Here is a 113,742-nt window from a genome sequence, read left to right on the forward strand (position 1 = left end):
ACCGCGTGAGCTCATCTCGTCTTTAGCCGCTACGCACAGCAGCGAACACACACATTTGGCCGATGAATGCGAAAATCCATGTGGAGGGAAAACCGGAGGACCCGGAGAAAAATCCATGCGGAGAATTCGCAAACTCTAATAATGCAGCAGGCGTCAAGGTCTGGATCGAACCCACGACGTCCTCCATAAGAGGTAGTTAACATCTCGCTACCGCTGCGCCCGATACAAGCAATGTAAAACAAAATAGTCGTTTAGATTTTTTATGTAATATTTTGTTACGCAGAGGGCCGGGGTTCATTTCGCCAGTATCCTGCAGGAGAATGTCCGCTGAATGAATGAGTCGATTGCCTCTTAACGAGCGAGACACTTAGCGCGCTTTGACGCTTTGACCACGAGAGGGCGCAATTGAATCAGATGTTTGGGGGGAGAAGAAGGAGCAGGAGGACAAAGTCACCGACTGGCACCAACTTGGAAGAGCCGCGCCACCTCGAGGAGTTTGAAGAGAGAGAGGAGAGGGGGGGGGCTGCCCCGGGGGGGGGGGGGGGTGCTGCCCCAAGGATTGCGTCACCGTAGCGCAGTGCGGTGATCGCCACTGATTTGTGTTGTGGCTGTGTGTTGTGGCTGTGTTGTTGTTGAGTGTTGCTGTGGCTGTGTTGTTGTGGCTGAGTGTTGTTGTTGAGTGTTGTTGTGGCTGAGTGTTGTTGTGGCTGAGTGTTGTTGTGGCTGAGTGTTGTTGTGGCTGAGTGTTGTTGTTGAGTGTTGTTGTTGTTGAGTGTTGTTGTGGTTGTGTTGTTGTGCGCTATGGACTTGGCGGTTCGATTCCCGCTCGCGGCCACCAACACCAGGTGACGAGTATCTGAAACCGGTCCTGGGCCTCTCCTAAGTCGACTCAGCCTCAAATGAGAACCTGGTGCGGTGTGTAAAATTATCGCCGCTGGGGAGACAAAGGCGGCCGAGCGTGGTGCTCGCTCCCAGCACTTGCCCCAACAGTCTGTTGAGGCTATAAAGTGGGAATCTTTGTCTTTGTAACCACAATGTTGTAGCCCCACACTGCCTGCTTGTGTTTGGTGACACCCTGAAGCCTTCAAATCTGCTAACGTGATGAGCTGCAGGGCCAAACAACGTCCGCGACTGACATTGTCAGAGGCGAGATAGGGCCTTCGTCCCACGGCATTGGCAAGGGGCTGTTCTTTTAATGATCAATCATCCTCAACTTAGAGGCGGTTCAATCTCGATCATCCTCAACTTGTAAATAAAGTGAAGAGTCGGCTAGAGTGTGGCACGGCTTGATTCGTGCGGAATTGCAGTGGGAAGAAGTTGTTTTAGTGGCACGTTCAGTCTGGAAACATTCTCACTGATATCATTATTATCGGGTCCCCATGGTGAAGCGTGCAGTTTACAACTATTGTATTATTCACCATCGATCTGTGTGCTTACGGACAAACCTCGCCTAGTATATATAGTACGTACTATGTATGCATATATTCAAGAGCCGAATGGCTCACAGGGCTATACCAAATAAATGAAACTGAATATACAGTGTGCGCTATACATGTATAGTATATATAGTACGCGTTTTATATAGTGCATACTATATATGTAGAGTAGATATAGTACATACCATATATGTAGAGTATGTACTATATATATTTTTTTTTCTCACCAGGCAGTCTTAGTGACATTCATGTGTTGGCCTTTTGTTGACTGTAAGTTTTGTTTTAAAAGTGTCTTAATCTGGCTCTCTAATGTCCGTGCACGATGAATGAATGATAATAAGCTGTTGACAACACGACGAAAGAAATTCCGTGACAACAATATCCCGGCAGTTTTCGTTTGGGTTTTTTTTATTGCCGGGCATCTGAGGCGGAAAACAACAACAACCACAACAAAAAGAGCTTCATAGCTCATCGGATTCCTCCTCCAAGTCTACAGCAAGATTCTGATGATGTATGTCCGTGGCTCTCTCGCTCGTGAGCTGCGAGAGGCAGAGAGAGAGAGAGGCTCGCTGGAGAATGATGGCCAGGGACGCACAGAATGCGCGCCCCTTTGTGGCGCTGCCGGCTTACGTAATGCCCCAGGAACGCAGGAGGCTCAAGTGGCAACAATGGGCTTTGTCAATGAACCGCTCCCCCCCACCACCACCACAACCCCCAACCCCCCCCCACCACACCACCCCCCACCACACCACACAACCCCCCACCACACCACACCACACCACCCCCCACCACACCACACCACCCCCCACCACACCACACAACCCCCACCACACCACACAACCCCCCACCACACCACACCACCCCCCACCACACCACACCACCCCCCACCACACCACACAACCCCCACCACACCACCCCCCACCACACAACCCCTCACCACACCACCCCCCACCACACTACCCCCCCCACACACCCCCCCACCACACAACCTCCCACCACACAACCCCTCACCACAACACACCACACCACCCCCCACCACACCACACAACCCCCACCACACCACACAACCCCCACCACACCACACAACCCCCCACCACACCACACAACCCCCCACCACACCCCACAACCCCCCACCACACCCCCCCTCCACACCACCCCCCACCACACCACACAACCCCCCCCTCCACACCACCCTGACAAGTGAAACGGCGTCACCCGTTACGGCCGGCGTCGGGGACCCTGATTCACATAACGCGTTCACCGACCTAATTAACATAACGCTTGGCGGTGCTCATTAGCATAAGTGAGGCGTGGCGATGGGGCGGGGGCGTGGGCAGCATCGGCGACACGATTGGCCAAAACGATCGCGCGCGCTCATTAGCATAATTTACGCGCGTAATTTATGCTAATGATCACCTTCCCCGTTAGCGAGGCCACGCCCCCGTCGCCGCCCCACCCCCCTCTCCACGCTTTATGTTAATGAGGTCGCCGTCCGGGCAAGATGGAGGGAGGCATTGCGGCGCTGGCGGCAGCGGCGGCGATGCTGCGCTGATGCCCAGACCGGCGGTGACGACCATGCCGACTCCTCTTCTTCTCCTGCTGCTGCTGGTGATGATGGTGTCATCATGGAGGAGCTCGACCCTGCTGCCGCTGCTGCCGCCGCTGCCGCTGCTCTAGGCGGACAAACATGCCTAAGAGAGGCAACGGAGGGCTGCCTCTCCCCAGCGGGTGGGAGGAAGCGAGGGACTTTGACGGCAAAGTGTTCTACATTGACCACAACACCAAGCAGACGAGCTGGATCGACCCCCGCGACAGGTGAGTGAGGGTTGTTGTTGTTGTGGTGGTTGTGGTGGTTGTTGCGTGGTTCGCCCGACTCCTCTGCCCGTGCGAAGTCGCTCTGCCACAACGCCGTGGTGGATGAAGTAGTTGTGGTTGGAAGTTGTTGGAAGTTGTGCCGGCGAGTTCCACTCCGGGATGAGTCGGATTTGTTGAACCTGGAGGAATCCGAAGAGCTGTAAAGCGCTTGCTGCTTCACAGCTGTCCAGGGCGCGCTCTGTGGGCGTTGTGCTGCCGTTGACAGCGGCCTGAAGCGCGGCTTCGTGTCCGTGCTGCTTACACGTGCAGCCCACTACCAGATAGCTATAGTACTGATACTATAGTACTGCTGCTATAGTACTTCTACTGTAGAACTTCTACTATAGTACTGCTACTGTAGAACTTCTACTATAGTACTGCTCCTATAGAACTTCTACTGTAGTACTTCTACTCTAGTACTTCTACTGTAGTACTGCTGCTATATAGTACTGCTACTATTGTACTGCTCCTATAGAACTTCTACTATTGTACTGCTGCTATAGTACTGCTGCTATAGTACTTCTCCTATAGTACTGCTGCTATCGTACTGCTACTATAGTACTGCTCCTATATTACTTAAACGATAGTACTGCTCCTATGGTACTGTACTTCTACTATTGTACTGCTCCTATAGTACTGCTCCTATAGTACTGCTGCTATGGTAACGATGAACTCTGGGCACAAGTTGACAAGCGGTGTTCGTAGCCTCCTGAGCGTCACGTGTCGTGGTATCGTGGGCTACGGAGTTGGCGGCGATCCTCTCGTCATTGATGCACGACGACGATGATGATGATATGTCAAGATGGTTGTGATAGTTTGACAAGTTGTCATCAATGAGTTTATGGTGATCGTGATGTTTTGTTTTAAATACCGGCGATGCTTGTGCGGGTTATGAGTTGTCCAATCGATATTCTTCAACCCCACGAGTTATTTACATCGCTGGCTTGCCAGGCAGTCGAGACGGGATTACTGATTTAGCAGTTATTGACTTCGTAGTTATTGATTTCGTAGTTATTGACTTGGTAGTAATGATCCTATCGGCTCGGTGTCGATGTGCCGCCGTGATTACCCGGGGTAGCGATGATCATCACCACGGTGATCCCCCAAACCACAACTTGTTGCTGTCAACTGGGAGTTTTGGTGGTCGTCGTGTCTGCTGTGTTGATGAGTAGCGGGTTAACACATTCGTGACAATGAAACGTTGTTCTGATTGTCATTGTGCACTATTAGTAAGAGAGTTGATAAAGTCTCTAGCGTGCGGTTGTACTCATTGCCCGTGGGTTTACCTGGTGGGTGGTGATGATGGTGATGATGATGCTGCACGTGTACAGCTATCAACACAATCACACGCGTTCGTTAAAAAAAAAACTAAATGTAACTTGTGGCGACGTTTCGGGCAATGACCCTGATATTATTTATGAACATAATCGACTTGACGTGTTTTACTCATCGGGATTTCACGCAGCATTGTCATTTAGATGTGGCATTGTTAATTTAACAGTTAAGATAACGTTGTTATTCATGTTTTTTTTATAACTACACAATAAGTGACGATTAACGATAGTGATCGTGCGTTAATGTTGACGTGACATGACGTGGTGGACTTTAGTCGCAGCTGATGAACATTTCATTAATGGCAATGCTACTTTTAGTTTAATGTTTCGAGCGGTCTCCATGTGTTGTAATAAATTAAATCCTGATATTTCACAATACAGATCTATATTGTATCGTATTGTAACACCCGTATCTCTGACTTGGTATTGGCGTGAGAGAAGCTGGCACAACCATAACGTATGCTATCAATGAGTTGTGATGAATGAAAGCATGATTATAAAATAGAGATCGTTTCTGTAGTAGAATTACTCCAAAAGTTCACGAAACACCATTGACTTTCCTATTTACTATTCATTGACATCGTTTGCGTAGTTCTGGCACGATCAACCTGATAGAAACGCACTTAATAGCGATGTACAGGACTGTATCGTTGATTTGCTAACTTAAAGTTAGTTTAGTGTTGGTGTGACGTGAGTAATGCATGACAGTACGTGAGAGAAGGGGGGGGGGGTGATTATTGTGGTGCTTGTAAAATGTTCGTAAATACTGTTATACGGAAATTAAAACGATGTATCATCATTTGACACAATTGCCTTGATTTTTCTTCTCGACGAGAGGAACCTTAATATGGTATTGCTACTTTTAGCTTCACGTTTTCTGTTTTACGTTCATGTAGGGTAATTAATAAGTGTTTGTTAAAAGCGATTAATATCGATTAATATGGAAGTCTTTCTGAAAGTGCCAATTAACTGGCCGTAACATGTCTGTCGTGACAATGCCATTGTTTTATAAAGGAGTTTAAAACAGCGTCACCATTAAATATTTAGTAATGAAGTTTATCGTCGAATTTGTTTAGTGATCATGTGGTACATGATCATGTGGTACATGATCACTTAATGCAATGTAATAAAATAGCAACAGCGCTTCCGTTGTGTTAATATTAAACGCATTGTTTGGCGAGTCTGCGATGGTGAGTGGTGGAGGAACGTTTCGGGCAATGTCCCTTCTTCAGAGTACTAATAGAGAAGCCACTCTTTCCCTTTGCCCTCCCTAGCAATGTGTGCGCTATGAAGAAGGGCTTCTTGCCCGAAACGTCGCCTTTTTTATACTTTCAAGGCAACTGTTGCTGATGTACGTCTGTGTTAATATTGCGCGGTTAACTTTGTACCTGCAAATGATTTATTTACACCATTGACATGAACTTGACTTCACTTGGTGCAGCATTGTTGAAGTTAAACCCATACACCATTGTTACTTTTAACTTCAAGTTTGCTTTGCGTGCCGTGTAAATGTGTTTGTGATAAACTACTACAAGATTATTGAAGTTAGCGATGGTAATGATCGTGTTAATTAAAGCGTTCCTACATAATGTAACTGCATGACAGTTTCAGTAGCATTGATTGTCTGGTTGATTGGCATCGTTGGGTTGGCGTTGACATTATTAACACATTGTGAAAATGTGGCGTTGAAAAGTACCTGCTGTATTAAAAAACGGTGTTGTAATGTCTATTGACTGGTATATTATTTTGAGCTGTGGTTTATTGAAGTAATAGAAGTTAATACCGTATTATTAAAATAAATACTAATTACAGTATATTTATATAATCAGTTGTAATTCAATGTAATGACTAAATACATGACTAAGATAGGCTTATGAATATTTGAGAGTTGTATATTAAACACTGAGCTTGGTGCTGTGTTAATTTACTCAAGTTAGAAATAAATACTGCACAGTTGTACAATTCACCTGGTAATTCACTGACTTTTCTTGGACGTAGGTGGTCTGATACAAGTGAATAAAGTATTATAAATAAATAAAATATTGTTACATTTAGCTGCAAATGTTGTTTGTATGAATGTTTATGTGATTAAAACATGCTAACGACAGTCCACTACCTAGTACGAGTATTAATACTTACGTCCGATGTATTGCCCCCTGCCGATGTGTTAATGACATCATTGGAATGCTATTGGCATGCTCGTGTATTTTAAAGCAAATGCGTTGTTACACTTCCAATGAAATTGGATAGTCGCAAAATAAATGCACCTTTGTTATTTTTATCATCTAGTGTTTGTGTGTGATACAATTTGATCATTAACAACATGGGTACATTATTATTATTGCAAGATAGTGAATGATATGATAATTTCTGGAAGTCCAATTGGACTTGAATAATATTGACCATTCTGTAACTTATTGACATCTTGCTATACATGATGTGCTGGATTAGATTGTATGGGAAAGGTGTAATCTTGCCAACATACCAACGTTTTTTTAAGTTAATTGTTCACAGTCTAGAGAGCAATGTTCATGCCTTTGTCAATCCAGTGCTGGATGAAGGCATCCCCTATGATGTGTCAGTCACGGGGGTCGTTTGACCATACTTCACCACATTGGTCAGTGCGGGTTGGTGAAGGGGTGCGAGGGGTGGTCGCCATATTCACATAATTGGGAAAATAAAGGGTCGATATTTTTTTCTTTAAATACCCTGGCCACTTGAATGTTATATCTGGGGGGGGGGAGGTTAGTGTTTTGGCCTTTAAAACACAACTTGAAAACACGGCTGGCTGATTAGTTTCCACGTGTTTATCTTTAAAGCATATTGTATTATAATATGGGCTGTTTTGAAAGAATTTTGCAAATCCTTGCGATAGGTTTGCCGGTGTTTTTTTTTTGACTCCCACGCCACCTTAACAGATTCAATGTTGTGAGTTTGGTACCTGCTAGGCATGACACCGACTACCGTCAGTGGCGAGTGATTTATGAACTGGGTCTGGCTCTTCGTCGTCACCAACGCGCACACTGGTGGCATGGTGAAGTAGGGTCAAAACTACCCCCATGACCCACACGACTTGCTGAGGTCTGCATCCAACAGTCGATCGACAACCGGTGTGAATTATATTCGTAGGTTTTTTCGGTAAAGTCACGTAGGTAAAAAATTAAAATTAAAATTAGTAAAAGTTAAATAAAAATTTAAATCACGACGTTTCGGAGGCAACACAAGCTTCCGTCTTCAGGTTCAGGTGGAACCGTCACAGCTCGACAGCTGTATCAAGTGTGAATTATTCTAGCGATTATTTTTTTCGGTGCGTATTTCATTCTGTGATTGCTTGTGTGCTTATATTCTGATTGCGCATATCCCATTTGGATTGAACATGCAAGTACTTGTATATGATTAGTATATTCTATTGTGAGTATTGCATGTGACTGGCAGTGTAGTGATTTTTAAACGTGCATATGTTTTATTTTGTGTGATTACTTGTGGTGATATTCTAATCATGCATGTCCATTTGTATTAAACATGCAAGTACTTGTATATAGTTAGTATATTCTATTGTGAGTATTATATGTGACTGCCAGTGTATATATAATGAGTTGTGGTTGATGGTGGTTATATCTCCGTCGCGAATCGTACCTTGGCCTTGAGTCTTAGGCATATCTGCCTTTGATTCAAAGTGGACTTTTAACAGGAGCCAGTGTGAGTTGATGTTAACACAGCGCGGAGGTAAGAAGTGTTGGATTGGCAGTGGGCTTACATTTTCTTTCTGTTATTGTTTTCGTTAATGTCTGGTTGCTCCCTATGCACGCTTTTGCGCGTGTGTGCCACAATGAGAAGCATTATGCAGAAAATAATCTTGGCGCAGTGGTAGTTTTGCCATCTGTTAGGAACCGAAGGACTGTACAGACCTTTTACAAATCCTGCGCAACACATACGTGTGTGAAACATCTTCTTCGCTCTGCGGTGGGCGTTCTACGTAAGTGCCGAGATGTTAACGACCTCGCCTGGTATGCAGGAGGTTGTGAGTTTGATCCCGACCCCGACGCCTGCTGTATATTTGTAGTTTGCATGTTCTCCCCGTAGTCACGTGGTTTTTCTGTGGTTCCTCTGTGTTTTTGCCTCACATTTAGAAATATGCGTTTGTAGTATTTGGCTGCTTCCACGTGATGATGAGACACTTCGTTGAGCTATCATTTGTGATGGCCAGGTCGCTTCCGAAAAATAACTATTTTACAGCTCCGTGGGCCTTACCTGGTAAAATAGAAAGTTTAGTTTAGCATATATGTTGTGCATGTAAGTTAACACTCCAGTCTATATACGGACATCAACAACATGCATATGCTGCGTGTGCCAGTGCTGTGCTTCGCAGGCCCCTCCGCAGTGTAGTTCTTGGATGAGGAACGCACGGTGAAGGCAGCAGGCTAAACGCCCCGCAGCGGCATTCATTGAGAGCATCGTTGCCGCAGAACTAAGAGGCGATAAAGCTCCGACAAAAGTTCAATATCGTCCATCCTTGAAAATTCAACAGTCTGAATTGGCCAAGCTTGCTCATGGACCATCCAACCCGATAATACATTTACTAGTTAAATGTTTATTTTTTACTGCCTCTCGTGTTTGATGGATCACACGCCGAACGCTTTATAACCCTCCGTGTTGTTGGAGTGTGCGTATAGGACCCCCTGTAAAGTTTGTGCCACCCGCATTGGCACTGCCAATTGCCGAAAGTGCTTAACGGACACATTTTTGTAAAATGCCCGTCCACGTGGCCCCTTTCGGTTGGGTCTGGTGCAAGTGCGGATCCCCTGGCAGGCCATGTAGCATTCTTGCGTTTTTCTATTTTTAGGGAGAAATGCGTTTGTCGTTCCGTGCAGCGTTTGCGTTTCGGTGGGCTCTCACAGATATGATCGGCATTGTGGAATTGCCTTTCAGGTGCCGGCGTGGGAGGCGGTGGGGGAGACTCGAATTTAGCGCGGTCGGTTTATCTTGAACCGAGACCTATCGCTTTACACCCTCGCATTGGGTTCACATGCAGTGTAATGCGTCCGCCCGCAATGGGCTTGGCGGCGTCTAGGATGCGCACGTATGTTGAACGTGGAACTTGAGTTTGGCAGCAATGTAAACTGCAGTAGGGTGGTGCGGTTTTTTACGTACGATTGTGTGTCTGTTGGCTGTAAGATACGTGGAAGATGATTTATGATTGCGTAAAGTGTGGTTACCACCCTTCACCCACCTTCAACCTTGCTTCAGGTCAGCTTTGCAAAGTATAGCCTAAACGACCCTAAAAATAACTGCGTGTTTTTCTTGAATTGGTATGTCTATTTTCTATTATAGCTTTTGGTATCTGAACCTGGCCTGTGTGTCTCTTAATTTAACTTAGCCTTAAAATGTGTACCTTTTACGCCATAGTCAATACCAGCACTTGGGGGAGACAATGATAGCTCCTCAAGTTGTACGTGGTGTAATGCTGCCACTGGCCTCCCTGTGCTCTGAAAACCTTGGTGGAATAGGTGCTCGCTAACAACGTCAGCTCCCGGCAGTCCGGCGTGCCTAAGGCATCTTGATGACACTCTCGTGAAGATTTAACATTGAGTGTTCGGTCCTGGTTTTGTACCTCCCTCTTTGGCCAGTTTTGAATCAGGTGAGGCCCGCCCGCCCGCCCGCCCGCCCGCCCGCCCGCCACACACCAGCTGGGTTCATTGTAATCTCATTACTGCGCGTTAAATGGCGTTCATTGGGAGTCGTGTTTCGAATGAAGAGGCATCATTGCGAAAGGAATGTTAATGGCATGATTGGCGTCTCGCTGCAGTCTTCGGCATGGGTGTGGGGAGATTTGTATTGAATTCGTCAAGGCAACAGCAACTTTTCTTCCAGTTCTTTATTTATTTCACACTTTTTTCATTCCATGTGCTGCTGCTGATTCACGTCTGTGTGGTGTGTCTGCCGGTTCATCGTTTAGCCCGGGTAGTTTTTTTTCTCTCTCCCTACGGATATGTTTTCAACCGTGCACGTTCTCTAGCCGATGGAAGTTCCAAGAGACCACAAATTATACTGCCACTGTCCAAGGTATGGGGTTTACTATTCGTGGGAGATATACAAATGCCATAGTTTACAAATCTCCTGAACACTAAAGTCGGTGCTCTGTGTACCCTAATAAATGTTTGTGCTTTTGAGCAAAAAAAATGCCCCCCCCTCCCCTAAAAGTTTACTGCACTTATATAATACTTGGGGGAGTTGCGTTGTGTGCTGACATTCCTCCGTGCTGTAAATTCCATTCTCTTTTACAGTGTGCTGCTGTGTACATTTACTTTTGCAGTCGTCTGTGTAGACAGTCTCTGCTTACCGGGGCCTGCTCTTGTCCGTAGCCCTGTGCTTCCGTGTTGATGCCATCACATCACTGGTGCTACCTTGCATGAAGTGGACACCACTATTATCTGGCCTCGCCCGGGGGGGGTGGGGGGCTTGCTATGGGTGGGCATAGCAAGATGCCAAGTGCATCAGCCTCCACTGTTTCACGGTGTGAAGTGAAGCCAGCCACCCATCCATCACTAAGAATTTTTTTTTTAAAATCCAATGCTCTCTCATCTGATAAAGTGAAGAAAAATATAATTCATGGTGGAGCGAGATAGCGTTAATAGGCTCCTGGGGCATAGGAAAATGCCACTTGCATATAAACGTTGCGTTTTCGGATTTTGAAGGAGACCGCATATAAAGCTAAATTGTATTTTACCAAAATTTCCCTGCACGTTCGTTTTGGAGCAACCCTCTGATTAATGACTCCTGTTGCGTCTTCATTTGGTTTCGTGACAAGACGAACAGAACAACGGATGGACGGAGCTTCTGAATGAACACTTTCAACGTCAGTTGTAAACCTCCACAAGTGCTGTCTGTGCTCAGACCGTGCCGCTCTCGCGTTGTAGCCGTGGCCGGTTTGTCCGGTCCGCGTCTCCGAGCGCGCCACGCGGCAGCTGACGGTGGTGACGACGGCTCCTCTCCGGGAGTCGTCAAGAATGCTGCGGGGCCACATTTGAACCACTTCGGGGGCATTCTGCGCATTGTTTCACCTGCACGCCCGAGTGCCAAGATATTTCACGTTTGTTTGAGAAGCGCCTTCCTCTTCATTGCGGTAATGACTTCGTGGCAGCGTTTAAAATCGCTTGCTTTGTGTGGGATTGTGTACAGTCTTTGCGGTGTGTATATGGACAAATCACGCGGAATGCACCTGGTCACGTCAGATCTTGACAGCTTCGCAAATCTTATCCTGGACCGTGATTGGGTGGGCGACCGCCATATGTAAGACAGGTGTTGTAGGCTCCTATAGGCTAATCTTGTTGACAACAGAGGTCAGTCGAGTTAAACTAATTGTACTCTACTTTATTTTTTTACCATATATAACCTGCACTGGCCAGCGTGATGAAGTGTGATTGTGTAACCCCCAAAATCTGCACAGCTTGAGGAGGCCCCATCCAGCAGCAGCCTGACAACTGCCTGTGGATATATGGTGGCACTTTTGTCTTTGTCCATGTGTGTCTTAGTACTTAAGACTGCTGCTATATAAGAAACGTACCACGTAGTTGCAAGTGGCAGATCGAATTGTATCGACTCAGCTTCGTGGCTTGCATGGTCAATTGTTCTAACAATTCCATCCCAGTAGAAGCGCTGTACTTACAGTAGAATCGGATAAATTATGTCTTCCTGTAAATAATCCCTCTGGCCATGGAAGAGAGGTGTGTGTTATTAATTGGAGGAACAAAATGCCAATAATAGATGTTCTTTTGCACACATTGGTGCTGCTACTGCTGGCTTTGTAAAAGTGAAATCCTGTGTGCAGTGTCTCTGGCTTGATGTCGTTTCGTGGGTCAAGCCAAACCCCGCTGCCCTACCACAGCATTTGAATTACCCACTGCTCGTGGCTTAAGGCTGAGTGCATATGCGGTTCAGTCTGACATGGTAATAGCTCAACTTGTGCATTATAAAACATTGTCGTTCAATCACCGGCAAAAGTCTAATGTTACGAGCCTGCGGAACAATGACCCGAGCCGTTATTCAACCTCGTCACGGTGCCACCGTATTTTATGAAGATCCCAGGCATTTCGGGTGATGTAAACTTTAATGTAAAAATGATAGTATGAAGGATTATTTTTTTATTTAAAGCATCATTAAAATGTACTGGACAGATGACATTTATTTACAATGAGGCAAGAGCCATTGAGACCAGAATCCTCATTTTAAAGAGAGCCCTACTAAGAATAATCTAAGTAAACAAAAAATCGTTATATACACACCGCTGTGGAAACAATGACGCAATCTACCTACGTATTTGTTAATAACACGCTTTAACCCCCCTCCACTATAATTATCAATACATTGTGCAGCGCAATTTCTTTCAATCATCACAAGAATGGAGGCAATGTTTGATCTGTTGAACCGTTTGGAATTCCACGCCGCCCCTGTGTTTGGCATGAGGGTGGAGTCACTGAGATGCACTGCGGCCGGCCGGCGCGCGGCGGCGTGAGATGTTGACAGCCGCATTCTCCGGGCACGGGGCGACCGCGCTGCTGCTCGCACGCAGCGTGCCGCTGACAAGTGGGGAGCGCGCGCCTTTGTTGCACTTGAAGGTGTGGGGCCCCTTCTCGAGCAGCGTGCACAAACATTCTCTACGCTGTTCGGAGCTGCGCTTTGCCAACGACGCTTCGTTCTTGTCGGTTCATAATCGATTCCGAAATGCTCGCGACACATGCGTCAGCGTCCGAGCTTTTTAGAATTGGTCATTTGCAATTTATGAACACCGTATCCAGGTTGTATGATAACGTTACGCGTTTGCCAATTGAGCAGGTAGCGCAGACCGTACAAAAGAGACGGACAGGACATGTCAGAGGAAGGGTACAATCCGGACGGGCAATACAAATGAGACGTTCGTCACGAGACGCACAATAACAACTGAGACTGCAATCAAGACAAACAAATGCTCGATTCTGGATTCGAATCGTGACTGTTCCTCAAATTGCTGGAATGGTTGGGGATTGACTCGTTACGTGCCTGATGATTGCTGCAGTTTGTCCCCGCGGGAAGAGATGGATGGAGGGGACCACGCACTCCTCTGAGCTCGTCCATTGCACTGCACCACACCACCGTCGCGCCGTGTCCCGACTGCGCAGCGTGGTTTAACAGAACGAGCGCTGGCTGCTGATGAGTTCTGTCACCGTGTGACGCGTTCTGATGAGTTTTGCACGTTCCCTGCGCTACCGTACCAACTCCACTCCCCACCCGCCACCAATAATCCAGTGATTTTCATCGTGTACAATAATTTCCAGGGTGCTTGCTCTTCTTACCTGTGTTTTAATAGCAGGGAACGGCCATAAAAAAATAAACAACTTGTATGTTGTTTTTCTTGTCCCTTATACTGTCTAGGCTTAAATAAAGAAACATTCCTCCACCACATTTGTCATCGATGCTTTTGTGGGTCAGGCCAATAAAATAAGCCTCCGGGTTATTCAAGTTTCAAACAACACGCTTCCAACTTGTGTCTTTCCGGACCGCACTTTTTCCTTTCTGATGGGTTTTTTTTCTCTTATCCTTTTGGAGATTTTCTTTTTAGAGTGCATTATTGCTTCTTGAGACTGTTAATTTTTTATCAGTTTTTTTCCCCAAAGCTTCAAGCTCGTGTCGTCAGACAGCCAATTCTAGGAAACTCCTTTGATACGCTTGTGCAAGGTAGCAAGAGTTGTCTTTCGTTGATACGTTTAATCGCACCGAGACGCCCCATCGTTTTCTTGACGTAAGTCGCTAGAACAGCGACGACTTTACCCTCGCATTGCGTGCACACAGCATTCTGGTAAATGTGGGATAGAAAGAAAGGCTATGTGCCAGGTTTCCTTGGTTTAATTATTCTCTGGATGGCTGCCTCGAAATGTTTGTGATGTAATACCCATACATATTTACACATATTGCACGTACACTATACATCTGTACAATATTTGTGTGTTTATCTGTGTGTGTGTGTATATATCGGAAAAATGTAAAATCAATAACATCTTACGCGAGTTAATCCCAAATGATGATGTATGGTTCCCCAGGGTGAGTTTGAATTAGAAAAATGCATTGTATAGCATCCGGACACTTATTTAACCGATTTATGATGCTTAAGTCGCAAGCTCATGCCTGAGATGTTCTATCGAGAAAAGTGTTTCACCAATCTGATAAAATGCGAAGTTACACTTTGTGTGTGCTCCATTACCGCATGGCATTTGAGGTATCGTACGCTGCATCTTGAGAATTTGACCCCCCCCCCCGCGCACATAATTCTTTTCATCATGCCATAAATGCAAGATGTAGTGTGTCAAAATAGATCCCTCGCAGATTTCCATTTATTGCTGTACCCGTAACAATGCACATGCTGCCATTGTTGCATAATCGGCAGCTGCTTCAAACCAGCCTCGGCCCCTACGCACACCTCACTTGTCACGTCCATTGGGGAAAATGAAGGAACTGAGCGACCTTCGAAGGAACAAAAGCTCGTCTGTCCTGCGAGGAGCGGGCCAGGTAAGGTTTGGATTTTTTTTTCCTACCTGCACTTTATTTGGCGTCGTGTTTCCAGGGTGCCGGGGGGGGGCCGGTGTCCGGTTGCGGGGCATTAACCCCGGTTTGGCCAGTTTTTGAATAGCGCCACGAGATAAGCCTACTGAACTATTCGCTTCTGCACCCAAACAAGCGTCCACGGTGCGATGCGGACAACGGATTCAATGCGGATCGCTTGCAAGACGATCGCTCCCTTGCTCAGGAGTTTTGGCTTGAGGCCACCGGAGTTGGTATGTGGGGTGCCATTGTCTTTGCCAGGCTCGTGAGATGGCACAAATCGGCAGCCAAGGCCCTCGCGGCAAAGAAGCAGAAAACAAATTGAAAAAACTTAACGTTGGCCTATTTTGTTCCCACGCACCGCACCTTTGGCGGTATGAGCTTCGTCACAGATGACCGCGCAAGAAATGAACGATGGTAGCTCTCTCCTGAGTCGACGTACGGCGTACGCTTTCATTTCGTGTTTCTTAATTCATTTTCATTTCTCCACCACCGGGTGACACCCTTTTGAAATGATGGAGTGTCACAGCAAGAAAAAAATTTGAGTTCAGACGAGGTTCATGATCGTCATTATGAGCCATGATCTAGCCACTGCTGGATGAAAGCCTACCCAAACCATCACCATCCATCAGTCTTACGATGCTAAAATCCATCCCTTTCCTTCACGTGAATTGATCTCGTTGCTGCATTTGCACTGCGGTCTTCCGCTGGGATTTATTCCCTCCTTTGATTGCCACTCGGCTATCATTCTTCAACACCGGCCATGTCCTGCCCCCAAGCCCTCTTTACTTTTCTTAATATACAAGAGTAAAGGCTGTACATGTGTTGTTCATTTGACTTTTCAGTGGTTAATTATAAAATGTCGGATTTGAGTTGTTACACTGGCCACAGTCAAAGTCCGCTCTTGTGAGACGGTCTTCACTGTTCACTTTAGGTGAGAGCACCCTGCCCACTGGGCAATTCGTCCTTCTGGGTTTGGTCATTCTCAGCTTTAATAGTGAATGGGCATTGGGCAGGTTATCGTAGCCAAAAAAGAAAGCCCCTTTTAGGCAGGTTACAGAAGGGTTTCGTCTCGGCATTGGTGCGATGGGATTGAGCAACATTACCCGGGCATTAGCTGAACGGCCGTCTGTGAGTGGAGCGAGCGTCGCTCTGCACCTGTCGCTGAATGATCTGCCGCAAGGCAGCAAATGAAGGAGGCCACAACGGCAACGCCACAAAACCGCGGGGAAAACAAAAACCCGGCGGCCGTGGTCCAGTTCACGGTGAGTGCTGCCGCAACAAAGGGACCTAGATGGGGTTTCTTTCTTTTAAAATTCATAGGATTTAGTGAAATGCCTTCGAATGAATTTTTAAACCGAGCCACTCAAAGTGAGATCGGGTGTCAAACATAGGGGTCTTTGTGGGGTTTTTTTGGGGGGGAGGTGGGGGGGGTTTGGTAATATGGTGGGAAAAAAGTTCCCTTTTTGAATGGAACATTAATATTTAAGTAAAGAAAGCTTCCCAAATTTACGTTTTATTTAAATGAATTTGCAGCAGTTTTGTTTGTAAAGCTGACATTGGTCTTGAATCTAAATGGGAATTGTTACAGGTATCGTCATGTCATGAGTTGCAGTAAACCTGAGCTTTAAGGTTGCAATAGTGCATATGTTGCGTGTAAGAAGAGATGGATTAAAGGGAGATTGCTTCGTACACGATGATGGGTCCCGGGTCACTTCTACAGCCACTGCAGGTGCCAACGAAGAACCACGCAAAAAATACAATGATTGATTTGTGAAAACATTCGTGACCCCGAATTCTTAGCGTTCTTGGTATTTCAAGAGGTCAAATTGTGGGAGGGCATGTATTTTTCTTCCCCTGTGTAAAAATACAGATCACAACTCGTGCAGTGCGCGCACTCGGTTGTGTACTTAGCATTGACGATTCAAACCTGAAGGTGAGCTCTTTCTTCATTCAGAGTTTGCTTGAGAGATATATATATCTTATCATATTTTAATGTATATAGCACCTTGGTTTAGGCGCTGAACAAATAATTAACTATTTGTACAGCAGTATAGTGTGATGAGATGAGTTAATGAGAAGGATGATAGTATGTAAATATATTGATGTGTGAAATAAACGATGATGAAAGTGACAATGAGTGGTGAATGATTCATACACACACGGAACATGACGACGCATTCGTCCTCCTGTCTGCCATTTCCATATTTTCTATCAAGTTTATTTACTATGCGGCACCCTGGAATCGTTTCATTCACGTGAGAACAGCACGGTTGTCCAATCAAACTGCAGCCGAGGGCCATAAATGATTCGCGTTCCGTTCACCAGCGTCGAGTTGCAGTAGTTTGTGGTTGCCCGCTCATTGCGTCCCCAGTCGTGTGAGTTTCTGCCTGGGAGACCAAAACCACTTTGGGTGACATTGCCGCTCCGGGCTTTCAGCCCTCCTCCCTTTGCGCTCTGCCGTCAGGCCTCTTCTGAGAGGCACTCGCTCAGCATCGGCTCAGCATCGCACCCGCGGCCGGGAAGGAAACGGCGACTCTTCTTGCCGTGACAGAGCGTCGCCGCACATTTTTCTCAGCCCCAAGCGCGGTTTCTGTCCCTGCGATGGCTCCCAAGCCCCTGGGCTGTCGAGCGTCAGGAGCTCTAGAATGGGCTGTTGTGACTGGTGTGTACACAGAGTCACGAGCTGAAAGAAAACAATTTGGAAATGTTTTTTTTCCTACAGCGTAACATGACCCCCTTACGTGTGGGGCCTCATTGTACACATGGGTCACGTATGTCTCAGGCAGAAAAACGGCTTGAAACAATGCGGAATGATCCTGTGTCTGTGCAGAGCCAGGGACTCTTCTGCCTGCGTGTGACCGCCAAATGCAGCAGGACAATTTGTTAATTTGGTGGGTTTTGAAGAAAATGCGGCTTAAGCTATTTTTGGTTATTTACTTTGTATAAATTGGTAGGAACAAGAATAGATCTCTGTAATCAGGAATCTCACAGAGGTTTCTGTTTTAGGAAGTTTGGCCAGTTTCTTTACGAGTGAAGGAACAGCACCCAGAGAAGCCCCACGCATGCAAAAGGATAAGACGAACTAAAACAAATCTGTTGATTTGACAAAAAAGTAAATTGCCAATGACATCTGTCTATAGTTTCTCTCTGTAAATTATAACCAACTCTGGGCTCCACATTTTTATCCTCACTTATCAAAGAACGAATCTCCCTGCTAGCCTTCACATTCTCGCAGCATTCCTGAATATCCATGTCGCAGGCCACGTGGCGGCCTGAGGTTTACATTGGCTCGCGAATTTAAGTTCGCGGAGCTCTCTCTCGTGTTCTATAAATATGTGCGTGGCGATTATTAGATTATTCGTTTCGCAGGGGTCAGCAGGAGACACTGCATTGTAAATGACCTGGGGATTAACATCCATGCATTGGGCACCTTGGGTTCAGCCAGAAATGGACATTTCCTCTTAAAAAAGTGTTTCATGTCTCTTTTAACAAAAAAGCATTAAGACTTGACTGAGGTACAGTACATATTTTCTACGGGAGAGCGAGTGGAATGTCTTGCCCCAGTCCGTTATGGACTTCGTCAGTCGATGTTTTTAGGGCTCGTCGGAAGACGCACACTTGTTTTCTTCTGCGTATCTGTTTGTTGGGGTGTTTTCCTCTTGGTTTTAATGGTTTGGTTGGATTGTGTTGTAAAGCACTGTGAGGCCTTGTGTGAATGGCGCTACATACATATAATCAACTGACTTTTGGTTACTGTCGTAAGATTGAGATAATGATTATTTATAATCGAGTTCTGTTTAAATGACACACCGATGCCTGGTGGGGGAATTCGTCGCGTTTACTTTTCACGAGGCTGCTCTGGTAATGCCTCGTAGTGTCACCAGGTGGGTCTGAAGGCATCGGCATCAGATGCAGAGTGCAAATTGACCCACAAGCCTCTAGGCTACAGTTACCCTCTCTCCGTACAATATTGTGAACAAGGAAAACGTTGCAGCAGAAGTGAAATATTTATTGTAACCTTGGACATACTTGACTTAATTAAATCGTTGTCCACGTGAACAGGTCTCTCAAGTTTTCCCCTTTTTCCTCACTCATGAATTTGTTTCGATGAAGCTTATCTGAAGGGAGCTCTGAATGTCTGTTCTGCACCGACGTTCTCCAATGCAGCCATCTGCTTAGCCGGATGACCACCAGCAGGTGAATTTGACTTGGCAGCTCAAAGTCAATCCTACCAATTTAATGTAACTCTTTGAGAAGATAATCACCTCCACTCTCTTGCAGAAGCAAGCTGTCATGCGGTCGCAGGCAGTGACAGCGTTTTGGCACAGGAGATCTAAAACTAGAAATACTTCTTTGCAGATTAAAGCATATTTCATGCTCTAGCGACCTATGGGAAATGCCATGAGAAATGCCATTCTTGTGTTTGTGTGTGTATCTCTCTCCCTTGTCGCATTCCGCATAAGACTGGTATTTAAACCACTGTTATTTATTGCACGCAGTAGATAATCGCGTTTGTCATGCACGTGTATAGTTTCAGAATTTGTTTGCGAGTTGGTGAAATAAATTATTTTGGTTTAACCTTCAGCTATGCGGACTTGGACGGCTGCATGGCCATCATTTTTATGTCGGCTGTTGTAGGAAACCCGTTAAAAGTTGGGATGATGAATGACGTCCACCCAGACAGGTCCAATTTCCACCTCTGCTCCAAAAACGTGGGAGGGGGGGGGCCCGAATCGTGCAGTAGAATTTCTGTGAAATTCCGGCATTGTGACGAAATTCCTTCCTGACGATTTCGCCAAATTTCCCTCGCAGCTTTTGGGAATGATTTATTGCGGGGGGGTGGGGGCGGGGGGAGGGGGCAATGGGTGGAGGCCCATTTTGTAAAAAAAAAAGCGCATCCACTCAGAAAAGCTGGAGAAGCGCCAAGGTGAATGCGAAACGGCGCCGTGATGAGGTCGGCACGCTCGTGCCGCCTTGCGCTCCATGCCGACCGGTTGGGCTCCATCCGTCTCGCACGCGCAGACGCGTGCACGTGCGAACGTGTGCGTGACAGTCGAGCGACCCCCCCCTCCACCGAGGTGTGGAATGTGGTTGCTAAGCCAAAGACGACTTCAACAGCACCATTGGTAATGAGTGGACACCTCCCCATGCCGCCACCGTCCCTCATGTGCCTGGGACGCAACAATTCACCTGGAACCTCCACAAGGGCTGATCGTATCACTCCATCTCAACGGTGGATGTCCTCTCCAGCGTCTGCCCTTCTTTGGCTGCCACTGGTGTTAGTCTTGACCATTGGTGTCATTCCTTCTCGTGAAGTGTCCTTCACAAGCACACTTACTTTTCCTAAGAATCAATGTCAATTTAGCAAAAACCGTGTCACAGCAAGTAATGTACACGAATAAAAACATATATCTTCCTTAGGCGTAATGGTATGATACTTTTCATTCTCATTCCATGTAAAAAAAAAAATTGCAACCTCCTCTCATCGCCCTCATTTCATTACTTGGATTCTGGCCGATCCGCAACAGCTGTTCCAGATGTTTATGTATTCTCCTTTGCCATTTGTGTCCCACAATTGCAAACTGGAATATTTTAGATACTTTTTTTTCAGAATCGGTCGTCTTTATTCCAGTGAGTGGTGGAATAATGCCCAAAGTAAGCCACACGAATTGGGCCCACGGTGCGGATGCAGGCTCTGATGGATGAATCTCTTTCCCCATTGTTGGAGCTGTGCTGCACTGTACGCAAATGCTGTCCAGGGATCTCGCTGATGCTGAACATTTTTGTAGGTTTTTATTGCTTACTTGACGATATTTCTTTCTGTTTCCCTTAAACCCTATGAAGCAGATGCAGATTTGTTCTGATAAAGTACGTGTGGATTATCTACCCGGCAATACCTCGCTAGGCCCCATGACCCTGTCACCTTCGCAATGGAATTCCACCTCCGTGTGAGTGTACAATGAAGAGGACCATTTATTTTTCATTATTTACGTGTGAATGGGGTTTTTAAGGCCTCGGATTTATGTTGCAACTTGGACACAAAGTGGCCTCCCCCGACAAATGTAGTCGCGTCAAAGGGGCATTAATGTTCACTCAACGGAAGATTGCATCTTCGGTTGACGCCTCAACATCGTCAGGCTGCCGTGGGAATTGAACCGTTCACGACAGCGGCCAGCTGGCTTGGTCATCGGTCACAAGTGCACTGGCCACGCGGTTATCCAAACTTTAGCAAAATAACAAAACCGCACGTAAGTGCCACAACATGACATGGCTGTAACCCTTGAATCAATTTTTCAATTATTTCTTGCAAAACGGTTTATGCTGTCGAGGCATTTCCAATTTTATTTGAATAACCGTGCTTTCAATGTTTTAACTGACCAACTTGTGTTGGTTTAACACGTAGGCTTTTGCGACCAATATTATTCATAATAAAGGTTTTTGGGTTAGATCGCGTAAGTATCAATGGGTCGTAACCCTCCCCCACCTGACACGGCCAATTAGTAAGGGATTTGTCACGTAAACTTAACGCCAATTAGTTACTGCTTCAGCCCACCGGTGTGTTGTAGAGTAAGTCCACAACATTTACAACTTGAGTAGTACGACGTTTCGCTGGTAATTACATCCAGCATCATCGGGCAATTTGCCAGAATAGTCTTCTGGTGGAGGATTACGACACATTTATACTTACGCGATCTAACCCAACAACCTTTATTATGAAGCTTGTGTTGGTTGCCACGTATTACTGTGCTGTTGTTTATGATTCTGGTATGGCTGGCTGAATTCTGCACGTTTTGTGCTCATTGGAACTTGTTGTCTGAATCGATGCAGCACTTCATTTGACCGTCCTGCCGTGACGGCGGTGAGGAGAGGCGCTATGAGCACATGCCGGTCGTGTTTCTTTGAGGGCAGTGGCTCTTCCACGGCCCACTTCGGCGTGGCGCGCTCGACTCCTCTGCGAGCCGCAGGCGACATTCTTGTCGGCGCCCACGCTTCACAATTCAGTTGCCAGAAGTTGCGACAAGGTCTTCTTCCCGCTGCAATTTCTTTCCTCCTCTTCCCGCCCCCCTGGCCCCCCTTTTTCTCTCTCAAAAGTGCAGCTTGCGGAAATTACATTTGTACAGTGTGGGGCTTTCTTTGCAGCAATCTCTCACTCGTTGTTATTACCACGCCGCGTTTTTTTTTGGGATCGAAAATGTTTGTGCACTGGAAACGACCCGGCGTGTTTACAAGAATTTCCGCGCGGTGTTGGATTTCGTTGTACCAAGCGGGTCACGTTGGACGACGCATGAAAGGCCGATTTACGATGAATAAAGCGCACATTTATAAGAGTTGAATATCCTCGCGCGCTGCGTGACTTCATCGGGCAAAATGCAAACCCTGATCGCGAGAACAGCCGGTTTTGTTTTTTGTTGTTGACTACTTTGACACGGGCTAGCCCCCAATCGGGCAGCAATACCGCTCGCTCACAGCTTAGGGGCCTCGTGATAATCAAACAAGGCGGGTACACCGCACAATTCGATCACACCCGAGCGCGCTGCCTACTGACAAGGAGCTTGACTTGTTTATTGAATGTTAAAGCAACTCCATTTCGAGGCCTTTACCTTAATGCTGCCCAACTTGAGAGGGGTTGTTTTTTTGTACCGCTATCGCTCTGGTTTTAGCGATTTGCGCTGTACAGTACAGCTCTCTGGCGAGTTTTCAGGTCGTGCCGCGTGTTTGTTCCACGCGACGTTTCGCTCCACGCGCTGAGAACTTCTCCTGGAAATCGGTTCTGTTCCTGGAAGAAGCTCGCCCCCCCCCCTCACCGGAGAGCCCTTGCGTCACGTTGTCACGTCCGGGAGGTGTTTTTTGGCCGTGACCCCAGACTTGCACGTGACGGTCCACCGCGCTTGGTTGAGGGTTTTGTCAAGTTCTTAATGTCCACAAGCTGGAGGGTGCTGGACTTTGGGCTGATGTGGGGTTGGAAAAATGCTCTAACCTTGGACTTGAAGACACACCACACGCAGCCTCTCGTTTGGTGCTTTTCTGATTAAATCAAGGTTTCTGTGCCTGCAGGTCACGCGCTTTACATGGAGGCGTTGGTTGGGTTGTGAATTTGGCAGTGATATACCGTGTAATCAGTTTTGCACTTTTACAGTCTGTTAATTTGGAAACTTGGACCTTGGGCAGGTCACGAGAGCTGAACTTGAAATTCTGTGCCGCTGTGACCCAGCGAGTTTAAGCAACGCTATTTACACAGCAAGCATCTCTGGTCCTTATTAGACGATGAACATTGGTGTATTTGTTGAACGAAAATAGTTGATTTGTGGTTGCAAAAAAAAAACATTGTTAATATTAGTTTAGTGCTTTTGTGTTTTATTGAAGTTTTTGATCTCGTCTTAAATGGGTTTTACCAGTCGCAATGTGCCTATTGTAGATGTTCAGCCGTGGCTGTTAAAGGAAATAGTTGACATTTTTTTCGACTACATACCACAGCGCCTAACTGCTGTACGCTGGAAAGTAACGCGTGGGTTCTGAGAGCAGATTTTGTGTTTTCTCCCCTCTTGCAAACACCGTGCGCACGCAGCGCTCTCGGTTCGGCTGGCCTTCACGGCGTGCGCATACTTGGAGATCTTTTTTTCTTCTTCTACTATGTTGCGAACAAAGATTTGCTGCCGAGAAAATGTTGGCTATTCATGTGGGCTTGGATTTTTTGTTGTTGTTCCATCAAACACACAGTGTCCCCTCCTCCTGCTGCCTCCTCGCTCTCTGCCTGCCTTGTGAGCCTCAGGACAAGTTTGGGCCGGTTCCTGCCCCCCCCCCTCCAACTAGCCCCCCCCACCCCTCCGGCCCTCGCCCCCCTGCGGGCCCTTCCCCCCAGGCAGTGGAATGCAGTCAGGAGAAGTGAAGGCACGCGCGTGTGTGTCTGTGTGTGTGTCTGTGTATGTATGTGTCTGTGTGTGTGTGAAGTGAAGGCACGCGTGTGTGTGTCTGTGTGTGTCTGTGTGTGTGAAGTGAAGGCACGCGTGTGTGTGTGAGAAGTGAAGGCACGTGTGTGTCTGTGTGTGTGTCTGTGTGTGTGAAGTGAAGGCACGTGTGTGTCTGTGTGTGTGTCTGTGTGTGTGTGTATGAAGTGAAGGCACGTGTGTGTCTGTGTCTGTGTGTGTGAAGTGAAGGCACGTGTGTGTCTGTGTGTGTGTCTCTGTGTGTGTGTGAAGTGAAGGGAGCGGTAGTGTAGCGGTTAGCGCGCTGCACTATGAACCCAGCGACACGGGTTCGATTCCCGCTCACGGCCAACACCAGTGACGATTATCTGAACCGGTCCCGGGCCTCCCCTAGGTCGACTCAGCCTCAAATGAGTACCTGGTGCGGTGTGTAAACATTGCCACTAGGGAGACAAAGGCGGTCGGGCGTGGTGCTGGCCACCCACCCCCTCGTGTACCGTTCTGGCCTTCATAGGTGCTCGCTAACACCACTTGCCCCTACAGTCTGTTAAGGCTATACAGCTTTGTCTGTGTGTGTGTGTGAAGTGAAGGCACGTGTGTGTCTGTGTGTGTGTCTGTGTGTGTGTGTGAAGTGAAGGCACGTGTGTGTCTGTGTGTGTGTCTGTGTGTGTGTGTGAAGTGAAGGCACGTGTGTGTCTGTGTGTGTGTCTGTGTGTGTGTGAAGTGAAGGCACGTGTGTGTCTGTGTGTGTGTCTGTGTGTGTGTGTGTGAAGTGAAGGCACGTGTGTGTCTGTGTGTGTGTCTGTGTGTGTGTGTGAAGTGAAGGCACGTGTGTGTCTGTGTGTGTGTGTGTGTCTGTGTGTGTGAAGTGAAGGCACGTGTGTGTCTGTGTGTGTGTGTGTGTCTGTGTGTGTGAAGTGAAGGCACGTGTGTGTCTGTGTGTCTGTGTGTGTGTGTGTGAAGTGAAGGCACGTCTGTGTGTGTGTGTGTGAAGTGAAGGCACGTGTGTGTGTGTGTGTGTCTGTGTGTGTGTGAAGTGAAGGCACGTGTGTGTCTGTGTGTGTGTCTGTGTGTGTGTGAAGTGAAGGCACGTGTGTGTGAAGTGAAGGCACGTGTGTGTGTCTGTGTGTGTGAAATGAAGGCACGTGTGTGTGTGTGAAATGAAGGCACGTGTGTGTGTCTGTGTGTGTGTGTGAAGTGAAGGCACGTGTGTGTGTGTGAAATGAAGGCACGTGTGTGTCTGTGTGTGTGAAATGAAGGCACGTGTGTGTGTCTGTGTGTGTGTGTGAAGTGAAGGCACGTGTGTGTGTGTGATTCTAGCACGCCGTTCTGGCCTTTTGACTGCCGAACGGACTGTGCAGAAGCCCATCGCGCCCGGCGAGAGTGCCCGGCTCAAAAGTCCTTGCTGCACTTAAGGGGCGCCTCGGCCAGAAGAAATGTATAATATATATTAATATGTTGTGGAGGTAGCTGGGAGACCTTTGAGTGTGAGGGTGGGTCACATGTTGCAATGGAGCACTGAGCCAGCGAGCGTCGTTGAGATGCCGGGTTTTGCATGTGGGCAGCAAAACGTGGATAGAAACCTGGTTCTCAAGTGCGGTGATGAGTTGATGCTCTCGGCTCGGTCACAAATAACTTCGCAAACGTGGCAACCACAATTCCCGCCGATGTATTGTTAGTTCAAAGTTCAAGTCAATCGTCAAACAGCAACGAGCACACGTACATGTGCTCCCCTTTTTTGTCAATCCACTTTTGGAGGAGGGGGGGCTCCCCAAACGATGGGGGTTGTGGGGGTTATTTGATCATACTTCACCATACTGGCCATTGCAGGTTGGCGAAGGCGTAAGCGATGGAATCGTCGTGTTTTGCAGCCCTGCTTATTTTCGCACGGCTGAAATTCCAAAGTGGAGACGCCGCATTTCACCGTTGCCCTTATTGGCTGGAATAATTTCTGTGCAGACACTAAAACTGCGATCCGGTCCCTGGGAAATCGGCATCGCCGGAGAGGGGGGCGCGGTCCGTCAATGGTGGGATCGGCTCCGGCAAGTCCACGCCGCGACCCGACGGGAAGTCGTGCGAGCAACTCCCCCCCCCCCCCCAGCTGCACGCAGGCCCGGCCCCAAGCGTTAGAGCCAGCGGTGGAGGAAAAAGTGCACTTAATTGTGTGAATGCATCCCTTGCGTGACCTTTTGATTGTTTGTAAAACAGCGGGCCCATTAGACGCGTCATCGGCGGCGGTAGTTTATAAATACGAGCACGCTTTGCTGAATGGAATGCAATTATAGTTGCTTACTTGCTGCCTGGGTACACAAAACGTTAATTACTTAGGGTTTGTTTATTTATTAAAGTGTTATTTATTAGTTATCAACTCTTGTGGGTGTCAATTTCACTGTCAATTTTGCAGGTTCAAGTGAATGATTTGTTCCGCTGAAAGACAACGGAGGGGCTGACGGTTAAGAGAACTGCACGACCGTTCAGTGACCGTTTAAAAATAAAAAGCAGTCGGGCTCGTGCAGGACTCGTCACCGCAAGAAGGGATGACGTTCAGTGGACGACACTCTGTGATGGAAGTGGCAGCCAATAGGAGAGACGCACCCGCACGGGGATAGCCAACACGAACACGAAGTGGTAAAATATATTCGCTTGAAGGTGCGAGTTGAATTCTAGCGACTGCAGAGGTGGGGGAGACCTTTATTCTGCATCATTGGCCGGATGCCTTTAACTTTAAGTCTGCACTGAATGAAGAAGGCTCGGTCAGCGGGTGGAGTCCTTCAAGGACATTTTCCGTGGTCAGCAAACTCTCAGAACAAGCACGTGCTCATTACCCATGGCAAATGAGCGAACACATGCTCGGGTAACCACAGTGGGTGATGTGACGGCGGTGATGAATTTGGTATTTTGGACTATGCGGAGCTCAAACCCTGTGCAATGTTGTTGATTGGTGCTGTAGTCTCAGGCGACTGGCATGCATGATCTAAGCAGTACTGAATTGTTGTATGACACATTGACTTCAGCATGGGCACAAAAATGGCCTCATTTTGTAGAGTGACATTGGATGCGCATTAATTAGCCTTGGTGCGTTGGGAAAATTATGATTATGCTTTTTACCCCTGGAAAGCTTTCCTGAGTCTCAGAACTTATTTTCAGGAGGGTCCGGACTAGTTTTCACAGTATTGGGGCGATTTTGCTATTTGTAATCCCAATTGAGTAATTTGCAGAATGTTTTAGCAGTTGCAGTTGTTGTTGTTAGCTGTGGGAGGAAACCGGACAACTCGCAGGAAACCCACTCAGAACGGGGGAAAGGAGCACACAGACTTCATGCAGCAAGCAGCCCCAGTCGGGAATCGAGCCCAGGATTATTTTGCTCCGCGGCACAGATGTTGCTGCTTCGTCACCCTGCACCCAAAGAGAGACTTGGATGTTGCACCTGCAGTCTGGTGAGGCTGGGGATGTGGTTCAGACTGCTGAAAACTGTTTAATCATTCGCAGTAGTTAATGAGCACGTGCTTGCTCTGAGACTTCTTTGACCACAGAACGACTCCTTGATGTTACTCGCCACTGACCGGAGACATCTTCCGTGCAGAAGTAAAGTAAAATACATCCAGCCCCTACTTGCTTCGTGATAACTGATGCTGCAATCATTTGTTTAGGACCGTTTTGAACTTCCGTAATTATATTATTAATCACAAACATGAGTTATGCATTGTCCATAACTTTTGCCAGAAGGGCACGTGCCCAAAACTAATTTTAAAAAATCTGGTCCCAAAATAAATTTGGTGTGGAGGTCGATTGGTTTAATTCCTAGGTCACGCAGAGCCTCAAGTTCTACATTGCGTCAAGTCTCATGAAACACTTAAACGAAACAATTGTTTATTTTACCAGGTAAGGCCCACTAAGCTATATAGCTCCTTATCAGAAGCAACCTGGGCACAAGTAATAGCTCAACGATTAGGCTAACCATGTGGAAATGCATAGTCGCCAAATACTCTAAACGTATGCTTCTAAATGTGGAGGGAAAAAAACCAGTGGATAAAAATCCACACGACCACTGGGAGAAGATGCAATCTCCAAATAAACAGCAGCAGGCGTCCGAGTCGGGATTGAACCCACGACCTCCTGTATACCAGGCGAAGTAGTTAAAATCTCACATCTCCATCCGTAAAGCAAGTAAATTGCCTCCTGTGGAGTGTTACACGACACTCACTAGAGAGCGCATGAAGCTCGCTACCAGTTAAATGGTGTTTCATTTGTGCCTACATGCAGCAAATAGCGGTGTGTCTCGTGCCGCATGGAACTCTCTCCTCAATCTAGTAGAGCTCACAATATGCGCCCTTCCACATTCGATGTCTCATCAACAGTCAGGCTTGCTTCAACAATGAATGGCTAGACTGGTCAAGAGTTTGCTTGCGTTGAACGAATGCTGCTGAAATTATGCGCTCCCAGAAGGCTGTGTGGCTGATGGAATGTTTAAAGGAATTATGAGCTTACTTTGTCCATCAGTCACATGTTGGCAGCGAGTATTTTTTAAATATCTAAATCGTTTGTGTCCATGTGTTTGCCTCCACACAGGAGTGCTGATTTATTTTCAAGTGTCGGGTCGAGGCGGCCCAGAGCACTCATTACACGCAAAGTGCTTGCCACAAATGAACGACAATACCTTGATGATCTCGTCAAGCAGCATAGACCATCATGCAAACTCTGGTCATTCTCGCAGCAGCGACTTTTGGTTAACCATCGAACAAAGACAGTCACCGCTTCGCTCGCACTTTCACATGCGCTTCTGCGGCCGTCTGGAACGCCCTTCCGATATTAGGAAGCCACTGGAGCTATGCACTTTTAAATCTAGATTGAAAACTATTTTCTTTACAACTGCTTTCTGTGTTTAGTTTGTTGTCCGTCCCCCGCGCCTCCGATTAGCACGATTGGTTACGTAGGGTGTGAAAGAAGCTCGGCATGCGTGCAGAGAAGGGCTAGGTATTTTGATGCCTGCGTTTGAATCGGGGAAGGAGTAGGGCTCCCTCGAGAACGCACACTACAGGAGGAGGTTCAAAGCCCCCCTCTACGGACGTGCGGCCACTGTACAAAGCATCCCCCTCCCAGAGGGGTTGGGCCCCGGGCGGCTCTGCGAGCAGTCGCCCTTCTCCGACGACGACGGACGGACGTTGGCCCCGGCGAAGGAATCTCGTCGGGGCCTTAAGAGCAAACATTCCCATGTCCAAAGTGCAGCTCCCTTGGCTGGAGCCGAGGAATTTACGGCCTCCGCCTAGGCAACCGGCGGCCGCTGAGAAATGCTCGGGGCACAACAGGCACAGGAAAGCGCCCGTGGAACCACCGCGCCGCCTCGCATTCAAGTACGGCAGTTGAAACAACACAAGGAAGTGCAATTAATGTCGGCAGGGAGGGAGAAAAAAAGGAAAAGAAAGGGGGGAAAAACATACAGTGTGTAAAGTAAAAGAAAACAACAAAGAATCGTGTAGACGTTACGATATTGTGTTGCTGCCAACGCTGCCCCCCCCCCCCGGTCGCACACAATGCATTTTTTAATATTTCATAAGCGTTTTGGCCAACTTTTGCTCTTGGCTATTATTAACACGATGCGTTTTTTTGTGAAACAAGATCGTGTTTAGGCGATTTTTACCTGCCTGCTTGCAATAATCAAGATGGGTCGTTTTGATAAAGATTGCACCACATCGGTGGCGTGCGGCTCCACGGTGGCTGTGTGGCGTCTTTGCGCGTGCCAAAGGAATCTTGTTTTGACGTCTTTCACCTGTCGCACATTCTCGACGGCATTCTATTGACCTGAGCCCTCTGTCGATCTGATAACTACGTGTCCGGGGTACCCAGAATTCGACCGCTTGAGGGTTTTCACAATTTTTTACACCAAAGCCACAATTTTTTGTGACCCTCGCAACGTTCCTGGCACGCCAGCTTGATTGAGAAGGGGGAGGGGGCGCCCGCCTCCTTGCTTTTAACTCTGCCCCCGGGCGGCGTTGCGTTCACAGACGTGCCGTGCCGTAATCTCCGCCGCCGCGTGCTACGAGGCCCCTGTGGTTTTGCAAAATCCTTGGAATGTTATCCATCTTGAGCATTTATGATCCCTTTTGTATCTTTTTTTAACAACTCCACATGTCCTCGGGCGACCTTAGCCGAAAAAAGTCTTGTTTCTTATTGCTATTGAGAAAGGAAATTGACGGTGCCATCTTGAATGCGCCTCTTCTCATTTTGTAGGTTTTCGGCGATTTGCGTTCAGCCGAAGCTGCAAACTGTAAGGGAGAGTGGGGGGTGGGGAGGGTGACCCTCGCTGCAAAACTCATAACTCCTCGCCCCATCATGAGTTTCTAGTTTGCTTGTGTATTGCCAAGGCTGGAGCGATGGCGTATCGGTTAGTGAACTCCGCCACGAACGCGGCGGGCCAAGTTCAATTCCTGTCCACGGCTAACATCGGCGGCAAGCGATGTCTGAGCGGGTCTTGCTGTATATCCCCCGCACCAACCCTCACTGGCCAACGCGGTGGAGTATAGTCGAACAACCCGCGTGAGTAGAGTACTGAGTATCGTTGGAAGGTTGGGAGTTCAAACCGTGGTTAGCGGTTGACTCGGCCCATCATCCTGCCAGGGTCGATAAAATAATACCACTTTGTGGTAGGAGTATGAATTAACAAAGGTTGTCCAATGGATAGGCTTGCCACTGGAATAGAAATGTGGAATGTCCACCGCTGGCTCAGGGCTGTAACAGGAAGCAAGCACCGCCTTTAATGCCAATTTGAGCAGGAAAGGATTTTGATTTTGAATCGAGTGTAAAAACACTACACATGAGACAGGGAAAAATAAAAAAACTCTACCAACTAGACAATAAATGAGATTTAATCAAAATCGATTCTTCAATGGAATCGCAACCCCAGATCTTGACAATTCCTGGAATCACTCGGAGGGTAAATCAGTGCCTGGCGAGTCAAGAAACACCTGAGGCGGGAAGCCACTGGGATATGGGCAAAGCCCTCGCACGGCCTTGACCGGACGGGGCCTGCACCCCCGGTGCTTGAGCCTGGATTGTGGAAATGCCGCACGGGTCACAAGGATAAGTACCTCTACAAGAGGGTCCACGCTTGGGGCTCAAGCGAGGTTTAAATGTGCAACCCTGCTTGAACAAGGAGTTGTCTTTGAATTGCTCCGCTGCCCCCCCCCACCCCCCGTTAGTTTACGCTCGTTAACCCCTTGCTTGGCACAGAAATTCGGCCGTCTTTCCCCGTGGCGTGAAATCACGGTAATGAGCCAAATGCAAATGTTCTCAAATATTAAGTGTGGCGTGGATAAGGTGTCGATTGGCGTTTTTGTATTATTGTTCTCGTTAAGTTGCCGCCGCGCTCTTTTAAAACTTTGAACGGCACCTATTGAAGCAGTCGGTCGTTTTAGAAATTGAGGGCACGCCAGGCCGCCGTGCCCAGTGTCAGCCGGCGCGAAGAGCGCACCTCCACCGCTCCACCTGTTAGATGGCGCTCGGCGTGCGGGCTGTGCCGGGCTGTGCCGGGCTGCGCCGCGTTCTGGTGAATCGGTGACGTGACATCTATTATGGATGAGGCCGGCAGGATTTCGTAAAGGTCAGCGTTTGCATTTCCCATTGTGCCGGAACGATGCTTTCGTTGGCATATTTTTAACTGGCCCGCGGGTCTTTTTTCCGCTTTGCACAGCAATATAGGCTCCATTCTTCCTCCTCACCCTCACCTGGTCAAGAGCGGAGGAATTTATTGAGAGCTGCGTTAAAAATGACAACATTTTTATCTGCCCCGCGAGTCATTTTTTTCCACTTTGCGAAGCGAAATAAGTTCCGTTCTACCTCGATTCACCTGCTTTGTTGTGTCTCGTTAGAGCCTCACCTGGTGAAATGCAGAGGAATTTATTGAGCACTGCGATAAAAATAGCAACAGGTTCCCCGAGGCCTTTGCCAGACGCGGTCCCATTCTCGCATTGTTACGTTATGCGTGGAGTAACAAAGTAGAACTTTAGACGTAGCGCGCTCAAAGCTAATGGATTAAAGTCTTAGAATGATCTACTCCCTGCAGCTGTCAGACCTGCGAGGCGTCACCTCTGGTTGGTGCCGTTGACTGCTTGAATCGCATCAAGACAAGGGCGTCTTTGTACATCGATCGCGACGCAACCATTCTCAACAGACACAGCGTCGTCGTCGTACGGCTGAAAAAAAAAGTGTCTGTTCACGATCCGAGATGTGTGCACTAAATGTCTGCTGGTCGTGAAAGAACCCCTTATGCATTTAGGAGTGAGGCTCCAGGCCTTTAAAAAAAAAAACCTCCATTGGTCTGGTTTGACTCCTGCCAAGACATTGTTTACCAGGGGTCACTCGGAGGTCACCAAGCATGGTGCCTTTTTTTTTACGAACCCCAAAAGTGTCCCCGGCCCCGTTCGGGGGTCGTGTGTTTCCATACACACGTGCGTCGGGTCCGCTATGCAAAGGGAGAAACCTCTCATCCGTCTACGATACAGCGGTGGAGACGGGGCATGTTTATTGGTGTATGCTAATAACCGTGCCGGTCTGCAAAAATCCCACCTGATATCTGCAGAATTCCCACTGGGTAAGCGCACAAAATCCGGACGAGTTTGTGACCACCCGGGTTACGGCTGTTAGCCGCACACAACCTGCATACAATAAAAACCATCCACCAATGGCTCGTGCCATTTTTCCTTGGATCGATTGGGGTCTGTGGATATTAGAAGTTGTGCGTATTTGGGCTGCATATTACAGGCATCCTTCTGCCTGCTGTGTACACGTATTGTGTGTCTCCCCTGTGGCTGAGCGAGATGATTGATACCTGAAAACTCCTCGTGCCAGGTAGTGCGATAGGTAACTTGAGCACCACGTGTTGCGTCTCATGGGTTTATTTTCTTCTTTCCAACCCGTGCTCCAGTTTCCCGTAACATTTAACCCCCGCCACTCATTTGCCCTTGCGAATTGACGAGCAACGCTAATGGGCAATGCACAGGATGCGGCAGAAACTAAGGGACCCCGTGCGTCTACAGTAATTCACAGCGTACGCTGAAACTGTGCAGCAATTTGCTTGGACACGTCCCAGTCCGTTTCGCACAGGATGCTTGAACATTCCTTAACACGTCCACATCGATCGTCGTGCACTCCCCGCCTATTTTCCCCCCCTCGTTGCTGTGATGTCTCCTGGACGGTCGGTGTAGACCTCCGACTTCAAATGCCCACACACGGCAAAGTCAAGAGGTCGTGAACTCCGATGCAGTTGACCTCTGGGGTCAATTTGGAGGCCACGTCTCCCTTGCGTACACGCCAAACCTTACCATATTAATAATAAAGATGCGGCCCATGCCCCACCACCTTCTCCAACCATTATATAAACGCAGTGGTAACTCCTGAAATCTCTCATTTACTTGATACAGCTGTCGTGGCTGTGACGGTACCACCTGAAGACGGAAGCTTGTGTTGCCTCCGAAACGTCGTGATTTTTTATTTTTTATTTTATTTTACTTTTTAATGTTTTTACCTACGTGACTTTACCGAAACAACCTAAGGATAACAGTACGATGTATACGGCGCAGTCCTGAAGGCGCTACGGCGCCCGATTTTTGCGGCAAGTGTGTTTTCAATTGTGGCAGCTCAATGGGTGCTCTGCTGACTTTTAGCTTGTCAGGTATTTTAGATGAGTGATAATGTGTTGCGATATTGAAGCGTACCCGGTACCCTTGCCATCATTCAAGTTAGGTATTGTCAGTGTCACGAGTGTACAAGATTGTATGCCAGTGGGGAAGAGGTTGAATGAAGCCGATTGTAACACATTGTTTTTTTTTATACCTTGAAAGTGTTGATAAATGTCTTTCAGAGAGTCACCATTTTAATATGTCCTGAGGAGGGTATATCAGGGATGGGTATAAAAAGGTTGACCTTGTGTGGTTCAGAAGCCATGAATGATTCACTAACTAATTATGTTTTGCTATGTTTACAAGAGACAATGTATTCTGCAGTCTGTACCCTGATCGCTCACAAAACTCCTGACTGCACAAACCCAAGCTTTACATACAAACTGCCTTATTTAATCTGTTTATATGTTTTCTAATTATCGTTTATTTTGGCAAATAGATTAAAGGCAATGTCGCTTGGGGCTATCGTGTAATTGGGTTGATGAATTATTTGCTAGCTGTCCGTTATTTTACACGCAGTGAAGATGCCTGTCGTCGTCGTCGTAAGAGAAGTACTATTTGAGGTGGCCAGATGGCTAGTGGGAATAATGCCCATTCTGGATCTAGGCCAGCCCCTTCAGTCTGGGAGGATGTTGCACAGTGAAGTTTACGAGGTGCCCGTTGCTCAGTGCTCTTGACACACGTTTAAAGCAAGCATGAGTTTAAAATCTACCAAGTTCTGCTTGTGAACGAGAATGCACGGGTCCTCCGAGTCAGTTGTGTTCAACCTTGACCGTTTAGAGACGTCTGCAAGTTACGGGGTGGGTCCCGTTGACCGCTGAATCTCGAAATGTGAAATCGATTCAGTGTTAATTTGATTTAGAGGGGCATAGCGCCGTTGTTTTTGAAGACATTGTACTCGCCGCAAAGAACTGTAGCGACACGACCGCACTGATACCTGGCGCTAAACTGCCACGCCCTCACGCGTGGCTTTGTGGGAGACTCGGTACCGATACAATTATTTTATTTTAGGTTTCCTCCAGTTACGTTCCAATGACATAATCGTAATGGAATCGGAATAAAAACCGATGAGGTACACGCACGTCACATCGGAAGGGGAGAAGGGTTAAGAAGCAGGTCAGTTCCCCAGCCATGGAGGAGGAGGAGAAGAAGAACTGGGTTCAAGCGTTCTAAAAAAAAACTGGCCAAATTACCGACATTTTGTGGATGTTCGTTCAACATTGGCTCAGTCAATTTCATTACTTTAATTGCATACATTTTTGAGGAGGGGGGGTAAATCGGTGTTTATTTTTGTTCACGCTCGTAAAAAAACCTTAGAAATGTGTTAATAGATTATTAAATAACAGTGGCTATAACAATAAGCTGTGTTAAACATTATTTACGCTTTGGATTTAGAAATGTGACCTTGTGACCCCCTGGCATGCCGATCGTGTTTTCGTGAGTGTCCAGCGTGGTGGTGGTGGTGGTGCGGTTTACGCTCTGAACAATTTTTGGTTTGAATCAGTGCTGCTGTGTTACTCTGTGTGCTCCAGCGAGACAGGCCAATTCTATTTAGTATCTATATAAATTATATATCCATATAAAATGTTTTACTATCCAAATGTTCAAATTACCATTTAACAGTCAACTCTTAACCAGCCCTGAGCAAGTTAATGAATACCAAATAAATCTATTCTTTATTACTGTGAAACAAAGTCATATATTACACAAATGTTTTCTAGCGGCCATCGTTTAAGCATATGACCTCAGAAGCTGTTTGTGCTTTGAGTGTCATCAACAGGGTGTGGGCTTAATTTACCAACACCAAAAAAGCGCGAACAAATTCAGATCGGAATTTTTTTGGCACTTTGGAACCACGGACTTTGGCAAATCAGAACAACTCTGAGTTGTGTAGGTTGGTGCAAGTCCAATACAAGTCATACTTTTTTAATGCTCCTAAAGCGTGCGTGAAATTGCCTTGCCGACGAAAGTTCGGCGGCGGCGGCGGCCGCCCGGCTGCCCGGTCTCGTGGCTCCGTGGGGAATGGGCTGGCCAAGCGCTGAGGCTGAGGCTCGCTCGCTGCCTGGGCCAAGTTCACTCGAGTATGAAGAGCGATTCGCCCAGGAATGTGCGCCCGATAAGAGGAATGCGAGCTCCCGGGGAGATGCGTTGAAAGAGGGCACCGCTGATCAGACCGCCGTCGCTCGTGCCAGATGGGGCCCTAACAACAAAGAGACGCCAAGACAAGGGAGAGCAGTGGACACGGCGAGGAGAGGGGGTGTCGGAGACGAGGCGCACAGAGGGAGAGAGAGAGAAACGCCGCTCAAGAGAATGTAACAGCAGCACGAGCAGTGAGGCTTTAAGTATGTCCGTGTGCATAATCTTCATCTTTCCTTCTGAACATTGTGGTGAAATGTGGTCTTATAACCCCCAAGACCCGCACGGCATAGCGAGGCCCCTCACCCAGCGGTGGATTTACTAAAAGGCTGTATATGTACACGATGGTGCGCCTAAGATAACAAAATAAGAATTATAATATAATGCAGCCCTTTACAAAAATCGATTACAGAAGGAATGAGTCCCCCCCCCCCCCACACCTTGTTAGTCATGGGAGTTGATTGATGCTACTTAGCCATGCGGGTTGTGGATCGGGTACCCAGGACCCCTTCAGATGTCACTCGCCACTGATGCTTCGCCGCGGCTGGGAATCAAACTGGGGTCGCTGGGTTCGTAGTGCTTTGTGTGCGCAAAGCGGCACTGCTGCCGCAGATCCACCCCCATGCGCCGCCGTAGAGTCTCTCCAAAAACAAAGCAGAGTGTTTGTGTTTTTTTTTCTCAGCAAGGGGCCCACGTGGATCGAGGCAGGGGCCTTGTTTACTCTGCTCGGTCCCTGTGCACCACAAGTGGCCCTTTGTGGTGCGGTGATGAGAGGGAATTTGTGATCTGCTTTTGCCAGTCCCAACGTGGCATGCGACGGCGCACGCGAGCCACCAGTCGGTGCTTGTGTGTTGACTCCACTAACGTTTTCAAATGTGTGTACAGATTGTGAATTTATTTACACCGTGGCTTGTGTTGTACTGATGGACTGTGGTTTGTGTGCGTTTTGCGGTACTCTACCGTGTTTTTCCTGCTTGTTTAAACCGTCGGCCCGAGTTCGAATTCTGCCGATGGCTATCACTGGTGACAAATATCTAAAACAGACGTGGGCCTCCCCTAGGTCGACTCAGCCTTACATGAGTAGATAGGCGGCGGTGCTGGCCATCCACCCCTTTTTTTGCCTTTGTAGGTTCTTGCTAGTAGCACTTGCCCCAATGGTATGTTCAGGCTGTAGGGAGGAACCTTTGCCTTTGTTTATTGCCACACGCATATTTTTATTTGTCTGTTGAACTTATTTCGCACTGTACGTAGCCAACTGGGCTAATTGGAGGTGCGGAAAAATATAAAATGGGTAGCTATTTGCATCAGCAGCGCGTGTTTATTTTGAAGTTGTTCATACACTTGTAGGTGTATTTGTGCATCTCTCGATAATGGCATTGTTGAAATAATAATACTGTTAAATCCACTCCACGAAACAATTAACCTTCCTGATACGCGCCCATCGTGAGAGATGGCGGTGGCTTGGGGGAGGCCTTCATCCAGCAGTGGATTGCCACCATGGGCGGAGTTTGCAGGGGGCCGGCGGCATATGGTGGGGGGGGGGGGCAATGCCCCTCCGAAACTGGACGCCTTTATTAATTTATTTTATTTAAATGTTGCCCCAAATCAATGAATTACCGTAGGCGCCACCGTGAATCCTAATGTGAGGGACAAAGCGAATCTCTGCCCCCCCCCCCCCCAAATATAGAAATCAAACTCCGCCTATGATTGCAGAGAGACAGTTGTACGTGGGTGCTACGTAAATCCAAACTGTGTTCATTTCCTTGGTTCTTTCGGTAAAGTCACGTAGAAGGGAAATAATAAAATAATAAAAATAAAACATAATAAAATAATTCTCACGACGTTTCGGCCACAACGCAAGCAGCCGTCCTCAAGTGAAGAACAGGTCTGTCGGAAAGACAGCTGTTCAGACGCTGTTATTATTTATTATTTTATTATATCCCTTCTACGTGACTTTACCGAAAGAACCAAGAAGATGAATCCCTGCAGTCACGAAAGCTTTAAATCCGATCTGTGTTCATTTCATCACGGATGTTGTGGTCGACTTTCCAATGGGTCGTCCACGTTGCTGTGGCCGCTGTGAGAACGACGCCTCTGAGTAGTGCAGCTTCGGGGAGCCCGTGGGCAATGGGAAATCGCATGGCAGCAATTTTCATTCTTGGGGGTTTATCGCTTGTTTTCGTGTCCACGTGTTTGTAGCCACGAAATAATTAAAATACTCTATTGTTTTTTTTTTGCGCAGAGGCTGACAATGGTGGACCTTGACCATATTTCCCACTTGGGTTTAGTGCTGCTGCTGGTGATTTAGTGTTGTAGGGTTCTACAGACACAAGAGGAAATAACAAGCTGTTAGGGCCCGTCCATGAAAGGGCGCCTCGACTGGTTAGGGGCAATCATAGGATATGTCCTCGACGTGTAATAATATTGTGAAACATTCCGCGGAATACGATCTCAAGTTAAGTTGATTTGCACACCAGCTATCGTCGTCGTCAGCCGTGATCTATCGATCGCTGGATGATAAAAAAATAACTTCCCAAATTGTCGCCATCTCCCACAGTCCTGTGATGTAACAATCCATCTTAGCGGGTTGAATTCATTACGTAATAATTCACGATGGCCATCCTCCCGGGCATGTTCTTCCTTGGGCTGCCGCTGTGTGCGTGGTTCGTCTTGACCTCCTGCTGACTGTCATTCCTTCTGTTGATCTTTCCTGTCCAAGTCAAAGCCGACTAAACTGTCGGGGCCGGTAATGTTAATCAACATCCATTAAGGCCAGCACGGCACACAAGCAGGAGGTGGTGTGGCATACACCACCACTGGCCGCCTTTGTCTCCCCAGTGCTGATGTTTACACACCGTACCAGGTACTCAAATAAAGCTGAGTTAACCTAGGCGTTCCCACTACTGATGTCAGCTGTGTTTGAGAATAAAACTTAGGTCGTTAGGGTCCGTGGTACAATACTGTAATCACTACAGCACGGCACCTTTTGTGTACTAAAACAGGCACACACACGTACAAAGATCCCCCGTATAGCCATAACAGAATTTGGAGGCACGGGCTGTTAGTAGGCACCTGTGAATGCTGGCACGGCACACGAGGGGTGGGTGGCCAGCACCATGCCCGGCCGTCTTTGTTTCCTAGTGGTGATATATAGGCAATGCACCAGGTACTCAATTGAGGCTGAGTCGATCTAGGGGAGGCCCAGTACTAGCTCAGATTACCATCACTGATGTTGGCCGTGGGCGGAAGTTGTCGAACTCTGTTCGCCAGGTCCGTAGTGCAGCGCGCTAACCGCTGCACCACCGCTCCCCACGCGCTTGCACGCACATACGAACGCGCGTTTAGAGGACACGAGTGCAAACGGACAGAAAGCCAGAGCCGTAAGTGTGGGTGTCACTTCACTGTGCTTGATTTGTGTCTCGCACCGCGGCTGTGAGACGCGCAAGAAAATACCCTGTACACGCGATCTGACGCACGCATACTGCGCGTGCGGCGAGGAAGCCGGAACGTTACACTTAAAAAAATGTAAACTTTTTAAAATTCCCCATTTATCTGTACCCGCATTTCCAATTTGGCCACCATAACCATACACATCTGCGTCGTTTTGCAATTGGTAAGCTGTGTGATACGTACTCTTTGGTTTTTTCGGTAAAGTCACGTAGGTAAAAAACAAAATAAAATACTATTTTTACCTACAGTCACGAAAACTTCAAATCTAGAATGTGTGTTACGTCTCATAGCGATTGGGTTTTGGGTTTTTTTGTAGGTTTGTGGAGACACGAGGTTGGAAAGCAATCCTGCTGCACAGCATTCGATCTACGCTACTTTTCAGACCCTTCAAGGCCCTCACCTCTTTTACGTGGATTTCGAGTGACACAGCTTGGTTGTTTCCACCGTCTAAGAATTCGTGTCTTCTTTATTAAAATTAATCCCAAAATCTGGAGGATATCCGAAGTTTATACCATACCACTTGGAAGGTAGCATTCGTGCAAAAACATTGTTTATTGAAGAGTCTTTTTACATGTAGATTGTATGTTTTCCTTTTTTTTGCATTTGCTAAAAAGTATTCTGGAGGATGTCTGAGACCTTGGCCTTATCGTAATGTTTTATAAAATAGAAGAATAAATTACTCCTTGTGACGCTGTTTTTCCGACAGCTCTGTTTTGTGGTGTGGCCGAAACGTCGTGCGATTATTTTATTATGTTGTATTTTTATTATTTTATTATTTCCCTTCTACGTGATTTTACCGAAAGAATCAAGAAGAGGAAAATTCTACTAGCTCGAGCCGCCCACCCCCCGTGTGCAGCTGCCAGTCGAAGTCACCTTAGCGCCCTCTACCTTTGTGGCACCCGGGCATCATCTTTGTGTGTCTCTGCCACCATCTTTCTGTGTCTCTGCCACCATCTTTGTGTGTCTCCTGCCATCATCTTTGTGTGTCTCTGCCACCATCTTTGTGTGTCTCTGCCACCATCTTTGTGTGTCTCTGCCACCATCTTTGTGTGTCTCTGCCACCATCTTTGTGTGTCTCCTGCCACCATCTTTGTGTATCTCCTGCCACCATCTTTGTGTGTCTGCCACCATCTTTGTGTGTCTGCCACCATCTTTGTGTGTCTCCTGCCACCATCTTTGTGTATCTCCTGCCACCATCTTTGTGTGTCTGCCACCATCTTTGTGTGTCTCCTGCCACCATCTTTGTGTCTCCCCTGCCACCATCTTTGTGTCTCCCCTGCCATCAACTTTGTGCGTCTCTGCCATCATCTTTGTGTGTCTCTGCCATCATCTTTGTGTGTCTCTGCCATCATCTTTGTGCGTCTCTGCCACCATCTTTGTGTGTCTCCCCTGCCATCATCTTTGTGTGTCTCCTGCCACCATCTTTGTGTCTCCCCTGCCATCATCTTTGCGTGTCTCCTGCCATCATCTTTGTGTCTCCCCTGCCATCAACTTTGTGTGTCTGCTGCCATCATCTTTGTGTGTCTGCTGCCATCATCTTTGTGTGTCTCTGCCATCATCTTTGTGTGTCTCCTGCCATCATCTTTGTGCGTCTCTGCCATCAACTTTGTGTGTCTGCTGCCATCAACTTTGTGTGTCTCTGCCATCATCTTTGTGTGTCTCTGCCATCATCTTTGTGTCTCCTGCCACCATCTTTGTGTCTCCTGCCACCATCTTTGTGTCTCCTGCCATCATCTTTGTGTGTCTGCTGCCATCAACTTTGTGTGTCTCTGCCATCAACTTTGTGTGTCTCTGCCATCATCTTTGTGTGTCTCCTGCCATCATCTTTGTGTGTCTCCTGCCATCATCTTTGTGTGTCTGCTGCCATCAACTTTGTGTGTCTCTGCCATCATCTTTGTGTGTCTCTGCCATCATCTTTGTGTGTCTGCTGCCATCATCTTTGTGTGTCTGCTGCCACCATCTTTGCGTGTCTGCTGCTACCTGGGCACGAGCCCTGTCCCCCACCCACTCTGCAGCCATAACCACTATTGGTGATCGCAACCACCTCAACATCACGGACGTTTCTGCCACCAAATACATTTTCAGCTGGGACCCACGCGTTCTCTGATTTACAAATCGGGCATACCATCGCTGAAGGGAGGGGGGGATAGGCGGGGAGCGGGTTTTGTTTAGTGTGTAATTCTTGGTGGGTAGTTTAAACTTGAGGGGGGGGGGTGCATTCCACACGGTTTAGTGATTAACTAGGGGAGGAGGAGGAGGCAGGAGTTGGGGGGGGGTTGGAGCTGACTGTTGAGCTGGGGGGTGTTGGGCCATCACTACTGTGGTGGTGGTGGGGGTGGACGGGTGGCTGCTGCAGAGTCGTGTGTGGGTGCCTGCCTGGCTGTTTACGACATCGTGTGGGCTGCACAGATTTTGCGATCCAGGAATGCGGAATGAATGGCTGCTGCGTCTCCTAGCGTCGTGGTCGTCTGGAGGGGCGAGCCGGGTGCTCGCCGCTCTGCCCAACAGTTGCCACGACATTCGCCACACTTGAGCGTGCTGCCGCTGCTGCCGCCGCTGCTGCTGCTGAGGTCCCTGCTTATTTTTTCCTCTCCTGCCCCCCCCCTCCCCACGTCTCTTTCAAGAAAAAAATGTTGTTATGCTGAGAGACGCCAGAAACGTTCGAAGGGGTTTGCGAGGTTTTCTTCTTCTCCTCCTCCTGCTGCCTGGTGTTTTGCTTTGGCAACAACGAAAAAGTTGGTATTTGGACGTTGAAAACCAGCATTTTTGGAATGCGCCTAACTTTTTGTGCTGATTATAAAAGTCAGATTACTGCTGGATTCTAGTTTGGTGCAGCAGATCGTGGCTTGTTATCCGTCTGAACCCTCGGTGTGGTGTACCATGTGCAACGAGAAATGACATCCATTCTGCGCAATGACGATTCCAACTTTTAAATCTATGACTGCATTTCAAAGAGTACATGCATTTCAATTTCTGACAACCAAAACACCAATGGGCCCTCATCGGTCCTGCTGCTGATGTTATGATTTCTAACACATTGTGTTATACTTGAGTAATGCTTTTCAATAACATCCAATAAAAAACAATCTCTGCACTTACCAGTTAATACTTCCTGCTGAGCAGCAGTGTAATGCATGGGCTATGCTTGTGCACCCGGAGCCAGAAGGGGCCTGGGTTCAAGTCCATACTTGGGCGCGCTCCTGCGTGGAGTTTGTGTGTTCTCCTGTTCTCTGTGGTTTCCCTCTAGATGTCTCGTTTCCTCCTATAGCTTAACAAACACATACGATGTGACTGGGTTTTGCCAAAACATCCCAATTAAAAATAACTACCGTACCTGTAAATTGCTCAACTGAGTTAACTCATTGCAACGTTGCCCCCTACCGCGAAAACTGCAGGACCCTCCTGAAAACGGAGTCATGAGACTCGGCAAGGCTTTCTTGAGTAAACAAAGTGAATTAAAACAAAATACGCAGAGCACTTTTAAAATACCCGTCTGCTTGCCCTGCTTATGGATACTTCTTTCGTTATCATCATTGTCAGCCATGATCAATCATGAAGGACTCCCCCCCCCCCCCCCAAGCAATCGTCAACCATCTCTCGCTCTCCGGTGATGTGACAATCTAGCGAGCAGCTGTGTGTTCCCCCTTCTCCTTGTGCCCAATCACTATTCTATTTTTTTATTTAAAATGTTTTGCTGTGGATTTCACACCTGATGATGATTGCTTGTGTTGCAGTCGAAACGTCGTGGGAATTTTTATTGTTTTATATTTAGATTATTTTATTATTTCACTTCTACGTGACTTTACCGAAAGAACCAAGAATACACTATTCTATTGTTATCTTTTTCACTTCTGGCCTCCTTACTCTGGAACAAACTGCCCCTACATGTCGAACAGTCAGCTTCACTCTCCAATCATGAACACCATCATCGCCTTTCCAATGTTCCCGAAGCCCTTCATCACACTCGCTCATCACTAGCCGCTCGTTGTCACTTTCATCGGCGTTTATTGCACGCATCATTATATTCATGTACCACCATACTTCTCATCAACTCAACTCATCACACTTCTGCTGTCAAACTGGATCATTCTTTATTAAGCGCCTTGGTAAAGGTGCTATATAAATCAATAAGATAAGCGCCTCCACTGATTTCATCGCTCCCATCTGCGCAGTGGACGTACGCTGGCGTGTTCCTGTTTTTGTCCGCCACTCCGAGCCGTTAATTGTGACCACCGTCATCATCCCCTCTTGCTGCGGCGTCCTCTACAAGCCAACTCACTTTTACTTCGCGTCAAAACGATGTTTGCGATCCCCTGCGCTTGCTCCACGAGTTCCGCTCACCTGCGCGCCGCTGCTGTTGCTGCCCTCCCGTTGTGCGCCGTGCGCTCGCAGGCTGACCAAGCCGCTGTCGTTTGCCGACTGCATCGGGGATGAGCTGCCGTACGGCTGGGAGCAGGCCTACGATCCCCAAGTTGGCGTCTACTATGTCGACCACATCAACAGTGAGTCCGGGCGATGGTCGGGAGCAAAGCGAAACGGTCCCGTGCATGCATCGAAACGATTCACACCACCTTGATCACTAAAACACAGTCATTCGTCAAAAAATGGTCTAATAAAACTACTTTTCTGTATTTATGTTGAACTTTTTCGCACCGTACCCAGCCAACTCTGTTAATTGGAGGTGTGGGCGAGGACGACAAGCTACACAAAAAAGGAATTCTCAAACACAAAGCAGTGTTCACGATGAAGGTGGCAAGTCTTTTTGTCACTTTGTTATTATTATAATATTTACGATTATTTTAGTTTCCACGACATAATGATGCCTTCTATGCCAGAGTCTGCATTGTCTACTCCAATGTGATTTTAATATATGGTCTGCTCCATCTTAATGTGTCGTAATATTTAGTCAAGTCTTTGCTGTTGTCATGTTCTGCTTTGTCATTTCATTAAACCCAAAGTTTGCTACTGGGTACAACGTGGCTAAAACGTCCACCTGGCATAACACACTGTTTGTTTACACGAACCTTTCAATGTGGAACGTCTTTCAACGTGAAACGTCTTGTTTAACGTGGCTGTCGTGTTCTACACGTTGTTTGTATGTACACCGAGAATTGCTGTTTGTGGACTCAGTGCCTCTTTAAGTAAACACGCAATTCAAGAAAATCTTTAAATATTTACAGATGACAAAGGTTTACTAATTTACTTGATACATTGGGATGGCCTTTTTGTGTCCGCTGTCTTACAAACACGTGGCATACATTTAAGGGATGTCCTGTTTTGAGACATTCATTTATTTCCTCTTTTGTATCTAGGACACAGATGTTCCGAATTTAATATGATCGTTGACGTGGCGATTAGGGCATTGCAGCCCTTATTGAAAACGTAAATATTTACCCTGTAGGGAGTAGAGAAAAATGTCCATTCAATTGCCTTATGTTCTGTTTGCAATCTGTGACAGCAGTCACAAAGACAAACATTTATTACAGACAAGAACACACATCTGTCATTTAAACACTCTTTGTCCCTCCGCGTTATCTGCGCGTCACATGCACGTACAGACACGCGCACCCCCATTATCCCACGTGACAGCACGCTTGCTTCGTGCAAACAGCCCATGTGATCACATGAACCAATGTCACCCCCATGTCTGCCCTCTTGCACAGAAACCCACCTTATTTCAGTTTCATTGAAAATGTAGTCAAGGACTCATTATACACGGCCATCTATTCAAATGTACCCCAATGATTTATAATGGCACTCACACGTTCTGCTGAATAGGTGATTGAATGTGGTGAAAGTAAGCGCCCCCCATATATCGTACAGAGGCGAGTGTTAGCAGATGTATTCACTATGTTGAGATGAATGGGAGATGTGTAGAGGCTTTGAAATGAAATGTTGCTTTCTCTAGAGTTTCTCTAGATTATTTTAGTGGAGTATCAATAAACGTATCACCCTGAAGGCCATATGCTATTGTCATTGTCTACCTTTTAAGGCCACATGACATAACTGGCTGGTGTCATCGTTGATATGCTTGGTCACCTATGTCTCTCCAGCACTGAGGTTGACTTGCCCACCCACGTACTCATTAGTGGCTGAGTTGACCGAGGGAGTTAAATTTGTATTTTTCAAATAGCACTTTCTCCTTTGTGAATAACTGCGATGCCAATGTGGCTCGGGCTGTGGTTGTACCATCCACACTGCAGCAATTGGTCTAAAAAAAAAACCCAAACATTATTTTCTGTCCGTAGTACTATGTTGTACAGCGTATTGAAATGTGGCTGCATTGCGTCACTTTATAAATCCAAATTGTAATGTATCCTACCAGATAAGAGCCCATTGAAACCAACGTTCTTTTTCAAGGGAGACCTGGAAGATTTCGACAAGAATGTTAATGGAACCTGTTATAAGCGTGCAAGCTTGATGTCAAGTCACGGTGCGTGCCTGTTGACACGAGTGTGTAACAGTGTTCATCTCTTTTGACTGCGCTCACCCATTAGTTGCAGTTCCACATTCGTACACCATGGGTGGCAAGTCTCTCCTCCGTACGTTTAAACGTTGGTTGTAATATTTCACGTGGCGATTCTTGTCGTGGCACACACGGCGAGCGCGTGAAATTGGCTCGCGTTGTCGGCCGTTTGTTTGTTATTTCCCATCGCGATACTGCAGTCCGTGTTTTTTTTGGTTTTTTCCAAATTGGCGGAGACATCAACGGGTGGTGGCCGTGTGTTTCTTCAGAGTTTGGCAGAAAGCGACGACAACGATATGGGCGGCGGGTTTGTGGGAAAATTACGCGGACGGCAGTTGATGACTTGAGAAGAACAAGCGAGCGAGGGCTGCCAACAGCGGCAAATCAACACACAATGCGGAGCCTCTGTAGCTTTTTTGTGAACTCAATTTAAGTGGCTGATAACAAAGTACTCTTAATGAATGTTTGAATAGGGTACCTTATACACGCATGCCTTCGTAATCTTGACTGAAATCTTGATCAAATCGGTGGGGAATTGTCATCAATTGCAAGTTGAACTATGTAATACTGTAATAATGATCCTGCCAACAAGAAACAAGCACAGTTTGATGACTGATTAGTTTATACGTGGATGCAATTTATAACAAACCAGTAAAGCCTTTGCTTTGTCGTGTTAAGTGAGAGGCTGGATGGGTGCCAATGTTTCATTTTGCAAAATTGCTTTCAGATACCTCCTTGAAGCAACACGTTATAGCCACAGCCGTCTGCTGCCCTGACGCATCAACATTTAAACAAGTGCTGAACTGTCGGCAAGAAAGTTGCTTTGAAACTTAAATTTAAATCTGAAATAGCAGCGTGTCATTGTAGATTTTCCAGCAAAGATTGCATACAGTGGCTTATGCCAATATTCAACAATAATCCGAAACAACTGTTCCTTTACCATGAGTGCCCTTTAAGATCTCCACCATTCGAATTTGTTGCTGTGTCACCCCATCTCTCATGTGCACAGTTTTGTTACTGTTGATTCCCATTTCACTCTTGTGTCAATTTTTTTAATGAATTTAAGTGGTCACGTCGATTTACTGATTTTAATCGTTTTGAGAATCTTTCATCGTGGAACTTTCAATTTTATTTTGCAGTGTATTCACGAAGTCATAAAATGCGTGTTCGCAACCATGAATCTGGGCTCAAGCTTACCGACTCTTGCTTTACCCAATTAGAAAAAAAAAATCACATTTACAAGGGGAGTTTTTGTCTGCATAAGACGTTCATCTCCGACTGATTTTAAATTAGGTATGCATTCCTAACGTTGGAATGTTGATGGTAATTATGATGATGGTATTGATGAGTATGGCAGCTATCCTGTAACAGGGTCCGTCTGTTAAGCCCCCTTACAGATTGCTCCTAAAGAGTAGTGCTGTTGTCTCGGGGACGCGACCCGTAACGAGCGATGCGTCGTTCTCGTGCCACACCGCACACGCAGGGCCCCATCATTGAGCACCGCAAATCTTTTTTGTGTTGTTGTTGTTGTTGTTGCTGTTAATTATATAATTAATTGCTCTACAGTTGAGCGGCCAAAATGTTGATGAGCGGATTTTTCATTTGCTCGTCCCCCACTTCACGATGCAGTTACTTTAAAAAGAAAAAACTGTTTTTGTGTTCTTGAAGGGGTGAAAAGGCAAGCAAGGCCATCTTGGGGTGGGGGGTGTCGCTCGTTGTTTGAAACAAAGAAGGCATGAGAGGGCAAAGAGGTGATCAAAGTGCCAAATGCTTGCACGGTCTTTGCAGTCCCTCGTATGATCAGACGTTTCCTGTGGCATGTGCGTAGCTGCCCGCTGACAAAAATTGGCTTATTTTAATTAAAGAAAAAACTATTTTGCAAAGATTGATGCGGTTATTTTTTTTGTAGTGACCAATATCTTGTAACATCAGGTTTCCTGGGCAGCATTGGCTAATCATGCCACACAGAGCTGATGGGACTTGACAAAAGGAAAGTATAGTCTCAAGATGATCTTGTTTGAGCAAATACTGTCGGGGAAACAATATTCTGGAAGGCCTGTGCATTTTTTAAAATCAAAATGAAAATAAATTGACAGGTGGCACTGCGGTACAGCAAGAAGCTTGCGATTAGAATCTTGCGAGATGTTAACTACCTCGTCTGGTATGCAGGAGATTGTGAGTTCGATCCCGACGCTAACGCTTGTATATTTGGAGTTTAAGTCTCTGTCTCTCTCCTCGTGGTTGCGTGGATTTTTCTCCAGGTCCTCTGGTTTTCCCCTCCACATTTAGAATCAACGTGCGTTTAGAGTATTGGGCTGCTATATATTTCCACATGATGATAAGCCACTTAAGTTTAGCTATCATTTGTGGCCAGGTCGCTTCTGAAAAAAGAGCTACATAGCTCAGTGGGTCTTACCTGGTAAAATAAAAATAGTTTATCGTTTAGTTTCACAAATCCTGGTTGAACTCGGCCTGTCATGCTTCAAAGGTTAGAATGAGTACCACTTTTTCTGACTGATACAAGTGGTTGTCCGATGGAGAATACTTTCCCTTGCTATATAAATCTGGACTTTCTTCCTCTGGCTCTCAGGGCTCAGGTGAGCACTGCCTAAATGCTCATTTGAGCAGAAAATGACTTTGACTTTCATATTTCGTGCTTTTTTTTAAACAACGTATTTCATTAAATTATTTTAATTGAATTTTCCCCAGCTAACGTTACTTTTACAAACCGTCGGTCATCACAAGAGTGGCTTAAGTTTCAATTTAACAGTCTACAGTTAAAATCAAAAAGCAAGCTATGGAATTTAGCAAATCACAAAAATCACTGCATTGCAATTTATATACCGTCTTCATGGAACCCCATCTCAAGATTATTTTCCAAGAGTGAGGGACGGTCAAAGCAGGGAAACGTGGGAGGGGCGGAGAGACGTGGTAGAGCGAAGAGAGAGAGCAACTTCGCAACATAGCCCAGGACCGAGCATCCAGCGAGCAGCTCTGTCAACACGAGCCCCAGGGGCAGCCTGGGTAGCCCCAGCAAGGACCGAGAGCGTCACGTTGATAGCCTGGTTTGGTTTAGATCATTCGTAAATTAGTGTTCAAATGGCAATGTTTCATAATTTCCCTACGTTCAGTCAACATTTAGTGCAAATTTTTGTGAGGGTCTTTAAACTTTTATTGTGGGGGTATTATTTGTAGTGTGTCTGTCATTCCGGACATTACTGGCATTGCAGCAAGAAATTAGTTTGCATATTAAATCCTTTGGATTGACATTTGCACCAGGACAGACCTTAGAGTAAAAGTTTACTTTTATTGATACACTGCATAGCTCTCAAACACTGTGGCTTTACTTGTACAACAATGTTCACCTGATTTGCAAAGTCAATCGTGTCGTGTCCATCATTTTCACATACCTTCTAGAGTAAATACCTTTTTTAAAATCTCTTCCAAAGTTTGGAAGAGGGGCCCAAATTAACCCCCCAGCGGAGCTATCTCGAGCCCCCTCTACTGAAGGCGATTTCTGCCAGCAGTGAGTGGCGTGAGCGAGCGATTGCTGGGCTGCACCTTTATCTTAACATGTTTCACCTATTTCTTGTGAACAAGAAATAAAGGAGTGATTTTAGATGCACCCGCCCCTTCTTTCAGGGAGCAGACAGATGGCAAAACCAAAATAAATACTTAAGAGTCAATTGGTTGTAGATAAGGCTGCGATTCATGTCATTTCAGATAAGTGGCATTCCACACAGATAGTCTGGGTAGCTGTGGATTACTCGCTGTTAACCGCAGCAGTGGGCCCTCCTACTGGGAAGATAGGAGGATGGGTGATAGGTTCCTGGGGAGATGGAGAAAGATGGGAGAGGCCTCGAATGGGAGAGGAGACTCCTCTCATTCTTTAGTTCTGAATTCCCATGGTGCCTGAAGAAAGGCAGACGAGGCAAACGAGTAGAGATCTGAGTTGCCCGATAGTTGGTCAAGCCAGATGCGGTGCCTTGTTTTGGCCCCTGGGTTGTCGATATGAGCCCATAACGGTCACTTTAAAATAGTCTATTGTATCGCAGCAGATGCTCAATAAAAGCACCTTGCTCAATTGTGCCAGTCTCGTGCACCACTCGTTGAGTAAGCACACACATTTATTACAAACCAGGTGAGAGCCGCCCTGTGATTAAATGTTCGATTAACTTTTGGCAACCATTGTTACCGAGGGCTTCTCGTGGTGGAGAGTTCACCGTCGTGGTGAAGTGGGGCCCCAGAAGCAGGTGTTGGCAAAGTGCAAACCTTAGTCCTTGAGCTGGAATAGGGAACATGTGATGGGGTTACCACTCAGGACTGCTCAGTCCACGGAAATTATTTCATATGAAAGGACACTTGTGTGTGGTGATCATTCAGTTTAAAGTGTTTGCCCTGCCAGCGGCCTGATCATTTATGTCTGGATTTGAGTGGCTGGTGCAAAAGGAATTGATATATTCTTTGCACTACGCATTCAAAATTAAATTGGTATTTAACTTTGTTTCTCCACTGCTGTTGAACAAGGCATCGTTCATCAGACCGAGTTAACCCAGATGGAAAACCTCCCATGCTACAAGTCAATTTGTTGAAATGGTAGGCTAAAAACATCTCAATCTTCTCCATCAATGCCTATATCTCGAGTATTTGGATTATTTGTGGCAGCTTTTGACTGTGGAATTGCTCACGGTGAGGCGTAGGAGAGTTTAGCCTTGACAAACATTCAGGAGGAGACTATGTAGATATTTCCCTATTCCTGCTACTATGGTCACCCAAATTGCCCGTGACGGTGCGGTCTTTTGAACTACATCCGAAGCGTAACCTTTATACCCGCCCAGTTTAGTATATATATTATTATTATGCAGCGATGTCTATTATACGGTGTCTCTAAGGAGATGTATTAGAGGTTCGTCATCGAGTCTGAATCTGCCAACCTTTAATCAAGCTTGTGGTAACCTACAGGCAGCCTGGGTATTGACAGTTTTAGATGGAAAAATACATAACACAGGCTCGTGTTAAAATGGGAGCATCTCATGTGCTTTTTGTGTGAGAGACTTGTTACTACTACTATTTTGTATTTGACCAGGTAAGACCCACTGAGCTATATCGCTCTGTTTTAGAAGCGACCTTGCCACAAATGATTGCTCAACGAAGTGGCTTATTACGTGGAAATGTATAGCAGCCAAATACCGTAAACGCACGTTGATTCTAAATGCGGAGGGAAAAACCGGAGGACCCGGAAAAAAATCCACTCGGCCATGGAGAGAACATGCAAACTCCACACATACAGGCGTCTGGGTCGGAATGGAACCCACGATCTCCTGCGTATACCAGGCGAGGGAGCTGACTTCTCGCCACCACTGGTTTTGTCAGTGGGCTTCCAGCTGTCAAGCGAAATGGAACTGAAGCGCACTGCCATTGGGAGCCAGCCCTGCAGCGGCCGCTGCATCACTCGTGCCCGTCCACGCACACATTTACGACTCTTAACATTTATATAACACCCCCCCCCCTCCCATGGATCTTTCTTAAATCTAAAGGGTGGTCTGGATAACGGGCTGCAAAGGCTAAATACAGTAATTTTAGGGTGGTGTCGCAACGCTTTAAATCGTAAATCACACCACAGGCGTGGGAGGGCAGTGGGTGGGGGGGGGTGACCTCACGAAGCACACCTTGATCCATGTGTCTCCGTGTCTGCATACCTCTGCTAATTTAGCGTTCAACTGGAACGTGCAAAGCCTACGTCTCAACCAGCCCTGCCCTTTGCAGGGCTCGAGTTGGTATCGTCTCCTCTCGGCATTGCCAAAATCCGTGTCATTATACCTCATCATTGGCCACTGTAGAAGGGGGGTTATTTATTTATTATATATATTCACAAGCAACATTCAGTGGCTCCTTTAAATATCACCACTGACGGTGTCAGCCGCTTCTCCTTGCCGTATAATAACAGCGCGCGTGTGCGCCTCGGAGCCCGAGCTCGTCTCTTAAACATCGCTAAATGTCAAATTCCTGAGTGCGACGTCGAGCGGATTCCGCTGTGCGGCGTGGGGGGGGCGGTGTTTCTTGCCAGCGACGCTGCCCCCTATGCTGCCATCCTGGCTGCAACGCCCAGGTTTAAATTCACAGCTTCTCGGCCTAAAACTAAACTAAACTATATCTTAACTCACCAAGTAAGGCCCCCACTGAGCTATGCATCTCTTTTTCAGAAGCCACCTGGCCACAAATGATAGCTTAATGAAGTGGATGATCATCACGTGGACATTGATAGCAACCAGATACTCTTAAACACGTGATGTTGATTCTAGAATGTGGAGGGAGAAAACCGGAGGACCCTGATAAGAATTCACGTGACCAGGGAGACACGCAAACTCTAAATATACAGGCATCAGTGTTTTGGATCGAATTGACGACCTCCTGTATACCGGGCGAGGTAGTAAACATCTCGCCACCACGGCGCCCCAGTCAGGAGTCTCTCCTCGTCCAAGTTCTAATATGCACATTTCCTCTCTGACGCCTTGTGCAATGTAACATTATTGCGGTCAAAAATTAAGAAATATGTCGGCGATTTTCATGGCATTGCCCTAATTCCTCTAGCAAGATGGAAGGGCCTGCCAACAGCGCTTACTGTTCAAGAGCAGCAGCATGCTTTGTTATCTGTCTGAACCACGGCTTGTGGGACCAGTGAGTCAAATGTGGCCTTCTGGACACCGCACCGCGCACCCCGCTGCCGCCGTGCCGGGAACGTGGCCTTGCTCACCGAATCACCGCGGGACTTTTTTAAGTGTCACGGGAATGGTAGACCGTGTGTCACCGTCACGGCCAGCGTGACTCGTCGTCGTCGCAGCAAAGTGGCTCGTGATGCACAAACACAGTCCGCCCCCCTCCCCTTTTGAGTGATGGATGTGGGGCTGAGCATTCCTGCACCTTGCAGCATGCAAGGGAAACGTACGCTTCATGAGTAAATATGTACTGAAATGCAAATCGGTGAACTGCGTTCACATACCTTACCAGCCTTTGGCCCTCCGAATGTTTTCAGAATCTGAGAAAAGTACACAACTTTTGTGAGTTGAAATGCCTGTATGCTAACATCCGCCGTCTCAGCGCTACCAAAATGGATATTGTTGTTTTTCGCGAGTAAAGTGTGAGCCTCAAACTGTAAGTCATTCAAGCTGTCTTCTGCCCTGTCTCTACATCGACTAAGTCAGTAAATATCCTCTCGCCTCTATACAATTAAGTCAGGCAATCTTTGCCCTTTCTTAACTCCGCCTGTCAAGGCAATTCATTACTCGGTCCTTTCTCTCCGCCAACTAAATCAGGCAGTCTCCCTTCCTTTCTCCGCATCCACTCAATTCAGGCCGTCTTGCCGTCCTTCCTGTACCCCAACTGAGTCAGGCAGTCTATTTTCCCAAAACATGAACCCCTTGCAAACATATTTCCGGCTGTAAGGCAGAAGTGATTATAAGACAGTGAGCCTTTAAACAAAAAAAGTGTGTTTATATGTTGTGATTTAAGCATGCTTGGACTTAACCGTTTAATAAAAATAAACAGCCTTTAATTATTTTCTGTGGCATTCCATTCTATCAAGACCATGCAGTGCAGATGAAATACGAGGCAAAGAAGGTGCGTGTAATCACTCATGACCAGCTCACGTTCTCATTATTGGCATAGCTGCATTTCTCAAATAGCAGCAGCTCATTATCCAAAGCAAGAAACGCGACGAACATGACGGACATGACGAACATGCGGCGTTGCGTTATTGGCCCCGGCAGCTCAAGACAGACGGCCCCCGCCACCGTGACCCGCAGATGTAACGTTTGTTCGCGTGACCATCATTGTAAAAAAAAAATGCCTCGTAGCACATAAAACAACCGTGCGCTATGAAGAATGGCCATTGCCCGAAATGCGACTTGTTCTATATTCTATTTAAAGCCGCACACTGTTGTTCAGTAATGTGTTGCGTTTTTGGTCATTGCGATTGTGTACCACTGCCAATGCAGCAGCATCACCGACTAATTTGTTTAACAATATTTGTAGTCCGCTGTTCAGCAGATTGCTTTAATGTATACAGCACGGTGTCAGATTAAACATTTCTCTTCCCTGTGCTGAAATGTTTTAAGTTGTTTTTCTAAGCAGAGGCAATTAAAATAGTTGAGGTGCTTTGAATTCTTTCGCGGGTGACTTGTGTTTTATTATTGTTTAATGATTCATTAAGTGTTCTGAGTGCAATGTGTTTTTAAATTCTGTAATCTCTTAAATCTTCAAGAATGTGTGCTTTTACCAACTTGAAAGGGGCCTTAACATTTAGTAACTGGACTTGTAAAGTTTTACAAACATTAAAAAAACAAATGCAAGTGTGAGGGGCCAACATTTACTTGCATATGTCAGCTTTTTATTACTAGAAAAATATTTACTTTTGTTAAAACAGCTTCTTGGACTGTGCCATTATTTCTCCATGATAAGAGGTAGCAGTGTAGCGCAGCAAGCTAGGATGACTGGTGTTCACCAAACCCGAATTGGCCTGTTCTCTTGTATGGCAGGAGGGAAAAGCCACAGTTGTCTGAAATGCATTCGTAGTTGAATGCTAATTTATGACCCCGGCAAGATGTGGCATGGATGGTGCATTCGTGGGCAATGCGTTTTATGGTTTGGACTTCAGCACAGTCGTAGTTCGCCGATTATTTGATCGTTCGCTTGGGGGAAGGCGTCTCCCCACGCTGCGTTCGAGCAGCACGGTTCAGCGAGGTCCCGGAGTTGTCGTGGCAGAGCGAGCGAGAGAGACAGGAGCTCGCTGCTTCCACGGCCAGCTCCTGCTCAATGAGGTTTTTGTTTGCCCCACGTCCGTAGCCGCCCCTCGATTCCGTCCAGCGAGTGCCGACGTCTTTATTTTCGGCTAACCTTTTGATGCAGTGTTTCTGGCCGAGGCCAATCGTGTTAAAAATGCAGGGCTCGGTATGACATTTGACGTCAAAAACTGGCCGTGCAAAATCATTGGGGCACGGCCGTAAATTAATTGAATACAGGGTGAAGCCCATTAGGCAGTATTTTCTATAGGTCATCTCTTATTGGCCAAGTGACACCACTGTCCAGTCAATTTATTTCTGCAAATAACGATAATTTTGGCTTTTTATGGGGTCGAGGCTGAGTAAAATAACAAAATGTCAGCACCCAAAGGTCTGTTCAATTAAGCATTTCGATGAGTAATTGGTAATAAAAAAATTGCAATGTGGGTTCAGTGGTCTAGAAAGATTAGGTTTAAGACAAATGTTTCTTGTGCTCAGTGTACAATGTTATTATGTAAAGTAAAGCTTAAGGTTCAGCTCTGCAAAGGAGCATCAATACCTTGGAAGTCTGTCATTATTAGTAATACTCGTAAGTTCTGAGTGGACATTGAACTGCGCCAGCAAAGAATAAATGCTCACTCAGCTGTATGTGTATGGGATTCACTAATCTGTGCCAAAAATGTCTACGTTCCATCATTGTCTATGTTTAACTTTGCTGATGACGGCGGTGCTGGCAACGGTAACGATTATTGTGAGGACGCCGTGATGTTCAGCGATGAAAACCGCATTTTTGTCACAAATTACCGAAAAATCCAAGGCCCTAATAACGACGACGCTAATGAGTGTCCAGTAAACAACGTCGCAGCCCCGGCGCGTTTTTTGATCGTCTCTCGTTGTTGTTCTTCCGTGCAGAGGTGACGCAGATTGAAGACCCGCGGGCACAGTGGCGGGGCGAGCAGGAGGTGATGCTCAAGGAGTACCTGGTGGTGGCCAAGGATGCGCTGGACGCACGCTGGGAGATGTTCCAAGTCAAACAGCAGCGGCTGGCGCTGGCGCAGGAAGAGTACCAGCACCTGAGCTCCGTGTGGCAGGACAAGAGTGGCTCGCGCACCAGCTGTGAGTACACGCGCGCACTCCTCTCGGCTCCCGCCAGCGACATAGCCAAATCTGTCTGCCGCCGCCACCTCCTCTGGTGTTTTGCCTGCCCGATGCTGTTGACATTGACTTTGCTGCGCAGATCATTGATTTGATGGTAATTAATGCACACCCTTTGTAGATGCAATTCTGTACATCACAGCAACCGGTCAAACGCATAGATGGGCGGTGCGGTGAATTCATGAGAAATCACTGATGGGCTTGGCACAATTTTTTTAGTGATGACCAGTTTGCATGGCCAGTGACTGGGTAGTTGTTGGCACACTGCGCTGTGAACCCATCCACTGTTACTCTTCAATGGGATGGCTGTCTTGTCCTAAGCACTCGATCACTTCAGACCTCTGATGTGATGTTGGCAGTGTTGTATATCAGCGCAATCTGCAGATAGAAAAAAGTGGTAATGACACAGGGTTAACCCCCGCCCCTCTTTCTCTTGCAGTGCATTCTGGGTCCTCGGCAAGTACCAAATACGACCCAGATCTCCTGAAAGCTGAAATCGCCGAAACAAAGGAGAGGGTAAGATATAAATACGCACGGGGTGAATGTTTAAATATATTAAATGTGCTTTCAAGTTTTAATCTTTTGTATTTTTTTTTAGAGTGCCTCCTAGTTTAGACACAAAGTCAAATATTGTAAAAAAATCCTCCGTGTAGCCTTGAGCAGAATTTTGGGACTAGTGCTGTGTTAGCAAGCAGCTGTGAAGGTCGTCACAGCACACAAGGGGATGGGTGGAAAGCACCGCTCCCTGCTGCCTTAGCCTACCGAGTGCTGATGTTTTCACACCACACCAGGTACTTATGAGGCTAGATCGACTGAAGGGAGGCCTATATCACCGGCTCTGATATTTGTCACCAATGGTCACTATGAGTTGGTGTAAAACTCTGGTTGCCAGTTTCGTAGTGCACTAACCACGACACAAGCACTCAAACAGAAACACACACTTGAACACACAAGGCCTAAGCAGCAAATCGAATTCACGTGGGTTTTGCGGCATAAAGCTTCACGAAAAGAAGTTTGTATATACTCTTTGGTTCTTTCGGTAAAGTCACGTAGTTATAAATGAATTAAAATAAAACAAATCACGACGTTCGATTGCAACACAAGCAATCGTCATCGGGTGGGAAAACAACAGCAATAAAAAAAATTCGCTGAAGTAGGCGAGAGAGCAGCCGTGGCAAGAGGTTATATAGGTAACAAGGGGGGAGCGGCAAGGGGGGAGAGAGATTGGGGGGGGGGGTCAATCCACTACATCCCACGAAATGGTGCAGTCCCGCAACCACCCATGACAGCCTGCATGTGGCAGGACCACCTCTACCAGCACTATCCAGGCTAAAACCTGCTTGGCCTTCCAACATCTGACGAGCGAGTGTGCATTCCGTGCGATTCGGTCATAGGCTTTAAAAATAATCTTTACCCGATGTTAATAATTTTAAAGAAAATCAATGTATTTCCTTAAACCCTTTTGAAGGCCGATTGGGATACGATGTCGGTTTAGTGAGGGAGAACCCTGAGGTTCTGCCGCGTTCGGACTGCAGATCACCGGCTGCCCTCAAGTGGCAGCTCATAGAGATCAGAATCGGAATATTTATTCGTACCTGCGGAATCTGATAAGCTGTAAAGCTTTTTTTCACGGATGTCCAGTCGGGGCGGGTTAGAACGTTAAAGCAACAAACAATACAAAAACACGATAGGAGTGCAAAGTGTAGGAAAAAAGGTCAGCAAATCACGAACAAAAAATACACATCAAAATAAAGATTTGTATCTTCCCAGGTAAAGCCCCCACTGAGCTATTAGCTTCTTCCCCCTCCCCGGTGACCGTTGCTTCCGGCAGGTGTCGAGGCTCAAGCGGGAGCTGGAGAACATGACGCAGGAGCTCAACTACAAGGAGAAGGGCATCGAGACCCTGCGAGAGTAAGTCCTCGCACCCTTCCGCGAAGCGAGACGCCCCGGCTCGTGTGTGAGCCCGTCTAAACTTTACGTAGAGGAAGCCTTTCCATTGCTCCAAAGTTCTCCCGGGTACTGCCACGTTCGTGCTCGAGGGGGAGACCCCAGCGACAGCAGCGGCAGTTTTCGGCTGGTGAGGCGCGTACGGACGTGTGTACGTACGGACGTGTGTACGTACGGACGTGTGGCCGTGCAAAAACAGCTGGGATGACTGCATGTGGTGGAAGGGTGACAAGTTCAGGTAACTGTCACGGTCTAGTCGGCTTATCGCCATAATTTCTCGGGGGCCAAAGACAAAGATTCCCCACATAGCCTTAACAGACTGTTGGGGCAAGTGCTGTTGGCGAGCACCTACGAAGGCTGGCACGGCACACGAGTGGCTAGGTGGCCAACACCACGCCTGGCCACCTTTGTCTCCCCAGTGGCAATGTTTACACACCGCACCAGGTACTAATTTGAGGCCGACTCGACCTAGGGGAGGCCCAGGGCCGATTCAGATAACCGTTGTTGGCTGTGAGCGGGAACCAGGTTTGTAATGCAGCGTGTAGCGTTCGCCGCTGGTGAAATGAGCACACGCAGTGGGAAGTCTTTCTCGGTGATTCTCACGTGAATGTGAAGTTTTACTTAGTGGTTCAATACTTGGCAACAGAGATGAGCACCTTCCCTTTCTCACAGCATGGAATGGCCTAGCATTAAATATATATGAACGTTAAGTGTTGTGTGGGGACAATATTCCATTATACCAATTACCCGTATGTGAAGAGCCATCGTATTGACTGTCAAGAGAAATAAGTGCGCTTGGGGGGGGGACACGTCACTCAAAGGGGATGATGGCCGATGGTCGATACAAACTACAGTGTGGCAACTAAAGGAACACTCCTGAGAGGTGGACCGCTGCGGAGATGGAGTTGTGAAAACGGTTTGTTGCACCGCAGGATTGTGAGAGATGACGCCGGCTTGCGGAGGTCATCATCCAGCAGTGGACGGATCACGTCCGCTGCCGACGATGATAATGGTGACGATATTTGACCTGCGTGCTCATTGCGTACGTTTATCCTGAACAATAAGTAAGTCTTCACTGTGTTCGGGTGCTTGCTCCGTAACGTACCATTATCCCTACTGCTCCTTGTTTGAGGTGGGGGGGGGGGCACAGTAGCCGTGGGGAGCACCACCACCAACCTCTCATAGGTCCTCTGCCCTCACCATGGCGCCAGCAGTTCCCTCCACTCGCACGCTCCGTGGCAACCGTCTCGCATGACGCGGGAAATGTTCCGCTGATCTTGAGTGACAGAAATTGGTCTCGAGAGAGTCCTCCGGCAGTAGGGGGTGCGAGTGCTGTGCTAATTGCAACTCCTCGAGGTAGAGAGAAACATTTAAAATTTGGCCAGATTGAATATTGTGCTCTTGCGGAGGTGCCACCACCATATTAGCCACTCTCAAGCACACAGTGGCAGGCTGAGAACGTAACGGTGATGAGGAAACGGTTTACGGGGGTGTGTGTCACTGGCGTCTGCGAGGGAGACGGCGCTGGTGGCAATTGAACAAAAAATCTACGTCGGCAAGCCAAGTGTGAAAAAGCCAAGAGCAAGCGCTGGCATCTTTGGGCGATCTGATTATAAAAGGTGGTTGGGCAGGTGGCAGCCGAGACTGTGTCAGAGCTACGCCGGTTCTCGTCTCTCTCCTTCGCTGTGTTACCACTTCAGTTTATCGTCAAAAGTGGGCGTTTCATTTCGCACCGTGTGACCTGCACCTTGAGACAGGCGCAGCGTGCACCACGGTCCCGCCGCCGCATGCTGCGGGGTTCGTCCGCGTTAGTCGCTAGCATCTTTCCGCCGGTGCAGCCGTCGCAAGCCACTGTGCATCTATCGGCTGATCGCCAACGAGTCGTTGCAAATAGGGGTGGTGGGGGCGGGGTGGGGGGGCGGTTTGTCGGGCACCAGCAAAAATCCGCGTCGCCACAAATGGGTTAAAGCCGTCCGCTGCGCGGGAATCTTCCCGTGAGAACGGAGGCTCGGCGACTGCGAGCGAGCGAGGCTCGGGCTGCCGTACCAGCGGGCGCCACTGCCACTCCTCCGGACGCTCGCCGGAAGAGGACGTGGGGGGAACGTGAGCGGCGGTGGCCGTCGCTCAACGCGAAGCTGCCCCCGCGAATCCCTGCCCCGTTCTCCCGCAGCGGCCGCGGTAGAGCTGCCTGCTTCTTTATTTACCTGCTTATTCCAAGCTCCGTGGGGGTTTCTGTGAAGGGTAAGGACGGTGCGTCTTTCTCAACCCACGCTTGCTCATTTCACAGCTCGTTACATAAACCGCGCGAAATGCTTTGTTTAAGTGTGTGTGTGTGTGCGCGCGCGTGTGTGTGTGCATGTGTGTTTTTGTAAGCACGACATGGACTGGTTAATCTTGAATCCATCAGCTTTTCCGAATCATTATGAATCGTGGCAGTTTGTGCGTGCCATATTAACCACAGAGGTTAAATAATTCACGAGAATTTCAAAGGCATTCCAACTGCATGCAGTGTGTGTGTGTGTTCTCACTGTCTCTGCGCCCTGTGGAGCCAGGGCTGTTCTCAGGCAACACGAGCTCACGGATGCAGAAACGAGGAGGATTGTGATTTTTTTTTAAAAGCACGAAGATCAAATGTGTCTGAGACTTCTTAGTTTGGCGTTAATTCATTGACAGGAGTGGAAATTGCATGTGATATAATAATTTTCATGGATTTATATATTTCGTAAAATGTAAGTGATTAATGAATTACCAATTTACTATGTAAAAATATAGAATCTCTGCACATTCTCAAGGCTTTATTAAATACCATAGTTGTAAGACTGTATTGTACACAAGTGCTGTTTGCACACAAATACATTAAGAAAACCCTTAGGGCCAAGCTGCTTATAGGGTGCCACTTTCTCTACAGCCCAGTCAGGCTAAGTTTTATTTTAGAAGCTTATAAAGGGACAGGAAAGTGGTGTCACCTTGTCCGACTCCGTTTGTGATGTGGATTTTTCAATTACTTTCTTGTAATCTCAGTGCAGCTGTTCCATTTATGTAACAAATATGTATCTATTTAGGCGTTGGGTTTCTGGGAACTTGAATCACTGCATCAGTTTCCACCGAGGCCTTTTGCCAAAGCTAGTCACAGCGACATCGTAATATATTTTATTAAAATTGGATAAACAAAGTCGTTAACATAAAAAACAGCAAATGTTAACCCTCTTCAATTGGCTCCATGGCACAGTGATTCTGAAAGCCATTGGAAATGAACTGCAGGAGTTGATTTGAGAACTTCATGAAGAAGCCTGCAAAGTTGGGCTCAAGATGAATATGAGAAAAACCATAGCCATGCACAAAGTCATTCAACGGTGGAAGATATATGTCGACAGGACAAAACTAGAAAACAAGTCAGATTATGTATACCTAGGGCAGTGACCAGCGAACATGGAACATTGGGCCAACAGTTTCAACCACATGCCAACGCTGGCCCAATGTTGCGTGTTAACAGGGTTACCGAAGGTCGACTGGATGAAAATGACAAACCATAGAGGGACTAAGTTGGCATTCTTTTACTGAACTCAATCGTGAAAAGCAATACACTAGTGTGCCTAAAACAAGAACAGTTGTACTCAGCCTATCGTAGCTGCTGTGACACATGGATAAGAAACAACGGCGTTGACAAATAAAATGGAACAAGAGCTGAAAAGTCCGTAAAGAAGCCATGGAGAGGTGTGTGCTTGTAAATACAATGAGAGGCAGAAGAGCAGACTCCAGTTCAAGACATGGCATTGATTGCTAAGAAGAGTAATAGGACTTAGGCAGGCGGCGTCGTAGCTAGAAAGGGTGATGGTCAGTGGTCGAGATTCACGGAGAAGTGCTATGCTGTTTTTATTTGACCAGGTAAGGCTCACTGAGCTATCTAGCGCTTTTTCAGAAGTGACCTGGCACAAATGATAGCTCAACGAAGTGGTGTATCACGTGGAAATTTCTAGCCGCCAAATACTCTAAACGCATGTTTCTAAAATGTGGAGGGAAAAACCAGAGGCTCTGGTGAAAAATCCACACGATCACGTGGAGCGAGAGAGACATGCAGACTCCAAATATACAAGTGTCAGGATCAAATCCACGATCTCCTGCATGTCAGGCGAGGGAGTTAACATCTCGCCTCTTAAGTGGCACCACGGTGGCAATATGGGAAACATGCCTGAGCAAGGAGGGAAGCACGCCCGAGTGTACGTCCACTGCAGAGATGGAGAGGGATGAAATTGGCTCGTGTGGAGCAGCTCGAGGGTTTGTTGCATCGCAAAGCATCGAGAGATGGGCATGGCTTTTGGAGGTTTCCCATCATGGCTGGTGATGATAAAGGACATGCATGTGTAGCCGAATGGCTTCATGGTCGCAGTCACTCAGTCCTCCATGATTCGTATTGGCTTTTCAAATAACTCACTCATCGCAGTGGGTTGCACAAATTACAGTGGTTACATTTGGTATGTGTTTGTTTTTTGTAAAGTAATTTTCCAATGTAATAATAAAATATAATAATAACCAATGCGGAGGGAGCTATTAAAAAGCTGATTATTGTAATCTTGATCGTGAGAACAGCATTCACATTCTCTTGAAATGAAAAAAGTCACAGAGTTAATTTTCGGCTATGAGCAAGAGGGGGCGGAGTACCGTGGCAGCGTCGAAGTTGCACGTTTCATGGCAGCACTGCCACTCGACTTGAGCATTCACTTGGGAGAATTCATTCTTACGTTCTTGGCTATAGTTGAGGCTTCCTCGGATTTCCTTTGGCGTGGGCTGTGAAGGCCCGCGGTGATTTATGACGGTATACCGAAGGGGTCTCGTCCCATAAACAGTTTGCAGGGATTTTGGAATTTCGAATTGCATTGCTGTGGGAAATACGATATTGGGGGAGACCGTTATACGTGACATAACTCTCCCCGTCCTGTCGTCCTCCTCTTATTAATGGGCAGTGTGGAAATATTTCTTCGGGTCTTGGTCAATTTACGTTCTATCCAAAGCGTGTGTTTTGACCCAACCGCCAGCGCGGGTTAAATTAAAGCTCGCAAGCAGGCAGCAATAACAAAATTAAACGGTCGCTGTGCACGCGCTTGGGGAAACGAACCGTAATTTAGTAACGGTGCGCTAAGTTTTATTCATGTTGCTCATTTCCCTTTCTGATTTGCAAAAAGAAGTCCGCCGTCGGTGTTTCCGCGCGAGCTTGTTATTTTAACGCAAATTAACACCGACTCCTTAAATAATCTTTCCGGCACGCACCGGTGCCATTTTCCGCTGCCAACGTGGATCTTTCGGCATTGCCATTATTGCTGCCTGATGGGGTTTCGGAGGAGGAGAAGGGACCCTTTTTTATTTATTTTTGGGGTCAGAATTTCACGGGCGCACATGGTTCGTGGCTTCGATGCCGTCACGATGAGATTGCACGTTTGCGATTGCGCATTTTGCGCATATACCTACTTTCCGATGAGAGCGAGTCCACATTGGATAGTGAATGCACGTCGTTTTATTGAATGCCGTGTTTCACAGTTCCTTACGTTGTCATGTTACCCGTTTTACTCGCGTCAAAATCCCGTGGTGGCCAAAGGAAAGATTGTGTCCAAGAGGGCGACCACCGCAGAGATGGAGCGATGAGATCGGTTCACGTGCAGGAGCGAGATGGATGGTCGCAACAATGAACCGTGAGAGATGGCGATGGTTAACTGGAGGTCTTCATCCAGCTTTGGATAGACAATGGCTGGTAATGATGATGATGATAGAAAAAAACCCACATGGTCCAATACCCATCCTTACATTTGCAGAACATATTTTATTCATGTCTCAAGTCTCTCAAGATGCTTTAAAAAAACAAAACACACAGTTGTTAAATTTAATAACGTTTGTGGTCTTCAAAATTGTACGTGAAATATGTTTTGGCACCGGGTGAAATGGTGCGTGCGTAGCCCCGATGGATGGTGAGGAGTAAAAAACGAGCGCCAGAGAGCAGCGCGCCATGCCCCAGGAAAGACCACGGCCCTTTCCCCAGCCGTCATCAAATGGAAGTGCTTGTCCGTTGGTTCAGGGCATCTGTGAAGAAGAGCTTCATAGCTCATCGGATTCCTCCAGTGTAAATAGAGATTTTAGTTTTGATAAAACGTCAACACGGATACTGCCATTCTGAAGCGGGTACTGCCGCGATATTGCTGTGCTGATTTTTATGATTTCTCTTCCAGTGACTGATTTAAAAAAACTAATTTTAAAAAATATTATGTTCACGTCTGACAGTCGTCGCCGAGCCTTAACCTCGTAAGAAGCCAAAATAATTGTTTTTTGCAAGAGGGAGAAATGATCATAAGGAGATGGTGGTGTTGGTGCCCTGCTATCATTGATGTTGCCAAACAGCAACTTACTTTTCAAACAAAACGTTAGTGTGAACGAATGTTCCTCGCACAGAATCTCTTGTGAAAATGAACAATCCCATTCTAAATGCAACCGCCCAATGGGAGATTTTAAGAATTGAAGTGATGGTCATGTAAATATTTTCACTAGGTTGAAAATGTGGTGCTTGCCATGCTTCTTATTAAACAATCATCTTCACTCGCCTGCTTCCACTCCCACCTTAAAACAACCCCCATCTCTTCTCCCGAGCTCATCCTGCAACTGCTCCTCCCTGCGCCCGCCCCCCTCGCTACGACCACCCCTACCCCAGCCCTTCCTTAACCCCCCCCGGCCTATTCTTCCAACTATTACCATAACTACTATACCACCACTTTGATTAACCCCACTATTTATCTGAACCACTATCATCTTATGTACAATGTTATAATTTCTCTAAAACGCCTTTGAATAAGGCGCTATGTAAATCTATATATATCATAAGATGAATTGTGCTTGTTACTCCCAGTTGTGGTGGATATTTGGATGCATTAACTCGCATTAAGGATTCCCCGCCGGAGGGCCGCAGGTGCAAAATCTGCGGGCATTATGTCGTGAGGGTACTTTGCCACGTGGTGTGCTAATGGATTTTAACTCCCCCCCTTAAAATCGGCCGTGTTTTCTTCCACGAGCACGCTTCCATGAAGTTGAAACGGTGGCGAGATGGTAACTACCTCGCCTGGTATGTAGGAGGTTGTGGGTTCGATCCCGACCCTGACGTCTTTATATTTGGAGTTTGCATGTTCTCCCTGTGGTGGCGTGGAGTATTTGGCTGCTATAAATTTCCACATGATGAGCCACTTCGTTGGGATATCATTCTTGGCCAGGCCGGTTTTGAAAAAGAGCCATTTAGCTTCGTGGATTTTACCCGGTAAAATACAAATTGTAATAGTTTAAATTGTAGTGATGTAATACGCGTAGACATTGGCGGGTGTGCTGGCTGTCATCGCCGTTCGTTTAATTTTACGGAAACTACTCGGCTAAATAATTGTTCGTTAATGAATGTGCTCGTAGACATTTGCTCACCCGTAATATCAGAGGTCTTAGGTTATGGCCGCTTTTGTCCGCCGTAATGTACATTCGATGTGTGATATGTACGTGACTTTTTGTTTCTTCTAGTGAAAGGTCTTAGTTTATTATAAGCGTAGTTGTTGGTTTGTAGTGTCATGTGTAAACTCACCTGCTTGCAAATTGAGTAGCCATGGAAAAGACGGAACTGTTGTAAAACACTCATGACCATCGGAGGTCGTCAGCCAGTTGTGGAATTCCGCATGCTTCTGGCGGGGACCAGTCGTGCTTGGACAATATGTGTGTACCCTGCTTCACAACAGGTGGGAACTTCAACAGGTGGTGCCCATTGTACCATCTCTGAAGGGACGACAATGATGATCATCATAATAATTATAATCGTGATGATGATGATGATGATGGGCTACGTCGATTGTACCCAGGATATGAAGTCACTGTCATTATTGTGAAGCTGATGAATCTGGCGAACATATCCATAATGGTGGCGATGATGTTGATGGTGGTTATGTTGATGATGTGGCGGTCTGGAACGCTCTTGCGATATTAGGAAGCCACTGTGCACTTTAAAATCTAGATTGAAAATTAATTTCTTCAGAACTGCTTTTTGTGTTTAGTTTGTTGTCCTTCCGATTAGCATGGTTGGCTACGTACGGTGCGCAAGAAGTTCAAGATTCATGCGTGTACTATATGCAGTGGCGTAGCACGACTGGCGTGCACCCTGGTGCAAGGCATGAAATGGTGCACCCCCTCTGTTCAATCTCCTCTTCTCTTCATAGCCAGAGGCCAGGTCCCATGGGCCACGGGGCAATTGCACCGCCTGCACACTCGACACCCATGCCACTGACTGCACAGAGTATCCAGTTATTGTTTGTTGCATATTCAAAAGTATCTCTCGTCTTGCCGACTCGTTGATTAATGTGTTTGTTTACACGTTACCCACGCCCTCCACCGCCCTCTGTGACCATGTCTCCGTTGCTGCGCCGTCGCCGTTTGTTTTCCCGTCTGCGAAGGATCGACCGCAAGATGGCCGAGAGCCAGGGCGGCTACAAGCTGGACGAGGCGCAGGCCATCCTGAGCGAGCTCAAGTCGATCCGGAAGGCCATCAGCTCCGGCGAGAAAGAGAAACACGACCTCATGCAGGTATGGGGTGCCGCACGCGCGCCAGGCTGGACCCCACGTCTCCTGTCCTCCCGCAGCCTCGCCGCATCGCCGGGATCATTGATCATCGTGCGCGAGTCAATATCCCCGCTGGTCGCTGCCAATGAGATGCAATTACATCGACGCCGTCACGCTCGAGCGTCCCTTGTGGTTTTGGGGCGGCAGGGTGGCTAGGAGGTGTTAGCTACCTCGCCTGGTGTACAGGGGGTCGTGGGTTCGATGCCGACCCTGACACCTGCTGCATATTTGGAGTTTGCGTGTCTTTTTTTCCGTGGATTTTTTCTTCGGGTCCTCCGGTTTTTCCCTCCACATTTAGAATCAACGTGCGTTTAGAGTAATTGGCTTCTGTAAATTTTCACATAAGCCACTTCATTGGTCTATCATTTGTGGCCAGGTCGCTTGTGAAAAAGAGCTATATAGCTCAGTGGGCCTTACCTCGTAAAATAAAACAAAATTGTCAGTGAAAAAAATAGTATGGCATTATGTCACCGGACAGCCGTCGCGTGCGAGCAGGCTTAACCCCATCCTTGAGAAGGACATGCCGCCCACAGCAAGTGCTCGGGCTGAGTTAGAGACGCGTTCACCGTTAAGAAGAGTAAGCGGGCTGCGTCACTGTTTGACGACATCGTAACAGCCAGGTGAGGGAACACACCCAAGGGGATTCCCACCGCAGGGTTGGAGCAATGAGATCGGCTCCCTTTGTAGGTACAAGACAGATTGTCGTGTCGCAGGACCGTGAGAGATGATGGTGTGACGGTTTGAGGAAGCCTTCTTGATGGCTGATGACGATCATGATGACGACGATGACAACAATTTGCGAAAAATGTGCCTTTTACGTAGCGAGTTTTACTGCAACAAATGATTGTGGTCCTCCTCCATCTGACATTTCCCCGCCGGCACGATGTCTGTGAGTAGGCACACAGCGCATCAAGCGGAGGAGGGGGGGTGGGAAGGGGTGCACAGTAATGTCGACCGCTCGATGTACAAATCCTAGCCAGACTCCGGTTTGCAGATGTGCGTGTGAATTGGCATTCGTAAAGCTCGAGTGGGAGGAGGGGGGGGGACCTTGTAGAGTCAGAGTTGTATCTGCAAGCACGCGCCTTTGTTTTTGCGTGTGTGGCCGTCTATACTACCGGTTAGGTGTGCTTCATGTGGGTTCATCCAGTGATCGATAATTGCCTGTGCACATTTCTCTAGTACCTACGGTTGTCTGAACTGTACACGTGCACTTTGGGTACCACTCAAAATTCATTTGTTTACATTTTTTTCAAGGTCGCACCTCCTTATTTCTAGTCATTTGCCTGTAAAACTGAAGCCACTGCGAGTTTAAAGACATTTAAATATTTGCTGGTCGCTCAACGGAGTCGACAACTCCAGGAGAGTCAACGCACACAGAGTCGTCATCGTGTAGAGGCATAGACGCAGGGAAGAGTTGTGGAGGATCCTGAACAACCTGTCAACAAGAACAGATAAGAACGACATTCTCAGCAGTTAACTTTTACACCGCAAGTAACAAATGGAGAGGGGAGAGTAAACTGAGACTTCACTTTCCACAAGACGTATTTAGTGCCCACCCTTAACGGTCACTGAATCCACCATTCATTCACCGAGCATTAAAATACGACAGTTAGTGCCTACAATGGGCTGCTACAAAGCACGCCAACCGTCATCCCGCCCCTCCGATTAGCACGGTTGGCTCCGTACGGTGCGAAAGAAGTTCTGCGAACGTACAAAATGAGCGAGGGGTCGTAGAGATTCCCGTGCTGCTCTCTGTGCGTCTGTGCGTCGTGGCGTCCGCAGAGCCTCGCCAAGCTGAAGGACGGCTTCAAGCGGGAGGACGCGCGCGCCCAGCTGCGGGGCAGCCGCGGCTCCCTCCTCGTCAATTCCGACCTCTCGCTGTCCAAGCCCTGCCTGGACGCCGGCTCGCAGACGGACATCACCGGGGACGTACGCAGACGCTCGCAGACACGGCCTCGCGTGCACGCGGGACGCACGCACACACGCAAACACGCACGCACGCGTGCACGCAGGACGCACGCAGGCAGATATAATAATGATAATTGTCGTAATAAGAACTTAATACTCTGACATTCTTATAGCGCGCGGATATCGCAAAGGCGCTATGTTTCACAGACGGGTGTGTTCTGCCGTGCGTGTAATCCAGAACGAGTGTTTGGTGGTGTCATTTATCAAATTTGGGCCACAGTAGCTTTACGCCGCCGTCTCGTTTCGAATGACATTGGGGAATCTTTGTAGTTCACTGTGAATCAGACGGCGCATGTTTGTATGGCGAATACACCAAGCGGTAATCACGAGGGTGGCCTGCCACATTCGAACCACGAACCTCTGCGACAAATAGCGAACGAGCTATGGCTCCCGCTGGGCCATTTCCCCCGCGGTCGACAGCAATAGCCACCATTTGCACACAAACACTTGCATTTTTAGAGGCACGGGCATGCACGGGTACGAAGGAAAAAACAAAGATCTCCCATATAGCCTTAAAAGAGCACTGCTTTTAACCCATTGTTAAACCCTTTTTAAATCCTTTATATTAAGTTCGCGTGCTTGCTTGCTTGCTTGCGTGCTTGCTTGCTTGCTTAGGACCGTGCAAATCTTTCGGTCGTTTTTTAACCCACTTCCCGTGATCCAATCGAGCTGACATTTTCCACACAGACTCGTTGTGCCAGACAATTATTGTTCGTGAAAAAAAATTCCCAAAATTTGACACTTTTTAGGCAAAAAAAATTTATTTTACATATATTCAAATAGAACGCATTCATGGCTTTGGCTGAACGTCAGAGTGTAAGAGCCCAGAGCGTAACCCCTCCACAGGCCGTGGCGGAGTAGCGCAGTTGGTAGCACCCTCGCTTCCCATGCCAAAGGTCGCGGGATCGATCCCCGCGTCCTCCACAGGCGAATATATTTTTAAATCCTTTATATTAAGTTCGCTTGCTTGCTTAGGACCGTGCAAATCTTTCGGTCGTTTTTTAACCCACTTCCCGTGATCCAATCGAGCTGACATTTTCCACACAGACTCGTTGTGCCAGACAATTATTGTTCGTGAAAAAAAATTCCCAAAATTTGACACTTTTTAGGCAAAAAAAATTTATTTTACATATATTCAAATAGAACGCATTCATGGCTTTGGCTGAACGTCAGAGTGTAAGAGCCCAGAGCGTAACCCCTCCACAGGCCGTGGCGGAGTAGCGCAGTTGGTAGCACCCTCGCTTCCCATGCCAAAGGTCGCGGGATCGATCCCCGCGTCCTCCACAGGCGAATATATTTTTAAATCCTTTATATTAAGTTCGCTTGCTTGCTTAGGACCGTGCAAATCTTTCGGTCGTTTTTTAACCCACTTCCCGTGATCCAATCGAGCTGACATTTTCCACACAGACTCGTTGTGCCAGGCAATTATTGTTCGTGAAAAAAAATTCCCAAAATTTGACACTTTTTAGGCAAAAAATTTTTATTTTACATATATTCAAATAGAACGCATTCATGGCTTTGGCTGAACGTCAGAGTGTAAGAGCCCAGAGCGTAACCCCTCCACAGGCCGTGGCGGAGTAGCGCAGTTGGTAGCACCCTCGCTTCCCATGCCAAAGGTCGCGGGATCGATCCCCGCGTCCTCCACAGGCGAATATATTTTTAAATCCTTTATATTAAGTTCGCTTGCTTGCTTAGGACCGTGCAAATCTTTCGCTCGTTTTTTAACCCACTTCCCGTGATCCAATCGAGCTGACATTTTCCACACAGACTCGTTGTGCCAGACAATTAATTTTCGTGAAAAAAAATCCAAAATTTTACACTGTTTAGGGAAAACAAATTAAATGTTTAATTACCAATTGCTTAATGGTGGCAGACAATCATCTGACGCATAGGTGGCAGCCATCTCAAGCCAGAGGACGAGAGGACTCTAGCCGCCACGCATATAAAGGATTTATAGTGAAAAACTTTGTTTTTACGGGTTTACTTGTTTGCTATCCAGTTACTCTGCATCTGTATACGTTATGTGTGTGTGTGTTTTCTGTGCCTCGTTTTAAAATGAGTACTTGGTGCGGTGTGTAAACATCAACACTGGGGAGACAAAGGCGGCCGGGAATCGTGTTAGCCACCCCACCCGCCCCCTCGTGTGCCGTGCCGGACTTCATAGGTGCTTGCTAACAGCACTTGCCTCAACAGTCTGTTAAAGGCTATACGGGGGATCTTCGTCTTTTGTTTCCGTGCCTGTCCGACCTCGTTTAGTGCCCCATCATGCGTGCCCCACTCGTCCCGCTTGCCAGGCTCGTAATCGGCCATCCGTTCTGTGATTGTGCTATCGCGACCGCCATCCGAACTGGGAAAAAAAAAAACCTTTAGACAATAACAACGACAACAACAAAGTAGTAGTAATAATAAAAATAGACCTCCGACAGCCGGATTCCGCGCGACATCTCTGAAAGCCTTTGAACGTGTGAATGCGTGCGCGCGTGCGCTCCCTCTGTGTACTCGTACGCGCCAATCCACGGCACCCACCGTGAGCCGTGGCTCCGTGCCCTTGACGACGTTAGGAGCAGCTCTTTGCGATTCAAGGTCACGGTTCGATCTCGTTCGTGCAGCTTCGTTTGCGCTTTGTGCTTGCTCGCATTAATAGCGCGCACTTTACCCAGCAAGCCCTCGCCGAGTGTCAAGACTCTTTTTCTTAGGGGGCATCCATTATTGGGATGGTTTGCAAAATTGCATCGATGAGTCTTGTTCGGTCTCATTCGGGCCAGCATCCAAAAGCTAATAATTGTGGGTGCATTTCAGGAATTGTAAATAATCAGCTAAATTATCAAATCGCCCGGAATATGCCCAATCTCGTCAGATTGTGTGAGGAATGCAGGGTTGAGCCCCGTTAGCACCACCATGTACACCACGTGGTTACGGTGCACAGGGCTACGTTGCAGTCAGTAGAGAGCACTGCAGCATGATGCATTATCGTCCTCTACTTCCATACCCCCTCCCAAATGGATAAATCAACGCCTGCACAAGTTACACCCCCCTCCTGCCACCTCGTTCACAGGTGTTCAGCGGTGGCCGTGCCAAGCTGGCTGAGAAGGTGAAGCTCAACCTACAGTACGACGAGGCCAAGCGCAGGTGAGGGCAGCATCTGAGCCGTTGGTCGTGGGTCAGCGCCAGTGGGTTGGCTCCACATCGCAACCAACTCCTTGGCATTAGCCTCGTGGTGGGAAACCGTCTTGCTTATAATCGACCTCGGTTCAAATTCCCGGTCACGGCGAACATCGGTGGCAAGTGATATCGGAACCGGTCCGAGCCACCCCCGTTCTGCGACTCGCATTGACCGGCGTGGTGAAGTACAATCAAACAACCCTCCCTGACCGATGCATTACATCCTGTAGACATGTGTACACTTAATTTCAACTAAATAAGAAGGACTGCCCTTGTTAACAAGTAAATGGATCACTATTTTTGCTGAAAGCCTAGATGGGTAGCTTTTAAGTGTGTCCAAGTTGAGCTTATGTTTAATCACCTCTCCTCCGGAACTGGGCAGAGGTCCGCAACTGCGTGTGCGCTTTGCCAATTTGAAGAGCTGGTAAGACTGGCTGGATCAAAAAGACCTGGGATCCCAACGCGGCTTGCGCAAAAATCTCAGCGTTTGGGTTTGGCGTGGAAGGTGGCAAGCTGTGCTGGCTGGAATCTGGAAGTATCAAATTGGCACGTCCTCGTCCGGAACTGGCGGTCGCGGCTAGCAACTTTTCCCACTACGGCGAGAGTCCGAACAAAGCGCTCCCTGTAGCGAAGGAAACCTTAGAGAGTGGGCCGCTCCCCGCGATGAGAGATGAGGAGAGATGGGAAAGTCTGCCACCTGACACCAGCGGCACCTTCTGCCGCCTCGCGAAACCCCGCGAGCCAACAGTGCCTCCTTTTGTCTCGGCACGAGTTGCCGTTTCATCTCAGGTGTGGTGGGCGCTTTGAGGTTTTTCTTCTTTTTTTTTTGTCAGATTTTTTGCCGGGAGCCATTCACCCGCTTGTTGTTTCTCAAGCCGAGTATAAAATACTCGCAGAGATTTCTTTACCGGGTTGGTGGGAGAATTTGTTGGCCGGGGGTGTGGATGGGCGCAAGGTGGGGGGGAGGCCAGTTCATCAGACGTGTAGCACAAAAATCGCAACCTCGATACAAAGACGGGGCAGCTGCAGCTGCTGCTGCTGCTGCTTTGGGGTTGGTGAAGCGGCGCGCGGCAGGTGATTGCCGGCGATCGCTTTTCCGGACGGGACTGCCTCGCGTCCATGGGACGCAGCCGTCGTCCTTTTATCTGAGGCGTCGGGCGTGATGCCGGTGGGAGAGAAAAAAAAAGACCCTCAGAGAGAGAGAGGGAGATGGGAAGATGGGAGGGACGAGGATTGTTTGTGTGAGGTCCGGCGCAGTGGTGTGCCCCGCATGGCCGAGCTTGCCACCCTCGCTGGGAGGCGTGGTGTGCCAGCGTTTTGTCTCGTGCGCTCGCGTTTGAGGTTGCTTTATTTGGGCAGCTGGGTGAAAACATAATCCAGTGCGGCCCCTCTCTGGGGGCCACTTCCTGAAGGCACACGGCCGCCGCTTGGCTTTAATATCGGTGGCGCTTTGTGAAAGGCAACAAATAAACCCTGCACACATGGAGGGGCGTCTCCCCGAGCACGGAGTCACTGCTCCGTCTCCTCCTGCTGTGTTCTTAAAGAAGTGAGCGTCCTGCCCAGGAAATCCAAACGGGGATTATGAGACCAGTAGCCGTGGGTGGGAAAGTTGAGCCATGGCACGTGGGAGAGTTGATGGGTAAATAAGCCGTAGGGTGTCTTCTAAGTCAACTATGCTCATGCTCTGTTTCCGGTGCCGATGTGTTGCTATGTACTTTGTCCGTGCGCTTCATACCACAAGTTCCTGTTTCTATATTTCTTGCATCGCTATGTCTCCTTTGTACCCATGTTCTTTTGTGCCTCTGTGTGTTGGCGTCCTGTATCCCTTACCCTTGTGTTTCTTCTATATCTGTGCATTTCTGTGTACCCATGTCACTAGATTCGTGTGTCCCTTGTCCCGGTGTTCTCATGTCCCCGGGTGCCTGCGTCTCCATTTCTAATATTCTGGTGTCCTGTGTCCCGTACACGTGCATCCTGGTGTTCGTTATCTCCTGTCCTTATGCCCTGTTTCTCTGTGTACTCATCTGCCCTTGCTGTTGTGTTTCCTGTCCCTGTCTCTCTTTGTCCTATGCCCTTGCATTTCCATATTCCATAATTCATACATCCCATTGTTTTGTTTCTTCATGCCCCATGCCTCCGTCTGCACGCCCCGTCCCTTTATCCCTGTGTCCGCATGCCCCCCCGCGCCCCATATCTCGCATCCTCGCGACTCAAGTCCTCGTGTCTCGCGTTTTAGAGTCGTAACCCTGCGCGCGATATCCTCACGGCCTGCGTGTGTATCCCCCAGACTGGCCAACATCCAGATCGAGCTGGCCAAGCTGGAGGCGGAGGCTTGGCCCGGGGCGCTGGAGGCCGACCGCGACCGCCTGCTGCTGCTGGGCGAGAAGGAGGAGCTCCTGCGGGAGCTGCGGTACGTGAACCCGCGCAAGCGCTCGCGCGAGGAGGCCACGCGGCTCGAGGCGGAGCGCCACCGCCTGGAGGAGGAGCTGCAGGAGGCGCGCACCGCCAACACCGACGCGCTCACTCGCAGGTCAGCCGCTGGCGGAGGCGGGCGTCCGAATTGGCGCCGGGGGGTGTGTGGGCGGGGGGCCCGCGGTGGTGTTGCCGACTATTACCTTACTAGCAATTTTTATTTTTTTACTAGGTAAGTCCCACTCGGCTGTGTAGCTCTTTTTCAGAAGCGACCTGGCCACCAATGGTAGCCCCACAAAGTAGAAATTCATAGCCGCCGAATACTCTTAAACGCATGTTTATAAATATGGAGCGAAAAACCGGAGGGTGTGTAAAGCCTCTGATGAAATTTGGTACGTTATTTAAAAGGGTTCGAATGTAAGGTTCCTTATGCAAGAATACAGTTCCAGGCCCAAGGTTTTGTCTGTCTTAGTTCATCTTAGGAGCCGGATATTCTCATATTACATTAGTTAAAATAAAAATGCACTACTACAGAATGGACCCGTTGTATTAGTTGCCGTGATATTATTCTCATAGGTCGGCCATTGAGAATCGTTACTGCTAACTTATTATTCCTGGAAAGTTATCCTCAGTAATGAATTATGCCCAGGTGTGAGAGCCCAAAGGCTCTTTTCTAGGAAATCCATCCCTGTTCTTTGAAAGGTGTCAAGTATGACAAAATGCGCTGAGCTAACCCATTTTAGGCCTACATTTTTCGTCATTATTATTTACGGGCAGCTGTAAAACATCTATAGCAGGGAGCAGATCTCCTGCGGGTGTAAAAATCCGAGCGGGAGAAACGTCCCGTCATCACACTTTTATTTTATCGTTATTGGTGCAGCCCCAATGGGAAGGCATTGAGGGATGAGGAGGGCAGGACACGTGGCCCCAGCGCCCGCCCACTCGTGAGTGTCCTTCTGAAGTCCTGTCATGGGGTCGGCACTGCCCCCCCAGGCAGCGGGATATTGACGCTCGCTGTCCCCACCCACCCGCTCGCCGTGTGGAGAATGTTGTCTGGCAGATTTGTCATTGGTAAACGGGAGTCTGTTGTCAGTCCACTGCTGGATGAAGGGCTCCCCACGCTGTGCCAGTTTTGGTGGTTGGTCCTTGCGAGTTGGCACACGGAGGCCCCCCTGGACCAGATTAAATATCACTGCCCGCTGATGGCAGACGTGGCCGGGAATCGCACTCGGCTTGGCACGTTCATAGCACATTGTGCGAAGCAGTGATTTACATTCCATACTCCTCTGGCGTGGCTAGTATCACTCTAAGGACAACCAAAGTATTGTAAAATCTTGACTTAAAGCTTTCGTGACTCCAGGAATTCATATTCTTTTGGGTCTTTTGGTAAAGTCACGTAGATAGGTTTAAAAAATTAACAAAAAACTACGACGTTTTGATAGTCCTCGTACATATTTTGCTGGCTATAATGGACTGGTGGGCCGAGTTGGCCCTGATTAAATTATTTGAACTGGTAGCCTCCTAATTGTGAGTCAAGTTGTCGAGCTGCCTCTGCACGGTGTTACATGGTTCACTGATGAAGATGAAGAACGAGCCTTGGAAATATGACCCACCAGCTGGGAGCTCACTTATTACGTCGGGTGAAACTTTACTTAGCACGGCGTGCACAAATGTATTCCTCCTCTCCTTGCCCTATGCCAATTATAATCTTACTTTGCTCGTGGTGCCATCGCGAGGCGAAGAAATGTACGATTATGAACTCTTGTAGCGAGCATTGTGCGCACCACCTTGTGTCGGAGAATGATCCTGGAAGAAGACTTCACAGAACTACTTCCACAATCGGCACCTCTTCGATGGCCAGGGAATGTTTGTTGCATGGCAATCAAACCACGTTTCATTATGAGAGCTAGAATATGGCAATTGAAATGTTAAAGCAAGTTTATTACGTGCAATCTTTCGTGTGTGGGGCTAAACCGTTACATTTTCACACTTGACCGCAATTCGTTCTGCTTGGCTTAGCGGATTCAAACCCCCGTGATCTCAGCAGTGTCAGCCCCAGCGCTGTGGCACGATATTAGCCCCATGAGCCACCCGAAGCGCCTCTTGCATGCAGACGCTTCTTCATGAAACAACAATTTTGCAACGGCAACAGCAGAAAAGGACGAGGGGCACAACCTAACTCTCTTGGGTCGGCAGGTTCCAGCGCTCGCCCTGCCGCTTGCCGGTTTGCACGAAACTGCACCGGCTGACGGACGGCCAACGTGCCCTCCAACAGGCTGTTCTTTGTTGACGCTCTCCTGTGTGCGCGGTGCGTGTTGCCCCACGGGCTCTTACCTGAACACCGTGGGGCCAGTGTAACTTATTATAGCGGTGATGCTTTTTATTTCGTTAAAATATTTTCTAAAAGCAAGCCCCCACCACCACCGTTTCCTATCTGTGGGAGGCAGACGCTGATATTCGTCGTTTAATTTCCTCTCTTGTTGATTTAATGAAACGAGCTGTGATTAAAGGCCGCAGGTGTTAAGTGCCCATTTGATTTATTTCTGTAAAATGCATCGAACGCTTCACGCTTTCACAATCAATCGTGCGCTGTCGTTTATCAGGTACAGCATTTGTTTGGTTGGTTTCATTTATCTGGTCAATTTCCGTGCCAGACAAATCGCGGGAAGCCACATTGAGCTTATCGCTCATCCCAACAGCGCTCGGTTTCAGCTTGTTTCTGCCCTCCAAAGGCCACTGCATAGCCCCATTGTCAACAGGAGCCTCTTTGTGCTCAGCATTTTAAGCCAATTCTTTTGTGGCAAACTGCGCATTGCTTTTTTTACGTCGTTTCGTACGATTTAATGGGGAAAAAAATAATAGTCATACGTTGACAAATATGTGTTTCCTTTTAACATTAACTGAATGTTAATAGATTTAGCTGAACTCTAAAAATCCAGTGCCAGAGCACCGTGATAGGCTGCTGCTTGTGGAGGTGGGAACTCAAATGCAGAGATTTTCTACTCGACAAAACACAACACTTCTCTCTTTCCACCATGGTACTCCAAGCCGCTTATGTATAAACAAGCAGACCAATGTCACGCAGGCTGAGTTTTCAGGTTAATTAATATTAAGGAGATTACTTGGTCTTTGAAGGATAGCCGGGACAATTCTGCTCCTGAAACTAAACGAAGCTTTTGTTATTTTACCAACTCTTTTTCAGAAGTGATCTGGCCACAAATGCGAAATATATTTATGGCAGGCAAATACTCTAAATGCACGTTGATTCTAAATGTAGAGGGAAAATCCGGAGAACCCAGAGAAAAATCCACACGACTCCGGGCAGAGAGAACATACACACTTCCAAATATACGGGCGTCTGGGTCAGGATCGTACCCACGACATCCTGTATACCAGGCAAGGTAGTTAACATCTCACCACCATGGTGCTCCTCTCCCCCACGAGTCAGCTGCTTTCAAATGTGATGGCAGCAGCTGTCCTGCGTGAGTGGCGTGGTTGTCTCTGCACCGGGGTGACCGTGGTTGTTGCCACAGCTGTAAAGTTCACGCAGCCAAAAGCACAAAAGCGCTGACCGGGCTCTTGAAATAACAGTGACTCTGTGTTTGCAAAAATAATAATTCAAGCAAACATTTTTCTTTTAAGTGCGAGGAATGAATGCTGCCTGTTGTAGTTACCGGGGGGGAGGGGGGGGAGGTTACTTCGATTGTCGAATTTTCAAACCCGCAAAAAAAAGTGACGCGTTTTCAGCATTATTCATCTTTACGAACGTACGGTGCTCGGAAGCGACCATGCTGAATGCATCCCCAAAGTATGGCAACCCCTCCAAACATTAAACATCCTCCCAGGAGGCATTAAAAACACATTTGTGCGTCTGAGATATGGATAAACTAAAGGTTATTTAGATTGGTGAAATGAGTCACAGATTAACCAAACAAACATTTCAAGTCGCCTAACATTAGTGTAGCCCAATATAGTTAATTGTTGATTTATCAATGTTCCTCTGGGCTAATACTAGACCAGGCAGGCATTCTGAGATTGTGAGGATTAAACTATGGAGATACATGCAGGCAGCCTTTGTGGGATTGCTTTGCCTTCTTGTTGTAATAGCAATCGTAAGAATAACAATAGTGATCTAAGAGCACTTTGTTGAATCCACTGCTCTAGGTGAAGGACTCCCCACTCACACACTCCGTCAGTCATGGGGGCTGTGTGGCCATACTTCACCACACTCCTCGGTCCGGGTTTAGTGAAGGGGCTGGAACTCGGGGCCGGTTCGGATATCGCCCGCCTCTGATGTTAGACGTGGCCAGGAATCCAACTGAGACATCTGGCGTCGTAGCGCAGTGGGCTATAACCGCTCACTGCGCCACCACTCCCTCCCCTTTATTGTTGCTACTTTTACAAATGCCGCGTAGCGTGAAGCCGACCACAGTGATTTTGGTGCCACGCGTGGATGAACACGGTTATTCCATCAATTCTGGAGCTGAGGAATCACTGCATCGTTAATGTCACGGCGTAATTACTTTTCCTTACGGGGGCACTATTTGTAATTTTTCTTTGTCGGCGGCGTTGGTGTCGTTGACATTAATCACTTTTAGCATTCATCCTCTGACAGCATTAGCTGCCGTTGTAATTTACGATGATTATTTCTTACACTCGGCCCACGTGGACATGGCAGAATATTAAAATAAACCGCGATTGTTGAGCATCAAGACGTTAGGGGCCGGTAGGAAACGGCACCCCGCCCAGCCCGCTCTGCTTGCTGGCTGAGTCGATGTTCGTGCTCTCGGCTGCGCGCAGGTTACAACTCCAGGAGAAGAGGAACAACCTCCTACGGCAGCTGGAGGATACCACGCGTCTCGCCTCCTACCTGCACACGCAGCTCAAGAGGTGTGACCGCCACCTAACCACCCCCCGCCGCCCCCACCTGGCTCCCCCCCACCCCCCGTTTGCATGCCGGCCTGCATTGGCGGTTCATCGCCATGCTCGCTCGCGCGCTCCGCATGCTCGGGATTCCCCGGGACGTGAGCCCGGAGGCTTAAGGAAGGAGCCGGGCTTACTCGGCCATCCTAATGAGAGGACCTAATGAGACTGCACATGTGCGGCGTGCGGGACGAGATGCTTGCATTGGGAGAGCTTTCTTCAAAACCGCAGTGCGTGCGTGTTGATGTGTGTGCTTGCTTGCATGCGTGCGTGCGTGCGTGGACCACTTTGTCAACGCTCATGCTCATGGCTTGCTTGCTTTGCAATAACTTCGGAATGGTACTTGGGCAAGAGAGCGAATGCTTTCTTACCGCAGTTTTTGGTTGTGGGCATTGAATAACTTTGTGGCGAGGAGGCTGATTAATAGGTCGCACACGTAACTATTTGCAATGCTTGAATCACTCGTGCCCGTGTACGATGAGTGCATATTAACAAACGCGTACGGCATTTGTGCCGACGTGCTCATGAATGGCAATGAGCTACAGACGGGAAGATAAATGTTAAAGTCGAATTGATTCAGTGAGAGACTCTTGATAACTAAAATAGCATAGTCAATGGGGCATCACCCTGCTTTTCGGGTGCAGTTTTTGTGTTTCCCACTAAAGATGTCCTTGAGTGATCAAAACATGGTGGGGCCCTTGTAGTGAGCTCTCATTCCCGAAACGAAGTGAGGTTTTTTTTAGTGAAGCAATTCATCGGCGCCCTGCCTGTGCGAGAGTGTCCACTCTGCCGCCTCCGCTGACACATCCCCCACGTATGATTGTAACATAGAATACGTCGGTACGTATAAACATATACGAGTATGCAAAGGCGTACTTTTCAATCGAAGCCATGCTGTACACACATCTTACGTGCGTAACGTTTATCTTTATGCGAGATTTGATTAATTGTTGTGATTGGGCATCGCAATTTGATGCAAGAACCAATGTTTTTTGTTGTCATGTTCGTTCTGTATTGTGACATGAGCAGAAAGGTTACATTGGCAAATCGTTGCCATGAATTGTTACTAATCAATTCTCAGACACGGTTCAATGCGCATATCCTGATTTCGGGGGAAAAAAATATTTTAGTTGATGAATCTGTACCTTCATAAGAAAGTTTTTGGGTTCGATCGCGTTATTTTTATAAACCCAAAAACATTTATTATGAATAATATTGGTCGCGAAAGCCTACGTGTTAAACTGAATCTGTACCTCCAAATGTATACACATCATACACATTAAATGACCTAGAGAATGCCAAGGCAGTGTTGTTAAAGCACACATAGTTGTTCATTGTCTCTTGTTCAAATAATCCATCGCGGGATTATTTGAATCCGATTCTGAAATTCTCATTCGCACGATCATCAACGGCACTGCTCCTCTCCTCTTCTTCCTCCTCCCCCTCTTCCTCCTCCTCCACTACCTCACACCTCCTCATCATCATCTTCCTCTTCCTCCTCCACTACCTCACGCCTCCTCATCATCATCCTCCCCCTCTTCCTCCTCCTCCTCCACTACCTCGCGCCTCCTCATCATCATCTTCTTCCTCCCCCTCTTCCTCCTCCACTACCTCACACCTCCTCATCCTCGTCCCCCCCCGTCCCGTGCGTGTGGCCCGCAGCCTCTCGGCGAGCACGCTGTCCGTGTCGTCGGGCAGCAGCCGCGGCTCGCTGGCGTCGAGCCGCGGCTCCCTCTCGGCCTCCAGCAAGGGGTCCCTGAGCTCGCTGAGCTTCACGGACATCTACGGGCTGCCGCAGAGCGAGCCCGCTCACCCGCTGGCAGCCGCCGCCTCCTCCTCCTCCTTCTCCTCGTCGCCCTCCTCCTCCTCGGGGCAGGACCTGCGGCGCCGCGTCGACGTGCTCCTCTACGAGGAGCGGCCGCGGAAGATGGGCCCCGGCGGGTACGTGCGCTGCCACGGGGGCATCGTGGGTGACGGGTGGGGGGGGGCAGGGGGCGTCAATCGGCGTCACTTGCTGAATTTTCAGTTGGGTGTTTCATTCGGGCACCAAGTGCCTTTCGTTCGTTTAAAGCGGGGGTCGGGAACTTGCGGCGCACACCCTGCGTACGGCTCGCGACCTGGTATCATGTGCCCAGTATGAGGCCTGTCTCTTTGAAACGGCCCAAAAACGATATCCATCACCATGGGCATATTAGCCAAAGTATTGGGGTATGAGAGAGGAATGTTGTAAATGTGAACAATATTTAACACTGTTTTTAATTTTACATTTATATAAGCAAACTGTTTACTTGGAGCCTCTTTAGGTATGCAAAATAAGATTAGGTGTTACCCTTTCTGGCAACGAAACAGGTGTGAAGATGTTCAAATAACCAAATAAGTACCTTTTGCAAGGAATCACGTCTGCATTAACCACACGTTCTTGTGGTGAACATGCGAACAGACATGCTCTGACAATATATGCATTGTCTTTGAAACTGATTGGCCCACATCAGGTCCCATGACATATCCTATTAAACCAATGCTGCTGGGTTGTCTGCTAATACTGGCCAGAGAGCTTCCCTTAAACCGTGGGGCCCATTCGGTGAGAACAGAAACTGGGTGTGAATATTTTGGCTTTGTGATGCCCATGCCCCCCCCCCCTGTCCGTCTGTCCCTCCATCTATGCGACCGTCCACCACCACCACCACCCTCGCTGCTGGCGTGTCCGTGCGCAGCGCGGGCTCGGTGATCCGCGAGACTCGCGAGTCGCTGGGCTCCTCCCTGTCCCCGCGCTCCTCGCTCTCCTCGCTCTCCCCCCCCGGGTCGCCGCTCGTCGTCGACTCCGGCTCCGCGTTCTCGGCCGCGGCGCGCGCCGTCGAGCTGGGCCCCGAGTACGCGGAGGAGGACGAGGAGGAGGAGGAGGAGGGCGACGGGGACGACCGCGCGGTCGCTCGCGCGCCCCGGCTCCTTCCGCGAGCCGCCGCTCGGCAACCCCGGCAAGGCTCCCGCCGGCACGACCGCCTCCGCAGGCAATGCCGCTCGGTGCGCCGGCGATGCAGGGACGCAGCTCAGCACCATCTCCGAGGCCGTTGCAGGTGAGATCCCCCACGAGAATCTACGGCCCGCGACCCTTTAACTTTACGCGACCCGTGGCCACATGAGGCCCATCTCCTGTGAAACGGCCCGCAAATGATCATGAAACGTTACTCCAAGCATCTTGGCCACAGTAACCGGGTCCTAGAGGGAGCAATATTCTTGACCTGGAAACCCCGTTTTTAATTTTCATCGCACTCAAGTCACTTCTGTCAGGGCAGAGGGCCTCTTGCAGTGACTGTGCCGCCATGTCTAACTGTGTAATTCTGGCAATGCTCGCTTTCATAGCTACATTTTTCATTCTTAATAGGTGTCCTAGCTCACAAGTCTGCCACTATGGAAGTGATCCTCCAAATGGCAGTCTTTTGAGTTGTATTGCGTGTTCTGAAAAAAAATCGCTGGCACAGATGGCTCGTAAGAAAAAAGTGTATTGCGTAAGTGCGAGAGGAAAGCTGCAAATTTAGGCTGCTTGATCCCACGCTGGTCTCGCCATCACACAGCGAATGCACTGAGAACACTTCATTACTCGCACTAAGAATAGGAATTAGTTAAAAATAACAGTGTTCGAAATACGTGGAAATATACGGAGGCGTTATGCATCCTTTGAAGGGAGCATTGAACTATAAATATGGTATAAAAAGGGTACTTGTATAGCTTTTCAAGCCACGAGACGGAGTGCAATATATGCACTTTCGTGTCATTTGAGCTTTAAGATCAAAACAAGCCCTTTCGTGCACCAGGCCGACATCAGGATCACAGTGTTGCTCACCGCACTGGCGGGAACAAAATTCCCCCCCTGGTTCCGCTTTATTCTCCCGTGGGCCCCTCCCCCCCCCCCCCCTGGGTCCCCCCCCCCCCTGGGCCCCCCCCCCCCCCGCTCTCCACCGCTCGGCTCCCTCCCATGACTCTCTTCGTCCGTCTTGGCGTCTCATAATCCGAACACAGGGGTTCGTTTTTATTTTAATGTCGTTTCCAGCGGTCTGTCCCCCAACGCTGCAATGCGTGGCGGCAAAAAATCCCACGGCGCCTTTGGGCGTGCTATCTGCCTAATGGAGGTTAAATTAAACTAAATGGCCCGTGGAAAACGCAGATAATTTGAGGGCACATGGGCGGCATTCGCACAGTGTCAAAATAAACCGAGAATAAGGCAGAGCACACCAAGGCGTGAACATTGGCAGGAGTTTACATCTTTTATCTCGTATTTACTCGCTCTGGAATTGTTTTTTTATCTTCATATAGATTTTCGGAAAGAGAGACACATTTTAGAGGTATATCTTTCGTGTAATATTACTAATGTTGCCAAAATGTACAAAATCCATTGACTTAGCCAAAATTTCAAATTATAGTATGATTAGAAGAATTTACAGGGGACTAGCAGTGCATAAGTTATTGTCACTGATACGGGACAATAACGTCGGCTCCTAGACGTGGCGTTCAGCGAAGGCACCCAGGGGGCTCAAGGTTCATCGGATTATTAACAGGGGAGACCCCACACTCGGGCCAGCATGCGTTTAAACAAAAACCACGACACAAAAACAAAAAAGGCTGGAAATTTTTGCCGGCGTCCTTGAAAGGAGACAAAAAAAGTGGTGGTGGAGGGGGGGGGTGGTGGGGGTGGGGGGGGCGAGTGAGTGAGGGGAAAAGAAGAAAATGGACTGAAACCGTAGACTTTTTCATTTTGGAATTGTGCTCCTCTTTGATGCGGCGGCTGAATGCACGGCTCGGCAGATTTACAGGAGGGCACGGCAGCTGTGGGCCGTCGGTGGCGGCCGGCGTTTGGCGCGCAAGGCGGGGATGGAGGGTGGAGAGGTTGGGGGGAGGGGAGGGGTCCAAACGAACCAGAGCCGGAGTCCCACGCTGCGTCAAGCGGCTCGTGGGGTTGGTGGGGAGGAGCTGTTCGGGAGAGGTGGGTGTAGTGAGCGGAAGGCACCGATCTCCCGCGAGGGAGCGGAGGCCGGCGGGGGCTGCACGCGGCCACCGTGCGGAATGCCCTCTGCGTGGCTCCCTTTTCAGAGAGGAATGCGACGTGGCCTGTTTTCCCGCACCCGTGGGAGTGGTGCCGCGCGTGCCTCTGCACATCGCCGGTGTCCAATTAATACCGTGGAAGCCGTCTCCTCTGCCTTCCGCTCGCGAGCTCGATCGATCGCAGCAGGTCGTGCGAGTGTGGCCGGCTGTCTTCGCACACTTTTCTTCCTGCGGTTTTGTTCTTCTTATTGCTACAGCTGAGGCGGTGTCCAAACTTCAGAGGAGACCTTTCCACTTTGGCCAAGTTCAGATCCGCAACCTGTCATAAATAAGCAGCTTTAATGTCTTGCACAGCTCGTGAGGTTTACTTATCTTCGTGTTTTGCCACCCTTCGTTTAAGTGTGGATATAGGGCATGATTATATGATGAAAATTGTTTTAAACACTCCAGAGCGGTTCACTACCCATTGCTCCTCACACCAACGGAAGGACCTGGCTTAACTCGGAACGTTTCGTGTTCTTTACGCCATCGGCAAACTCTTTGTGCGTTAAAAGATGAGTGCATGGGGTACTGCCGGGCTGCCAAAATGTAATTACTGGCTTAGGGATAATGAATGCATGAGCACGTTGTTATTTTCAGCGTGAGTGTGAAACGGCGCAAGATAAGCACCCAGCAGAGCTATTTTCACAATTAGATCCCATGATGGGATTAGGGAAACATTTTAAACCGACGCTACAGGAAAAGAACAATCCATTATCGGGCTGCGCCTGGTGACTACTCAACGAGCCTCGGCCCCGACACGGAGAGTATAATTCCCCCGTTTCTGCCGGGACCGTGGTGGCACTTGCAGCTGCGAGTCTGCAGCCGCTGATGCTGCTGAGGGAACTCGCAGAGTTTCGGTGAGGCCGCCCCATGTTGTTGCACGTTTTTCAAATGCATTCATGGTGGGTTGTGACCCCCCCCCCTCCCACCCTCCGCCCCCCCCCCCCCCAAAATAAAAAGCTTTCCTCTCCGCGTGAGAACCCTTCTCATGCAGTGAGGAATGCTGCTTTTTTTGTGCGACCGCCCCCTCGGGCTTGAACTCGGCGCCCCAGAGGTGCTGGCTCGACACCCAGGCATTTTTTATGTCTTTCTTTCTTTCTTTGAGCAGTGTGGCTGCCTTGATCTGTATACAGCTCATTGGCAAGGCAAACCCCGCAGCGCTCTCTCTCTCTCCTCTCTCTCTGCGCTAAGTAATCACGGGTGACTTTGTGGACAAATAGGGTGCGATGCTGGCACGCACGGGGTCCCGGCTTGTTCGGGTACCGTGGGATTGTTTACATTCACTCGTTAGCAGGTATAGGGTTTTTCCGGTGGCCCGGTTCGATATTGTCTCAAGTCATGGACTGCGTTGTGATCAAAGCGGCGATGGGGGGCTCGCGCAAGCCACAAAGCGGTCGGTCGGCTTCAGCCGTGAAAACATACATCTGACCCTGCGGGCCACACCGTCTCATTCTCTCCCATTCAGTGTGTGACTAATACAACGTTCCCGTACACACTTGGGTTTTGTGATGCATGTTATTTTATGGTAGGCAGTGACATTCGGTGGTGTTTAAAACATGCAGTGGGGCCGCTCTCTCGTTAAATAGCTGCGGGCGTAGTGGCAAAGGTTGGTGGGATATGCAAATGTGTGAAACTGCCTAACCCACTGGGCCGCGAGGTGGCTTGCAGATGACAGTACGACAACTGGGTGCATGAACAGATCTGTTCAGTTTTAAACATTATCCCCTCAAGGATTTTCTCCAGGGTCCTTTTGCTTCATCCCAACTGTAAAGCACTGCTTTCAAGGAAATGTGTTATTATATTTGAATCGATACATCGAGAATAATGGAGAGCAATCGGAAGCATCCCACATGCCCGCGTAATGATTTTCATATGAGACTGGGACTGGAAGCTGCACACCAAGTACTTATGAAGGCAAGGAGCACTGCCTGTAACGACATTCTTTGTTAAGAACCTTTAAACTATGTGCATGAGTCAACTTGGACTGGTGGAATGTCCCGTTGCGGAAAAATGAGGTTAAATCGCATTTAGCACGTGGGAGGAGGAGGAGAGTGCCACCTCGAACAGTCCACGGTCTGCTAATTCAGGAACATGATTTCATACTGACTGGTGTGCAGCTTTTCCTGCATTAACCTTTGATGTCCACGAGCAGTCGTCGCATTTTCGGTGCCTGCCACACCGCAGGGATTCCACAGTCTTGGTGGGTGGGTGGACGCGCGAGGGGTGTTTGGTTTAGGGGGCGGCTTTCCGAGCTGTGTCATCGGAGTTTCTTGGTTTGACGCACCCATTGAATGTCTTCTTCCTCCTCCTGGTACAAAATCGGGCGAACATTGCGGGCCCCATCAATTTGTCCTCACTCGTTTTTGTTTGTTTATACTGAGTATCGAATGTTTCTTCACTCACATTATTGAACGTATTTCTCAGTTGGCCCTCGCTTGCACAACTCAACATTGACTTGACTTTTTAAAATATCGCCTAAACTACGATCTATCTTTAGATTTGTTTGCACTCAATTAGACTGATAACAACCTGCCCTTTTTGACGACTCATTTGATCGACTCGGTTAAAAAGCTAAAAATATTATTTACAGTCCTTGGTCAATCCGCGTGGTCATGTCATGAGGATAATTAGACCATACTTCACCACACCGGTCAATGCGGGTTGGTGAAGCTGGGACCCAGGAGCAGTTCCGAAGTCATTCACCACTCAGTGTTAGCCACGATCAGGAATCACACTCAGGTCACCGAGTTCATGGTCAAGTGTGCCATCCACTGTGCCACTGATCCAGAATTTTTATTTAGTAATATACCGTAATTACCATTATACTTATCGCAAGATTAAAAACATTTCTGATTTAAAACACAGCTGATGAAAGACTCGCGTATGGAATTCCCCATCGGCAAGTAACAAAAAAAGAGTTGTACGCATAATTAAAGCCAGCGCGGAGCGATTTATAATTCATTAAAAGGAGAACTCTGGAATGGGCCGCTTTATCTGCTGTCCTTGATTGTTACCACGGTGGGCGGCGATGAAACCATTGACAAATGTCTCAACAGCTGGGGTCGTTGAGCGTTCCCGACCGATGATGGCTTTTATGGCACGAGCCGTGCCTACGATAACACCACTACTTGTGTTTCTTTGCCTTCGGTGCGATTCTCCAATGCCTTGTCGCTCTCGGCACAGTGTTACATGGCTTACGTTCTCACCGAATATTCTCCAGGTCGCCGATAGACCGAGAGGTGGCAGGTGACTGGGTAGCCAAGACTGAAGTTAAAGGGTATCCTGGATGTGGTGGTTAGCAATGTGCCGGAAATATTTCTGGTGTCGCTGACCCAGACGGACAAGGCCGAAATAAATTCCTTCGTAAAGCCAAGCATTGTAACCATTCTTGCGCATCCTGTATGTAAGTTGATCTTCTTTCGCACCGTACGTATACAACCGTGCTAATCGGTACACGTTCCTCCGCCAAGGAGAAAGGGTTTTTTGCTCGGCTGCTCCCATCCCGGTGCAATCCACCAAATCCCCCTTTTGCCCAGGTTTGTAGCTCGCAGATGAATAGTTTTGCCGTGCTCACGCACACCCGGCTGCTCCGCATTAACCGGGGGGGGCGCTTTTTGTCCGGACGTTGGGTGTAATTGAATGATTGTATTAAGCGACGCTCGCCCGGCGGCTGTTTTGTAGTTTGCACAAATAAGGTCGCATTAGGCAGGAGTAACTGAAAACATAAACGATGACATCTTTACGGGATGCGGTAATGCCGTGCGCAAATTCGGTTCAGGAGAACAGCGCCAGCCATTGTTTGCATCCAACGTTTTCCAAAGCAGACAGGCCACGAAAGAAGATCTTTATAATGTATTTTTAGGAAGAATAATAATACGACTAATGTCATTATTTATATAAAAAGTATTTCTGAGTCTCAAGCCCTGTTCTCAGGAGAGTCCTGCATTCAGATTTTTGGCCAATTTAATATTAAGAAGCATTTGTGTGTGTGTGTGGGGAAATCGGAGTGACCTTTAGAAAATCTTTGCTTTATGAGCTCATGTTACTAAAAATTACACACGAATAGATTTACCAACCCACATGGTGCACCACTGGCATATCCTGCCCAGTGGCCACGTCACTGCTCAGTGGGCCCAGTGGGTTTGGCAGTTGCACATCTGAATTGTCCGCCAATTCTTGCTTGCAAAACACGAAATTCCTGTCGTGTGCTACCATTATAACTGCATTCACTTCTGCGGCAAACGTTCGCTCGCACCTCTGTGATGCATCTCGTCCGTACTGAACAGAATGCGCGTGTGTCACGTGATCGTGGCAATGAGTGACAGTCCATTGGCTCAAAAGCTACCTTAAAGCTGCACGCATCACATTTTTGTTGCTGCTATGTTTAGGTTTTGGTCATCTCTGACATTCAGACGCCACGTGAATTCTAAACAGGATGTCAGGTGGTAGGATGCGTCAAGTCATGGCAGTGGGCGCTCACACTTTGCACGCCCCTGAGCATACACACCGCATAGTAGTGTGCGCCCGTAATCTGCACACGCCCCATACCTTTGTTAAATACAAAGTATTTGTCCCCGAGGTGAACTCACTGGTTGAAAGAAGAGGGAGGCTGTCATTGGCCCTAGTATTGGTTGCCCTTCACCGGGGGGGGGGGGTTGGGGGAGCCTTCCTTAAAATAGTGCCTGACTGTGGCTTTGTGGGCCCTTTGAGCTTTCCTCTGCTGAGTGCCCGCTGCACCCCGAGACACCGCCCCCAACGGAAGATGGAAAAATAAACCCCGGCTCAAAAATTAGTGCGCTTGAAACTGAGCCCCTATGTATCGCGCATTTTGTAACAAAAATGCCACGTTAGAAATTAGCCCTTAAGTATAACGTGTCTTTCAAAGTGGCGTCTGGTAATTTCGGCTATTTGAATCGGCGGCAAATTTTAAAGCCGCCTCCCTGTTTGGCAATGCATTTGGCAGAGTCATTGAGTGGGCCCCCTGCTATTTATGCGGTGGCTGAAATGTGCTCAGAGTGTGCGTCTGTGCTCCGAATAGTCGACTCTTTTTACTCTTCTCTGAGCAGCTGACGGGCCTCTGGGCCGAGGTCCCCTATAATTTATCCTCGGCGTTTATGGAATTTTTGCACGTAAGTTTAGCCCTGCTGGGTGCGGAAATAACTTGTGCTATTTTTAAACGTTTTCTTGGTAAAATAGTGATAATATTATTAATTCCTGCCCCTCCACAGACGTCGGTAATTGTGTGCAAGATCTGCCCATGTGCTGTTGCACTGCACGTGTGGCTTGGGATATTTATTATTTTGAGAAAAGTGTGAAGCTGAAGTGGATATTTTTTTTTACAAGCCATTTTCTCAGTGCATTAATAACATATGCAGGGTGTCACATTGAGGCCCATTCCAATGCTGATGTGGGCTGGGAGAGGATTCTATTACGCACCAATGTCACTTTTGTTGTATTGATGTTTATGAGGTTTATTTAGGAAAATCCGTAACGTATCTATTGACTCATACCGGCGATGACTTGCAGGGCTGAAATATGCTCCGAGTGAGCGTCTGCGCCGCCCCAAATAGTCGGATCTTTTTACTCTGCTCCGAGAAGCAGCTGATGGACCTTTCTGAACCAAGGCCCCTTTTAATTTAGCGTGGGCATTTATGGAATTCGTACGTAATCTTAGCCCTGTTGGCCATGGAAAACATGGGCTGGCTCATTCCCACTCTGGAGGTAGACTCAAACTGGTGCTAGAAATTTTGAATAATTATGAAACATTTTTTATCGACATTTTATTCAAGTATAGCTTCCTTATTTTACTGACATTCATGTTGTTTCATTTTTAGTTTTTGCTCCATGAGCCTAAATGTAACATTACACAATGATTCATAAAAACATAACAAAACTCAATCGATTCTTACACACGATTTCACATGTATATTGTGAGCATATGAATCGATTTTTATTGGTGAATAGATTCAGTATTACATCCCTACTCATCTACACACTATTTTTTTGCGTAAATGTTCATGTGAGGAGCAGAGTTGATTTTCTGGGCATGGCTAAAGGAGTGGTGAGTGATGTCTAAACCAATTCCTGGATCCCTTCCTTCAACCAGCCCACTCTAGCCAGCATAGCAAATAATGTTCACACAACCCCCATGGCAGACACTGTGGGTAGGCCTTCATCCAACAGTGGATTGACAAAGGGCTATAAAATGTCGGTACGTAAAGTGTATAAACATAAATGCGTGCGATGAATATAAAGTCATCTAAACCACTCGAGTGCACTTGCCGACAGTAATAAAGAAAGTCCTTCTTGCGATTGCGGTCGGATATCAGTGACATGAAGATTGGCACTGAAGCGCCGTAATTGATGACATCTGAGAATCCCACTCTTGGTATCAATGCAGCCTCGCTCGCAGAGTTGCGGCTCGGCGATTGAGCCGAGCATCCAGGCGTAGTTGTTCCCGCATGGGGCCTGCAGCTTGTAGCCCTGCTATCGCCGGTGCTTCTCTTGGGCACTGTTCGTTTTCAAAATGTTTCTTTGAGCTACGTTGAAATTAAATGAGTAATTAAATACATCTCGTTTATTACCTCTTTAATCCTTCTACCCGCTGTCCAATGCAACACACACTGGCACACAAGCAATGTGGTTGATATTTTCAATTAATTCATTAGGATATGTATGTATGTTGAACTTCTTTCGCACCATACGTAACCAACCGTGCGAATCGGAGGTGCGAAGAAAAACAACAAACTAAGCGTCTTTAAAACAAAGGTGACTTTATTAAATGCAAATTAAAACCGCGTACTGCATTTGAATTGAGCGTGATCTTCATTTTCAGACATTGCAAGTAACGTTTACTCTGGAAAAGTTTTGTTCACAGCGTCCGAGCTTAGCGATCGATTCTGAAATCAAATGAGAAGGCAGTGTGCATTCTTATTGGAATCTTTTGCTCGCCATCAGGGGTCCTTCATTCCACCTCTTATAGATGAGACTGCCTGTTCCCCTCTGTCTTACACAAGTGTGCAGCTTCGCGAATGAGAAAACAAAAAGGCTTTAAAGTTACGGACAACTGCGACACCATAATGCGTTTCTAGTGCTCTAACTGCATTGTCGCATTAACGCGTCCGTGAGTGGCGTCACGAGGATAGAAGGTACACCACCGGTGAGAGGGGGAAACTCCAGCAAGAAGAAGGTGGCGTCACTCTGCCGCTGTAATTAATGACGCGCTGGAATGTAATGTTAAAGCCTCGTTCTCTCGTTCACCAAGCTTTCAACTCGGGTTGCACGTCTCGGGACCGATAGCCGAGGGGTTCGTATCTCCAGTGTGCAATCTGTTTGTTTTGTGGGTTTGCATCTTCCTTTCAACACACTGCATTTTCGCGTTCCCACGGGACTCGTGTGACGTCATTCCGCGCTCCCGCAGGCATGAACATGGCGGAGGACCACGAGGAAGCGCTGGCCGGGAGGAAAGCTCGCGGGGTCTCTGCTGCCGTCTCGGACGAGTCCGTGGCCGCCGACAGCGGCGTGTTTGAGGCGCCGGCTAAAAGGTGCCGCAGTCACGACGGCCTCGCTTTGGTGCCCGGCACGAGACGTCTCTTGGGTGCAGACACATGGCCGTGTCACGTGGGCAGGGGCGTGTCTACAAGAAACAACGTGTTTGTGTGTCTCTAGCAACAGTGACGATTACTTGAACCGGTCCTAGGCCTCTCCTAGGTCGACTTGGTCTCAAATGAGTACCTGGTGCAATGTGTAAACATAGCAACTAGGGAGACAGAGGCGACCAGGCGTAGTGTTGGCCACCTACCTCCTAGTGTGCCTTTCCGGCCTTCATAGGTGCTCGCTAACAGCACTTTCCCCAACAGTCTGTTAAGGCCTTCGGGAGGAATCTTTGTCTTTGTAGCAACGAAATACGTTCATTTATCCGGGCCCGGAGGGATGATCGCCTGAGTGCTTCGCATGAATGGAGCACCACATTTATGAGAAGCACTCAGCCCGTCCTCCTTCCAGAATCTATCATATTTCCGGAATGCGCATGTGAAAGATTTACCCTTTGCGGACATATTGATTCTCGTCAATGTGTTTTGCCGACGTTTGACACGCCCTGTCTGCACCCAAGGAAAACCTTCGCATTCCTCCATCACATTCTTGTTACAGTACCAGGTTTACATTTAAAACAAATGTCACGGTGTATTTCGGTGCTTTTTAATTCGGGTCTTCTCTTTCCGCGTGTTTAATTCGACTTGCGTGGAGCGAGTGGCGTATTGATCGAACCCGTGCCTTTTTGGCAGGCCCGACGAGTCGGAGGAGGCGTTTTACGACGAAGATAAAGCGACGTGCGGAGTTGCCGCGGCCCAGATCCAGCTCGACATGAGGTTCGCGACCGCGCGCTCTCGTTCATCTGCGCGGCGACGTTACGTGCCAATACACGGGGCCCGTCGTGTGCAAGAGGTCAATTTGTCCCAATGCAAGCGGCACCCGGAAGATGTATTCCCACCCACGTGGCGGGTGAGGTTAGCGCCACCTCTACCCGCGCTGCGGTGTTGGCTTTTGTCCCGAGGTGGACCTCTCCCGCCTCGACCGCAACGGTGAGCGATGGCCCTCCCGCGGGGCCGGCGGGCCGAAATGAATCGTTGCGGCGGTCGGTAACCCTGTCAGCCCGCTGAGACATCGCACACCAACCGCCGGTGAGCGGCGTCTAAGTAAATGTGCGGTCAGATATCCCCACCGCTCGCTCGCACGGCATGGGAAAGCTTTCATCCGGCCACGGACTGCCCAAGGGCTGTCTGTGAACATACATGTACCTGACTGAGTACGGGGACGTCTTTGCACGAGCAACATACTCCGCATTACGTGGGCGACACGCCGTGACTTTAGAGATCCGATTGATAACCCAAAAAACGTTGAGCTCCCACGTTGTAGAGATGTACATTGCTCCCCCGACGGTTCTGACGCGAGTTTGATCGTAACCACGTTGTTGTTGAATTTATACATTTGGGCACGAGGTAACGAGAGTGCCATAATGACAAACATGATCATAACTTCACGGATTTTTTTTCTTATTAACTAAGCTTAACACAAACAGGACACGCATACAAAATAAGAGATGTTTGTGTGTTTTCTTTGTGTGGCTTCCTTTTCATACGCACCGCTTGTTGGCTGAGATCTTGAGCTGAACGACACTGCTTTGTGGTTTCAGTTTGTATTAGTTTATGGCATGATGCATAAAATAAATGTGTCGATGAGTGAAGCCACAAAACCATCTAAAAATCACTGTGTCTAGCTACTTGCTTCTTGTTACCTGTGCCACGAAACCACAGTCTGGAATGATGCTGCAAATGGGTCTGCGATCGGTGGAGTTCCGCGTGCCTCCTCGTTGGAGCGGTGCTCCGCTCGGAGACCAATTCTCGTTGCCTTGTTTCGCGTGTCTGTGCCCGCGTCTCCCCTGCCAGGTATGACGCGGAGGAAGGTGTGTTCATGGTTCACGTCCTTCAGCTCAAGAATCTGCAGGCCCTTTGCATCCCCGATGGGAACAAAGTGTAAGGATTTTGTTATCGTTCACACATTTAAGTTCTCCCCTATACTAACGCCCATCAGTGTTGCGTTCCCGCATAGTCCCCAGGTATTATTCACGTGACGCGAGCATTGCCAGCTCGCGTGACTTTGGAATATCCTCCCATCAGCTCTATTCCCAAGTTGATATAACCTTGCTTATTTTAAGAAGCATATTAACGCTTGTCTATTATTATACACTCCTTTCTGATGTTTATTGCTGTCCGTCTGGCATTCTGGGCATTGGGATCTGTGTCTCAGCCACTGTAATAAACTAAATAAGAGAAACGCGTTTTTTCAAAGTCGGCGTCTCCCTGGTCAGACGAGCAATGTGGGACGGTGTTCGCCTTTGACTTGATATCGTTGGTGTAAATTGCACGTGTTTTTGATTGTGGCCAGCCTCTCCACTGTGGACTTCCCAAAATGTGATACCTATTCCAACGGTCTCGGAGAATATTAATTCATGACCTTCCAATTGCGAGTCGGGCTCTCTAACTCCTTGGCCCAGAATGAGGGCGTTTAATTGGGTTTTGGACTGTGGTACAATATTGATTTGTCATTAAGCTTTTGTTTATCCTACTTAAATGCCTCGGGCAATTACAGGCTTGTCAATTACTAGCTGATCGAAAATGGGGCCATTGCACCTCGTCGCAGGGCTCTCGCAATTAAAGAAGTTCATGGAACACAGTCAGACACATCCCGATGTCATTTATAGGCGACGCAAGATTTTTCTGCTTTGCACATGGGACAAGAAGTGCACGCCCATCATTCTCGGGCACGCACAATCACGGCGCAGTGAATGTGCGTGCCTCTAATGAGCGCGCGGGGCTTGAGGTGAAGCCCGTACACATTTTATATTTTTTGTGTCGAGCGCGTGTTCAGGATTAAGGCATTCCATTCTCCCACTTGGGCCCTTTCTTGTGCATCCCACTCGGTGCTTTTGTGCCAAAGTGGGAATGGTTTTAAGCAGCCTTAGGTGCCCTTTTTCTGCGTGGGGCGGCTCGTTAGGTGTAACACATGCGTTCTGTTAAAATGCCCCTAATGGCATTTTTAACGCCTTCGAGAGAAGCAAATTGCTCCAGTTCAGAATAATCTGAACAACGTGCACTGCCCATGTGCAGCCGGTGCAAAGCTTAAACATGTGTGCTCTGTTGGGGTATTGAAATCTTTGGATTACAGTGGCAAGTGGATTTATTGAAATGCCAATTATTGGAACATTTTTACGTGCACATTTCGCTTTGATGTCCCAACTCTGTCATGGCTCTTATTATATAAATGGAAAATGTTAAACTCTGATGCAACCCTAATCCTAACTCATTTATAGATTTGCTCTCGTACAAGATTTAAACCTAACCCACTCCTGAACATTAAACTGAACCTGTCTCAAAGTCCTAAGACTTACTCCAACCCTAAGTCTAAACCATCTATGTATATACGTTTATTAAACTTCTTTCGCACCGTACATAGCCAACCGTGCTTTTCGGAGGTGTGGGGGAAGGACAACAACTAAACCAACCGTTATCGATGAACGCTGATTCGAACACAAACTCTTACCATTATAATCTATTCCTAAACTCGAACCATAACTCAATTTGTCACCTTAACTTCAAACACCCAGAACCCTAACCATAACCATTATTCCTGCCCTTAAATTTACACCAACTAAAGCCATATCTCAAACTAGACTTCTAACCCTATCCCGAACCCAAACGCACCCTCAGCATCTCTGCTGGACCAGCGGGCATCAATCGTAACAATCGTACGTACATTTGGTACATGCGCCATTCTTATAGCACAAGGCTATCAAGAAAGGTGCTCTGTTTCACAGACGGGCATCGTAGCGGGCAATGTTTTGCCATCATCATCATTACGGTCCATGGGCAAACAGCCCGTAGGTGTCGACTGCCCATTTCGTCAATTGTTTCCACATTCCTCTGTCTGCTGTGCCAATATGCTCACGTAGTGACCACATCTTTCTGGCACCAATATCTCATGTCGTCGTCAAGCCATTTTCTGTTGGGTCTTCCCTCTCTTTCTGGTTCCTTCCCTGTGTACGGTGTCGATTTTTACCCAATTTAGTGATTTGCGGGTAACTTGAGTAATGTGGATCGTGACACGTACGCAGTCTGCCCTGAATCCGAATGTCTATTTAGACTGGAGGAATCCAATGAGCTATAAAACTCTTTTTCACCGATGTGCCTTTCCCCGGACCAAGCCGCCCGCGTGCCCTCCGTACTACCATCACACCGCCACGTCCGTCCCCGGCCCCTCTCCGCGTGCGCGCAGGGCGGTGCGTGCGGTGCTGCTGCCGTGCGGGGCCGGCGGGTGCGGCGTGCACACGAGCCCCGCGGTGCCCTGCGTGCCGGGCCTCTGCTGCCTCGGCTGGAGCTGCCGCGAGAGCGTTCCGACCGCGGGCGCGCTGCGCGCCAAGACGCTGAGAGTCGACGTCCACACCGTGGGCCCTCCGGAGCAGGCTCTGGTACCGACCCCACGACCCCACGCCCCCCTCCTCCGTCCCCTCTCTTCTCCCCCCCCCACCGCCTCCGCCGAACACCACCCCCGTCGCTCCACCACGACACCGCAAATTCGCGACAACAGCTGTCGCAGCGTTCACAATCGTCAGCTGGCTTCGACATTATCATCATCCTCGTCGCTAAATATTATACCAGGCCTTCCATGCGCTGGCTCCGTGAGGCTCAGTCTGACTGCAGCATTGGCTAGCGAGCAGGCTTGGTCTGCTCGATGGGGAGATGTTGCTATAATGCTTCCCATTAAAATGTATTTGTGAGTAATTGATCAAATTGCACCATGACGCAAGCTCACGTGGCTCTTTGTGAAATAACATCGTGAGATCTTTAATGTTCACTGTGACACGGACGGCACGAATTTTTATCGTTAACACATTCACCAGGGTGGCTGATGGATTTTAACCGCAAACCTCTGCAACAAGCAGCAAACACGCTACCACTCGGCAGCCTAATCCAGCGCTCGGATGGCATGGGTTCATGAAACACTGTTTTGCGAAACTCCCAGACACGTGCGTATGTGTGTTGAACTTCTTTGGCAACCGTTACGTAGCCAACCGTGCTAATCGGAGGTGCTGGGCTGCACGGCGGCCCCGGAGGTGGCAGTACAGAGAATGGGTTTGTGAACCCATCTGTGTGGACCTGTTGAGTGTTAGCCCCTCGTGTGTGCGTGTGAATTTTCTCAAGATTCGACTGTAGTTTCTTCCCACATGCAAAACATTCCTTGAATGGAATTTGCCAAACATCCCAATATGGGGGACCATCCTAAAAAAATGTATTGAATCCTCCCCTAGGGGCTTTGCTGTATAAATAAATTACATTTATTATCATTACATAACAAAACATACTCTGTGCCCATGCTAACATGTGCTGCGGAAACGTTGACTCTATAAAGGAGGGCCGAGCACGGGAAACTCAAGTGCAGTTTTCCGAGAAGCATGCTAGAAAAATGAGACGCAACATGAAAAGTGGACCAGCGCATCAGCAACTTGGATGTTTGTATGTCGAACTTCTTTCGCACCGTGCGTATCCTTCCACGCGAATCGGAGGTGCGGGGGGGAAGGACAACAAACTAAACACAAAAACTTGAAGGGAGTAGGGGAACTTCTCGCAAGGACAGAAGAAGAGGAAAAGCGAACGTGAAACCCATTGTTCAGATTTGGTCGTCAAGTTGGGCAAAGAATGTCGCGGACCAAAGGTGAGGGCCAAGGGAAGAGGTGGAAAGATGATGTCATGGATTGGTGAGAAAAGAGGACAGGACTGGGCCATGATGGAGAGAGAGAGAAGATGTGAGGAGAGGAAGGCGTGGAGATAGGTTATTGACCAAGAGGACGATTAAATCACACCTGTTTTTGCGATGGAGCAGTGGCGCCGTGTTTTGTACACTTGGCTGTAAGCCCGGTAATCCAAGTTCGATTTCCGACCGTGGCTAGCATCGGTGGGGAGTGTTGCCTGATTCGGTACAGGGCAGTGCCTGTGATTGATACGGTGGGGTGACCCCTTCACCCAGCAATGGATTTATAAAGGGGCTGTATGTTATTATTACATACATCATTTAGTGAAATAAATTTTCGTCCATGAAAGAGTACCACACGGTTGACACGAAGCACCGGAAAACCCGGCCTCACTTCACTTCTCAGGCCTTCATCTGAACTTCCAAAATACCAGTTCGGCACCTTTTCGATTAATTCGCCAAACAAACACTGCCAAAATTCTTCTTTTTTGTCATCATTTCCAACAGAATACCTGCCATAGAAGCTAATCTGCTTTGGAATGTGACCCTCCTATCTGGTGCGTCACCTATGACCTGACACCCTGTGGCCCCTGGAGGTTGGGAGGCAGGAGGGGGGGGGGGTGGTGAGCGGGTGGAGGCACCCACTTCTCTGCAGTGTCGGCTGAGAGGGGGGGGGGGGTCCCGCTGTTTGTGTTTGGTCTGTGGCAGTCGAATTCCCAGACGCTGATCTGTGGGAGGCGGCGGCAGCATTGCTGGGGTCTCGCTGGTGCTGCTCGCTTGAGAATTAACTGCACTCGAGTTTAATCATTATTAAAGCACGGGCAAGAAGCCCCGTCCTTGGACAAGAAAAGTCAGCAGTCCACAAATCCAACCAGTTCAACAGATGAGATGTCAATCTGCTCGCTGAATAGAAATCATGACGACAGGAGGCACAATGGACTTTTTTTTTTGGTTGGAACAATAAAATAAATTTTTACAAATGTTATTTCTCTACAGCCTAAGATCAACCAACATATTACATTGTCTTGTAACATTCTGTGAAGGCGTTCTATAAATGTAAATTAGGTTATAAATTAGATTACCTTAGATTTTTCCGTTGAGACCACACGTGCCAATATTCGTTCATTACTGCAGGAGTAGAAGCGTACACCTCGGCCCCATCGCTGCATCATCCTGAATGCAACTTGTCGGATCTTGAACGCTATGCAGTGTTTAGCAGCATGTCTTGGAATACCAGATGCTATAGGCTCAGCCTGAGTAGTGGCTATGAGATGGGAGTGGAATAATGAATCGGTTTTTGCAGAGCTACAAGTTGGACCCCTTGATATGCACGGGAGGTTTCTTTGGGCACTCCCCCCGTTTCCTTCCATGTGCCAAACAGTCACGGAATTGACCAAACATCCCAATGTGCGACACTCCTAATAAAAACCCCCACAGTCTTTAGACTCGCTGAAGCTTTTCTGGGTAAATGAAAGCACTTTAATGTTCTACAAACCTTTGAAAAATATGTACGTAAGCAATTTCTTCCTCCTGTGAACCGGTAATTAGTTTCTGCTGATTGTCAAGTAAATTGACCGTTGCTTCGAGGAAAAAATGTTTAGCAATAATAAGGTTGTTTAAAATAACTCTGCTGCTTATGGCGAAGACGTCTGACGATGGAATGTTAAGTATTTTGCGTGCCCATGGAGACGTGACAGTGAAGGTATTTCCGCATCTGAAATGTTTAACCCCGTCGCTTCTGGCAGCTTCTCTCCGAGCCGTGCTTGCTGCCCTCGGATCTGCGGGCCTCTCATGGCTTATCACATGCAGGAGAATCCAGTGGGCTTTTTTTTTGTATGTGCACCGTCCTGGGGCGAGGTGCTTGACAAGTTTGCTTGGCGGCTACTTCGGTCGACGACAAAAGTTCATTTCGGGCGGCGATCACGCACAACCCCCCCCACTCCCCGCGTGTCCACGCATCCTGTAGATACAGGATCACCCCGCGTACATGCAGCGCTTACGTCCGCCCACTGCTGGATGAGGCCCTCCCCACATGTTGTGCGCGTGTTCCGTGATGGGTATTGGACAATGCTTCACCGCGCTGGTCACTGTTAGGTGGTGAGCATAGACGTTGGAGCGGAGTGCAGCACAACAACGGAGTTTGCTGCATTACTCTCTGCAGACAACGGATCGCCGCAATAAAGCCCACAAGTCCCTCTTTTATGCACGGTGGTGGTTGCCCATCCAAGCACTTTCCAGCCTTAAAATCCTGCTTGGCTGCCGAGATCTAAGATTAGCCAGCGGGTTTTTTTTCCCAAAGCCAAATATGCATCATATACCGCAGCTCAACTCTATCTGACTAGAAAATAAACAACTGATTTTCAGCTATTCATGGCTTGCTGATTTGCTGTGAATGTTTCGTCTGGATTGGAGAATTGCGATCACATTATCATCCAACACTGTATGTGTGACACAGAAGTCACTTTACAATAATGCTGAGTCTCAACGAGGCCTCACCTAGCATCATTAAATCGATGATGATGTAAACAATAATCATTGCAATGCTAAGTTTACCCAGGAAAACCTCATTGAGTGTCAAGACTAGTTTTAAACAAAAGGTGGTGTTTGGGATGTTAGGGCATTTTTTTTTTCAGAGAAACTGCTCCGAGTGTGTAGAGAAAACCCACATTTTAGTGAAGTCCAAAACCTACTTGCTGTCCTGCTCTAGCTATGTGCCTCTTGGATGTCTATCAGGCTGTCTCTCTCAGATTCCATCTCTGCGTGATCCATCAATACCCGTCTTGCAGTCGTCTAAATCGTCAGTTGGCCTCTTTTTCTTGTCGTAGCCCGAAACAATTTGTAAAAATATCTGTGAAGCTAATTGTGCAAAAGACCTATATTCATCCGAGTATGCCCATTGTAAAAGCAAACATTGCCTGAAAAGCTGCGTTTAATATCTCGTTTAATTAGAAATGTTGTTGCGCGTTGTCCTATCTTGTTATGTGCAGTACTGGCCGCAGCAGGAGTTCACTATCAGCCCTTTTAACAGCAAGCCATCCATCCGCATGCCAACTCGGGGGGACGTCGTTGTGTGCTGCACGAGTCTGCTGCGTGCATTGGCCCCTTGTGTGCACTGCCCTCCTTAATGAGTGCTCGTTTGTGCGCGTGTATTGCGTACTGCAGGGTATGGCTCAGATCAGCTTGGCCCACCAGAGCGTTCTGTCGTCTCCTGGATGCTGGTACAACCTCCTGAGCCTGCAGGACCTGCAGGACCTGCAGGCATCCGAGAGGCACTTCGCTGGACGCCCGATGGGGCCCTCCCCCCTCGACAACGCTCAGGACACGGTAGGGGACCGTGGCTTAAACGACAAACACTCGGCGCACTTGTTGACAACGCCGTTGGCCCTAACGAGAGAGAGATATACACATGAGGCGACGTTTTGGGCAATGGGCCCCTTTTGCATAGCAGAGGGAAGAAGAGGCCAGAGAGACTGAGGAAGTAATGTTTGTGTGTATGTTGAACTTCTTACGCACTCTACGTAGCCAACCGTGCCAATGGCGGTGCACTCAACTGCACAATGTGCATTTTAATACTTGAAGCTTGCGGTTCTGGATTAAAGTGTCTTTTTGGGGGACTGTATCAAGTGCTCGGCGTCGCGCGGCCGTGGTAGTCCTGGCCCCCGCTCGGAGCGGCGGTGCCGGGCGGTCGCCCCGTGGGCGCTAGCGCCCCCTGCCGTGTGCGCGTCAGCACCTTGCGCGTGGTTTCTATTTCACCGGGTGAAGCCCACCGAGCGCTTTGTCCTTTTATTCGGAGGCGACCTTGGCCACGCATGGCAGCTCGTCCAAGTGGCTTGCATCATCATCACCGCACGGGGGAATTCATAGTAGCAGCCAAATAATCTGAACGCGTGATGTTGATTTTCTAAATGTGGAGAGCAAAACCGGGGGGAACCCGGAGAACAATCCACGCGACCACATGTGGAGAGAGAGAGAGAGAGAACACGCAAACTCCAAATATATAACCACAGGCATCGTCAAGGTCGGGATCTGGGATCGGACGCACGACCTCCTGCGTATCGGGCGGGGGAGATGACATCTCCTCGCCACCGCGGCGCGTTTCTCTGCCTCCGCAGCACGACGCCGTCTCGGCGCTGCTGGAGCGCACGACGGCACATCTGGAGGCCGTCGAGAAGCAGCTCGCCGGGAAGGGCGACGACCCCCGGGTGGAGATCAACGCCGAGGGCTGGTATGACGCGGCGCACACGCGAGGACAGGGCCCCCGCTGCCAGTCGGTTGTGGTTGCTGTGGCTGTGAGCGTTTTCGATCAATGGGAGTTTGTCGCTTTTGTCAAATGAAAGCTTTGTTACGCTACTTTGGAGTTTGAATGCTACCCTGTAGGTGTTTTTTATTTGTTGAGGGATTATTTACTCCCGTAGGCTGCGGCGTGGTCACGGTTGGTGACGGTGGAAATGCGCGCGACGATCCGGGGTGCATGCAGGTGCTGCCCTTCTCGAGAAAACTCTCCATTCTCCGGAGCAGAGGGGATCATGGGCAGCGTGCGGGAATTAGAAGAGGAGCTGGAGGAAGACGATGAAGAGGAGGAGGAGGAAGACGAGGAGGAAGAGGAGGAGGAGGAGGGGCAGGAAGACGACAAGGAGGAGCCGGTGAGATTGGAGGAGCGAGGAAGAGGAGGGGGCCTCACGGCGCACGAGGAGGAGCTGGACGGGATGCCCTTGGAGGAGACGCAGGGGGCTGTGGATGAGAACAACAAGGTGACTGCACGATGCCGTGTGCGCACATCGCGATGAGCTGCGCTATTGTGGAGTGAGACTTCGGTGCCTGAATTCGTGAGCTTGCGCATTATCCTACCTTATTTGACATCAACTTATCTGCAGTTGAACCGGATTTTAGGAGAAAACCGTGACCACATACATTTCAATATTGATTAGCTGCTTCGCCGAGGCCCATAAAAGTTGTTGAAGATTCGTTGAGAACAGCATTAGTAAGTGAATGAGATGGAGTTACCTATTTCAGTTCCTTGTTTGAGCACTGACCCCGGCAAGCTTGTGCCTTGTCTCTCCCGTCAGGTGCCTGCAAGCTGCTTGCTCTCGCACACCTTGCCCTAGCCGTGTAGTGTTTAACCCGTCTGCAAGGGTCGTACTGGATGACTCAACCCAAATAATAACTCGTCTTTGAATGGAGATGCAGGACTTGCCATTGATGAAGGGAATCATTGCCGAGCCTCGGAATGACCCAATAGAATCCCCAATCATTTTAATGGCCATTCAACAAGGCTGGCCAGTCTCCATGGGCCCTACCATTTTGCCTGAATGCACGTGCTGGCCTCCGCGTGACCAGACTCCTCCACGATTCCACAATTAAATTCGGAATAATTTTGCTTTACAACAACGGAATCGCAATCCCAGGACCAAGCAGCAGCAGCAGCTTGGGCGCGTGTTGCTGCCTTCATCGCTACTTTCCCTCCGACAATTTGCTAACGGCCTCGTGGTGTGCGTGGGACCCTCCTCCGTCTTTGCGTGCGCGCCCAGGTGGACAAGGAGACCAACACAGAGGGGCCTCTGCCCGAGGCGCCGAGCGTGCGGCCCAAGGAGCAACGCGGCAGCTGTGGAGTGGCGCACGCCAGCCCCTTCGTGCGGGGCAGCACCATCGTGCGCTCCCAGACGTTCTCGCCCGGCGCCCGCAACCAGTACGTGTGCCGGGTGAGTGACCCCCCCTCCCCCACGTACGGCGGCGCGCGCGGTCACCGTGTCGCGAGAAGGGAGTGCCGAGTTCGGGCACAACCGGTGTGCTACTAACCTCCAATGACCTTCATCCAGCAGTGTATTGATTATGGCTGATGATGAAAATAATTACGTTCTATGCAAACTACTATTAGCAGGTGAGGTTTGCATTCCACCTGGTTACAACTCGGTTGATAGGAATGGTGCAACAGGGCTCCCATTCATGCAGTCATGCGTTTTAAATCCTGGCCATGGTCAACTCTGCCAAAAATATTTCATTACCATCAAGATTGACTCTCTGGGGGCGGGGTTGGTAAAGTGTGCACCGATTGACAAGGCTGCACTGCCGGATGAGCCCTCGGCTGTGATTTGCGTGCGGACGGACTGGCAGCATCAGAATGTGCGAGGATCTACACCACTGACTCGGAACCACAAATGTGTCGGGAGCAGTGGCCCAACATTCACTGTAGTGTAAATGGCACGAGTGTCGTTATCATCACCGACCTCGTTATTGTTTTGCGAGTGATTTTTTTTTTAATTGCCGGTATTTTTCCCCCCCGTGCAGTTAAACCGCAGCGACAGCGACAGCTCGGCAATGCCCAAGAGGACGCCGTTCGTGAGGAATGCGGTCGAGCGGAGGAGCCTTCGCGTCAAGCGGGTGAGCATGGTCGGCTCCCGGGACCCCCAGCTGGGACAATTAACGCCACTCACTTTAAATCCCCGCATCCTCGTAACCGGACGGGGGAGGTGTTAGCCTCCTGTTTCCACCGCGCAACTGACGAGCTATAAATTCCCCGGGTGTCTTTCCCAGTGCTTGAAGCATACAACTTGTGGATTAACAAGAAATGTGTCGATTAAGGGGTTAAATCTGCAGGAGCGGCCGATGCCCGTTATCAGCTGGTTGTTTCCTGAAAGAAAATGAACCCACCTTTCAAAAGAATGACGTCCTCCCGATACCCTTCATTGTATATTTTCCCATTTCCGGCTGGAAATAAGTGGGAGCCAAACGCCGTGCGGTGAGACACTTCCACGTTCCTGACTTGAGCCGCCTCGTGCGGCCTCAATTTCTTTCCCACACCGTGTTCCTTTACATGGAAGAGTGAGCCATTCATATATGCGGTGAGCATAAGCCAGGTGGCCCGAAGGTTGTCAATTGAAATACCAGTCATGGGCCAACCTCATCGCTGGTTTCGTGTGGATAAAATGAGAACCATTTTGTGGAAAGTCTTTCGCAAAGGAGACCTGGGTGCGATTTAAAATTCAACAAATCTCAGTGCAGAAAATGGAATGCAACGGCAAGTAAAAAAAAAATCTGAAAAATGTACTCGGTCATCAACATAATTAACGCGTAATTATAATTATCCCCAAAGTTTTTTGACATGAGTCATCATCGGGGCCCATAAGTAGCGGACGAGAGAGTCCACAATCACGTGAGCACGTCCACCTCCTCAGGCCGACACAGCTCCTACGGGGGGCGGCCCGCTCGTGGCTACACGTTACCACTCGTGGCTACACGTTACCACTCGTGGCTACACGTTACCACTCGTGGCTACACGTTACCACTCGTGGCTACACGTTACCACTCGTGGTTACACGTTACCGCTCGTGGTTACACGTTACCGCTCGTGGTTACACGTTACCGCTCGTGGCTACACGTTACCACTCGTGGTTACACGTTACCACTCGTGGTTACACGTCACCACTCGTGGTTACACGTCACCACTCGTGGTTACACGTTACCACTCGTGGTTACACGTTACCACTCGTGGTTACACGTTACCGCTCGTGGCTACACGTTACCGCTCGTGGCTACACGTTACCGCTCGTGGTTACACGTTACCGCTCGTGGTTACACGTTACCGCTCGTGGTTACACGTTACCGCTCGTGGTTACACGTTACCGCTCGTGGTTACACGTTACCACTCGTGGTTACACGTTACCGCTCGTGGCTACACGTTACCACTCGTGGCTACACGTTACCACTCGTGGCTACACGTTACCACTCGTGGCTACACGTTACCGCTCGTGGTTACGAGCTCCTCCGTGTCACGGACGCAGTTTGCCGACAAGACGACATGAATCGTCGACTCGAACGATTGCCGCAAGTTTGCCTTGCCGTCATTGGGTGTGTGTCGCGTGGCGGGGTCTGGGTCCGACAGTCGGTGCTGATGGTGCCGCGGGTGGAGGGGCCCGGGCGGACGTCGCTCGACCTGGAGCTGGACCTGCAGGCGTCGCGCGCGCGGGAGAGCCGCCTGGGCGACGAGCTGCGAGGCCTTCGCGAGCTCAAGCACCGCCTCGAGGAGGCCAAGGCGCACGGCCGCACGCAGCTGCCCGCCTGGGTCACCGACGACGAACGCTTCCGCAACCTCCTGCGAGAGGCCGAAAAGCAGGTGCCGCCTGGTGGACCCCTCCCCCCTCCCCCCCATACATTCTCTCTCACCTTTGACTTCCGGCCTTCTTCATCGATCGGGTGTTTAACACGGAACGATGTAGTGGAGTCACCTTATCCGGCCAATTAATTAATTAACACGGTTTGAATTGAAGACGCTGCTGTGCCTCGTCCTCGATACGTTTTCACGGTTCGTGGCGGGCGCCGAGCGAGCTTTACATACACCCCGGCATGTTAACACAGGGGTTGTGTGTGTGTGTGTGCACGTCGTGTGTGTGCACGTCGTGTGTGTGGGCATGTTAACACGGGTGTGTGCTCGTCGCGTGTGTCCCTCGCGTGTGGAGGCTGAGCAGACCTCGGCAGAACAGAGGCAAGAGAGGCGAGCGGAGAAGATGCTCAAGAAGGCCTCCAAGGAGGTGTTCAGGCTCCGCGGGCAGAGCACGAAGGTTCCCCCCCAAGTCCAATCCTTCCGGTAAGCAGAGCCGGTGCCGGATGTTGTGTGCCAGGGAGCGGCACGAACTGGCTCTTCATGCGCACACGACTACAACTGCTCTTGGCGAGATGACCAGTGCTGCCTTTCTCTCATTGTTGCTCTGTTGCCTCTCTCTGCCGTGACAGCCAGTGCCTCCTGTGGTCAGTGCTCTTCTTCAGTCCCTTAACGTATTCTACCTGATGTTGAAGTCCTTGTGTTACTCACCCCAATGCGAATTGTGTTGTCTTGCTGACCGACCACACAGTGCACTCTGCCTCCACACCGCTTGCTTGCTCGGTTTTGAAAATAATAACCCAACTTGCAGTTTTTTTTATCTGACATTAATTGCTCCCCGCTGTCTGATGTGCAGTTGCTGATTGTGGTTAAGTTCAGAATAGGTGTAGACATATCAGTAATTTTTATTTTAATAGTTAGTTTAGCCATCAGTAAAAAAAATATTTTAATAATTATTGACTCCGTAAAATACCTAATTATTTGTGACAGAAACAACCAATTGCACTTGTTGCACTCTTTAGTTCCAATTTCATTTCCAGCGAGGAACCAGCAGTCAGGCCAGGAATTCGGCGAGCCCTTTTTGGGGGACCGCGTTGGGGCAGCCTGGCGTGGTGCCGGCCACCCACCCAGCCACCAACCCACTCACCCACCCAGCCACCCACCCACCCAGCCACCAACCCACCAACCCAGCCACCAACCCACTCACCCACCCAGCCACCCACCCACCCAGCCACCAACCCAGCCACCAACCCACCCACCCAGCCACCAACCCACCCACCCAGCCACCAACCCACCCACCCAGCCACCAACCCACCCACCCAGCCACCAACCCACCCACCCAGCCACCAACCCACCAACCCAGCCACCAACCCACCCACCCAGCCACCAACCCACCCACCCAGCCACCAACCCACCAACCCAGCCACCAACCCACCCACCCAGCCACCAACCCACCCACCCAGCCACCAACCCACCCACCCACCCAGCCACCAACCCACCCACCCAGCCACCAACCCACCCACCCAGCCACCAACCCACCCACCCAGCCACCAACCCACCAACCCAGCCACCCACCCAGCCACCAACCCAGCCACCAACCCACCCACCCAGCCACCAACCCACCCACCCAGCCACCAACCCACCCACCCAGCCACCAACCCACCCAGCCACCAACCCACCAACCCAGCCACCAACCCACCCACCCAGCCACCAACCCACCCACCCAGCCACCAACCCACCCACCCAGCCACCAACCCACCCACCCACCCAGCCACCAACCCACCCACCCAGCCACCAACCCACCCACCCACCCAGCCACCAACCCACCCACCCAGCCACCAACCCACCCACCCAGCCACCAACCCACCCACCCACCCAGCCACCAACCCACCAACCCAGCCACCCACCCAGCCACCAACCCAGCCACCAACCCACCCACCCAGCCACCAACCCACCCACCCAGCCACCAACCCACCCACCCAGCCACCAACCCACCCACCCAGCCACCAACCCACCAACCCAGCCACCAACCCACCCACCCAGCCACCAACCCACCCACCCAGCCACCAACCCAGCCACCAACCCCCCACCAACCCCCACCCTGTGTTCGTTTATCACCGAGAAACAAACTCCGTGCCCTCTCCGGTGCCCTCTCCCAATTCACTGAACTGGCCCCTGTGAGGAAGTCGATTCCCCACTCAACTTGGGCACGGAGCCATTCCAAATGCCCCCACAAAAACAATGACTTTTGTTTCTCACGCAATTTCTCTCAATGTTTAATGTCTGATAGGTCATCTATAGTGCCAGGCAAAAAATAAATATCCAGTCCATTAGGAGTGCCCTGAAAAGCGTTGTAAAGCACGATTGGGCGTGTATTATTTATTTCCTATATTTACTTATGACTTCTTCTGCCAGGAAAAAACTACATTAAGGCCCCGGCTTCCCAAAGACATCCTCAGGGATGCAGTTGCGATATAAACTTTAGAAATAGCAAGGATGAGATAAGCACGTGGATACAGAAGAGAGAGAGCGCGGGTAGAGAATAGTTAGTGCAAGCCGCGTCAGCATTGTTTGCGATGTGTGTATCGCTATCAAAAATAACAAGTCCTGAGACGTGCATTTACCTATTTGTTTTGCCTTGTCACTCGTGTTCCATGCTGTTGTGAAATTAAAATGCTCGCTTTTATCAGTTACATTGTCGTGTGTAGCACATGATTTAAATTGATGCGCGTAGACTTGTAAAAGGTGTTTTTATGATACAAATACCATTTTATTTACAGGCCTTTGTAGCTGTCCCTGTGCTGTGTATTATCCTTCCACGTCCGCACGGCGCTGCTCGTGCAAGTCGTGCGTAGAGAGGACGCGGAATAGCCGAGTACGCTCTCCGACCCCATCGATCCGGGTGTTGACCCCTGACCCCATCTCATTTTTGTCATTCTCAGGGAGAAGATGGCGTTCTTTACTCGCACTAAGATCGGCGTTCCTCCCTTCCCGGCTGACGACGTATGATCAACAGAATTACGTTTTTTTTTATCAAGACATTGCAAGCCTCGACTCTATTTTCTGTGTATCGGATAAACCAAAAGTGAGACAACTTTTTGCAGCGGAAAGCATTACATTTCTGTGTCTCCCATAACCGTTGGGCAATTGAGTTGCGGGTGTGTGTGTGTCTATGGCGTAAAAAAGTGTAATTGACCAGACCTGTTACACTTAAATAATAATAATTGTACAGTTTGTATGTATTTTAGACGTGTGTTATTTTGAGAAGACACAGGGCCAAGTGTTTTTTTTTGGCGGGGGGATGTTATCCATTGATTGTACAGTACTGTATTCCAATTTCTGTTTAAACAAATAAATTAAAGCAAGAGAATTCTTGTTTTATTATAATAATGAAAAATGCTAATGCGCTTTAATGTCGCAAGACTGTGACCAAGTTCCATTCAGTATTGTTCATTTTAAAAGAAAAGATTAAAGAAGAAGACGAAGACTTTAAAATACAGATTGAAGGATGCTCAGCTTTTATTGGCAGTGCCTGTAGTTGAAGCCTTTTTATGTCAACGTGTTCTCTGGCTTTTTGTTTTTCCCTGCACGTGGTCTACAAAGCACACGCACACGTGTACACGCACACACGTACACACCACAACTACGCGCAGCTTTCCTCTTTGCAGTTCTGCCTTGAGGGTAGCTGCTGGCATAAGCTGCCTTGAGGCAGATTTGTTATCTGGGATGATAAAGTCAAAATATTGTTTTTGTTTTCATTGTTAACGTTATTATGTACGTGTTTTACGGTTTGCTTTAAAAGTGTGAGCCGAGTGTTGAGACTTTTCATCACAAATGCCCCAGGGGGAGTGGAGAGTCCCATACAATGTGGGTGCTTAGGGCATTAAAACTAAAACCCCTCTGGGTTCTCAGAAGCAACCGCGTGTCATCGTTTCCACCGGCGCGTGGGTTCGCCGACCATCTGTGAGGTTGGATGTGAAGGACTAAGGATGCTGGGGGTTGGATAACTTGCGGGGGCGTGTGGGTAAATGGAAGTGCGCAAATTAAAAACCTAAACGGCACCCTGTGGCATCCAGCGGTGTGTGCGAGTCGAGTCTGTGGAGGTGGAGCCGTTGGCTTCGTGCATCACTTTTCATACTGGCGGTCCGTGGATCTTATTTATAACTTACGCCAGGCGTGCTTAAGTCAAAGGGGGCTGGTGACTTGCGGTTTTCACCTGGACGCAAGTGGGCGAGTGATGCTTTAAACAAAAATAAACCTGAGCGGACAAAGGCTGTCTTCCCTAAATTGGACCCGTCCCCATGGCACTGCTGTCAGGCAGCTGCTGGTGCTGCTGCTGGTGCTGCTGCTTGCCCCCCTCCTCCGGCTCAAGCCGCACGGTTGTGACCGTCGCTGTCAACGGTTCGGGTTCGATTTTATTTAAAACTCCATCCATGTACAAACACGCTTGCGTTTCTCAATATTGTAATGAGCTGGTAATCTCATAAATAAGCGCTTACAAGGGCACACTTGTGCGAGAGCAGACATCGACTCGATGGAAATGAATTCCTTAGTTTATTGAATACAAATGAATAACTGCAATGACCACCAGGCACCGCTGATGTCACGACTTCTGAAAATCGGGTTGCTGTTTTACTGCCCACACCAACATCGATGATGGCTGATGAGAGAAAAAAATCCTTTCTTGTTTCCTGTTTCACTGCATTTGTTTGTAATCTGGTTCCCGAGCGTGATCATTTTGTAACGAGACACAGCAATCTAGATTCATAACATTAACTGGCGGCGTTTATTTGGTTGCTGTTGTCTGGCTTTCTACCCCCCCCCCCCCCCAAATAAATAAGCAATTGTAGCTCACCAGGTAACACAGGATGTCGTGTCTTTACCATGACAGGTGAACATCTGTTTCCCGAGATGTGTATGTGCTCTCCTTCCGTACCCTACGTGTCTGCTCTTAAAAAAAAACAAAAATAAAATATTTACCAATAAAATCATCGTTGCTTTGTTTCAACAACAATGACCTTGTGCAGAGAGCGTGGGTTTTTTTTTAAGTAAATGATTTAGTGCTGTCGGACATTTGGAGAATCCAAAAGCGAAACGGGTGGACAAAGGCAGCGGCATTGTGAACTTGTTTTGAACACTGCAGGGAAATGCTGTTGGGAGATTATTGTCAACAAATAAACAATGTGCAACCCATCGGCAACCCATCGTGTTGCTGCCCCCTTGACGTTCTCCGTGCCTTTGCTGCCCCCTAGTGTACACATTTGTGTACACTGCGACCATTCCACACGAGACTCGCTACATCCACGTTGGTCCGTCAAGTGACTGCGTGGTCATGGCTGATGCTGCTGTGCTGTTGTGCTTGTAACGCTGGCAGGAGCAATGTGGCAGGAGCAATGTGGCAGGAGCAATGTGGCAGGAGCAATGTGGCAGGAGCAATGTGGCAGGAGAGTCGCTTGACGCTGCACGACACCGAGCCTCGCGCACCTGTGACAGCTCACCTGAGCTGGCTTCCATGCACAACAGTCGCGCGTGGCTGACGTCAAGTCTAATTGTGTCTTTAGAAGGGCGAGAGAGCTGAAATGTGGCACAAATATCGTCACGTCCGTGCTTATCATCTGGGGGGGGGGGGGTGTTTGGGCCCATGTGTTTGTGTTTAGGTTATTGTCCTTCCCCTGCACCGCCGAGTAGCACTGTTGGCTGTGTACGGTGCGGAAGAAGTTTGACAAGCACACGGACATTCAAACTTGATTTGTACATTCCCACCCAAGATTGCTGGGAGAACATGTTAATGCTGTGTCATGGTTGATGTTAAGCCTACAAGAGTTTGTCTGGAGGTTTTGAAGGCCAGTGAATCAATATGTACTGTCACGTTAAACAAATCCGTTGAGCTACATTTCTGGTTTTTTGGGCCACTCAATTAAAGAGTGCAAATATTTGAGCTTTTTGTTTTTAAAACTCGGCCTGCGAAAGTTTACATTTGGCGGTTTTGAAGGGTGCTGAATTCAAATATAAAATTTTCAACAATTCCGTGTCTCGCGTCCTTTTAGGAAGAGTAACACCAAAGCGAAAAAGAAACGAGCTTCCAGTTGCATGCTGTGTGAACGTCTAAATCTTAACACCGTATAGTGAATACAAATGAGAATTTACAGTTTAAATGTGATTTATTTTATTATACAGCGGTAGGGAGAACGTGCAATCATAGTGCGGGAATTGTGTAGAGGGTTTAGTAGTGAAGGATTTGTGTAGGCAAGGGTTGTGATATTGGTCTTTTGAAGTACAGCGGCGTTTTGTAGTGAATGGTTTTAGTGGGGCATGGGGAACGGGCATGGTTTAAGTCCTCGTGCAGGTCTGTCCACAGATAATTTATAGTTTTGTGGTTGCTTGAGGCTATCTTATGTTCATCAATGAAAATAACGACAGTGATGGAATGTTTTGGCAGGTCTTCTAAGCGAATGTCTCTTGTTTTCGCTGTAATTGCATGGGTATTATATATTAACGTGGGGCCATTAATCTCCGGCAGTCGGTCATGAACCAACATTGGGCATCGGTAGTCGGCATGGTGAATAATCGCCCGGGCAAGATGCCAGAGCAGTGGGCAACACGTGGGAAGACGAGGAGAGATTGGGAGAGTGTGGTGGTGTTGTGGGGGGGGGGGGGGTGCCCCCCACAGTAACTATGAACCCTTCCAGTTTGCCTCCACACTTCAAAGGGACGACCTCCCAAGTAAGGGTGCTTCAAACAAATGTTAACACTTACATGGGACGTTCGCTATTCATGGAAAAAGAATGGATACTGCTACACTGTAACATGATAACAAATGTAATGTTAATAGCTTCAAATAGAGTCTCAACTTGTTCCCCATCATTGTCAGCATGTGCCTGGAATCCTCTCCAGGTGGTCGTTGCAAATTCTCTGAAGTGTTAATATTGTTTTGAAGCGCCCTGTATATTCATATGCACGTTGCCTTTGGCTGTTGGCCGGAGTTCAGCATTCCACGACACTTGGCGGGGCGAGCGTTTCGTGTGCCGGGCCGACCGTGACACCCACGGAGATCAAAGGGGGGGGGGGCATTTTGGCCCTTGTAGACGCTGGCGTGTGCCCTCCGGGGTGCGGGCAGCGCAGGCACTCGGTGGGCCGAACTTCACAAATACTGACACTTGCAGGCAAGGAGGGATGGGCACACTCAGTGGCCTCGAGCGAGCGAGGGAGGGAGGGGGTCTGCACAATTTGTCAGCGTGGACGACTCGCACCTGCGGTTTGGACAATTTCGTCAATTGTCCTGGTGCCGCAACAGCGCTGGCGCGGATGATCTCACAATCGCGCCGTGGCGCCCGCAAAGCAGAGAGCATCGTGGGCAGTGCGTGCTCGAGTCGCCCTGAAGACTGCCCAGTTGCTTAACATTTGTAGAAAGTTCGGGCTGAACAGCAACGTGTCCCCTATGTCGACTCAAAAACAGACGATCGACGTTTATGGCAGACGCTTTTCATCTTTTGTGGTCTGGTACAGTCTGCTAACTGTGAAACGTGACAACTCTGTCACATCCCACTCAATCTGTTGGCAACCCTAAACCAGTGGTGGAAATTCCCCATTCCTTTGGCGGGTGCAAGGCTTGTCTCAGAACAACCGCTGGTGCTGTGGCTACAACGTGGCTTTCCTTACATTAGCCCCGGACGTGTGCAGGGTTGAGTTTAACCCACGAATTAAAGTCCGCTTACTCAAATGTGCAACCTATGATGTCTCCCACTGCCGCCACCCGGCTGGTTTCAGTTTCAGTTTAATTTATTTGGTAAAGCCCTGTGAGCCATTCGGATCTTGAATCGGGTGCAACCGCAACAAACAAAAAACAAGAAAACATCTTAAAGTGACTATGCGCAAACCCAAAAATCCAGGAAAAAATTGCAAAGTCTTCCAGAAAAAAAGCACCGTACACCAACGCTGTGCAAAAATCCCAGTGGGATGCAAGTCAAACAACAACAACGATGGCTCCTGCACCCAGCCTGCTCCCCTCCTGGTGTCCACTGCTAGCCGAGGCCCTCCCCACGCCGCGTGACTTGTGGCCGTCATTTGACCTCTGACCCACGCTGGTGGGTGCGGGTGTGGTGAGGAGTTGAGTACAAGACGTGGGAAGCGCTCGCGTGCAGCACTGCGACGTGGGCCCTGCTGGACTGCCCTCTGCTGACCACCGCTGTGCACAGCCGTGCATCTGCTTCAGTTAACCTGGGGGTGCGGTTGGTCGCTCACCCATCCACGCACTACGCGTGCTCAGCTTTGCTTACCTCGGATAGCTGTCAAAAGGTCGGGTGCCTTCCGGCGATTTGTCGTCTTGGTTATTGGCTGTTGAGCACGTGCACGAGACGCGAATTGACGTATTAGTTTACTCGCATGGAATAGAAGAGTGCATTTATTTTTGGCGCCTAAATGCGTTTGCTTCTTAAAAGCACTTTACAA

The 113,742-nt window shown here is 48.5% G+C and overlaps 1 protein-coding gene across 1 annotated transcript; it reads left to right on the plus strand.

Moving 5' to 3' along the window:
* The first annotated feature begins 2,917 nt into the window (after positions 1–2,917).
* Positions 2,918–110,282, plus strand: LOC144724135 (protein WWC2-like). The gene is given in 25 exon segments (XM_078603036.1): positions 2,918–3,251; positions 43,776–43,885; positions 55,539–55,742; positions 56,221–56,297; positions 57,613–57,692; positions 66,185–66,314; positions 68,133–68,279; positions 71,374–71,447; positions 73,768–74,010; positions 78,693–78,782; positions 80,478–80,756; positions 81,530–81,752; positions 81,754–81,889; positions 91,315–91,438; positions 92,180–92,263; positions 93,341–93,427; positions 95,727–95,919; positions 100,362–100,523; positions 101,312–101,424; positions 101,677–101,950; positions 102,728–102,898; positions 103,485–103,577; positions 105,079–105,309; positions 105,653–105,780; positions 108,237–110,282. Coding segments are annotated over 25 exon segments (3,648 nt in total). The 5' UTR covers positions 2,918–3,123; the 3' UTR covers positions 108,304–110,282.
* Positions 110,283–113,742: the final 3,460 nt, after the last annotated feature.

This window comes from Lampetra planeri, chromosome 19 (genome assembly GCF_965212315.1).
Source record: "Lampetra planeri chromosome 19, kcLamPlan1.2.h2, whole genome shotgun sequence".
NCBI lineage: Eukaryota > Metazoa > Chordata > Hyperoartia > Petromyzontiformes > Petromyzontidae > Lampetra > Lampetra planeri.